Here is a 144,179-nt window from a genome sequence, read left to right on the forward strand (position 1 = left end):
ACACAACCAGTACAAAATTAAAGTAACGAATGGTTGCCACTCATAATAACTAGGTTTACAAAAGAAAATCAATTAAACATTTAATTTCAAACCTGAAACAAAATTTGACTAGAACATAAAAGAATTCATCCTTTACATGTCCAATTAAACACAAACTGTTATATTTCTGAGTACAAGAACAATAAGAACGATCCCTAATTTTTTTTATTTATCCATTATTTGTCTGTATAAATAATTTGGAAATATGAAAGTTTGGTCTTTGTAAATCAGAGAAGTGCACGTGTTTCATCATTCAAATCCTTAAATGATATGACTCCTCCTATGTATATTTTCAAGTGGAGAAGATAAAAGAGAAATAAAATTGATTGGGTACTGAATCTCATCATCGTCATGTTGAAGAAACTCACCGCATAAGAAGTAGCACTGAATCTCATTGCTCCTCGAAATGTAGGTGTCTGTGTGCGGCATGTGTAAATCAACACAGTAGCTCTGTGTGTGTGTTGCTTAAGAAACGAAGGGCTTCTCGATTTTGGGTTTTTGGTTGGAAGGCTAAGAAAAAGACTCGGTATTAGTGGTTTGGGCCTTGGGGGATGGGGCTGATCCATTATCAAATTGTTTTTTTTATATAGTTTTAGAAAATTTTAAAAGATGGTTAATTAATGGTTTCAATCAAATTATGAGTAACAGAAAAATCTTTTCTCTACAATAAGAGTATTGTTTTTCTCTCTTTGTTGAGAGTTCTGGTCCTATTTCTAAAGCACGAGGTTCTTGGGTTTTTTAGTGATCTACTATCTAACATCTGGGTTGTAACTTCCATTGGGAACAATGGACAATGTGATGGCAGATCTCTCACTATCAGTTGATGAAAAAAATGAGATGATTTTAGCAGCATCAGAATCTGATACAGGCTCAAGTAGCCTCATCCATTTCTCTTTCCACTAACATTAGCCTTAAATCGGTTGACGATGAATTTGATTCCGTTTTATTTTACACTCATTCCTTGGTCAATTTGATTCCATTTAATTCTACCCGACGGGATCTCGAATGTTCGGGATCCCGAACATTCAGATCCTGTAAAGAATTCGATGGAACAATGACTCTTGAAACACACTAACTTATGCTTCGAACAGATTTTCAGAAATCAACAACAAAGCATCCAATCCAAAGTCACACAAGAATTATATCGAACACCTTCACTTTAGAGACTTAATCTTAATCGCAATGCAACACAGATTATGAAACATAAAATAAAAATAGGACACAAGCGATTTTACGTGGTTCAGCCAAAACTGGCTTACATCCACAGGAGAGCAGCGATCTTTTATTCAATCCAAGAACAAGTCAATTACAAGAAGAATCGAATCAGAAAATACAACTCTAATTACACAGATTTTTTATCTACAATCTGCCTTCGAGTCTTCTGTCTTCTTCTTGCTATTTTACCTTATTCTTGCTTTCGTGTAACTTGCATAATTCCCAAGAATTAACTGATTAGCTTCTTTATCTATCTTCCCACCGCTTGACTTTAGTCACCGGTAGCTCCCTTTCCAAATGTCGAAGTCTTGCCATTCATTTTCCCAGCAAATGAGTTGTTACATATCCACTACCGGTGATAGCCTGTCACATTAGTTATGGCCAATAACCAATATTATAACTCATCCTCACTTCTTGATTGGAAAGCCAGCTTGGAAGACACCTAATCAACAATTCTCCACCTTGTCTTCAAGATGACTGCTCTCCAGCCCCTATGCTATGCTAATTCCATTCCACAGCTTGCACCAAGTCAAGACAGTGTCTAAACTTGGCCTGTGGTAATGACTTGGTTAGCATATCTGCAGGATTTTCTTCGGTGGGAATCTTTTGAACCTTCACATCTCCTTTCGTAATTATATCTCTCACAAAATGCAGTTTGATATCTATGTGTTTAGATCTCTCGTGATAAACCCGGTGCTTGGTCAAGTGAATGGCACTTTGATTGTCGCAATACACTACAATATGCTCTTGTTTTTATCCCTAGCTCTGTACTAATACCCTTAAACCACAACGCTTCCTTGATGGCTTCTGTCACAGCCATATATTCAGCTTCCGTTGTGGATAATGCAACCACAGGCTGAAGTATTGCCTTCCAACTTACTGCCGTTCCAAATATCGTGAATATGTATCCAGTTAGGGACTTTCTCGTATCCAAGTTTCCTGCATAATCTGAATCTAAGAATCCTACAACTGTTTCAATCCCATTTTCCTGTCTTACAAACAACAATCCAATGTTTTGATTTCCATTTATATATCGTAGAACCCATTTTAGAGCCTCCCAATGTGACTGTCCAGGATTTGCCATGAATCTAGAGACCATGCTTATTGTATACGCGAGATCTGGACGGCTACAAACCATTCCATACATCACACTACCTACTCCACTTGCATAAGGTATTCTGTCCATATCTTTCTCTCTGCTTCATTAGTCGGAGATTGAGAAATTGAGAGTTTATGATGTTGTCCCAGTGGAGTTGTTACCGCCTTAGACTCATGCATATTAAACCGTTTAAGTACTTTCTTCATATAAGATCCTTGGCTAAGGAATAGACTGCCTTTGTTCCTGTTCCTCATTATTTCCATCCCAAGGATTTTCTTAGCTTCACCTAGATCCTTCATCTCAAATTCAGAATTTAGCTGATCCTTTAGGGTTTGTATTTCTCTCTTACTATTGCTTGCAATGAACATATCATCTACATATAATAGTAAGAAGGTTCTACCTTGATTTTCTCCATCTTTCAAATATACACAGCTGTCAAAGTTTCTTCTTGAGAATCCAATCCTTGTCATGAACTCGTCAAATCTTTTATACCACTGCCTTGGGCTTTGTTTAAGTCCGTACAAGGATTTCTTTAGCAAACACACTTTGTTCCTGGTCTCCTTTGTTACAAAACCCTCGGACTGGTCCATAAAGATGGTTTCTTCTAATTCTCCATGTAAAAATGTTGTCTTTACATCTAACTGTTCCAGTTTCAAGTCTAACTGAGCTACTAGTGCAAGCATTATTCTTATCAAAGTATGCTTCACTACCGGAGAATATATTTCATTAAAGTCAATTCCATCCCTTTGCAAATATCCTTTGGCCACTAGCCTCGCCTTATAATTCATCTTTTCTGTCCCAGGAATTCCTTCTTTAATTTTATAGATCCACCTACATCCTAATACTTTCTGCCCCTCTGGTTTAGGTACTAATTTCCAGGTATGGTTCTTGGTAAGAGAATCCATATCCTCATTCATAGCTTCCTGCCATTTATCTTTCTTTTCACAGTTCATAGCTTCCTTGAATGAAGAAGGTTCAAATAAGTCTACTTGCTCTGCCATTAAAAGAGCATACCAAGCAAGGGCGGACCGACGTGTTAGGCCACCTGGGCTGTAGCCCGGGTGGCCCAAAAATTTCTAATAATTTTTTATATGCTATATTTGGGCTTAATTTCTTTTAGCCCGGTGACCCATTTAAAAAAAATTCAATAGCCCAATATTCAACTTACAAAAGTGGGCTAAAGTGGGCTGATGCGTGTGATTGTGTCCGTCGAACACCCTTCAATTCCGCATAGTCTCTGCCGCAACAAAGAAAGTGTAGAGTTAGCATCGTCTGATTCGTCTCTGCCACGAAGTTGCAAAGATCTCTCTTAGTTGTGAGTCCGAAGTCCGAGTCCTTACTCTGTTTTTTCTTTCTTTCAATTTTTGCTATCATATATATGGTAATTATTTTTGTGTTTATATCATTATATGCAGATTTTCGTTCGTGAATCTTGGATTCTTGCCTCTAGGGTTTTTCTTGGAATTTTGTTCTCTACTTGGAAATTGGTATGAATATGATTTTTTACCCTTTGTCCTTTGAAATGTGATGACCGTGAATCTTGAATTGTGATTTGGACCATTTGGTTCAAATTTGGGAAAACGTACTGCATTCTATTTTTGGACAGCTTTTGGGTGAATGAGAATTGAGTTGATGATTGTTGATTTGTGAATACTAACAGTGATTTGGAAAATTGAATTCAAGATAAAACGTGTGTATCAATATTAGTTAGTTGAGAATTTTGATATATTTTTCTTACAGCATTTCATTTGATTCAATGTGTGTGTTTTGGCTCAAATTTAGTTTCTTTTGATTTTGTTTTTGTTTTTTGTATCAAATAAGTTTTGTATACTGGAAAAAATTTGTTTAATTTTTTTGCGCTACTAGCGATAACAAACTAACAATGCATTTTAAAATTTAAATTTTGTTTAATTGTTTTGACATTTGTTTAGTTTTTTTATTAGGTAACTAATGTCAAATCAAGATAGAAAAAAGAGGAAATAATATTTTATCTTTTTTCAAGCCAAGAATTGACAATCCTTCGTCATCCGAGATGGCTGACGCTAATACACCCATTCTTAACGAGGTGTCGGAACCTCCATCTAAATCTCAAAGAGTTGAATTTGATGAAACTTCTCTTGAACGGGATCCTGGATTGCGTATTTCGATGTGGCGGCATCCTGTTAATCATCGTGATTAAATTAGACGATGTTATATCAAAATGGGACCATATCAACCTAAATTGTCGGAGTACCCACGGTCTGAATCAGGTACGCAACATCGACGATTTCAATATACATGGTTTAAAAAGTTTTCATGGTTAGAATACTCTCCTTCGAAAGATGCAGTGTTTTGTTTTCCGTGCTATCTTTTTGAATTAAGTGAAGCACAACATTCTACCTTCACAGTTGAAGGATTTAGAAGTTGGAAACGTGTTAATGATCGAGCTAAGTGTGCCTTTTTGTCTCACATGGGAAGTTCTAACTCAGTGCATAATAAATCTGCAAAATCTGTTATTGATTTGATGAATGTAACTCGACATATAGATAAAATTATGAATCGAGAATCTTCTGAACAAATTCAAAAGAACCGATTGAGACTTACAGCAACAATTGACTGCATTCGTTGGCATAGTTTGAAAGCATGTGGTTTGAGAGGTCATGATGAATCTTTAGATTCTCAAAATCGTGGTAATTTTATTGAGATGTTAAAATTTATGGGAAAATGGAATGCTAGTATTGGTGAAGTCATATTAGAAAAAGCTCCGTGAAATGCAAAGTATATCTCACCAAAAGTTCATAAAGAAATCTTGCATATTATTGGGAACCGAATCAGAAATAAAATTCGTGATGAAATTGAAGATTCTAAGTTTTGTATTTTGGTGGATGAAGCGAAGGATGTATCTAACAAAGAACAGATGGCTATAATTTTGAGATTTGTTGATACCCATGGTTTTTTGCGGGAGCATTTTTTCCAAATTGTACATGTTCATGACACCGCAGCTGCAACACTCAAGAAAGAAATATGTGATGTACTGGCTAGATATAATCTAGAAATTCATAATATGCGAGGTCAAGGGTATGATGGTGCTAGTAACATGTCTGGTGCTTTCAATGGATTGCAAGCTTTATTTCTTAGAGATTGCCCTTATGCATATTATGTGCATTGTTTTGCTCATCGCCTCCAGCTAGCGTTAGTTACATGTGATGAAAAGGAGATTTCTATATGGTTTTTTATTTCGAATCTGACGACTATTGTCAATCTTGTTACATCTTCTTCTAAACGCAATGCTGAGTTGCAATCTGCTCAAGTTAACGAAATTTCACGTTCTATTGCTGTTGGTGAACGTGAGACTGGGAGAGGAGCTAATCAGATGGGTACTTTGCATCGAGCTGGAACTACTCGTTGGAGCTCTCATTTTGATTCTATTTGCGGCTTAATAGATATGTATGAAGCAACTATTGTGGTACTTGAATTCATTATCACTGATGGTTCCTCTACTTCAATGCGTGGGGAAGCTGGTGGTTCCTTAACAGTGATGAAGTCTTTTGATTTCATTTTTATTTTGCATTTGATGCATAAAATTATGGCGATAACGGATTTGCTTTGTCGTGCCTTGCAACAAAAATTTCTTGATATCTTAAGTGCAATGGATCTGGTCTCAACGACTAAAGCACTTCTTCTGACATTGAGAAATGATGGTTTTGATATTCTTCTTTCATATGTCAAATCTTTTTGCACAAGATTGGATGTTGATATTCCAGATATGAGTGCCCGTTATAAGCGTTCTAGTCGCTCATCCCAGCAAAAAGATACCATCACATTTGAGCATCACTTTCATTATGATATATTTAATACTGCAATAGATTTTCAGTTGGAAGAGCTAAACTCTAGATTCAGTGATGAGACAGTAGAACTTCTTATGCTTAGCTCTGCTTTGGATCCGAATGATAATTTTAAATGGTTCGACATTGACAAGATTCTTACTCTCGCTTAAAAGTATTATCCTGAGGACTTCACTGAACAGGAAATGCATTATTTGAAGTCTCAACTACAGCATTATGAGCTCGATGTAATTTGTCATGAAAATTTTTAGAAAATGTCTACTATCTCAGAATTGTATCGTGGGTTATTTGAAACAAAAAAGTCGCAACACTATAATCTGATTGACAGGTTGATTCGTCTAGTGTTAATTTTGCTTGTTTCCACGGCAACTACAGAACGTGCATTTTCGGCTATGAAGCATGTTAAAACAATTCTTCGTAATAGAATGGGAGAGGACTTTCTGACAGATTCTATGATTATTTATATTGAAAGAGAGTTTGCTTTAACCATAGAATCAGATTCCATAATCGATGAATATTATACGTTAAAGAATCGTAGATCACAGCTTCAATAGAACAGGTATATCTATTCTTACCATTTTTATATATTTTAGTGTTAAATTATTTAATTTATTTATCAACATTTCATAATTGGTTTTACAGATATTCATTTTATTTAAACTTCATTAGTTTTTTGCAGGACGATGGGGATACAAAATTTTACATTGTCAAGTACTGTTTTTGAATATTACAAGTTTCATGCAAAAATTATTGAAGATCTTATTTACGAGGTGTTTTTTGAGATTACAATGAATAGGTATCTCACTCTTGATTTTAATTGTTATATATTATTTTTTTGTTATAAAATTCTAGCCCGGGCGGATTTGAATTCCTGGTTCCGCCATTGATACCAAGTCATGTCTGCGTGTCCAAACTTTTCTGGAGGCTTTATCACTCTTCTTTGTATGTCTCGAGCTAAGGCATAATCCCTTAAATCATCTTTTGGATGGTGTTGATTTTCTGTCTCTATGTGTTCAGTTTCCTTTTGCAAGTCGGCTTGTGGTAACTCCACCTCAACTTGTGATTCCTTAGATTTTTCATTTCCAATATGTTCTTCACCATCTCTTTTCCCGTATGCCATAACAGATTCTACAAAAGTTACATCCCTTGAGTTGAAACACCTAGGACCATTGGATCCCAAATTCCATAATTTGTATCCTTTTATTCCTTCTGGATAACCAATAAAAATACACTTGAGCGCCCTTGGTTCAAGTTTATCTTGTTTAATGTGAGCAAAAGATAAGCATCCAAACACTCTAAGCACCGAGTAGTCCGCAGGAACACCACTCCACATTTCCATTGGTGTTTTAAAATTGATCGCACTTGAGGGACATCGGTAGATCAAATAACATGATGTGACTACAGCTTCTCCCCAGAAAGTTTTTGGTAATTTTGCATTTAAGATCATGCATCTTACTCTTTCCAATAAGGTGCGATTCAATCTCTCTGCGATTCTATTTTGTTGCGGAGTTCCAGGTATAGTTTTGTGCCTTGTTATTCCATGAGACCTGCAAAGTTCTTGAAATTGCTCTGAAAAATATTCCAGGCCATTGTCAGTCCGCAAATGTTTTAGTTTTCTGCCTAGTTTATTTTCATTCACCAGCAGCCATTCTTTAAATTTCATGAATGCTTCATCTTTAGTTTTAAGAACATACACACATGCCCTCCTAGAGTAATCATCAATAATTGACATGAAATATCTACCACCACCATGAGTAGTTGTTTTAGATGGACCCCAAAGATCAGAATGTACATAATCAAAAGGCACGTTAGTGTTATGCATGCCTGTACTGAAATGAACTCTTTTAGACTTTCCTAAAACACAGTATTCACAAAATTCTATACCATGAATTTTGTCACCACAAAGTAGGTTTTGTTTGGTTAATTCTATCAGGCCTTTCTCACTAACATGGCCAAGTCTTTGGTGCCATAAGTTGGGCTTATCAAGTATGTTCTGGACCATTGCAGATCAACCTATGATGGTTCTTCCTAACCGAATGTACAGGGACTGTTTTCTAATGGCTTTCATAACAATTAATGATCCTTTAGTTACCTTTAAGTAACCATTTTCAGATTTAAAACTATAGCCATTTAAATCTAAAGTACCAAGGGAAATTAAATTTCTTTTTAGTTCAGGCACGTACCTGACCTCATGAAGTACCAGGTCTCTGTCATCATGTAGTTTGAGTCTAATGCTTCCAATCCCTTTGACTTTACATGATTTGTTGTTGCCCAAGAGTACTAGTCCCTCCTCAGTGTCTGACAAGTCTTGGAACCAAGCTCTCGTTCGGCACATGTGGAATGAGCACCCTATGTCAAGTATCCATTCATTGCTTGGTTCAAGATCTGCCACTACTAAGGTTTCAACAGTATCATATTCGTGTGAGACTACAGCAGCCTCAACATCATTCCTTTACTTATCTAGGAACTTTTTCTTTCTCTCCGGACAATCTCTCTTGTAATGCCCTTCTTTGTGGCATTGAAAATATTTAAACTTTGTGTGGCTCTTTGATCTTGACCTGTTTCTATTTCCCTTCTGAATTCTTTTCTCTGGTCTCCCTCGAGCCATGAGTATTTCCCTTGTAGGTTCTCCTAGATTGCTTTGATTCTTCTGTAATTCCTTGGATTGGATGGCAGATTGAACTTCCTCCAGAGTGATGGTTTGTTCTCTCCCATAAAGCATTGCATCCCTAAAATTTTCATACGATTTGGGGAGAGCATTCATGAGGATTAGAGCCTTGTCTCCATCCTCGAGTTTCACCTATATGTTTTCAAGATCATCCAAGATATTCACAAACTCATCAATCTGATCTCCAACGTTCTTTCCCTCCCGAATCTTGAACGAATATAATTTTTGTTTCATGAAGAGTCGGTTTGCCAAGGATTTGGTCATGTACAAGTGTTCCAGCTTCAACCACATAGCAGCGGCTGTCTTTTCCTTGTGGTTTATCCCCTAGACATAGGATGATAGCACTCTAAGCTTTCTCGATTATTTCGTTCTTAACTTTTTCTTTCCCAGAGCTTGAAGATTTTACCTCCTTATAGAGTGCTTCGACTAAGCCTTGTTGGATCAAGATTGCACGCAACCTGATTCTCCACAATTTAAAATCGTTTTTCCCAGTGAATTTATCAATATCATACTTCATCAAGCCCATCATGATGTTAGATTCCCACGGACGGTGCCACTTGTAAAGAATTCGATGGAACAATGACTCTTGAAACACACTAACTTATGCTTCGAACAGATTTCCAGAAATCAGCAACAAAGCATCCAATCCAAAGTCACACAAGAATTATATCGAACACATTCACTTCAAAGACTTGATCTTAATCGCAATGCAACACAGATTATGAAACATAAAAGAAAAACAGGACACAAGCGATTTTACGTGGTTCAGCCAAAACTGGCTTACATCCACTGGAGAACAGCAATCTTTTATTCAATCCAAGAACAAGTCAATTACAAGAAGAATCGAATCAGAAAATACAACTCTAATTACACAGATTTCTGATCTACAATCTGCCTTCGAGTCTTCTGTCTTCTTGCTTGTGGTTTTCCCTTGTTCTTGCTTTCGTGTAACTTGCATAATTCCCAAGAATTAACTGATTAGCTTCTTTATCTGTCTTCCCACCGCTTGACTTTAGTCAACGGTAGCTCCCTTTCCAAATGTCGAAGTCTTGCCATTCATTTTCCCAGCAAATGAGTTGTTACCTATCCACTACCGGTGATAGCCTGTCACATTAGTTATGGCCAATAACCAATATTATAACTCATCCTCACTTCTTGATTGGAAAGCCAGCTTGGAAGACATCAAATCAATAGATCCTGACACTTCTCGGGTATGGGATCGGAAGGAATAAAAGTTCCAATTCTTATAGAGATGGGAATTGGGTACCCGACCCGATCCCACCCCTACTATTTTTTAAGATTCTACAAATTAAGAAAAGTTATACTAACACAAACCCTATACAAGAATGAACAAAAAGAATACAAGATTTATGAAAGTCAAAATAAAAAAATAAACATAAAACTAGTTGAAGAAAGGCGGCAACGAACATATGCAAGTTCAAAAAACATACCCAAAATGAGGCGGGGCGGGGATGGGGATGTTTTCCCCATCCATATCTCCATCCCCGAATACAAAACCCGTCCCCAACCACGTCCCCTTACTCAAATTTATAAGTTGACGAATTATGCTCCAAATAGAAAAAATTGTTCCAATTAATTTACTAGCTTTCTTATCTGCTGTCAACAGGAAGTTTGGCTGATTCGAAAGAAAAAGATTTGCCTGAAATCCACAAAACCACACTCAGGAAGAATCTACAAAGTAAAATATAATATCTAAATAAGTTAACATAACATAAATATTCCAAAATACAAAGATGAAAAATATTCCAAAATATTCCAACAGATTGCTCTGCTCTTGTTGTATATCCCTGGAACTGATGGACGAACTGTTCTTCAATCAGGTCCACGAACGGATATTTAATCCCTCTGATAGATTGCACTAGAAAATCTATCAGAAGTTTCTACGAAAAGATTAACGAATTTGATCCGTTAAACCAGACTGTAATTCAAAATTCACAAACTGGATTTTACCGAGCAGAGGGAAAAAGGGGGCGGCCACTTCAGAGGAAAAATACTAGGGTTTTTCGAAAATTTTGTGACCTGTTGTGTGTAATTTCTGTACTGCAATAACTTATTTATAATGTAGGCCGCTAACAGCTTAGGGCCCATTAGTCATAAGTTCAAGGCCGACAAGCAAAGCCCGCATGTTCAGAAATTAATATAAAATTCATCATGACTCCGATTGATAAACCGATTTCACCAATGTGCACAGAAACCATTTCTGCATCTTTTAAAGTCAAGATAAATTTTTCTGAATCCGAATTCAGTGATTTCCAAAAATGCCCATCCCTATGTTATTTTAGGAAATCTTACTCCTCTACTCTTAATTAAGAAGTCCAACTTCTTTGTTCATTAAATTTAACTCTTTAAATTTAACTATCTCAACGGAGATTAAAAATCCATTACTCTGTGTGACCCTCAATGGTTCAGGGATACAGCTAGCCGTGGGCTCACAACTCCTTGTGACTCGGAACAACAATTTCCGACTTGCCCATCGAATCATGGTAAGAGCGTCTAGCAATATCGCCCCATGATTCCCTAGGTATCACTGATAGTGCCTGCAAGAACCAATAGATTTTGGTTAGCGTACAGTACGGTCCCTTCATCCATATATCCCGATCGAATCAACAACCATTGGTATATCGAGAGTCGTTCGAGATTCGATAACTATGAAATACATCTTGAAGATCAAATAGTGACATCGCATGTGCTACTAAGAAACCATTTCTTAAAACACATCATGTACTCTGGCCAGAGATTCGTCATACTAATATCTCCTCAGATCGCATAGGATATCCACACTCGCAAGTATGTGGTGAATCCTTGACAACAAAGCATCGACTCCTATATGTGTTGTAACTGTACCCAATCCCGACACCTGATGACCCCAATAGAGTCGGTAAACGAGTCAAAGCACAATACTAGCATATAGAGTCTCAATGATGTTTCAAGTAGTAAGGACTAATGGTGTACAACCAAAACCGCGGACTTTATCCACTCGATAAGTGATAACCACTTGGAAAGTCCGGATAGGGTAGTTCGATCATTCATCATATGAATATCCATTTGCATGCTTCGAACATCTCTATGTTCCTTACCAATGAAACGTGGTACTCTGCATCGCAAATGCTAGTCTCAAACTCGAGCGATCCTTATCCTTATTATCGGACGGCTCAATCAACTAGGAACAGTTTAGAATATACAGTGACTATAAGATGTGTTTCATGATAGACATCTCCATGTTCTACCACATCTTACATACACTATAGTATATTCAAGGTCTTTATCAAAACAACAATAGTATATCACAATATAACAATATGAATAAAGATAAAGTCATTGCCATTAATAAAAGTGTAAATCATATTAAACAAAAGATTGTTTATACAAAGAGTCATCAAAGCCCTTAGCCACAAGTTGGCTCACCGGGCACCCACTCTTTCATACAAGAACTATAAGAAGGATCCCTAATTTTTTTTTAATTTATCCATTCTTTGTCTGTATAAATAATTTGGAAATATGAAAGTTTGGTCTTTGTAAATCAGAGAAGTGCACGTGTTTCATCATTTAAATCCTTAAATGAGATGTCTCCTCCTATGTATATATTCAAGTGGATAAGATCAAAGAGAAATGAAATTGATTGGGTACTGAATCTCATCATCGTCATGTTGAAGAAACTCACCGCATAAGCAGTGGCACTGAATCTCATTGCTCCTCGAACTGTAGTCTCTGTGTGCGGCATGTGTAAATCAGCATAGTAGCTTTGTGTGTGTGTGTTGCTTAAGAAACGAAGGGCTCTTCGATTTTGGGGTTTTGGTTGGAAGTCTAAGAAAAAGACTCGGTATTAGTGGTTTGAGCATTGGGGGATGGGGCTGATCCATTATCAAATTGTTTTTTTTATAGTTTTAGAAAATTTTAAGAGATGGTTAATTAATGGTTTCAATCAAATTATGAGTAACAGAAAAATCTTCTCTCTACAATAAGAGTATTGTTTTTCTCTCTTTGTTGAGAGTTCTGGTTCTATTTCTAAAGCACAAGGTTCCTGGGTCTTTTAGTGATCTACTATCTAACATCTTGGTTGTAACTTTCATTGGAAAAAATGGACAACATGATGGCAGATCTCTCACTATCATTTGATGAAGAAGATGAAATGATTTTAGCAGCATCAGAATCTGATCAGGCTCAAGTAGCCTCATCCATTTCCCCTTCCACTAACATTTGCCACAAATCGGTTGCCGATGAATTTGATTCCGTTTTATTTTACACTCGTTCCTTGGTCAATTTGATTTCATTTAATTCTATCCGACGGGATCTCAAATGTTCGGGATCCCGAACATTCAGATCCCGACACTTCTCGGGTACGGGGTCGGAAGGAATAAAAGTTCCAATTCTTATCGAAATGGGAATCGGGTACCCGACCCGATCCCACCCCTATTATTTTTTAAGATTCAACAAATTAACAAAAGTTATACTAACACAAACCCTATAGAAGAATTAACAAAAAGAATACAAGATTTATGAAATTCAAAATAAAAAAATAAACATAAAACAAGTTGAAGAAAGGCGACAACGAACATATGCAAGTTCAAAAAACATACCCAAAATGAGGCGGGGCGGGGATGGGGATGTTTTCCCCATCCATATCTCCATCCCCGAATACAAAACCCGTCCCCAACCACGTCCCCTTACTCAAATTTATAAGTTGACGAATTATGCTCCAAATAGAAAAAATTGTTCCAATTAACTTACTAGCTTTCTTATCTGCTGTCAACAGGAAGTTTGGCTGATTCGAAAGAAAAAGATTTGCCTGAAATCCATAAAACCACACTCAGGAAGAATCTACAAAGTAAAATATAATATCTAAATAAGTTAACATAACATAAATATTCCAAAATACAAAGATGAAAAATATTACAATAATTACACAGATCGGTCAACCAAAACCCTAGAAAGAAAATAAAAATGGAATCAAATTCATCGTCATGTTGAAGAAAGTCACTGCACAGATCGGTCAACCAAAACCCATTTGCATTACTGACCAACAAGAATAAAACAAAATCACGACATATCACTGGCCAATATGAATAAAATACATTACTCATTTACATTCAATCATAATAAAATCTGCCTCACAGATTCAAAAATAATAAAATCATCACTAATAATTCGTGAAATTCTCATTTCTCAATTTTAAATAAACAATTTTACACGTGAGTAAATTTTTATATTTGCATCGAAAATAAATCTACCCAATCAATTACACAGTTCACAAATTATTGCTATTTGAACACAAATAAGACAATATTTCATTGTTATCACATGATTCAATAGGATCATCACACTTCATTGAATATTTATCATCTTTGAATTAATGAGCACAAGTGAAGTCACAACACAATTTTGTGTCCAGAATATAATACCAATAATTCATATATAATTTATTTTTCATTATTAGGAGTTGTTCTTCCAATCCATTTCTTCATCCATTAAAAGATATCTGGTCAATATTTTTAACTACATTTACAATTTCAAACTTGATAAACTCTATTTGACTTTAGAGCAGGCAATGAAGACACATATTACTCCCAAATAATCGAGAATATTTGTTTCACTATGTCCAATTCTACATAAAATAGAAATTATATAACACAATTCTAAAGTTCAATTATACCATCCAATTCTCTTAAACTATTAAATTTTATTGCAAATCCCAATTTAAAACTACAAGTTATTCAGTTCAGATACAATAAGGAATTCATATGGACTGAAATGTATTCACACAACCAGTACAAAATTAAAGTAACGAATGGTTGTTACTCATAATAACTAGGTTTACAAAAGAAAATAAATTAATCATTTAATTTCAAACCTGAAACAAAATTTGACTAGAACATAAAATAATTCATCCTTTACATGTCCAATTAAACACAAACCGTTATATTTCTGAGTACAAGAACAATAAAAAGGATCCCTAATTTTTTTTTAATTTATCCATTCTTTGTCTGTATAAATAATTTGGAAATATGAAAGTTTAGCCTTTGTAAATCAGAGAAGTGCACGTGTTTCATCATTCAAATCCTTAAATGAGATGTCTCCTCCTATGTATATATTCAAGTGGAGAAGATCAAAGAGAAATTTAATTGATTGGGTACTGAATCTTATCATCGTCATGTTGAAGAAACTCACCGCATAAGCAGTAGCACTGAATCTCATTGCTCCTCGAACTGTAGATCTCAGTGTGCGGCATGTGTAAATCAGCACAGTAGCTCTGTGTGTGTTGCTTAAGAAACGAAGGGCTCTTCGATTTTGGGGTTTTGGTTGGAAGACTAAGAAAAAAACTCGGTATTAGTGGTTTGGGCATTGGGGGATGGAGCTGATCCATTATCAAATTGTTTTTTTTATAGTTTTAGAAAATTTTAAGAGATGGTTAATTAATGGTTTCAATAAAATTATGTGTAACAGAAAAATCTTCTCTCTACAATAAGAGTATTGTTTTTCTCTCTTTGTTGAGAGTTCTGGTCCTATTTCTAAAGCACAAGGTTCCTGGGTCTTTTAGTGATCTACTATCTAACATCTGGGTTGTAACTTCCATTGGGAACAATGGACCGCATGATGGCAGATCTCTCACTATCAGTTGAGGAAGAAGATGAGTTGATTTTAGCAGTATCACAATCTAATACAGGCTCAAGTAGCCTCATCCATTTTTCTTTTCACTAACATTAGCCATAAATCGGTTGACGATGAATTTGATTCCGTTTTATTTTACACTCATTCCTTGGTCTATTTGATTCCGTTTTATTCTACCCGACGGGATCTCGAATGTTTGGGATCCCGAACATTCAGATCCCGACACTTATCGGGTATGGGATCGAAAGGAATAAAAGTTTCAATTTTTATCGAGACGGAAATCGGGTAAGAGGGTTATGCGACGGGTCCCGACTCGATCTCACCCCTACTATTTTTTTAGATTCAACAAATTAACAAAAGTTATACTGACACAAACCCTATACAGGAATGAACAAAAAGAATAAAAAATTTATGAAAGTCAAAATAAAAGAAATAAACATAAAACAAGTTGAATAAAGGCGGCAACAAACATATGCAAGTTCAAAAAACTCACCCAAAAAGGAGATGCACCAGCGAATCTCATTGTTTGTCCTTTGAGCTAGAGGTGTGTGTGTTAATCGCTTGGGCACAGGAACTGTGTATGTGGTGTAGTCCTAGAGTGGGGATTAGGGATGAAAATGGGGCGGGGCAGGGACAAGGATGTTTTTCCCATCCCTATCTCCGTCCTCGAATACAAAACACGTCCCCAACCACGTCCCCTTACTCGAATTTATAAGTTGACGAATTATGATCCAAATAGGAAAAATTGTTCCAATTAGTGATTTCTTAACTGATGTCAACAGGAAGTTTGGGTGATTCGAAAGAAAACGATTTGCCTGAAATCCACAAAACCACACTCAGGAAAAATCTACAAAGTAAAATATAATATCTCAATAAGTTAACATAACATAAATATTCCAAAATACAAAGATGAAAAATATTACAATAAATACACAGATTGGTCAACCAAAACCCTAGACAGAAAAAGAAAAACAGAATTAAATTCAAAAGAAAGCGGCTTATTTATCTCTCTATTATTTTACACTCATTCCTTGGTCTATTTGTTAGGGCTCGCAAAATTGACAAAATTCCCGACCTGTAGTAACCCGTATCCAGAATTGACGATTTATGAGTAATTAATCGTGTAATTATGTTTAGATCAAGTAAAACATGATTAAGGAAATTCCAAATGGGTTAACGGAGTCTAGAAATGAATTCAGGACACTCGAAAATAGCCGGGAAGGTCCCGAGGATCCGGAGGGTTCGGAAGCTCCGAACCAAGTCAGGAGGCTCCGAACTGGATCGGAGGATCCGAACTCAGGATCGGAGGCTCCGAAGTGGATCGGAAGCTCCGTCAGTAAGATCGGACATTCCGATCGGGACCAGGGCACGTGTCATCGCTGACGTCAGCAAAGTGACGTCATGGCTGACGTAATATTGGGCGATCGGACGCTCCGAAGATGGGATCGGAGGTTCCGATCATGATTCGGACGATCCGAACCGGGTTTGGAGGCTCCGAACTCCGTCTATAAATAGGGGGCCGAAATTTCATTTTTAAGTGCACCTTTCCCTCTCTTCCCTCTGATTCCTAAGCCTTTTAACTCAGATCTAGGGAATTCTAGGCATCCTATTGGGAATCCGGAAGTGGCATAGCGATCCAGGCGTCGAGGCGGAGCTGTGGCCTAGTTTTGAGGCAATTGTCATCAGCGGACTGACGACAGACGCAGGTATAGCTATGGTCTCCTTAAATTATTTACGAGTATGCAATAGCTTAGTTAAGGCTTTTAGAGCTTAAATAATGATGCATGGATATTTGCATTGTAGAATTGATGATAGGCTTGGAACCTAGAGTGGGACTGCTAGGACTGCCTGTAGTAAGGTACGTAAGTACAAACTGAGATAGCCAGTGGGTTTTGCATGCTTATATGTTGCATTTGTATGTCATTTATTATGCAGCATGTGCATATCATATTGTGCTTATCCATCTTGTGAGATGAGCCATGTAGGGCCGCTCAGCCCTGTCTGGACGGTTGATGTCTAATGCCCAGTGACTGACGGGTCATGGGTGATTAGCATCGGGGGACACAGTCCACGTCCTGTAGGAATGAGCAGTGTACGCAGGGTTTGCTCCCCGGGTTGTACCACTCATGTCCTAGGCGCCATTACTGAGCAGTTATATACAGTTATCCCAGATATGGATACCCTATTATTTGCATGCATCATATTTGTATGTTTTACCCAGTGCTTTCGTATTGAGCTTAGAGCTCATGCCCAGTCTTTTCTGTGTACCTGGACACCCCATTCGACGGGGCAGGTGTAGGTGCAGGATTGAGCACCAAGGAGCTTGGAGTAGCCAGTGACCAGTGAAGACAACAGGATTAGCTGTAGGTTTTGCCTTATGGGTTTATTTATTCTATTTGGTTTTATAAATCGAATTGGTTTAACCGGTTGTATTCTGCCGGTATGTTTTTATTTAAGTCTTCCGCAGTGATTTATTTAATGCATGTTTTAATTATGCTCTTAACTCTGATTAGGTAGTGGATCCGGGTAGGGTCACTACATTTTTGGTATCAGAGCATATGCATGCAAGAGAATTGGGATATAGTAATGAGACTTTGGGTTATCCTTATAGGATTGATGAGACCTTGGAAGAGGTGATGATGCGGCAATTAGTTTTCCCAGAGACTATCGTCATCGGCCGGATTTCTGAAGATTTGGCTTATGGGATTCCAGCAAGTGCGGACAGGAGTGATGGATCGTGTCCGAGTTTTCAAGACTTCTACTAATGTGGATCCTAGCTTTGGATCGAGTACCGGATACCAGAGGCAGTGGCAGAGCATTGGATGGGACGCACTTGATGCTTGCATCTGTATCGTCCATACCATGATGACACTACTCTGAAGATTCTCCAGTCATAGTTGGAGAGATTGTCAGATAGACCTTCACCAGGGAATGCCTCAAGTGCCTAAAGCATGACAGGTTTCGAGCGTGAGGTCTTTAACCTCATGCAGTACATGGTTTTGCCGGTATGCTGATATCGATGCGTTCGGTAGGCACACGGGAAACTTCATGTTCAAAAGCATGATTTGGTTACAAGAAGAAAGCTGACGGTAGAACGTGAGCAGAAGAGGTCGACTGACATGCACTGACGCAGAGCATAGCTGGTTAGCTATCACGAGCCATTTCTCCGGAGTTCTTCATAAGAGGACATGTAGAGAGACTTGGTCGGGAGTATGCTTGTATCGATGTGTGTGTCGATTAGAAGCTTCATGCTCAAGAAACGAAGACTAGTACGATGATTTAAATACTGTATTGATGTAGTTGTAAACAGTATTTCAGTTCTAATGAATCATCATACTTTGGTTGTATTATTTCAAGTTCGATTGTACATTTCATTGTATTTTGAATGTTGTATGTATTACATGGGTTTGTAATAAAGAGAATTGTACATAACTTGAAATAAGTGATACATGTTTTATTTATCCAGCAATTCGTGGATGATTGCATGATTGTGCGGAAGTTTGGATTGAGTTTAGTTGATTAGCGTTCAACTATTGCAGCTCATGGGATTTGAGTGGGCCGACTGTGACAGTGTGACTTGCGGTTAGTCTAGGCATTTTCCTAGGATTGACCTAGTTAGTCAGTGGACTATGTTAGTGTCAACGATGAGTGGACTCATCTAGAGGCATTAAGGATATTGTTCGGTTTAGAACATTTGGGCTTTGTTCTAGGTTGTTTCTTGGAACAGTAGGCTGTCTGACCTTTGTTAGGTTGACGCTTGTGATGATGGGTTTTCATCGGGATACCAGGTCCAGTATATGCCGATAGCTGTGGACTATGATCATGACTAGACGTGATGGGGCGCGACCCTATGCCAGTGTTACCTGGGAGCCTTTGTGCTTCAGGATTTGGCGGTGGGAAGGCTACTCAGTCTAGGGATTTGGTGACAGTCACGACGAGGTATGACCTTGGATTAGATATCAGGTTTGATATCGATGGTTTGATATCATCTGGTGTGTCAGAGATATAGTTTGAGTGTTCTGCTATGGGAACTAGTCATGGAGGGATTTTCTTGACAAGTGTGTACTCTGAGCATATAGGTTTTAACCTTTGAATTATTGCTAGACGTGTGGATCTAGTAGGAGAACGGATTTCTACAAGCGATGACTAGGGGTTGTCATCAGAGTTGTGGTTAGAATTTCCTTGTGATAGGAATTATCCAAGATATTGGATGGGATGTTGTTATGAGACTTTGACTCGAATACGAGGACTACTCCTTGATGATTTATTGGATGGGATGTTGTTACGAGACTTTGACTCGAATACGAGGACTACTCCTTGATGATTTATTGGATGGGATGTTGTTACGAGACTTTGACTCGAATACGAGGACTACTCCTTGATGATTGGCTTCATCAGTGTTGGATTATATCAGATGTTGAGGATTGTACATGACTATTTAAGATGTGAGAGAAGCATGGCCTATAACCGTGAAACCTTGGTAGTTGTCCAGGTGGGTTAACATGGTAAGCTACCTTAGTCTTAAATTATTGCACAATCTTAAGCGAGGGATATAATCAGGAGAGTGTTCGAAGATTGTGGAAATCTTTGGAATTCCTTAGGTATAACTTTGGACTTGACGAATCGCGATGTTCATCCTGAATGAACGAGGCAAGTGAGTCCGGTGATTGAACTAAAGTACTGTCTGATATTTTCAGAGATTGAGCGTAGGATTTTCCATGGGATGGAGATGGGCTTAGTTTATCTTGATGTTTGCCTTGGGTGAACAAGACAACGATTGGTAGTGCTAAGGTGGCACGGGATCTGTGCTAGTGACTACTAGTGGTTATTGGCTAACTCTATCAGAGTTAGGATGATTAAGTTCAGAATACGAAGCAGCGGTTAATAGTGCTGAAAAGGCGCAGGACTTGTGCCAAGTAAACTACTTATGTACCATGATCTGACACCGTTTGGAAATGGTTCTTTGTGGCAGCTGAGTCATAGTTATTGACCGAGCCATGTAAGTTTGATGATCAGTGGTGGTCTGATCTGATAAGTGCGAGCTTAAGTAGATCGACGAATTCGATTGGTTGAGCCAATCAGGGTTGGTCAGGATGTAGCAATTAAGAAATAATTGGGATAGTATTTTGTCGAGTAGTGCTTATGGGATGAGTACTGGATACCATCTCAGAGCATTTGACAATTCGGATGATTTAGGGTCTCTAGATTGCCAGGGACTAATCTACCAAAAGATTATGATTAACTTGTACGGTCGAGTTAGATGTTAACTTGACAGGAGGAACAAGCGAAGGAATTGGTAACTCCCAGGATAGTGCTTTTGTGATGATGTCTTAGTATATCGTTGGGTTTTGATCCAACGAGAAATGTGTACTTGTATGGACATCAGTTGTTTGATTGTGAGAGTTTTCCATTGAACAACAATAGTGAAGATTATTGACCGGACATTTCGGTTAAGTGAGGGCATCTATGTGTACCGTTGTGGTTGGATCCGAAGAGTAGTTGGAAATGCTAATGGACATTAGCAAGGAAAACATCAGTTGTCTGATCTGTGTGACATTAGCTAGGATCTGATCCTCGAGATCTAGCAGGATGTGTCACTAGTCTTCTAGCGTGTGATGAACGATGTCTCTGAAATGACAGAGATAGTAGAATTTCAACTTAGTAGCCAACAAGATTGTTGTGGGAATTGAAGATTTCGCAAGGTAGCAATGAAGCAATTTTGTTCTTTCCAGTCAACCAGCCATATCCGTGCGGATTGTTTGTCAAGAATATTGCGCGTTAGCAATGATCGATATCTGGATGTGCGTCGGGTGACAAGTTACTTCGAGCACAAGTATTTCCCAGGATTGACTAGGGAATCGACGAATTAGATCTTTTAGTGTTGAGACTGATGCGTTCGGCAAGGGAGCGATTTGACTATTGAGAATTCGTTGGGATTTAGTTCCAGGATCAGTATGTTCAACTTTGGGAGGTTAGTATGAGCTGATGGTATTATCAGAGACTCTGAGTTGAGTTATACCGGGCGCAATGACTGTCGAGTTTTCGAGACGGAATAGGAAGCGTTTCCATATGTCTGTGCACTGTGGAATGTCCCAGTCGAGCATATTGGTGGGAGCTTACCTTAGTCTTGATGAGCGCACAGTGATTGCGAGTATGTATAACTATCAGGGGGATTTCCAACGATTGAGATTCATGGGTGAATAACCTATGGTTGAAATGGTGTAGATCATCAGAGGCGTGACGACTTCCATTGCAATGTATGCATGATTTTGCAGGCCAATGGCTAGGAGATGACATAGCGTCATTAATTGCAAGTAATGATAGTTATCATCAGGGCACAGTATTGAGGTTATACTAAGAAACATGGACAACAAAATATACTAGACATGATGGTTTAAGTTCCCAGTATTCCTTGGGAAGCCGGTTGTGCTTCAGGGAGAGTGGGGAGGGTAACCAGTCTAGGGAACATTGTGAGCAGTTATGTTGAAGTATAGACTTGAGTCCACTGGATTATCTTTAAGCGAGATTCATGTTAGAATGTGTCAGCACAATGTTGGGATTAGTGTTTTCCTAACTAGAGGTGTTGAGCACCGAGAACTTTTGGAACCATTAGATGGTTAGTTTTGATTAGTGATTCGACGAGTGTCGTAAACCAGTCAGGTTATGACTTGGTCTTCGTTAGTCTAAAATTACTTTGGGACGATGATATTGATCAAGCGGGTATTGTATCCTTCGTGGTCAGGAAGATCGTGGTCCGAGTGAAAGATGTATCAGTGTTACGATACGCTAGCGCTAGGGAAGTTTGACTGTCGACCAGTAGCGCAGTAATCTTCAGTGAAAGAATATTAATGCGGTTAAGCATTAATGGAGCTTATAGAGAATTCGACGAGAGTCTGAGTGTGTCGGAGGATATTTCGACCAGACACTCGAGCAAGGGTTTCTTGTACGTTCTCGAGGTTTTACCCTAGATTTCGAGGACGAAATCTTTTAAGGGGGGGAGAATGTAGTAACCCGTATCCAGAATTGACGATTTATGAGTAATTAATCGTGTAATTATGTTTAGATCAAGTAAAACATGATTAAGGAAATTTCAAATGGGTTAACGGAGTCCAGAAATGAATTCAGGACACTCGAAAATAGCCGGGAAGGTCCCGAGGATCCGGAGGGTTCGGAAGCTCCGAACCAAGTCAGGAGGCTCCGAACAGGATCGGAGGATCCGAACTCAGGAACGGAGACTGCGAAGTGGATCGAAAGCTCCGTCGGTAAGATCGGACGTTCCGATCGGGACCAGGGCACGTGTCATCGCTGACGTCAGCAACGTGACGTCATGGCTGGCGTAATATTGGGCGATCGGACGCTCCGAAGATGGGATCGGAGGTTTCGATCATGATTCGGACGATCCGAACCGGGTTCGAAGGCTCCGAACTCCGTCTATAAATAGGGGGCCGAAATTTCATTTTCAAGTGCACCTTTCCCTCTCTTCCCTCTGATTCCTAAGCCTTTTAACTCAGATCTAGGGAATTCTAGGCATCCTATTGGGAATCCGGAAGTGGCATAGCGATCCAGGCATCGAGGCGGAGCTGTGGCCTAGTTTTGAGGCAATTGTCATCAGCGGACTGACGACAGACGCAGGTATAGCTATGGTCTCCTTAAATTATTTAGGAGTATGCAATAGCTTAGTTAAGGCTTTTAGAGCTTAAATAATGATGCATGGATATTTGCATTGTAGAATTGATGATAGGCTTGGAACCTAGAGTGGGACTGCTATGACTGCCTGTAGTAAGGTACGTAAGTACAGACTGAGATAGCCAGCGGGTTTTGCATGCTTATATGTTGCATTTGTATGTCATTTATTATGCAGCATGTGCATATCATATTGTGCCTATCCATTTTGTGAGATGAGCCATGTAGGGCCGCTCAGCCCTGTCTGGACGGTTGATGTCTAGTGCCCAGTGACTGACGGGTCATGGGTGATTAGCATCGGGGGACACAGTCCACGTCCTGTAGGAATGAGCAGTGTACATAGGGTTTGCTACCCGGGTTGTACCACTCATGTCCTAGGCGCCATTACTGAGCAGTTATGTACAGTTATCCCAGATATGGATACCCTATCATTTGCATGCATCATATTTGTATGTTTTATCCAGTGCTTTCGTATTAAGCTTAGAGCTCACGCCCAGTCTTTTCTGTGTACCTGGACACCCCATTCGACGGGGCATGTGTAGGTGCAGGATTGAGCACCAAGGAGCTTGGAGTAGCCAGTGACCAGTGAAGACAACAGGATTAGCTGTAGGTTTTGCCTTAAGGGTTTATTTATTCGATTTGGTTGTATAAATCGAATTGGTTTAACCGGTTGTATTCTGCCGGTATGTTTTTATTTAAGTCTTCCGCAGCGATTTATTTAATGCATGTTTTAATTATGCTCTTAACTCTGATTAGGTAGTGGATCCGGGTAGGGTCACTACACGACCCTTCTCGATTCCCAACTCATTCTCGTCCCGAATTTTTTTCGACCCAAGTGCTCGGGATTTTTGCCGACCCGATCAATTTTTGGGATCGGGATCGGGATCAACAACTCTACCCGACGGGAATCCCGATCCAACCCAAATATATTAATAATTTCTTTAATTATATTTTTTAATTAAAAAGATAAAAACATTTTTTATAATTATCTTTTTTTATATTAATATTTTATAATTATCTATCAAATAATTATTTTTTATATTTATATTTTCTTTTGTTTTAATATTAATGTTGAGTTATAAATTTTTATTTTATTTTTTTATTATTCTGAATAATTATATGTTTTTATTGTATTAAACAAGTAGTTGTTTTAGCATATTTGTAATATACTAAGAAGATGTTTTAGTTTTTAAAGGTTATATACAAAGAAATTTTAATTTATTTGTAATGTACTAAGAAATTGTTTTTGTTAGAATTTTTTTTTTTTAAAAAAAATATTTTTTGGGATTACCCCCTCCCTACCCGACGGGATCCCGAACACTCGGGTCCCAACACTTCTCGGGTACGGGATCGTGAGAAAAAAAATTTTAATTCTTATCGAGACGAGAATCGGGCAAGAGGGGTTACACGACGGGTCTCGGCCTGATCCCACCCCTACTATTTTGAAAAATTCAACTGATTAACAAAAGTGATACTAACACAAACCGTATACAAGAATGAACAAAAAAAATACAAGATTTACGAACCTCAGAATATAAAAAAAACATAAAACAAGTTGAAGAAAGGGGGCAACGAACAAATGCAAGTTTAAAAAACTCACCCAAAAAGGAGAGGCACTAGGAATCTCATTGCTCGTCCCTGAGCAAGAGGTGTGTGAGTGTTAATCGCTTGGGCGCAGGAACTGCATGTGTGGTGTAATCGTAGAGTGGGGATTAGGGATGGGAATGGAAATGGGTGGGATGGGGAGGAGGATGTTTTTCCCATCCCTATCTCCGTCCCCGAATACAAAACTCGTCCCCATCCATGTCCCCTTACTCGAATTTATAAGTTGTCCAATTATGTTCCAAATAGAAAAATACATCTTTTCGAGTGTTACCATTATAAATGCTAAATGATTAAGCTTTAAAATCACGTTGTTAAGTGTCATTAAACATGAAAACAAATACAAGAAAAAACGTTGAATTGAATTTAACACCATTTTTTTAAAATACCAGATACAATCGGAACAAGCAAGTGGAACAACATAATACGTTGAAAAAATTGTATTTCAGCTAAATAATAAGCCAAAATGGATCCATTGAAACCAAACATCACTGATACTTATTTCTTGTCAAATTCTTCTCTTCCATTATTCTTAATATCTAGAGGAAAAAAGCACACTAAAATGTTTTACATTATTTAAATATTAAAAGCTGGATTGACGATTACCATCAACTCATCGTCCTTTAATTTTATGACCACATCCATCCAATTTATGATAATTACTTTCATTTCCTTGACCTCATTGACGAGTTCTTCACCTTGTGATCTCCATGAAATAAATTGTGAATGTCACATCCCAATCATCGTAGCCCCGGGTCCGATGTACAGAAGATTAAACAAATGATACTCTTTCTCCCCCAATGTCATTTTTTTAGCAAGTTTCAAAAGACATAAATTTTAGTACCGATTAAAGTTTGAATTATTTATAGCTCTAATTTCGGTCCTTAATATGAACTTCAAACTTTCCTATTTTATTAAGAATTCATCAAATTCAAGTTAGACTCATTTTGTTTTGTTGAACGATAAGAATAACCCCTAGTCCTGTGAATGAAATCACATATCATTGAAATCTGTGCTATGCCAACAGACCAGTTAGCTATGTGGTAGCAACTAGTTCTCTACATATCAATGGAGCATGTCCAATACATATGATCCCCTTCTTTGCGGGTTTATCCGTGACAAGGTCATTTCCCCTTACCCTCATTTCCTCGGGTATCCATACCTCTTAAGATCTGAAAAAAAAAGTAAAATAAAACAATCACGTTATTATAATTAAAAAAAAATTATTCAAAATATTTAAAAAAATAAAAACATACAATGGATACTGATGATGTCGGAATTTTACCTCGGGTTTGGTCTGGTAGAATGGATCCTCCAATTCCTTTATAGAGCAGGTCGGGTCGGGTATGGCGGAACTGCACAAGCAACAGCTAGGTCAAAGGGACGCCGAAGGTTTTTTCGGCGTGACCCCTCCGATGCCTAAGTCAGTGTCTTGAAGGCAGAGGGTATGATTAATGCGAAAACTGAGAGATATGAGTGTGTGAATGTAAAAGTGAGAGTGAATGTGTGATGAATAATGAAGAGTAAGTAATGAATAATGGATTATGAATAATGAATCATAACAATACCTGTATTTATAGGAAAAGAATAATAAGTTACCTAGTAGAATTATAACATGTCTTGGACTAGGACTCTTCATCCATTGATCCCTTTGTAAGCTTATCTATATCTCAGGAATATTTGAAAAGATCCAGGTTTATCTCATATATATCAGAGTCCTACCTGAACTCGAAAAAGATGCATGCGGCCTATTAGGCCCAGCCCAAGTCGGCCCATAAAATACCAGCCCTGGTCATATCTGGTAGACCCATTATAAACGGGCTCGGGTTGAAATATTTTCTCGGGATAACAATAGTACCTCCCGAACTGGTCTAAAAGAAGAATGAGTTTAGACCAAGATTGTAGACCGGACCCTGAGCTCAAATAAAGAGTTGTAGATAACAATTGATTAGAACCGAGCTCGAATAAAGAGCAATAGACGACAACCTGATGAAACCGAGCTCAAATAAAGAGCAATAAACGACAATTGATGTTGACGAGTGGATCGGGCTTTTAGGATAACCACGAGTTGCGTGGGATTACATGATGTCGAGCTTGGTCGGGCTTTGGAGAATACCACTGACGTAGATTTATGACGCCACTGATGTGGACTTTTTGATGCCACTGATGTGGGCCTTTGATGCCACTGATGTGGGCTTTTGACGCCACTGATGTGGGCTTTTGATGCCACTGACGTGGGCTTTGAGACCACTGTTGTGGATTTTTGATGCCACTGACGTGGGCTTTGAGTGCCGGACCTGCCCGGGCTTTGAGACCACTGTTGTGGATTTTTGATGCCACTGACGTGGGCTTTGAGTGCCGAACCTGCCCGGGCTTTGAGACCACTGTTGTGGATTTTTGATGCCACTGACGTGGGCTTTGAGTGCCGGACCTGCCCGGGCTTTGAGACCACTGTTGTGGATTTTTGATGCCACTGACGTGGGCTTTGAGTGCCGGACCTGCCCGGGCTTTGAGATCACTGTTGTGGATTTTTGATGCCACTGACGTGGGCTTTGAGTGCCGGACCTGCCCGGGCTTTGAGACCACTGTTGTGAATTTTTGATGCCACTGACGTGGGCTTTGAGTGCCGGACCTGCCCGGGCTTTGAGACCACTGTTGTGGATTTTTGATGCCACTGACGTGGGCTTTGAGTGCCGGACCTGCCCGGGCTTTGAGACCACTGTTGTGGATTTTTGATGCCACTGACGTGGGCTTTGAGTGCCGGACCTGCCCGGGCTTTGAGACCACTGTTGTGGATTTTTGATGCCACTGACGTGGGCTTTGAGTGCCGGACCTGCCCGGGCTTTGAGACCACTGTTGTGGATTTTTGATGCTACTGACGTGGGCTTTTGATGTGTTGAACCATAGATTGGGCCTTATTGCTAGATTGCATGCCCGATATGATATAATTGAGCATTACTGCGAGATTGCATGCCCGATATGATATAATTGGGCCTTATAGCGAGATGGCATGCCCGATGTGATATAATCGGGCCTTACTGCGAGATTGCATGCCCGATGTGATATAATTGGGCCTTATAGCGAGATGTCATGCCCGATGTGATATAATCGGGCCTTACTGCGAGATTGCATGCCCGATGTGATATAATTGGGCCTTATAGCGAGATGGCATGCCCGATATGATATAATTGGGCCTTATAGCGAGATGGCATGCCCGATGTGATATAATCGGGCCTTACTGCGAGATTGCATGCCCGATGTGATATAATTGGGCCTTATAGCGAGATGGCATGCCCGATGTGATATAATCGGGCCTTACTGCGAGATTGCATGCCCGATGTGATATAATTGGGCCTTATAGCGAGATGGCATGCCCGCTATTGCAAAAAAAGCCCAATAAAAGACAATAGAAGTCCAATATAATATTGGGTTAATGAATGACTTCACATAAAAAATTTATTATGAGATAACTCAAAATGCATCACAACAAAAATAGTTTGCTAAAAATGAAAGCACTGAAAAAACTTATCTTTATTTCTCGAGTCACCATATAGGCTTGAATAAATTTTCTCAAGGTGTCAAGCTAAGGGTTCCTGATAGTAAAAGTGCCATGGGTCGAGCACAAGTGTTGTCCATGTAGCCAAGTATAACATGTGTTGAGTTACTAAACAAAATTTCTCGAACATGATGAACTCTTGATGTGAAACACAATGACAAAATCTGCGAAAGTATGATTAATTCATAAAGTAGAGCTTCATTCGTATACAGAAGACATCTGCCTCAATTAGAGCATGAAAATCTTCGGCCGGTGATAAAAATATGAAACCATGCAAAATGAGCCAAGTAATAAAATAGATCTTATCAATGACAACCTGAGTCAATTTGACATAATGGCACAGTCGCGAGATATTAATATAACTGGTATAAATCAAAGTTCGACAAACTTATTGATACTACACGTGATTTCGGCATTGCAAACATATTTGATTACAAAAAGTTGGGATCATCTCGATTTGGCTTTGGATGACCCATCATGGCCTGAGATGATAGGTCAGAGTCCAATTCACGCGAGAGTATTTGCAATACTAGAATTCTATTTTGACTTGAATATTGATCTAAATATTACTTCAAAATGAAATCATATAAATCAATTGTTGCATAGTGGCCTTCGAATTCAAACAATCATGCGCACATGAAATGAGATTCAAAGATTTAATATGTCAAATTTGTTGGAACCTAGGTGGCAATCCATGTATCGAATATTTTAAATCATAATGGGCCAAAAATCCTAACCCCATGAGAAGATTAGCAACATCTAATTTCGTTTTTACAGATAAAATAACAAAGGGGTGGGGACCTTGGACACTCAGTCAATTCGATGTTTTCAAATAAAAATAGTGTTGATCCCTCTCCTAATTACACATAAAGGATCTTCATAATATTTGATATAATTTAACGTTAGAAAATAAAAAACTTATCTTGCCAAGTATGAAGATGCCAGTGACTTTGGGGTTGCACTGCTGGAAAATTATTGTATATCTAATTTTGGCGAATCTACAGACTCGTCTCCTTGAAGTTATGTCTTCAAGCAGTTGGTGGGAGTGAAATTTCAGATTTGAATGTTTTCTTCATGTGAGGAGTAGGAGACTTTGTAAATATATTCTCGAAGGCTCGCAACAATAGGGGCATTAGAACAATGGTGGGTGCTTGATTTGGAGACGCGAGTTTGCAAGCCTATGCGTCTGATTATCATAGAAGCCGACAACTGTCAGGGCAGCCAGCCTTTGATGGGTTTCGGTAGGGCGACGGTGATCGAACATGGGTTTGGCAATAGACTAGTGAAATTCTGCGGCCTTTTGCTGGGATTATGCTATAGGGACTTTCGTTTTGGGTCTTTCATGGGAGGTGTGGGTGATGAGTGCATAAGCGGAAGGGGAATAGATGGCGGATCGATGACAGTGTTGTCGAGAAAGTTTAAGATAATCGGAATATTTTTCTGATAATAATGTTGACCTCCACCGTACATTAACCAAAACTTTGGGGCAAATTTCAAAACTCTTTTTCCTTCTATTTTCAACCGTATAGAGAATATGGGAATAGATGTCGTTCCCACAGACGACGCCAATTGATAATGTCGGAATTTTACCTCGGGTTCGGTCTGGTAGAATGGATCCTCCAATTCCTTTATAGAGCAGGTCGGGTCGGGTATGACGGAACTGCACAAGCAACAGCTAGGTCAAAGGGACGCCGAAGGTTTTTTCGGCGTGACCCCTCCGATGCCTAAGTCAATGTCTTGAAGGCAGAGGGTATGATTAATGCGAAAACTGAGAGATATGAGTGTGTGAATGTAAAAGTGAGAGTGAATGTGTGATGAATAATGAAGAGTAAGTAATGAATAATGGATTATGAATAATGAATCATAACAATACCTGTATTTATAGGAAAAGAATAATAAGTTACCTAGTAGAATTATAACATGTCTTGGACTAGGACTCTTCATCCATTGGTCCCTTTGTAAGCTTATCTATATCTCAGGAATATTTGAAAAGATCCAGGTTTATCTCATATATATCAAAGTCCTACCTGAACTCGAAAAAGATGCATGCGGCCTATTAGGCCCAGCCCAAGTCGGCCCATAAAATACCAGCCCTGGTCATATCTGGTAGACCCATTATAAACGGGCTCGGGTTGAAATATTTTTTCGGGATAACAGATACTTACTTTTAATTTTTTATCTTGTGAATTGATGATCTTATACATCTTATCACTGGCAACAACACTCAATATGTTGATCTCCCCGTTCTTTCCATCGTACAATATCTTCTTTATATTGGGCATTGACAATGCACAAAGTGGTGACACCTAGCAATGCACGAAATGTGAAACACTCGCATGTGAACCATCCTTTACAATCCCAATTTATACAATTTTAAATTCAATAGAAATATTTAATTCTAAACACCCAATTCCAAGAACTTTAAAAATATACATAATGATTTCAATTTCAAAAAAGCAATGGAATTCAACCATCCTTTCAAATTTGGACCATTTATGGCATTTGGTTTGACGAGCACAATCAAATTGCTTGTAAACCCATGAGATTTGAAATCTTCAATAATTTAATATGTCAAACCATTTACTAACAATGTTTCAGAACTTGAAAGTGAAACTCAAAAAAGAAAACACCAAGGAGCATTAAGTCATGCATCAAAACCAAAATTTGGCAAAGCCACCAAAAATAAAATTAAAGCGAAATTTTTTTTCATAGTGATATAATCTACATATGCTTGATCAAATGAGGAAAAATTGATCCAACTGATTTACCAGTTTTCCTATCTGCTGTTAACAGGAAGTTTGGGTGATTCGAAAGAAGACGATTTGCCTGAAATCCACAAAACCACACTCAAGCAAAATTTACAAAGTAAAATATAATATATCAATAAGTTAACATAACATAAATATTTAAAAATAAAAAGATGAAAAATATTACAATAAATACACAGATCGGTCAACCAAAACCCATTTACATTACTGACCAACAAGAATAAAACAAAATCACGGCATATCACTGGAAAATATGAATAAAATACATTACCCATTTACATTCAATCATAATATATAAAATCCGCCTCACAGATTCAAAAATAATAAAATCATCACTAATAATTCGTGAAATTTCCGTTTCTCAATTTTAAATAAACAAGTTTACACGTAAGTAAATTTTTATATTTGCATCAAAAATGAATCTACCAAATCAATTACTTCACAAATTATAGCTATTTGAATACAAATAAGTCAATATTTCATTGTTATCACATGATTCAATTGGATCATCACACTTTATTGAATATTTATTATCTTTGAATTAACGAGCACAAGTGAAGTCACAACACAATTCTGTGTCCAGAATATAATACCAATAATTCATATATAATTTATTTTTCATTATTAGCAGTTGTTCTTCCAATCCATTTCTTCATCCATTAAAAGATATCAAGTCAATATTTCTAACTACATTTACAATTTCAAACTTGATAAACTCCATTTGACTTTAGAGCAGACAATGAAGACCCATATTACTCCCAAATAATCGAGAATATTTGTTTCACCATGTCCAATTCCACATAAAATAAAAATTATATAACACATTTCTAAAGTTCAATTATACCATACAATTCTCTTAAAATATTAAATTTTATTGCAAATCTCAATTTAAAACTACAAGTTATTCAGTTCAGATACAATAGGGAATTCATATGGACTGAAATGTATTCACACAACCAGTACAAAATTAAAGTAATGAATGGTTGCTACTCATAATAACTAGGTTTACAAAAGAAAATCAATTAATAATTTAATTTCAAACCTGGAACAAAATTTGACTAGAACATAAAAGTATTCATCCTTTACATGTCCAATTAAACACAAACTGTTATATTTTTTAGTACAAGAACAGTAAGCACGGTCCCTAATTTTTTATTTATTTATCCATTCTTTGTCTGTATAAATAATTTGAAAATATGAAAGTTTGGTCTTTGTAAATAAGAGAAGTGCACGTGTTTCATCATTCAAATCCTTAAATGAGATGACTCCTCCTGTGTATATATTCAAGTGTAGAAGATCAAAGAGAAATGAAATTGATTGGGTACTGAATCTCATCGTCGTCATGTTGAAGAAACTCACCGCATAAGCAGTAGCACTGAATCTCATTGCTCCTCGAACTGTAGGTCTCTGTGTGCGGCATGTGTAAATCAGCGCAGCAGCTGTGTGTGTGTGTTTCTTAAGAAACGAAGGGCGCTTCGGTTTTGGGTTTTTGGTTGGAAGGCTAAGAAAAAGACTTGGTATTAGTGGTTTGGGCCTTGGGGGCTGGGGCTGATCCATTATTAAATTGTTTTTTTCATAGTTTTAGAAAATTTTAAGAGATAGTTAATTAATGGATTCAATCAAATTATGAGTAACAGAAAAATTTTCTCTCTACAATGAGAGTATTGTTTTTCTCTCTTTTTTGAGAGTTCTGGTCCTATTTCTAAAGCACGAGGTTCTTGGGTCTTTTAGTGATCTACTATCTAACATCTGGGTTGTAACTTCCATTGGGAGCAATGGACAGCATGATGGAAGATCTCTCACTATCAGTTGACGAAGAAGATGATATGATTTTAGCAGCATCAGAATCTGATACAGGCTCAACGTCAACCGATTTATGGCTATTTGGACGGTCGCTCAGTGATTGCTCAGTCAACTTCGGGGCAATGAAGAACCGTTTAGCAGACATCTGGTGCCCAGTTAAAGGTGTTTCCATCCGAGAAATTGAGAGTCAATGATACCTCTTTCAATTCTTTCATGAATTTGACATTGAACGAATCTTGGAGGGGGGACCTTGGTCTTTTATGTGGTGATCACATATTTCACAACAAAAAAGCCCATCTTGATTTCTTTCTTTGTACTAAAGTCTAAAGTAGTCCCTCCTAATGTTTGACAAATCGACCCAAGTGCATCCCTCACTTAATAGCGGGAACTAAGATCACAGATGCATATTTGGGTCAACTTATCCAACACTACGGACTATTTTGGTATTCGAGAAAGAAGAAATTAAGACTAACCTAGAATAATGACTGGTTTCTCTATATTTTATGCATGTTTGAGAGACAAATATTTTGATACATGATAGAAAAAATTCATGATTTCATGGTTTCACAAGAATTGGATGAGCTATTAAGTAGTAACTAGAAGTTAACATATGTTGATCCGAAACAACTTTTGTGCGGCGCTATGTGTATGTGTGGAGACAGGGACGGAGCCACCCCAAAGGCTAGGGTGGGCTCCAACCCTGGATTTTTTTTAATTATTAGAAAATGTGTTTTTTTTTAATTTTTTATTGGGTTTGATGTGATTTTTTATTTTTTATTGGGTTTCAGCCCTAGTTAAAAAAATTTTGGGTCTTTAGCCCATTGAATTTATGTAGGCCATTAACTTTAATTAGCACATTGAATTTTTTTTCCCATTAAATTTAACTATCCCATTAAAAATAACATTCATGTGAATACATGACTCATTAATCAATTTTTATATTTCTCCCTAACCTCAAAATCGGTTAATAGCTATGATAGTCAAATTTAAATATCTCCTTAATGACCAAGTTTATTGTTGAAAATTTGTTAATTCTTAAGTTTATTTGTTTGGATAAGTCAATTTTATTTATGGTGATACATTTTGTTGAATTCTTAGACTATTATTGAGATTATGTTTGTGTTTTGCATTTATTTGTGTTGTCATCGATTTATAGTTTGTATATTGGTTCTATCTCATTAATTACTTGTATTGTTCGAGGAAATGGTTCCCTTTTTTTTTATCATCTTGCGTTTTTTTTTCTTTTTTGTCGTGCTTTTTGGGACTTTATTGTTACATGTTGGATGTATAAAACCGGTTAGTTTTCTTAAAAAAATTAATCGTATATTTATTTCATAATAAGCTGGTTTTTCTAATGGAAGTACAATGACGACGAACAATCCGTCAAAAGACAGTCAACCCAGAGTCAAAAAAATTCCTGACTACATCCATGTGTGGAGAGCATGTTGGTTGTCAGTTTAGTTTTTGAATGCTTGTATGCGAGGATGTCCTTCAACTGCACACACTTATATTTATTTTTCAATTGCCTTACTTTTGAGAACAGGATTCTTGAACATCAATGCATATATCATTTACTTCCTTCACTGAAATTAAGTGAGTGATGTTTTAAATTCTTATATTTGGCTGATATGATATTATACCGTCCAGATAAGAATGGTTTTCTGGCGTTATATGGAGGGCTTGCTTGCGAACATCCCAGTTGCCTACGATAGTATACGAAGGAGCCTAAAGAGTGGTTCCAAGAATATTACCTTGGCACCTACCTCCGAGAAGTGACCTCCAATGACGTTAATTGTTAATTATTAGTTCTTGTGTTAAGAGAAGAATATTCTGGCCAGATTGATATTTAGAAGCCGCCAAGTATGTTATAGCCGGGTTGTGTTTCATTGTCTCCTCTTCTCTTTTGGCTTATACATTGCACTTTATTTATTTACTCTATTGTATTTTGGCTGATTTTCGGATCTTTTACTTGTAGAAAATTTTTTAAGTGTGAAACATTTAATTTTGGTAACCCTAACATGTATCATGTATGGAGTCCGATCGATAATCTCCATCTTCATATGTCAGCATCCAATCATCTCCGACTTCATATAAATGTTTTCACCAAATTGCTTTATCCATTATAAATTTAATATTTATTGTTGCAACGTACTTAAACGACATACCTTTTCAATTTGCCTGACACGTTACGTTTGGAGGGGAAAACCGGGTTCAATCTCAGATTTTTTGTTCCTTTTCCGGTTTGGAACCAAATATTTCAGTGTTCTCGGATTAGTACCAGACGTTAACAAATGTTGACCAAATTGGTCATTCCATCAAATCAATGCTTAGAACTAATGGTAGGCAATGACCCAGTTCAGTCCCACATATTGGTCTCTTCCTTACTTTGGCCACAAATATTTCAACGTTCCCGATTTAGTCTAAATATTTACAAATTTTGAACCGAACTGATCCTTCTATCAATTTAATGGTTAAAACTAACTGTAAACATGTCATGTGACTGTCATTATGGGTGGACGTTTTGTAGTAGGGTACTGGGTACTAGACCCGATCGGGTCAGTTAATTTACAAAACGTTGGGTTCAAATAACTACCCAAACCTGAAAAATACATATCGAGTTGGTGTCGGGTAAAATTTTTACTACCCAAAGAAAGACTCAACAACTCACCTCCTTCGTTTGTGTGAGACAAGGCATCCGTTGTGCTATTTGATTTTCCATCTCTGTACCGTATTTTAAAATCATACCCCGATAATTTGGCCAACCAATGTTGTTGTCTTGTTGATCGGGAGTATTAATCCGCTGTTGTAGCAAGCACTTCAAAAATTTGTGATCTGTAAGAACCACGATATCTTTCCTTGCAAATAAGGTCTCCAAAACTGAATTGTCATAACCAAAGCCATAAGCTCTTTTTTATAATTATGTTGCATATGTGTGTTTTGGTTATCTGATAATATTGTCACAAAAGGAAAAATTATAATTTTTGTTCTATAATTTGTATTTTTTTAGTCTTGTTAAATGAATTTTCTTTTTAATCATGTAACTGGCTCTCTCTTTTCTTTTATTTTATTTTATTGTTTTTTTTTTCATTTTTAGTTAATATAACTTGTATACGTAACGAATATAATATTGACGTTTCGAATATCATATCAGCATGTTTCCATCATTTTAACAAATTCAACGACTAAATGATGAAAGGTAAAACAATTATTGTTATTGTTTTGTTGTTGAATCGATATCTATCACCCGCTGGCACATCCATGTTGTATCGGATTATCACCAAATTAAATATATCGGTCGATATGCATGGAAGTTTAATGAGTCGCAGGCCACAGTAATTAATCGATCATGTCAATTTACGCCATAAATATGAAAAATTTTACTCGTTTGGTTGTAGTAAGTACTAGTCTATATAATTATAATACGATGTCAAGTGGCATCTGGTGCTGCATTTTGTGGCTGTGACACATTGTTCCAAAAGCCATGCACGATGAATTAACTAAAATATGTAACAACTTTAGTATAATTTGAAGAGGTGCAGTTTATTTAATTTACTATGAATATTTTTATTTATGTACGATAATAAACTATATATATATGTGGATGTGTCTGAAACTAGCAGACATATATACACACACACAAGAATAATGGGTTTTTTGACTTATATAGTACAAAATCTAATGAATAGTCTAATTTACATGGATTCTCTTATTCTTAGGTGTCAAATTAAATGGTACTATCATGAGAACAAATCCTGCAAAAAGAGAGGGAAATCTCTCCACCATGGATTGGGTGGAGTTGCCACTATATATTATATGTTGCTTGCATGTGGGAACCAATATCTCGTATATGTTGGCCCTTTCAAGTGCTTCGAGCCATTCAAATTTTTTTAACAATGTGTTAAACTAATTGATTTGGTTTAATTTGGAGAGTACTTAGGAGTTAGGTCCTTAATTGTGATGAATTTAAGGTTTTGTTTTTATATAGATTTTAAAAACATTTTTAGTGTTTTATAAATGAAAAATATTTAAAATATGTGTTTTGATAAGATTTTAATAAAATAATTTTGAAAAATATTTTTAAAATAAGCGTTCTCCCAATATAGTTTTTTAAAGAACAACTAAGATGTGTTTTTTGTTTTTTTAGAAATGAAGGCATGCTGGAAATCAAAATATATTATTTTTTAACTGTACAAATATTTTTATATGATAGTTGTCTAACCACATATTTTTAAAACAAATTTAAAAATCATTATAAAAAATTTTAATTTTTTTAAAAATATATTTTATAAGTTTTTATCCAAACAAAATCCAAGTGACTAATTTGTTTGTGATTTTATTTTTTTTCTAGCTTGTAATCACGTTCACAAAAGATGGGGATGATTAAATTTAATATTTAATTTTGAAGGGATAAAAAATGTCCAAAAGGTTGACTTTAATAAAGTGAGCATAGATTTTTGGCCTTAGCTGGACCATTTACGTACATTGACAACGACAAAAGCAAATTAAAGCTTTTGTTTCCCATCTCACCAGATGCATAATAGTGGGTGGCGTAACACATGAGCATAGGGAATACGAATAGATTCTGGTTATTTTATTTTTAGGGCCCTTTTCCTAATTTTTCCCATCAATTAATTATATATATTTTTGTGTCTGTGTGAGGAAGGTTTGAAAAAATATACTCTCTTCATCCCACTAATATAAACAAGTGTGTGTTTTCATATAGATTAAGGAAGTGTTTGAGAAAGTAAATTTTAAAAAACTATTTCTCATTTTACAATTATTTAATAAAGATTTTAATAGAATAAAATAATTATACAAGTAGTTAATGATATTAATTTAATACGGGTAAATTGATAAAAGAGTAAGAAAGATAATATTAAATATGAAAACTAGATTATATATTTGTGATGAATAAAAAAAATGTAGCATAAATGAGTGAGACGGGAGAGTATGTGTTACCTTAATTGTATAATTTCTAGTGGAGAAAAAAATGGTCATACAAATTGGTCAATAGATATGCTTATGCTAATCTAATTGGTCAAAATTTTACCTTAATTCAATAACTTGTTCGTTTTCCGCATGTTAGTCCGACTATCGTCGAGCTTTTCAGTCTCAATCTACATATAAGTAAGATCAGACGTTATATCAGTACTTAGCGAAAATTAAACTAAATGAAAAAAAAAATCAATTTATTGCACTAAGAAAATTTATATCGACGGGAGACCAAGTGCTTATATTGACCGATTTATGAAACCTAGTTTTGATTTTTTTTTTTTTTTTTTTGTCATTGATCACGAAAACTTTCCATAATTTTAACTTTTAGGAGCGTTCGTTTAAAATTGTGCTCGAATTGTTTTAAAATTGATATTTTTTGTCACCATGCTTTCTTCATATGAATCATATTGCAAGAACATGTAGATAGGAGTACTGCAACCACAACTTTTCATCATCTGTTAGGTGGAAAATAATTATATCTCATGTGTTTGTGACATTACAAAAAAATAAATATCTTGATTGTAGGTATTTTATGGTTCCTACGCGTGATCGATCAATCAAATTTGTTTCATTGAAATTATAAATGTGGCCAACCTTCCCTTTCCTTAATTTACCTGTGAATTGACATGAATATAATTAGTTAAATTAGGTATGATAACTTATTTCTTTTTACACTTTTCAATCTTTGGAATGCTGACACGATACCTGACATGTCGATAATGTCCCGTAATCATGATTATATAACGAATAATTAGTATCAACAATATTCGATGTCAGATCTTTATTTCACTGAGATAATTTAAAGCATTATTCTGATCAATTGTTCTATTAAAATCCAAATGATATCAACTTAGTGTATCGATCTTCTCATCTTCTCATCTCCTAATCATTATCAAGAGCTCTTTAATTATAACCACACACATATCTATTATATATGTAAAACAACTTATGTATATACTATTATACTCTTGAAAAATTTGTTTGGACAAGTGTTGGAAAAATGGATGGTAAATGAGATGGTAAATGAGGCTTTATGCTCATTGTCTCACATTGATAAAATGTGGCAATAAATGGCACTATATAATGTCAAAGTTTAGACAATGGGTTGGGACCCCAAGGGGTACCCATGTTTGTTAAGGGGAGCGGACCTAGTCTAGGCTAAGTTCGAACCATTAGCCACACGCGCGCCGCCGTCCGACCGGCCGGCTCGGCACGGGCGTGGGCTGGCTCTTTGATACATATTTAATTTTTTGGCAATTATTTTCGAAAATAAATAAATAAAATTAAATATGATGTCTGAAGAGTTGGGTCCATTCTGAATCAGTGCATCTCTTCGGCCTGAACCAGTGCACCATTTCGACTGGTTCTGAAATGATGCAACTCATCGAAGAAGCATTCCAACATCTATAAATAGGGACCCCCTGCGTTCATTCCAATTCGCCAATTCACTCTTCGTATTCTCATATCTCATACTCGAGTCTGAGTTTCTTAAAGCACTTCTGTTCGAAGTTCTTTGAGTTTGCAGTGTTGCTACTCAAAGTTGTCAGCGTTCTATCTTGGGAGACATTTTACACAATCTCATTAGCACCTAGGCGGGGCAAATTTTGTCTTAAAGATAAAGAGTTGAACTCTTGGCTCGCTGTAGTTGATCGTGTTGATCATCGATTGCGTACTGAGGTTGTTCGTGATAATTTTGATAACAAGTTTAAGACAAAATTTCGTACGATGGCTACTGATCCATCTGCCAGTGTCACGCCGCCTTTTGTTACGCCCCCACCACCGCCCCCTGTTACGCCGCCACCACCTGTTACACCGGTTGTCACGGCCCCTGTCGCTTCTAATGCACATGCCGAGAAACCTGAGAAGTTCTCCGGTACTGACTTCAAAACATGGCAAAAAAAGATGTTGTTTTACCTCATGACACTTCATCTGGCGAGGTTTTTGAAGGAAGTGGTTGTTGTTCCGGCACCAAATGCTGACACACAAGCAAGGTCTGCTTTCGATGCATGGTCTCACAGCGACTTCTTGTGCCGGAACTATATACTGAATGGGTTGGATAATACGATGTACAGCGTATACTCTGCAACCAAGACTGCTAAGGAACTGAGGGAATCCTTGGAGAAAAAGTATAAGATCGAGGATGCTGGCACAAAGAAATTTGTAGTCGGAAATTTTCTTGAGTTCAAAATTGTTGATACCAAGACGGTGATTAGCCAAGTGCAAGAGTTCCAAATCATCCTCCATGATATAATGGCTGAAGGGATGATGATCAGTGAATCCTTCCAAGTTGCTGCTATAATCGAGAAGCTTCCTCCTTTATGGAAAGACTTCAAGAATTATTTGAACCATAAACGCAAGGAAATGGGACTCGAGGACTTGATAGTAAGGCTGCGAATTGAGGAAGACAATCGTAAGTCGGAGAACAAAGCTGGTAAGATACCGATGGAAGCGAAGACAAATTTGGTGGAGCCAAACACTATGAAGAAAAGAAAGCATTTTGGAAAAGATGTGAAGCAAGGGAAGAACAAGAAATGGAAAAGAATCTGCTGGAACTGTAGAAAGTCGAACCATAAAGCCAATGATTGTCGCTTACCTAAGAAGGACAATCACAGTCGAGTAAATGTTGTCCAACACAAATCTGTGTCTATTGACTTGTCCGAGATAGATCTGTCAGCAGTAGTCTTCGAGGCTAACATGGTTGATCATCCTAAAGAATGGTTTATCGACACCGGAGCGACGGGACATGTCTGTGCTGACAAGGAGTTATTCTCAAAATATACTCCTATAAGTGGAAGAGAGCTCTATATGGGTAACAATGCGACTTCTAAGATCATTGGCTTAGGCAAAGTGGTGATCAAGATGACTTCGGGAAAAGAGCTTACTCTTATTGATGTCCTTCATGTTCTGGACATAAGGAAGAATCTTGTATCCGGTTCTAGGCTGGTTAAGGCCGGATTTAGAATAGTTTTTGAAGCTGGAAAAGTTGTAATCATGAAAAATGGACAGTTCCTAGTAAAAGGATATATAAAAAAGGGACTGTTCAAGATGAATGTAATGACTATACTTCGTGAACTTGAAAGTAATAAAGTTAATGCTTTGAATTACTTGGTTGAATGTTCTAATTTATGGCATACAAATGTGAAGTATGTGTTGAAACTAAATTAACTAAAGTACCTTTTCACACAGTGGAAAGAAGTACAATACCTCTAGAACTAATTCACAGTGATGTTTGTGATTTAAAGTTTGTAAAAACTAGAGGTGGGAAAAAGTACTTTATTACATTCATAGATGATTGCACAAGATTCTGTTATGTGTTTCTTTTAAGAAGCAAAGATGAAGCTCTTGAAGCATTTAAGACCTATAAGAATGAAGTTGAAAATCAATTAGGCAAACGAATCAAGAAAATTCGTAGTGATAGAGGAGATGAATATGTTGCTCCGTTTGAAGAATTTTGCAATGAATCTGGCATTATTCATCAAACAACTGCTCCTTATTCACCACAATCTAATGGTGTTGCGAAAAAAAAAACCGTACACTGAAAGAAATGATGAATGTCATGCTAATAAGTTCTGGACTACCCCAAAACTTGTGGGGGAAGCAATACTTTCGGCAAATCATATTCTTAACAAAATTTCACATAAAAAGAAGAATGAAACTCCTCACGAATTGTGGAAAGGACATAAACCCTCATACAAATACTTGAAAGTGTGGGGGTGTTTTGCGAAAGTAGAAATACCAAAGCCAAAACAAGTGAAGATTTGACCTAAGACTGTGGATTGCATATTTATTGGATATGCAAACAATAGTAGTGCATATAGATTCCTAGTGCACAAGTCAGTGATTCCTGATATACATGAAAATACTATTATTGAATCAAGGAATGCTGCATTTTTTGAAAACATCTTTCCTTGTAAGGAAGGAAAAGAAAAGAGCTCTATTAAAAGAGGTCATGAATCCACAAATGAGGAAACTCATGAAAACGAAGAACCAAGGCGTAGCAAAAGAGCTAAGATAGCTAAAACATTTGGTCCTGATTTTCTTATTTATGCTATAGAAAATGATCCAAGGACTTTAAGTGAAGCACTATCCAGTCCTGATGCTCCACTTTGGAAAAAGGCCATAAAAAGCGAAATAGATTCCATCATGCAAAATCATACTTGGGAGTTAGTAGATCTCCCACCGGAAAGCAAACCTTTAGGATGCAAATGGATCTTAAAAAGGAAATACAAAGCTGATGAAACGGTGGAAAAATACAAAGCAAGGTTAGTGGCCAAAGGATTTAGACAAAAAGAAGGATTGGATTTCTTCGACACATATTCACCTGTTACAAGAATAACGTCTATTCGAGTACTTATAGCAATTGCTGCTTTAAATAATCTCGAAATTCATCAAATGGATGTAAAAACGGCCTTTTTAAATGGTGAGTTAGAGGAAGAAATATATATGGCACAACCTGAAGGATTCATTGCTCCCGATCAAGAAAAGAAAGTGTGCTGACTCGTTAAGTCGTTGTATGGACTAAAACAAGCTCCTAAACAATGGCATGAAAAATTTGACAAAACAATGATGTCAAATGGATTCAAGATTAACGAGTGTGATAAATGTGTTTATATAAAAGGCACACCTGACTCGTATGTAATTGTCTGTCTTTATGTAGACGACATGCTCAAAATGGGTAGTAATCATGATATCATCATGAAAACTAAGAAAATGTTGACAAGACATTTTGATATGAAAGATATGGGAAAAACAGACGTTATATTAGGAATTAAGATTGTAAAAACGCCTGAAGGAATTATCCTAACACAATCTCATTATATTGAGAAAGTACTTAGGAAATTCAACGCGTATGATGTTACGCCGTTAAGATCACCTGTGAATTTAAGTTTACATTTATACAAAAATCGAGGTGAACCTGTATCTTAACAGCAATATGCAAGGTGAACCTCTGGATCAGGAGGTTATGTTGTCTATACTGATGCCTCTGGTCAGGGGTTAGGATGTGTTCTGACACAGCATGGACATGTTATTGCCTATGCTTCTCGACAGTTGAAGACGCATGAGAGTAATTATCCAGTACATGATCTCGAGTTAGCCGCCATTCTATTTGCACTCAAGATCTGGAGGCACTATCTTTATAGAGAAAAATTTGAGATATTCACGGATCACAAGAGTTTGAAGTATTTATTCACTCAGGCGGAGTTGAATATGCGACAGAGACGCTGGATGGATCTTCTGAAGGATTATGATTGTGAAATCAAATATCATCCAGGTTCTGTTAATCTTACTGCTGATGCCTTGAGTCGGCAGGTGAGACTTTCTGCACTTCAGACTAGTGAAGTATTTCATATGATTCAAGAGTGCTGTTCATTGAGTTTTATGCTCAAGCACAAGAAAGGGAGAAATGGGATTCGATTGTATACTATTTTGTCTGAGCCAGCATTGTATTCTCGGATCAGAGATGCTCAGATATCTGATGTTAAGACTCAGCGTTTGGCACGTTTAGCCAATGGAGTTAATACATCTGGATTTCATTTTCAAGCAGATGGTTTATTGTGCTTATCTAATCGAGTGGTTGTACCTAATGTTGTGGAGCTCAGGAACGATATTCTATCTCAAGCTCACAGGAGTCGATAATCAGTTCATCCTGGAAGCATGAAAATGTATAAGGACTTGCGAACTAGATTCTGGTGGAAAGGGATGAAGAGGAGTGTGTATCAATTTGTTTCGAGATGTTTGGTTTGTCAACAGGTCAAGGCTGAACATCGACGACCATGTGGATTACTGCAGAATCTTGAGATTCCCGAATGGAAGTGGGAGCACGTGACTATGGATTTTGTCACCCACTTACCTATGACTTCACGTCAGTGTGATGCTATATGGGTCGTTGTTGACCGTTTGATGAAATCAGCACACTTTATTCCTTACAACCGGGAGTATTCTTATGATCGCATGGCACGCTTATATGTTCAGAAGATAGTGCGATTGCATGGTATTTCAGTGAGCATAGTCAGTGATAGAGACCCGCGATTTACCTCACGTTTTTGGGGTAGTTTTCAGCAGGCGTTGGGTACCACTTTGAGTTTGAGCACTGCATATCATCCGGAGACTGATGGGCAGTCAGAGCGGACGATTCGTACATTGGAGGATATGCTACGTTCTTCTGTCATGGACTTTGGCTTATCTTGGCAGGATCAATTACCTTTGATCGAATTTGCCTACAATAACAGTTATCATCGTAGTATTGATATGGCACCTTTCGAGGCATTGTACGGTTGATGGTGTCGTACTCCGTTATTCTGGGATGAAGTCGGGGAACGACAAGTCGAGGGTCCTGAATTGGTGCAGCAGATTGTAGACAAGGTAGATTTGATCAAGCATAGAATCAAAGTTGCTCAAGATAGACAAGCCAGTTATGCTAATATTCGTCGCAGGCCACTTCAGTTTGAGCCTGGTGAATATGTGTTTCTACGAGTATCACCTTTCAGGAAGGTGATGAGATTCGGCGTGAAAGGCAAGTTGTCTCCTCGTTTTATTGGACCTTTTCAGATACTGGAGAAGATCGGAGATGTTGCATATCGTTTGGCTTTACCACCAAATCTTACCAGTATACATAATATTTTTCATGTGTCGTTACTTCGACAGTATATAGCTGATGAATCTCATGTGATTCAGTCTACTGATATTCAGCTAGAGCCAGATCTGTCTTTTGTTGAACGACTAATCCGTATCTTAGACAGAAAGGAGAAAGTTCTTCGGAACAAGACTATATCACTTGTGATGGTACAGTGGCAGGGCCGAGTCGTTGAAGAAGCAACTTGGGAAACTGAGATATACAAGCAGAATATCCTGAGTTGTTTTCTTTGTATTTTTGATTACCATGTAGTTGTAATTACAGTTGTTGTAATAAAACGTGGTTTGATATTTCATATTGTTATCTTGAATTGTCTTTAGATGTTATTTCGCGGACGAAATATCTAAAGGTGAGGAGAATGTAGTAACCCAGATTCTATTTTAAGATAATAATATGATAAACATGATTAAGGGTTGGTAATTAATCAATTTCGGAGTGTTATTGGACTTCGGAAGAGAATTTGGGCTTTTGACTTTGGGCCGGATCGGAAGCTCCGATCCCAGCCACTTCGGAAGCTCAGCGGAAGCACCGAGATCGGAAGCTCCGATCCTGGAATGGACGTTCCGATCTTCGGCTGCCAGCTTTACCCGATGACTCAGCCACGAGTTTTGACAAGTGTTGATCGGAGGCGAGATCGGAAGCTTCAATCATTGGATCGGACGTTCCGATCCCGGCGTGTCATGCATGCAAGGCGTGAGTTGGATCGGAAGCTCCGATCCCAAGATCGGTGGTTCCGATCCTGGCCGGGAATTTTGCCTATAAATAGGGCTTGTCTGATTTCATTTGAATTATGAATTCCCGAGTTTCTTTCTTCAGTTATATAGTGTGAGTTATACACTTGAGGGCCCTATCGATTATAATAGAGGTTCTGGAATAACCAAAGAGTGGTTATAGTCATCCGGGACTAGCGACTTCAAAGGGCTATCTACGGACGAAGGTATGGTCCGGGAATATATTTAAGTTTTGGGAGTACTTATTAGGTTAATTAAGGCTTATAGAATTTATGTAGTGATACGGTGAACTTTTGAATATAGGCTTGAAACCTAGGATCCTACTATACTTGGACTAGCCTAGAGGTACGTACACATTGACTGAGATTGCCAGCGAGTATACATGTTTATATGTTGCATTTATTTGGCATTATTATATGGCATGATATATGATTACCGCTTTCTATATTCATATGTCATGTGCATATACACGTTGAGCCTATACCTTGTTATACCTGACTATAGAGCCGCTCAGCTCTATATTCGATAGTTTGTCACTGAGAGTACCTCGACGGCGGGGGCATTTATGTCTGTCTACTCTGGTGTACTTGACGAGTGTGGTTGCACCCAGAGGTTGATCCGTGCGGTGGCAGCACTCATGTGGCGCCGGTACTGAGCATGAATTTTCAGATGACTCTTTACCAATCATCATGTTGCATGCACTATATACATATGTTTAGTCATGTTTATGTACTGGGCGTTAGCGCTCACATCCTAGTTATTATCTTGGACACCCTATTTCATGGGGCAGGTCGCAGGATGGACGGAGATGGTGGTTCAAGGCAGGGTTAGGGAGCAGGCCTTGAGGAGTTAATTATACAGCAGGATTCGATATAGCTGTATAATGTTTACTTTTAAGTATTTCGATATGGTTGTATCACTACAGATGAATAAGCTTGACACTTGTATACTAAGCTGATATATAATTTATGGTTATATTTCCGCACGTTTTACTCTGTTAAGTTATTTTGCTGTATTAAGTTTAATGCATGCTATTAGTTGCCAGTTAGTAGGTGATACCATGCAGGGTCACTACACTGCTTATCAAGAGAAATGAGATTAAAACCTACAAAATTAAAAAATATTCATAGCGGAAACCCAACCTTGTAGATTGGAGATCCCAAGATCTTGGTTCAATGGGAAAATCAAGTTATGAATGTTCGCTTGCACTTAGAACTTCGTTCTATTCTCATTCCTAGGATAAAAGTGCAACCTGTGCAAGTAGTGAGGTTAAGTTTTAAACTTTTAATGATTCCTATATTTCTTTAAGAAATAGGGTATGGCAGGATACTCATATAATAGGAGGTCACCTATTTAAGTGTGAAGACGGGCCGCTTCAATGAAACACTTAAGAATCCAAGATGTTGTCCAGGGCCAAAATGGACAAAATCATGAGAACAAATAAAGTGTGAGAAAATTTATTGTGTGAATACTGTTGTCTTGGTTTACATCAACGACTGAATAGTTCAAGACATCACGTTCACTAGGCAGCCTAGTAAATCCGATAGTATTTCACTAAGGAAGGTTCAAAGCCGCAAGCTACCTCTCCCCATGCAATAATTTTTCGCAAGAAACTCTGTTTTAGCATATGCATGCATATTCGCATAAATCACATTCATGTGGGGGATTGTTGGAAAATTTGTTTGGACAAGTGTTGGAAAAATGGATGGTAAATGAGATGGTGAATGAGGCTTTATGCTCATTGTCCCACATTGATAAAATGTGGCAATAAATGACACTATATAATGTCAAAGTTTAGACAATGGGTTGGGGCCCCAAGGGGTACCCATGTTTGTTATGGGAAGCAGATCTAGTCTAGTCTAGGTTCGAACCATTATCCACACGCGCGCGCGCGCCGCCGCTGCAGTCCGGTCGGCACGGCCGTGGGCGTGGGCTGGCTCTTTGATACATATTTAATTTTTTGGCAATTATTTTCGAAAATAAATAAATAAAATTAAATATGTTGTCTGAAGAGTTGGGTCCATTCTGAATCAGTGCATCTTTTCGGCCTGAATCAGTGCGCCCCTTCGCCTGAACCAGTGCACCATTTCGACTAAACCAGTGCGTCTGAAATGATGCAACTCATCGAAGCAGCATTCCAACATCTATAAATAGGGACCCCCTGCGTTCATTCCAATTCACTCTTCGCATTCTCATATCTCATACTCGAGTCTGAGTTTCTTAAAGCACTTCTGTTCGAAGTTCTTTGAGTTTGCAGTGTTGCTACTCAAAGTTGTCAGCGTTCTATCTTGGGAGACATTTTGCATAATCCCGTTAGCACCTAGGCGGGGCAAATTTTGTCTTAAAGATAAAGAGTTAAACTCTTGGCTCATTGTGGTTGATCGTGTTGATCATTGATTGCGTACTGAGGTTGTTCGTGATAATTTTGATAACATATACTATATATAGAATATAAATAATGAACCTAACTCCCAACTCCTGCTAGCTTGCATGTATTTATAGTAGGCGTATGTGCAATTCTAACACCTCAACTCCCAACAAGAACCATTTCTCCCCTTCACACGCCCTTTCACTTTACAATTAACTTCCACCAACAGCCTAATTTATTGGAGGTAGCTAATAATAACTCCCTAGAATACAACCAAGAATTAAGCCATGAATCCACATTTTCATATGATGAATAATATTGCTCTTGTTTTACTCCTCCTTTCCTCTGCCACCATCCCCAAGTATTCTGCAAGAGAATTAATGGCACCCAAACCAGGTAAAATATATTGTTCTACAATTTATTTACATGCCTATAGCAAGAGCCAGTAGAGGCTATGTATAATCTTCTAAAATTTTGAACATTTTTTTGCTACAAATCTAAAAAGTTTAATTTCTCCCGTAATACCTTCTTTCTCGTTTAAAATATTCATGGGTTCACTTTGGATTCTAGCTTAATTAGGTTCATTAGTTTCCTCTCAGAATATATATTCGCATATAAAAATGACAGAAAAATGTGTCTCTTGTACAGGAGAAGTGGATGTGAAGATGAACAACATCGAGAGCCAAGAATCTGTCACAAAAATGAAAGGCTTCGACTCTTTTAATGTAATCTATCCTCACCTTTCCCTTCTCAGGCTCCTTTTACCCCGCAGTGTAAAAAAATTGCATATATTATTCCTGTGAAGTCTCGAGATCACTTAAAACTATGTGGAAAAAACTCATCTATTAACTCCCATTGTTTATAAATTTTGAATACGTGTACGTAACACCTAAAATCTCGTACAGACAAGGGTGGGTGTATGCGTTCAAGATTTTAGAGCACGAAAAGTTATTAGATAATTTTTTTCATAGGATTAGTGAATGTAATTAGCCATAAATGTTTGTTGATTTTGCTCTTTAATTTGCTTCCTTACATGTTGCAGAAATTGATTGGTCTTGAAGAAAACAGCTCGTGTGAAGGAGGATTGGATGAAGAAGATTGTTTAAGGAGAAGGGATATGCTTGAGGCGCATCTTGACTACATCTACACTCAGCAACGTACACCTTAAAATCAAAATAAATTTTTTTTTTTTGGTTAGTAATTTTAAATGAATAAGGTTCGGTGTAAGAAAGTTGTAATAATAATTTTTATTGAACCAATGGTTATTACTGAGTTGTGCCATATATTAAAAAGTATATATAGTAGCAAAATCAAAGTTTATAAATATATTAGTTGTAATGTATAGATACACCACTTATTATAAAAGTACATATACAGTTAGTTGATTGTGTTATTATTATAACATTTTTATTTCACATATTACTATGACTATTTTAGTAAGGTGAATGGCATGGGGCACGGTCCTCAGGCTAGCATAGACTTTCCAGTTAATGCCCACTCAAAAATAAACATATTAAGATTGCTATAATTCATGTAAAATGTAATGACACGGTCGTAATGAAATACATATTAGTTATTACGTCATAAAAAATCAGATATATTTTTATTTTCTCTTGTGATTTTGAAATCCAACTCAAAAGATAGTCAGAGTGCCCACACCTAATAAAAAGATTCCAATTGTATTGACTATTGAAAGAGCTGAATTCTTTTATACAATGGGAGTGAAAGATTTCCAATCTAAACTTAAAACTACCTAATTACTCACACGAGCTGAAAATGCCCATGGCCTATGTATAACAATATTTTTTTAAAAAAAAATCTTGATATCCGAAGTAAAACTATACATTCCTCTGTTTTCAATGCTAGTTGAGAATATTAACAAAAAAAAAATCATCCAAGATAAAGGCACTGCTTTTCTACAACTTTCCTATGCGATCCCCCTGCCTTGTGTTGTTCACTGGTATAGAAATAGGTGTTACTGCGCAGAAGTTACGAATTGTGTTAGAGAACGCTTCAAAAATTTGTTACTCGTCGCCTAAAACCCTTGTTTTGCAGACATGAAACCTCGTTCCAAGTGGTCTTGGTGCCCGAGTCACCCTGTCAGTTGCTCTTACACAGATAAAACCTGCCGGCGGTTCCAATGACTCATTAGTAGCGGTAACCAAACTTACAACCCAGCGGTAGAGCGCCAAGCACAAAGTTAAAGAGACTTAGATATGATTGTTACCTCTCCAGAAACAATATTGTATCTCATCTGTTGTCATGCCTAGCAAAGGGAATTACATGGATCAGAAGTAAAACTCAGTTTCACTAGTCACTCAACCTGGCATGGAAAACAAATTTGTCTTCTTTACCTCTAAATATTGATGTTGTGGATGTTCCACAATACAATGACCTTCTCCTTAACCTCCAAATCCATTTTCTTGGAACAGATATTGGCCGATGGCTAGATTCATGATCTGCAAAAACCTGAAACAAATACAAGAGCAGTGTTGCCTGAGGTACCCGATTTCCGCAGCAAAAAATGTTTCATCATAGAATGGTGAAACACAATCTTCTTTTACCTCGTTGACCTGAAAATATGTCCCATTTAGAGGAAAGGACCCCCTATTTGCTGTCCGGCATGGTATCTGCTTGTGATAGTTAATGTGTCGATTTTCAGGTGAATCATTTCATTTGAAAGCTGTTAGTGAAACAATTACAGCACGTAACCAAAGTTGAAATTTTTCACATACCAGCATTGTCCCTTGAATTGACTCGTCATTTTGTGTCTGAACCTCATCTCTCAAACAGCATGCACAAACATCACATGTCATCGACTCCCGACAACTGCATGTACTTTTTGGAGGTTGGGAACACTCTGCAGTTTTTTATGTAGAAGAATAACACAAGTTATCAGGATTTGCAGGAAATAGAAGATATCATATTCTTCAGATTTAGAAAGAAAATAATAACACATTAAAATATAGTTTTGCCAACTAACATCAATTCCAAGTTACGAGAAACTAGAGATCCTTTATTGGTGTACAAGGTCTTAAAAAGACTTCGTTTATACTACATCAAGAGCACTAGATCTTCATTACCGTTTGTCCATATTGCAAGAAGATATGGGCATGGATCGTCAGGTTCTCGTTTTTCAAACTGTTACAGAGCATATGAAAACTCAGAAACAAATATTTTGATGCGTTTAAAATGGATTTAACACCCTTCCAAAAAAAATTTTGGATTTAACACAATGCTGAAATGTATGCAAGTCAATAAGAACAAAAACAAGAGGCTAACCCCTGCCAAAAGAGGGTGGGAATCTGGAATTTCATAGCTGCAATAAACAAAAACACGACACGTAAAAACCAAAATTGTATTGCAGGTATTAAATTTTTGTCCAAAACACGCTACTGCACTTACACTTGGTGTACTGTCCTTAACCGGCCCACGAACTTTAGCTTGGGCATGGGAATTGATGCAGCTTCAGGGCTCAAGACAACCAGCTCTTTCGAAGTGGTAGTAGCTTCTCCATTTAACAAATTTGTTTTCTCAATAAAATCCTGCAGGTTCTTAGAGAACTCTTCTTGATTGAGTTGAAACGGGGGGATCTCGTCTTCAGATTCATATCCAAAATCTTCGATGTCCCGCTCTGCCATTTCTCTAGCTGCAGGTTCAGGTGATGGGGGGAATTCTACAATCGGTTCCGAATTCAAGCATATGTCCCCTACTCTCGAGACATCATCGTCACAATGAACCAACAGAGGCGGATCTATATCCATAGCATTTTGACTAGATTTAACTTGAGGCTCAGACTCATTACTCCCTCCCTGCACTCCTGGAAGGCGTAGCCTGGCACTGCATTGAATTTACACAAACCCGCACATATAAATTATGTTTTCTACATGTTACTAATTACTTCCAAAGAGGGCGTTAGGCATACTGTACTGGATGAGTATCAAGTCTTTGCAAACCTATGATGATCATTTTGCCACATTTTTTTATACTTTTTCCTTCAACACTGGTCCTTCTAAACGGAACTAACACATCATTTACTTCCACAAAAATGTTCAAAAATTTCTAATTACCAAGGGTGAGTTTGTTTACATAAACAAATAAAACACTTCATTAAGCAAACAAATTCAAAACATTTTTTTAAAATAAAAAGGTATATAGTTTTTAATTTGCTATGACAGTAAAAAAGCAAAGAGTAAGAGCTACATTTTCAGGCTTCTTGATTTCAACTTAAGTGCTTTCAAAATTTTAAAAGGTCAAATCGAACATCAGTGTTCACTTCAAAAGCAATTTTCAAATTGGCTTATCTACCCAAACACACTCTTTTTTTATGTAAGAAACATTATATTAATTACGATAAAATTATGATGTACAATATGCGGACATCACCATCGACCAAAAAGCTTTCTTGATCCTATCCCTCTCAACAAAATGCAAAAGCCCAATCTCTTAATAAATCCGAGATCAAAACATTCTCAAAATCTACATGAGACCCTATCCAAGTAGAAACTTTGATTTTGATCTTTTCGGGCAAGACGCTAGTTGATGCAACTAACATACCCAAACACACTCTTAGTTGGCTCAACAAAAATAATCCAATTACATTTTAAATAACATCACCCATGACAGATTAAATGTAAACCTTAATCTAAAATAAGCATGTTAGCATAACCCGAGCAGCTAATCTGCCACTAACCTAGCATATGCACTTGCAAAATGCCTGCATTGTCCTCTCATTGGACATGCATTGCAATTGGGCTGTCTCTTTGTACAAAACACCTGTAACATTCAAGATCATGTTCTCATTATCACAGTTTACCATACACAAGCAATAGAGATTAATGTATAAACATAGAAAATAAAAAATCCAACCTTTCCAAAGGTGATCATCTGGTAATGACATTCATACCTATTGAATGCACCAATTGATTTAGGAAATGCACAAAAAACTCAAACAATATGTGGGCTGCTTAGATACGAAAGAAGTTAACTTCCTTTCACTTACAGTGTTTGATTAGAAATTTTGCACAAACGTGGCCAGATGTACTTCTGGATGGTATCCACTAAAGGGTAACTGTAGAGAATCGGCCATCAAAATCATTTACAATAAAAACAAGGGTAAGGAATGTAATTCAATAACACTCACTTGTTTAAAAGATGTATCTGAACATCCTCTGGAAGTGGAAGAAGAGGGACCCATCCAAGACGCACCAAAATCCGTCCAACGTTGGTATCAACCTTGTGCAACAGCGAAGCCCATTTATGAGGAAGTCATACTTGAATTGATTAACCGAAAAATTAATCCAATCCTCAATAAAATCTTACCGGGAAGGCATGGTGACGAAGCGTCAAGAGTCTCACGCACTCAGTACTCTTCAAGCCAAGTCCAGGTATGCTCAACAAGTAATCCCTGAACAAAAATGAAAACAAGTGCGCCATAAATTCAGCTAAGATAAACAATAATGATATCATCGCACGATTGCAATGATAAAAAAACATTGTTAAACTGCTTATGGATCTTGCTTTGCTTTATCAGGTGGAACATCTCTTAGCCACTCCAGATCGATAGCTCCATGATCTTCAATCATTCGATCAAGGAAATCCTGCAGATACAAATAAAAGAGAAGTTTTTAAACAGAGATAAAGCTTAATTCTTTTGTTTCCCCGAAATCACACATTTTCATGATTTGAATTTGAAATTATATGTGACCTTGATTCTACCAGCAAGAATGTTGTTCATCCCCCGGTTCATGATTACTTTAGCAACCTCTTCAACTGATGCTTGTCTGACCGCTTCCCAGTCGGCAGAATCAATGTTATCATTCACTGGATCTTTTGATTTGCCACGAGAATATTGTTCCCTCAAGTCATCCCACTTAATTGGGCTTTCTTGCTTCTCCTTCACTACACGTTTGTTTCTTCCTCCTGCAGATTCGCGGTTCTTGCCGACATTGGGTAGACCGTTGATGTTTATGTTTCCAAGATCTGCCACAAGATTTTGAGATCTAGTCAAACAGCTATTTAAATCCAAATTGGGTGTATTGACTATTGTCTGATCTTAAAGAACAAGTATTGCTTTGTGAAGCTTCAAATTTCTAAATACTTCTGTTTTTATCAGTCAAACAACTCGCAGTATTACCATCCAAATCAGATATGTCGTCTGGTTTCGAAGCACTAGTATCACTCTGTGAAGTTCGAAACTTCAAATTAGCTACGCTTTCATCACACGATGTCTTATTATCTTCATGCCTGTAATATTGCTGGAGAAATGTATCTTCTTCAACCAATAAATCCTGTCTAAATATATAGGCATTTTCACTGGAACAGGGTCTGGCAATGGTGGTTGAACTTTTATGTGCAGACGAATCTGGAATAACCGGAGCTGTGTCTCCGTATTTCACATCAGCTATCTCCTCGTGATTGAAAAATGCAGAATTCTCACCGGTACAAGGTCTAGAAATGGTATCTCGACTTTTACAAGAAATGGAACCTGCACACGCATCTCCAGATTTCGTATCAATTATGCTCTCATCACATGAGATTTTATCCTCTTCCTGATTGTTAATTTGCTGGTGCGACATAGTTTCCTCCCCATGTAGAACCTCCTTCAGTACCGCAAAGTTCTTACTGGTACGTAGTTGAGAAGAGGTAGTTTTGGCACAAGAGCAAATTTGTCTCATATCTTGCTTGGTTGAACATAAGCATGGTTCCTCATTATTCTCGTGAGTAGATTGATCACGAGGCGCATCAATGTCAACAGATTCTTGATGACCCACATTATTCTTGTTCGAATTGCTCCGTTTAGTCATAGATGGAGGAAATTTTGCGGCAAGAGACATAAAAGCAGAACTGTGAAACAACAATTTTTCAAAAAGGTTGCTTTTCTTAATACATGGATATTTTCTTGCAAATATTTATATAAAATTCTCCTTTACCTCGAAAGATGGTCGCTGACGTTTTGAGTTAGGAAAACTCCAATCACCGAGTCGACAACTGACCCTTTCCATGGAGAGAATCGTCTGTCCCCTGAAACGATATACAGTAAAATAATATTATAACAACATCAATCATAGGTATAACAACATCCACTGAGCTCTCAATTTCCATTCTATTCTTCATCCTGATCAATTGTCTTTTAAAATTCTAGAACATTCTTTCACAGATATCTACAATCATGGGGACCACTTCTGAGTGTTAAATGCAGATATAAGTCTCATCCCCATCCTTGCTCTTTTTTTATATATAAAGTGAAACCGAGCTCTCAATTTCCCAGGTCATTTTTCAATGTATAGAATGTTGTGTTCATAATTATGCAAATATGGATGGTAACTTTTATTTCTAACTGGTCTAGCCGACTGAGTTATTGGTTTAATTTTTATTTTGAGATGACTGGCCACCTTTAATGGTCAACATACCAGGATAACAAATTTCACCACATTTCGGAATATCTTCAAAGATAGATGGATCATAAAAGAAATGAATCTACAAAGTGGTACTTGGAAATGTAACCTTATAAGCATTTAATTTTTCTTTGGCAGTAGAAACTAATTTGAAAAGGTTAAACTTTGATAGATTTCATATATTGCAAGTTAATGCTTCATGTTTTTTTTCTAAACTATTTGTGTGCCTCTTTAATTGATCAAACCAATAAAATCAGAATCCATTAATCTAATTCTATCTGAACAGGTTTACATTGAGCATATGTTAAAACTAAAATTGTAAATTATATTAACTTTGAGTTTAAATACTAAATGTTGTTGAGTCTAAACCATAGGATTAAAAATACTAACAGTCTCTGGCATCATCAGAAGTAACTAAAATAATTTTTATAATTTTGGTCCCGGTTTATTAATTGTACCTTTAATTGTGTTAAAGAATTCTTTGATGGTAACAGTTTGAAAGAAAATGGGAAGAAAACATTTATCACATAGTCAAGTCATTCAAAAATATAAAAATTTCAACATAAACAAAACAAGAGATATAATCATTTTATATTTAAGTGGCACACAATTTATGATAAAGTGAACTTCAAAAAAATTATGATGAAGTGATGGTTTAATTCAAGTGTTTTTTTTCCCCAAAATTAAGAGCTAAAATATTAACTATTTCTCAGGTGAGAGAAAACAAGTAATCACTGTCTTCGTCAGATACATCACATTCTTATTTAGTATAACACAGAAGGAAATAAGTACCAGCTAGATTTTTTCTCTGTGCTTTATCAACAAGGTGTAATAACGAGGTCAATGATACCTTGTATATGATGCATGCAAGAAATAAATGACTCCATTCGCCCACGAAACATTTCTCTCAGATTATCCCAATCCTTTTTAGTCTCATCCTCTCCTTCTCCAGTGTCTTCAGTCCCATCTGTTTCCATCAGCAATTTCCAGACCCTCAATGTCTCAGCATCAAGATCAACTTTTGGCAGTAGTTTCCGTCTCCTTAAAAGATCAAATTTCCCTTCATAAGCAAAAATTGCACCACCGGCTTTTTGATCCCGCAACACAAGTTGCTTATCAATTGCACCACCGGTTTTTTGATTGCGCAACACAAGTTGGTTATAAATTGCACCACCGGATTTTTTGTCCGACAACACAAGTTGGTTATTGACATCTGATATGCATAGGCTCTCAAACCTCTGGCAAATAAAATCAGTCATACCTCGGATTTCATGCGCTGAAAGAATAAACAAACAAATAAACATAGCTTGTGGTAAGAAAAATGCTAAGTTAAAATAAAAATTATCTTTCGTACTAACCATTTAGGTTCAAAAACATATTTTTCAGGTCAAGATGTTGGCCAACTGAAATTGGAGTCTCAATCTGCTTGATTGAAATCTCTACAAGATCTTCAACATTTTCTTTTACACCGGCTTTTGAAGGAAAATCCATTGGTACTAAACACACACGACTTTGAGCAGCTTCAAAATCCGTTGGAACTAAACACACACGACTTTGAGCATATATATTTGAACGCTTCCTTTTATGTTGGACCGACCACGTTAAAATAGAAGTATATCCTTGTGGTTCTAGAGGTTTCCCCCCGCAGCAAATTTTATTCTTTCCACCACGAGTTTGAGACCTCTTTTTTCTAATATTTGCCGACCATGCACAGTCCTCTTTCATTACGAAATTGGTCGACAATTCATTGTCCATGGCCCTTTCCTGATGCATCCCATCAACTAATGTCGTAGACGGACATCTTTTCATGATTTTCTTGAATGGTTTATTGGATTTAGATCTTTTCGTGGAAGTTACTTTATGCGTAATGCATAGATCCATTTCCATTTGAAATTTAGTTGCTCTTTCTCTTTTCATTCTTTTTTTCTTGAATATTCTTGGAAAGTTTGGTCCAAGTTTTCTGCTGTTCTTGAGACACTCGTCGGGTCGAAATATCCTTTTATAGACCTTGAATCTGGTACCACAGTGCATCTTTGATGCTCCTTCTGGTGCATTTATCTTTTCCTCAAAATTCAAATCTTCCTGGCATAAAGGATTGCTTCTGGTCTTCTCTCTGAGTTGATATCGCTGGACGATTGCTTGGATTCCAGGGCAGAAGTCGAAATCTTGCTCCTCCAAGTCTAGCTTCAGGATATCTTCTAAAGAATCTGCGGACAGAATGAAGAAATTAATGTAGATAGAATCTTAACTTGGATATAAATCACTATGGAAATGGTAGTTTTAAATATTGCCTCTTAACGACGTTTCAGTGCAAGCATTTGGAAAATTTGTCAACCCTTGAAATCCATCTACCATTTGAACATGCTCATCGTGTTCATCTTTTGCAAATGAAGTTTCCATGAATTTGGAATTGGTCACCCCATCAATATGCCCATGCTGATCATTGACATGGATTTCATGATTAAAATCCAGTTCTCGCCTGCAAGATTTTCTAGTGCCATCAAAAACTTCCGGTGGATTTTCTTTTCTCATGCACTTCTTCTCCTCAAGGGGACTTGTTCTAGGAATAGATCGCCTAGAAGTTTTTTGTTTGGGTGTCAAAGGATTAACCGTCTGTGATTTCGGAATTTTTTTGGGTTTGGTTTCATCGAATACTCTTGGTCTGTGTTTTTTCACTTTTGGTCTCTTCTTTTTATTCAATCTAACTCCACAACTGCCCAACTTTTCGGAATTTGGATGCCCTGGTGTATCTGAAGTTTTGGAAATTGTAGAATCTGACCCAAAATTGTGATGTGCCTGTTCATCATTCAGCCACGATCCCTTAATACTTTCCAGAGGCGCTTCAACCTTCCTGGCTTCTTCATACTCAGCTTTGTCTACACCAAAATATCACAAGATCACAAAAAACGCTCCTAGCTATCAAATGAGATGCGGCATTTCAAAGAACGTTAATTTTTTAGCCTTATCAGCTTTGAGAATTACATAATTGAAATAGAACATGATTATTAAACATCATAAACCACATAAAGAAATGGAAATCAAAAAGTCAAACTCACAGAGCAGTAAAAAAGAATGCAAATAAATTAATGGCACATATTCCTCCTATTCAGGCATCAAAATCCCTTGATTAAAATAACACAAACACTCTCACACAACAAAATCAGTAACACCTTAAGCAAATATTTTCCATGATTCTAACTTGTAACACCAACATTTATCTTCGTCTCTCGAATAATCCATATTCTCCATGTAGTAGCGGACTTTCTACAAAAAGATTTCAGCTTTACCCTATTGTACAGCATCACAGTTCATAATAAGACTTGAGACAGAAATTATCACCAATCTAGAATATGAATTACCAAGTTAAGCAAAAGGTATAGTCTCTGACCAAAAAATATATATAATTTGCAAAAAAATTATATATACTAAAAATTTTCAAACACAGACTTCATGCAGTAGGTGGCATGCCACCATTCAAACCCAAAGAAGCATTCCAACCTGAATTCCCAGAAACATTAGCAAAACATGCATCAGCAGCACTCAAACGCCCGAGTATGCGATCACTTCTGTCCCTCTCTTTCCCCGAATCAACAGGGGAATACTCCTGTTTCCAGAATCATGAAACAATTTAAGGGATTTGTGCAAAACCCACACGTAATTCAAGCCAAAATTCACTTCAAAATCATACCTGCGCCGTTTTCGCCGGAGTCACTGGCACCCAGTCACCATCATCCTTCAACTCCTCGGCCATTGCGAACTCCGCGCGACCACAAGTAGAATTAGTACTGGTAGAGTACCAAAGGTACCCAGAAAAAAAAAATGTAGAAAAGATTGGCAAAACTTGCGGAAGATTTGGGTAAATTTTTCGTGATGAAGTTTTGGGAGTTGGACGAGACGGGGAGACTAGTTAGTTTGACTTGGTCAGCGTCTTGCGTAGGTTAAAATATGGTAAAAAAAATTTTCAAACGGGAAGAAGATTACTTGACATATATTAAAACTCTATTTATTATAATTTCAAAAAAAAAACTCTATTTATTATATATTGGTATCCTGATATATGTGTTATGTACATGTAGTTTTTTTATTTTTTGAAAAGTTTATTTGTAACTTATTCGATATTCTTTTAATTAATTTGATTAAAATACGAAAGGTATTATAGTTATAACAATTGAAGAATTTACAAAATTAATTATTATGATGGACACATCTTTAATAATATACCATGAAGGGAACTTTTGGGAATCAGATTGCAAAACCTTAGTCGGTCCGTGCGGAACTTTTAGCAATCAGATATGAATTGGTGTAGGATCGTGGAATGATATAGCTGATTCTTTTTTGATGATACAAGATGATTTTAGCTATATTGAAATCTAGATTACAAGTCATATTGAAGTCTTAGCTAAAGAATTCAATATCATTATTACAGGTCATATTGGAGTCTTAGTTAAAGAATTCAAGATCATTATTACGAGTCATCCAAGTATAAAATTAATATTTATTAGATGAACGTCAAACAGTATGGCTTTTTTTTTCTTTCTCCCCTCTCTTGTTTGGGAGGTAGAGAATTTTTCTTTTTGTTAGTTAATCTTGTAATTGATGATTTATCTCATTTGTAATAAAATTATAAGTTTTATTGTTTAAAAGAAAACATATTTAAAAAATCATATTTGAAAAACATTATTATTTTTATTATTATATACATCCAACCATCTTATTGTTTAATTAAAATTTTAGTTTTTATGAGCTAATTTTCAATCATTTGGTGAAGTTTTAATTAATTTAAATAAGTATATATCTTCAAATCTTTTTCTTTTAACCTGCCTTCAACCTAGCTATCTCCAACAATAGCTCATTAGTTACTGTTATTGTTTATCCTATTTTATCTACTTTTCTAATTTTAAAATTACTAAATATTTTTTTTATCTTAATCTAAATTTTTGAATATTTAATTAATAATGTAATCATGATATGGAAATTAATTAACATAAAATAAATTTATGTTTCAAAAAAATTTCCACAAAGATTGACCACAATCAACTAATTCATTACTATATATCAACAGATTCTTGACGGCCCACATTGCTCTGGTTGGAATCACTTTGTTTGTTCCGTCATAAATTCAAGAAATTTTGCAACAAGAAACACGACGCCAGGCAAAAAATTCAAAACATGTTGCATTTTTTGAAACATGGAAATTTTCTTGTAACAATTTACATAAGATTCTCCTTTGCTTTGACAGATATATGGCCGGTGACGTCGAGTTAGGAAAACTTAAACCACAAAACCGACGGCTGACCCTTTCCATGGAGAGAAACCGTCTCTTGCCTGGAAAAATTATAGAGTGAAATAGTAAATTATAACATCAATCATAGGTGTAACAACATCAAGTGTCATGAATGAGTGATTCAACAAAACAGTTAATAAATGAGATGCACCACATTCTCCTTGTTTAATGATATCATTTGTCAAGAAAAAACACAATGGAAGGAACCAAGTCAATAGATTATCAAAGACTTGAACAATATTTGTTTTTCCATTATAAGGTGCAGTTTACTCTAACTTCATCCAGATCAATTGTCCTTTAAAACTCTTACGACGTTCTTTTACAGATCTCCAATCAACGAACCCACTTCTGAGTCTTAATGCAAATATCAATCTCATTCGCATCCTCGTTTCTTTTATATACACATTCAAAAGGAGCTCTCAACTTCCCCAAGTTATTTTGTTATTTTCATGCAGAGAATGTTTTGAGTTAACAATTATGCTAATATGGATGGTACAATAACTTCTATTTCTAGTTGATCTAGCACACTGAGATCAGTTTTTTTTAGATGACTGATCAACTTTAACATGTTTTAAGAACCAAGTAGTTCACCACATTTTGGAATATCTCCAAAAATAAATAATTTCATAAAAGAATCTAATATACTAATTGCCACTTGGAAATGCAATCCTTTTAACCGGTCGAGCAGCACGCTGAAAAGTTTTCCAAATCATCGAAATGATAAGGCCAATAACAAAACTTTTCATTAGTGTGGAAAGAAACTGTATTGTTTTATGTGCATTTAAGTTCTTTGATAGTAGAAAATAGTTCGAAAGGGTTCGACTTTTGATAGATTTCATGAATCACACGTTAATGCTTCATGTTTTCCTTTTCTAAACTGTGTGTGTCTTTTAATTGATCAAACCAATACAATCATAATTCATTGATTTAATTATATCTGAACCGGATTACCTTTAGGCTTTAAGATACACTAAAAGTTAAAAAATATAAACTACATTAACTTTGAGTTTAACACTGGATGCTTATCGAGTCTGAATCATCACTTAGCCATGAAGAAAAATATTAACAGTCTACGAATCAGAAGAAGTCACTAAAATAATTTTGGCCCCTGTATATATATCATTCGCACATTTGATTGTATTACAGAATTCTTTGACAATAACAGTTTGGAACAAAGAGGGATGAAGTCGGTTATCACATGGTAATGTCCATCAAAAGACTAAAAATTTCAACACAAACTAAAGGAGAAGAAATAATCAATTTATATTTAAGTCACTCACTTTGTGACATGGTTTCATTCAAGTGCTTTTTCCTCAAAATTATGAGCTAAAGTATTGACTATTTTTTAGTTGAAAGAAAACAAGTAATTACTGCCATCATCACATTCTTACTTAGCAAAACACAAGAGCAAGAAATACTAGTTACCGTGGTGGCCAATATAATGTCATCAAACATAAAGAAGACTTTTGTAGTGTGCTTAATCTACAAGATGTAATAACAAAGTTGTATAAGACATAAGCAAGTTTATTTTGCTGTCATGGCCTACTTCTCAAATGTCTTCACGCCCATCAGTTTCCATAAAAAATTTCCAGGCCCTCGATGTCTCTATGTCAAGATCAACTTTTGTCAGTAGTTTTTGTCTCTTGGCAAATTTGTTATTGGCATCTGACACACAGTCTCTCAAACATCTGGCCAATAAAATCAGTCATACCTTGGATTTCATCGGCTGAAAGTACAACCAAACACATAAACTCAGCTCGACAATCATTGTAAAATATAATGCTAATTAAAATAAATCTTATCTTTTAAACTAACCAGTTAGGTTTGAAAACATATGTTTTTGGTCAAGATGTCGGCGCGCAAAAATTGGACTCCCGATCAAACTATATGAATTCAGATATGAATGTGCCTGACCGAAATCAGCAAAATCTTCAACATTTTCCTTTCCAGTGTCTTAGGATACAACACTGAGAGCTTTCAAAGGAAATGCTTTTGGAACCAAACACAAGTTAGATAAATCACAACTTCGAGCAGACACATTCGATCTTTTCTTTTTATGTTTGACAGACCAAGTTAAAGAAAAAGTACATCCTTGTGGTTCTAGATGCTTCATTTCCTCGTGCATACCCGAAAATTGTGTCTTTCGACTACGAGTCTGAGATCTCTTTTTTCTAAAATTTGTCATGGGGCACAAGCTCCATACACAATTAAAAGACTTGGGATCAGCCATTGCCTCCATTACTTGTCTTTGGCTAGGTAGAATCACACTTAAATTTTGCTCCTTCATTGAGAAGTTGGAGGACACTTTATTGTCCATAACCCTTTTATGATGTCTCCCATCAGCTAATTTCATCAACAAAACTCTTCTAGTGATTTTTTCAACACTTGTGTGATATTTATCTTTTTCCTTGGAAGTCACTTTTTCTGCAAAAAGCTTTCAGTTTTACCTTATTGTACAGGGTCACAATTCAAAATAAAAGTTGACACAGGACTAGAATATTAATATATATTAAGTTTCATGTTTACTGTTTCTAACTTTCTTAATATGCCATTTTGCAAAAAAAAAAAAAAAAAAATCTATATGCGATAAAATTTCAACCTCTGCTTCATGCAGTACCTGATATGTCACCATTCAAACCGAAAGAGGTATTGCAGCCTGAATCCGCAGTAACATTAGCAAAACAAGCATCACTAGCACTCAAATTCCCAAATATACGATCACAACTGTCCCTCTCTTTCCCCGAATCAACAGCTGAATGCTCCTGTTTCACGAATCATGAAACAATTAAGGCTTTAGGCAGAACCCGCACATAATTCGAGCACAACTTTACTTCAAAATCATACCCGCACCACAAGTTGGTAGTAGACATCTGATATACATAGTCTCTCAAGCATCTGGCTAATACAATCAGTCATACCTTGGACATCATTCGCTGAAAGAACAATCAAGTACATTAACTCAGGTTGATAATCTTGTAAAGAATAAAGCTAAGCCAAAATAAATATTGTCTTTTATACTAACCGTTTAGATTTGAAAACATGCATGTGTTTTCTGTGTAGATGTTGGCCGGCAAAAATTGGAGTTTTGGCCAAACCACGTGCATCCAAATATGGAACAACACACAAGGATGATAGATAACGATTTCGAGAAGACAGATTCGATCGTTTCCTTTTATATTGGATCGACCAAGTTAAAGAAAAAGTACATCCTTGTTTCATTTTCACTTGCGTGCCCCAAAATTTAGTACTTCGACGGGTAGAAGATCTTTTTTTTCTAAAGTTTGCCATAGGAGACAAGCTCCATACACAGTTAAAGGACTTGGGATCAGCTATTGCCTCCCTTATCTGTCTTTGGCTAGAAAGAATCAACCTTAATTTATTCTCTTTCACTGAGAAATTGAAGGACAATTCATTGGCTGTAACCTTTTTCTGATGTGTCTCATCAGCTAATTTCATTGACAAAGCTCCTCTTATAATTCTTTCGGCGCTTCGGTAATATTTACTTTTTTCCTTGGAAGTCACTTTATGTCTGATGCATGGATTCAATTTTTTCGCACAGAAAAAAATTGTGAAATATAGCTGATTTTTGTTGTTTCATCCTTTTCTTCTTGAATATTACAGGAAAGTTTGGTCCCACCTTCCTGCTGTTCTTTAGACACTCATTTCGTCGGAATATCCTTTTATACACTTTCAAACCAGAAAATCTGGCACCATTCTGCATATTTGACCCTTCTTCTGGTGTTATTATCTTCTCTTCTAAATTCAAATCTTCCTGATCTCTTCTCCTCTTCTTTCTGCATTGATATCGATGGATAATTGCTCTGATTCCGGGACATGAGTCTTGCACTTCCAAATTGAGATTAAAGTCCAACTTTGGAGTATCTTCTAAAGAATCTGCCAACACAACGAAAGCATTATTGTATATAGAATCTTACGTTGGGTATAAATCACCTTAGAACTGAGCTTTTAGTACAAATGTGATACCCGTGACCAAATTCATGATATAATAAAAAAAATATATTTAAATATATTTCTAATTTCAATTGTTTTGGCTAAATCTCGGTTCTCATATTATACTTATTATTTTACATGTAAAGAAAACTTATTATTTTTATTGACTAGTATTATTTTTAAAATAATGATTTATCTTAATTGTCATCTTAATTGTCATGTTGAGGTGGAATTATTAATGTTTAAAATTTTAAGAGTGACATTATATCTAATTATTTTATATAATTATTGTTTGATTATTAATTAGGCTTAATGACTCAATTGATTGTATTTTAAAATTCTCAACCATGAAAACACACGTTCAAGTATATATCTTTATCCATTATAAAGTTCATAAAATCCATTTTTGTGTCCAAATTGTCAATATAGATAATTTATTTGTCATGTGTTAAAAATTATTGACTAGTCTTTAAATCAACCATTATATCATACTTACTATTTGTCATAAACCACCATGACTTATCAAATTCCTACCCACTAACCCATGTTTCCCTCTCAATTTACTACCCACTAAACCAAATTCAATTCCTTACATTTAATGTGACCCTTTGAGTTGCTTGAAATTTTAGTATAAATATACTACACTAGTCACATTCTCATTTCAATCCATAATATTCATAAAAAGAAAGAGAGATAAATTATATGGAAGACATGCATATTTCTTCTAAGAGTTAAGTTCTTGTGGCATCAAAGAGTTGGGCTTGGCAAAGAGTAGATGAAGCTTTTAGAAGAATTTTATATCAGTTATCGATACAACAAGATTTTCCGAGTAAGTGGGCTTCTACCTTTCTTTTGTGTAATATAAGTTTCTACACTTATATTTATTTTTGTGTGTGAATTAAGTTTTATAAAATAAATACTTATACTTTTGAAAATTCGATCGGCATGATAATATTCGTTTCACTTTGATATATATTATTTGTTGGCTATTCGTGATATTATTTGAAGCATGTTAGAATTATTTGGAAATATTTGAGATGCACTGTTAAGAGTCGATTTAAAAATGTTTAAGGAATTTTCGACGATTTGATTTGATTTGATATGGCCCTGATGCGGTGGGTAATAATAACCGTTCCTTTGGCCTCGCCCCTTAGAGGAGTAACATATAGGGGACTGATCAGTAGAACCACGGAAAATGAGATAATTAACAGTGCAATATTTGCTTCGTATTTGTTCGAATTCAGCATGCTTATTTTGTTTCGAGATTATAAAATATACATGAGTACATGTAAATATATTTTGGTATTTATCGTGCTCGATCGGCCCCCACTTGCTGAGTGTTTCCCAAAACACTCACCCCCTTACTTTGCTCCCCAGATAAGAATGAAGATGAGTTAGATGACGAAGAACAAAATAAGTACTGAGGTTGGTGATGATGGATCAGTTCAAGTTGAAGAAATATTTTTACTTTAAATTTCAGTTTCGCTTCCGCATTGTCGCACTTGTGTTTTTTTTTCTGTAAAAACAGTTATGGTTTATGAAATAGACTGGTTTTTGGCAAGACTTGTACTATGAGGCTTGTTGTTTCAATGTTAAATTATTAAACAACGCCGATGTCAACTAAGCCCGGTTTCGGGGCGTGACAGAAGTGGTATCAGAGCCAAATCAGGTTCATGATCTTAATGGGAAATTAGGATGAAGAATGAGAATGAATATCTTGGGGTCTAGTAAGTAAGATTTGGAATAATGAGGAATCACTTGGAAACTAGTAAGTAAGATTGAGAATAGGAAAGAACCACTTGGGAACTAATATTATTTTTAAGGCCAGTAAATATTTTGAGAATGATTAGTTAGAATTAAGTTGGACTCATTTTGGGAATATTATTTAAGTACATGATCGATAGAAATATTTAAGTTTTGATTTTGGATTTATAAAGATTTATTTGGGAGCTAGTGTTAATTACATTATAGATAGAAAATTTAAGTCATGATTGTCGAAGTTTAAGTTAGCTTGACAATATTGGGTTATATATATGTATGTGATTGGGTTATAATATGACTCGAAGGATTTTATTAGTGTAAAATATTTGGAAATTTTTTTTTCCTAATTAATAAGAATACATTTTTTTTTCATAAGGATCATATTTTCCTAGAAATAATTAAAAAAATAATAATAAATTTTCATATTCTATCATTTGACTATTTTTTTTACCTTCTTAATCATTCAATGACAAAGTTATATGTCACTATCAAATTATTCTCTCTAACATATTTTTAGTCATATATTGTGTATATTTTGATCATCATTATTCTTTTATATTTTTAAAATGGAAATACATTTCAAATATTTATTTTTTCATCTATCAAGTTATTGGAGTTTTCCAATTTATTTTCAAAAATTTTGTTACTGATTTCAGAAAAACACTGTTTATGTTCCTAAATATTATGCATAAAAAAAATGTTTTTTTAACTAATATTAGATATAAAAAAACATTTTACTTCGTTAAAATTTTTCTCTAAAGTATTAATTTTTAATTCACTCCTCCGAGAATATTTTTTTAAATCATTTGATTTTCTTATGTTGAGATAATTTTGAAACAAAACCTAAAGATATTTTAAGTTATCGTTTGATATTTTATTTTCAAATTATGTTTGTTTATAACAATCAAAATATAAATGTTAAGTTTCGAGGACGAAACTTTTTTTTTAGGAGGGAAGAATGTGATACCCGTGACCAAATTCATGGTATAATAAAGAAAATATATTTAAATATATTTTTGTACCTACTAGTGAAATAAAAACTAAGATTTTTAATTTCAATTGTTTTGGCTAAATCTCGGTTCTCATATTATACTTATTATTTTACATGTAAAGAAAACATATTATTTTTATTGACTAGTATTATTTTTAAAATAATGATTTATCTTAATTGTCATGTTGAGGTGGAATTATTAATGTTTAAAATTTTAAGAGTGACATTATATCTAATTATTTTATATAATTATTGTTTGATTATTAATTAGGCTTAATGCCTCAATTGATTGTATTTTAAAATTCTCAACCATGAAAACACACGTTCAAGTATATATCTTTATCCATTATAAAGTTCATAAAATCCATTTTTGTGTCCAAATTGTCAATATAGATAATTTATTTGTCATGTGTTAAAAATTATTGACTAGTCTTTAAATCAACCATTATACCATACTTACTATTTGTCATAAACCACCATGACTTATCAAATTCCTACCCACTAACCCATGTTTCCCTCTCAATTTACTACCCACTAAACCAAATTCAATTCCTTACATTTAATGTGACCCTTTGAGTTGCTTGAAATTTTAGTATAAATATACTACACTAGTCACATTCTCATTTCAATCCATAATATTCATAAAAAGAAAGAGAGATAAATTATATGGAAGACATGCATATTTCTTCTAAGAGTTAAGTTCTTGTGGCATCAAAAAGTTGGGCTTGGCAAAGAGTAGATGAAGCTTTTAGAAGAATTTTATATCAGTTATCGATTCAACAAGATTTTCCGAGTAAGTGGGCTTCTACCTTTCTTTTGTGTAATATAAGTTTCTACACTTATATTTATTTTTGTGTGTGAGTTAAGTTTTATAAAATAAATACTTATACTTTTGAAAATTCGATCGGCATGATAATATTCGTTTCACTTTGGTATATATTATTTGTTGGCTATTCGTGATATTATTTGAAGCATGTTAGAATTATTTGGAAATATTTGAGATGCACTGTTAAAAGTCGATTTAGAAATGGTTAAGGAATTTCCGACGATTTGATTTGATTTGATTTGATATGGCCCTGATGCAGTGGGTAATAATAACCGTTCCTTTGGCCTCGCCCCTTAGAGTAGTAACATATAGGGGACTGATCAGTAGAACCACGGAAAATGAGATAATTAACAGTGCAATATTTGCTTCGTATTTGTTCGAATTCAGCATGCTTATTTTGTTTCGAGATTATAAAATATACATGAGTACATGTAAATATATTTTGATGTTTATCGTGCTCGATCGGCCCCCACTTGCTGAGTGTTTCCCAAAACACCCACCCCCTTACTTTGCTCCCCAGATAAGAATGAAGATGAGTTAGATGACGAAGAACTACTGAGGTTGGTGATGATGGATCAGTTCAAGTTGAAGAAATATTTTTACTTTAAATTTCAGTTTCGCTTCCGCATTGTCGCACTTGTGTTTTTTTTCTGTAAAAACAGTTATGATTTATGAAATAGACTGGTTTTTGGCAAGACTTGTACTATGAGGCTTTTTGTTTCAATGTTAAATTGTTAAACAACGCCGATGTCAACTAGGCCCGATTTCGGGGCGTGACAACAAGCATTACTGAATCTATGAAATTTTTTACTGCAATATAAGAAGTTTGGTCAACTGGATGTCTGGATCCCCATGAGCACTGCTGAGATTCGAAATGCTTGTCTTATGCAAAGGACGTTTCCATAACTTTCGCATCTGTCACCTCATCAATCACATCACAACTATCATGCTCATGTCGATCCCTAGCATGGTTTTCAAGATTGCTATCCAATATTTGTGTGCAAGATTTTGTAGCACTTCCTAAATTTCCATCAAAAATGATTTTCTTTTCTCGTGACTCCCTCTTCTCAAGTGGATTCTTCTAGAAATATATCACCTTGGAGGTTTTTGTTTAGGTGTTGGATTAACCACTGGTAGTTTCTAGGTGCGGTTTCAGTGAACACTTGTGCATTTTCCATTTTTGGTGTTAAAAGGATTGAGCAAATACTTTCTACGATTCTAACTTCTTACGACCACCATCTAAAACTAAATCGTACCACCATTACTAACAATTTATCTCCGTCCCTCGAATCCACATTCTCCTAGTGGTAGTGGATTTTCTGCAAAAAGCTTTCAGTTTTACCCTATTGAACAGCATCACAATTCTAAATAAAACTTGAGACAGAAAAGGAATCACTAACCATTATATTTCATGTTTACTGTTTCTTAATATACAATTTTGCAAAATATATATACATAGACACAATAAAATTTCAAACCCATAGTTGATGCAATACCTGATGTGCCACCATTCAAACCCAAAGAAGTATTGCGGCCTGAAAGATTAGCAAAACATGCATCACGACTGTCCCTCTGCTTCCCCGAATCAACTGGTGAATAATACTCTTGTTTCCCGAATTATGAACAAAGTTAAGTGCTTTGGGCAGCAGAACCCACACGTAATTCAAGCAAAATCATACCTGCACCCTTTTCGCCACTGTCATTGATACCGAATTGCCATCATCCTCGGCCATGACGAGCTCCATGCGAGCTTCAACCACAGGTAGACTTAGTATTACACTATTACTAGAGTACAAAAATAACCCCAAAAAAAAATGTGTAGAATAGTTTTGCAAAGGTTGTGGATGTTATAAATATATTATTATTATAGATGATTATCTTATTTAATATGTGATCAAGATAAATATATAAAGATAATATTTGTACAAATTTGTATCTTGTAATTTTTCCATATAAATAGGGGTGATTGAGTTCAATAAAATTTGCACCTGAGCATTGACTCATATGAATTCTCTCTTCTCTCATGAATTTTCTCTATTCATCTCTCTTATTCTTTTATGATTTAGAACACGTTATCAGCACGATGTTGTAACCAACTGAAAATAAAAATAATTCTCGTTTTATTGATGCTATTGGAATAGCACAACGTGCTGTCAATACTCAAATTTATGAGAGATATTCATTGGTACTCTAGAAGTAGCATAAAGAGATATTCATTGGTGCTCTAGAAGTAGCACAATGAAAACAATTGATATATTGGTGCCCATGAAATATCATGAATATGTTGATGGCTATAAAGTAGCACAACATGATTTTATATTGAGAATTTTAAGAAATTCATGATCATGATATAATATATTGAGAATTTTGAGAGATTTCTGATTACAATTTTGATATATCAAAAGATATTCATGAATTCATTAAGATCTAATATAAGATCAAATATATTGAGAATCTAAAGAGATTCTTAGTTATAATATAATATATTGAGAATCTGAATATATTTATGATAAAGATATGATATATGATTTTGTATATCAAGAAACTGAAGAAATCATGATTGATATCTGATATGATATCCAAGATCTATAAATATCATTGAAAAAATAGATCTCATGTCAAAGTGTATCAATATTGAAATATTGATAAAAAGATTCAAGATTTGATAATATTGATGAAGAATATTAATATAAGATCCAAGATTTGAAAATATTCTCGAAGAATATGATTTAAAGCCCTTTTGGTTGTTGAGGATCTTATGAATTAAGAAATTTAGTACAATTTCTCAATGAATATCGATATATGATCTAAAATTGTCAATATCCATAAGAAAATATTATTAAATATATATGTGAGATATATATCAAAAGATATTGACTTGATATCGATTCAAATCATATATTTGTTTTTAATGCTCTAGAAGAAGCATGATCTATTATTTGTCACTATTTTTATGAATATCGACTTGATGTTCAATGATGAACTGCATAGGCTATTGATTGAAAATTATGAATGTGCGGTAGTAAGATCGCAACACTATCAACCCGAAAAGAAAAATAAATGTTAAACCCACTGAATTGGACAATCATCTATATTGGGCAACGACGATGATGGATTGATGGTAGCCTATGCATGATGATGTCAATGGGTTGATTTATGACTAACTTCAAGTCATTTTATTTATTAATTGAACTAATTTATTTTTGGTAAATTAATTTTGTATTTGTTTAAACTAAATTATGGAAAACTCTAGCATGTGTTGATTCACATAAATTATTTTGATGATATAAAAATAAGAACTAAAAATTTTGTGAATCTATTTTATTAGTCAATATATTGCATGAGATATTGATTATGCAATTTGGTGATAAATTTTCTGATTTGAGAATTTTTATATTTTAAGGATATATTGGGTTGTTAAATCTTTATTTAATAAAATTTGATTATGGATTTTAAATTCATCAATTTTGATTGTGGATATAAATTTTGAATTTTTTCAATCATTTGATTAATCTATCATTTTTTAAATAAATGATAGAGTATTTTTATCACATGTTATTATCTTACATGTAGGAACATAAATTTAATGTGAGATGACATTTGTTATAGATTGAATGTCATTGTTGAAGGTTAAAGATCTACTTGGTGTATACAAGAATTTTAAAAGGTACGTTCGATTTCACAATTTCAATTATTTTAATATAATATATTATTTATATTATTTTGTTCAAGGAAAGACAATTATGACAATTGTCTAATTAATGTGGTTCATTCTTTTAAGTGGATGTGACAATGTCAATGAACACAGTTGATACACTGTAGTTTAATTCTTCAAGGAAGAATATGTCATCTCGTATGAAGCAAAATATGAATCATAAATTCGGCACAAAATATTGAGATATACGTCATAATCAAGTATTGTACTAAACGTACATCGGTATCTCGTATCACTATCGTACCTGAAGTACGTAAAAAAATTTATTGATATCTATAAAGCAAGATATAACAGTTTGTGGAGACCATTGATGTATATCCAAATCATATGTTTCATCGTATGTTGATTGAATGTTTGAAAGATCTATAAGATCGCTTGATTGACGATGAAAAAATATGATCTGCTTGATATTATAAAATAGTGATACACAATAATGATGTATATGTATTTTTGAATCTAGCATATATTGATTTGGTTTAAATAGCATATTACAAATCAATATTTCTAGAAGAGCTAAAAAGATCCAAAAGTATCATTGATACAAATACTTTCAAAGTTTGGCATAATGGATTAAATTGAGCATTCAAATTATATAAATAGTTGAAAAACTATTGATAGTGCACAAAGTTGTTAATGAACAAGCCAAAAGTTTCTGGATCGATAAATATGGATATTTTTGAATCAAAGATCCAGAAGATTTTATGAATTTTTATTGGCTTATCAAATTATCATTAGCTCAAATTGTTAGAGAATCCCCATATTATCTGGAATGAATAAATAACGTGGGCCCACAAAACGCAACATGATGTTTGCGAAAATACGTATTGAGAAAATTTCCAAAATATGTAATCAAGACAAGCTTGATCAAAAGATGATATGCATATCAATTTCATGATTATAAATACATTGGTTTAGTTGATTTATTTTGCCTTCAATCAACTATTAAATCATGAGAATAAATGCGTCATATTTGGGGATATCTGAAAGATATATTATAAATATTATGCCAAATGCTCATGTACTGAAAGTAAATGTTTGTGCGAGAAATGCACTACAATAAATCTCTTGAAGAGGTTGTAAATATGTTGGAAATATATTGAATCTTATGATCAATTATCTTGAGAAATGAGATTTTATGACGCGACATTCTCATTTATTATTCTTGTAAAACAATGTTTCCAACATTGAGGGGGAGGAAATAGAAGCTACAATAATATTTGAGATCGATCCCAATGAAATATAAAGTGAACATGATGTTCAAAGTTTAAATCTCAAATACATTATTTGATCTTGTGTATAAGATCGTTTAGCTTCATTTATGTTCATGTTGAATAATTTAAATCGTCTTTAATGACGAAAAACCCCTTTAAAGAAAATGAGTGAACATCTCAATGTGAAAAGAACAATGGAGGCTGGTCGTTATGAAATAAATCGACGTCCTGCAGGACCATATTTTATATTATTTGCAAGTAAATGAAAAAAAACGCTATTGAAAGAGTGGGTGCCCGATTAGCCAACTTGTGGCTAAGGGCTTTTATGACTCTATGTAAAACAATCTTTTGTTTAATATAATTTACACTTTTATAATGGCATTGACTTTATCTTTCTTCATATTGTTATATTATGATATACTATTGTTGTTTTGATAAAGACCTTAAATATACTATAGTGTATGTAAGATGTGGTAGCACATGGGGATGGCTATCATGAAACACATCTTATAGTCACTGTATATTCTAAACTGTTCCTAGTCAATTGAATCGTCCGCAAATAAGGATAAGGATCGCTCGAGATTGAGACTAGCATTTGTGATGCCGAGTACCACGTTTCATTGGTATGGAACATAGAGATGTTCAAAGCATGCAAATGGATATTCATATGATGAATGATCGAACTACCCTATTCGGACTTTTCAAGTGGTTATCACTTATCGAGTGGATAAAGTCCGCGGTTTTGGTTATACACCATTAGTCCTTATTACTTGAAACATCATTGAGACTCTATATGCTAGTACTGTACTTTGACTCGTTTACCGACTCTATTGGGGTCATCAGGTGTCGGGATTGGGTACAGTTACGACACATATAGGAGTCGATGCTTTGTTGTCAAGGATTCACCATATACTTGCGAGTGTGGATATCCTATGCAATCTGAGGAGATATTAGTGTGACGAATCTCTGGCCAGAGTACATGATGTGTTTTAGGTTAATGGGTTTTCCTAGTAACACATGCGATGTCACTAATAGATCTCCAAGATGTTATGCATAGTTATCGAATCTCGAACAACTCTCGATATACCAATGGTTGTTGATTCGATCGGGATATATGGATGAAGGGACCGTACTGTATGCTAACCAAAATCTACTGGTTCTTGCAGGCACTATCAGTAATACCTAGGGAATCATGGGGCGATGTTGCTAGGCGCTCTTACCATGATTCGATGGGTAAGTCGGAAATTGTTGTTCCGAGTCACAAGGAGTTGTGAGCCCACGGCTAGCTGTATTCCTGAACCATTGAGGGTACACAAGTAATGGATTACTAAAACCCCGTAGAGATAGTTAAATTTAATGAAAGAGAAGTTGGACTTCTTAACTAAAAGGAGTGAGATTTCCTAAAATGACATAGGGATGAGCATTTTTGGAAATCACTGAATTCGGATTCAGAAAAATTATCTTGACTCTAAAAGATGCAGAAATGGTTTCTGTGCACATTGGTGAAATCAGTTTATCAATCGGAGTCACGATAAATTTTATATTAATTTCTATAACAACAGGCTTGGCTTGTTGGGCTTAAGTTATGGATTGTGGGCTTTAAGGAGTTAGAGTCCTGATACAATTATAACTAAAAATTATCTATAAATATACTGCAGTGTTCGAAAATTCCATAAGATTTTCAGTCTTGCAATTTTCGAATTTCAGCCTATATTATTCAAGGGGATTTTCGAAATCCTCTGTCTCTTTTGGAGAAAATTCGGGTTGTGATTTTTGTGAAAAATTACAATCTGAATTAACAGATCATATCTGTTTATTCTCTACGCAAACTTCTGATTGATTTCTAGTGCAGTCAATCAGAGGGTTTTGTTTTCTATTTATGGATCTGATTGAAGAAACGTTCATTCATCAGTTCCTGGGATATACAACAAGAGCAGATTAAATTCTGTTGGTGTCCATAATCTCGCTTCGAGATTTCAAGGTAAAATATTTAATAGTGATTATTTGTTTTACTTACACAAATTTAATCGTAAAGTTTTGATACCCAAATATGGAATCGTTCCATATTAATAAAATAAATTTTTTAAACTTCCGCTGCACCGGGTATCAATTCTAATTGATCTGAACACAGTTTTCCAACAGCGTGAACGACCAATTATTTCAATGAATCCAATTTGGATTATGTTATTCATGAAAAATAACAAGTATATTAAAATATGAGATTTTCCAAATTATTTGGGATCAAAATGATATAATCATTCGTGTGTTTTGCTATTACGCAAAATGATGATTATTTTGAACTACAACTTGTTGAACTTTCAATAACAATGATATGTGGCAATATGAGCAAATATTAGCAAAGTTTCTCAAAGTATTTCAAGCGGATTATAAGAAAATATTTGCACTTATCGTGGATGCACTGATTTGATGGTGATACATATAGAAACATCATCGAAGGATTCGATGCTCAAAATATTGTTTTTGCCAACTTGAAGAAGAAGAAAAGATATTTGGTCTTGAAGTACCATGCCTATGGCAAAATCAGCATCTGAATCAATTTTTGGAAAATCAGTGCATAATATTGAAATATTAAGAGTTAATAATTGAAAGTGATGTTTGCAAGAGGGGGAGCAATTAAAGTTGTACTCTTTTTTCCTTATCCATGATTTTTCTCACGTGATTTTTCATAACTAGATTTTTAATGAGGCAATTAACAAGTATCGCGAGATGTTGTACTCTTTTTCCTTCATTAGGATTTTGTCCCATTGGATTTTTTCTGATAAGGTGTTAACGAGACGCATCTATCGTCGGGAAGACATCCAAAGAAAGTATATGTTGTTGTACTCTTTTTTCTTCGTTCTGATTTTTCCTACGGGGTTTTACTGTCAAGATTTTAACGAGGCAGCATTTGAGTCTCGATGAAGTTCCCGAACATCAATCTTGCCAAATGGAGATTTTGAAAAATTGATTGTTTGTGCAAATAATCATCTAAGGGGGAGTGTTATAAATATATTATTATTATAGATGATTATCTTATTTAATATGTTATCAAGATAAATATGTAAAGATAATATTTGTACAGATTTGTATCTTGTAATTTTTCCCTATAAATAGGGGTGATTGAGTTCAATAAAATTTGCACCTGAGTATTAACTCATATGAATTCTCTCTTCTCTCATGAATTCTCTTTATTCATTTCTTTTATTCTTTTATGATTTATAACAGTGGAAGATTTCGGGGTTTTTTTTTTAAGGGAATTTGGGTAAATTTTTCGTAATGAAGTTTGAGGAGTTTAGTGGTGGCGAGGACTAGTTAGTTGCCTTGGTAAACGTGTTAATTAAAGAAGGTTAAAATATGGTAATTTACTGAACCAAAATATAGTGGATAATATTTGTGTTATATTTTATACTATGTTAAGTAAGTGATAATATAAAAATAATATAGAGATAAGTCATATATTATAATAAAAAATAAATAAGAAATGATAGTTAATATAAGATTTGATTTGATTGATAGATTATAGTTGTTTGATTTGATTGATTATATTTTATATAAAAATAGTAAATTACTATTTTATCTTTTTAATTATTAATAAAATATGAATAATGTTATTTATAAAGGGTAATATAGTAATTTAAATTAAATGATTTGATTGATCTAAGATAAATAATTAATGATTTGATTGATGTGAGATAAATAATTGAAATATGGATAAATAATATGACAAAAAAAATGTGAGACTGGATAAGATAATTTATACCTAGATTACTAATATTGCACATCAAACGAAATAATATACAATACTGAAAGAGATTAGGTTTCTGTTTGTACATGTACTTATAAAATATTTTTATAAAATATTTTAAAAATTATTTTAAGAATAATATGTGGTTGCACAACTATTTTATTAAAATATTTTAACATTTCAAAAATAACGATGTTATTCTTTGTATTTCATAATTTCATTCTAAAAACATTTGAAAACACATCTCAAGTGTTCTTTTTTAAAAAATATTTTTCAAAAATTTTATCAAAACACATACTTTAATTAGTTTTTTCACTTATAAAATACTAAATACGTTTTTAAAGTATATGTCCAAACAGAACCTAGTTTATAGTAAATTCTAGCTTTTGAAACTTATACAGTGATTTTATAAATAGATCCATGGTAGAAGTTTCCTCGATTATTTGGTCGTTAGTTTTTTCATATTTGATGTCAATTTAAATGTAGAAGTTTCCTCGATTATTTAGCCGTTAGTTTTTTCATATTTCATGTCAATTTAAATGTAGTTTAGTTGAAATGAGAGGTTCATATATGTGAATTTATTAATGTTGTGTCATATTGACGAATCAATCAATCATAATACATGTGCCAAACTTAATAGTTATATACAAAAATTTGATTGACCCATAATTTTTTTATGGAGAATTTTCATTTCACATCTTCTGTATATTTGGAATTTACTTTACTTAATTAGTCATGTATATTTTTTTTTTTCGAGTTTGGTCTTCCACGTATATTGTAAAATCTCCCTTTTGTCCATTATATATCTTTACTATTTTTGTGATTTTAGTATTATTTATGAAGTGGTGCTGATGTATACTTAAGAGATGCATACGTGGTTCTAATATGATGTTGATGTGTACACAGTACACTATTACATGAGTACTTTCGATGAAAATGACTAAAATTTTAAAAAAAAATGAAAGATATAGGATTAATACAAAACAATTACAATAATTTTTCAAACAAAACTATATACACACAGAAGTAGTATTTCAATTAATCATATAAGCATTGTTTGAAGAGTAGATGACACGATAAATGATGAATAATATAATTATGATAAATCAAATAAGTGTATAAGATAATGAGCTGCATGAGCAGCATGACAGTAATATTTTATAGAACTTAAGTTAATGTCGAGGTCAAACAAAATGAGTATATTGTTTTATCCTACACGTTAAACAGTGTGGATTAAAAAAAAGGTTAAAATATTTTAGACATAAAGTATTATTTAAAATCCACTGGCTATAGTTGAAGTTTTTGAATGCTAAGTAGGCAGTGGCATTAATGAAGATGACATATATATACAGATTATATTGATCACCAATTTTTTGTCCTACACTCCTACTTTACCCAAAAAAAAAAATATTTAAGTGTGATGAATTTCCTAGTTGCTGCATGCCCTAGTCAATTGTACTTCCCCTAATTTCCTCTCCCCTTCTTCTATCTTTATATCAATTTAATATTTAGAAATAAATTTATTTTCTTACTAACATAATTTTAGGCATAATATAAAAAATGATTTCACATTATATTTATAATTCTGGATATTTAATTACTATATATCAAATTGAAAAGAGATGAATTTGAAATTTTCTTTACCAAATTTAGCCAAACAAGTATAATGTATTTAAAATCGTGTATTTGGCTAGGAATGACTGTGGTCTCTGTTTTCTATTTTTCTATAAGAATATAATATAATTTTATCATGCAATATATATATATTGAAATTTTCAGTTGCCCAACCATGTTTCTCCACTTGGTCTGCGATCACTAAATAGGTTTTAGAGATGCAAAAAAAAAAAATCACTAAAACCCACATGGTTGGGCAGCTGAACATTCCTCTATTTATTTATATATATATATATATATATCACACACATGAAGACTTTTCATTGAAAAAAATTTGTGGACATTATCTTTTGATATCGTTTAAAATATTTCCCCACATTGAAAATTTATGGGTAGACAAAATTGCAGTATATTATTGATAGGGGACCAGCGACATGAAATAGGCGTGACCAAAGTTTAAGCTACACAAAAAATATGAGCACCGATTTTTTTTTTATAATTCAGTATATGATTTTTTAAAAATATCGGTTAAATTGATTCGAGTTCTTTCGAAAGCGGTTCAACCGAACCTACTGAACCTTTAAAAATCGAGATGTTTAATTTATTTAATAAACTTTCCTACAACTGATTAATTTGACACGTGATTATGATATGTATTCAATGAATACGAAGGGTAAATCGAGGGATGTGCACGAGCGGCAGGGACCTGATGGAGGGAGCGCATGACCCAATTCCCATAGCATACCCCCACAATATTTCAGCATGAAATATGCTCCACACGAGGATCGAACCCGCAACGCTAGGGAATTTTTTCTCACGTCACCTCAGACCTTACCAACTCGCCTATGCCCCTGTGGGCTTGGTAGAACATATCTTTTATTTGGTATTGGTGTGTGATCCACATATTTGTTACACCAGGTGAAGATCATCCGATGTAGCATAGGATTTTCTGTTAACTTGTTAAATATGAAAAAAAATATATATATCATTTTTCAGGATTATACCTAGCCTTAGAAAACCTTGCACTTAATTAAAATCTTGCATGTTGCTATAATTAATTTTCTAACATTTATATGGGATCTCGTCTGAAACTTAGAATCTTAATGTAAGATGGGCAAGTTCTCGACAAATATATATATATATATATATATATCATTTTAATTCAGCTATGTGTATATCAAGCCTCGAGAATAGGGGCGGTCCTGAGAAAAATGTGGTCCGGGGCGAAATTAAAAATATGATCCTCTTTCATTAATAATGTAACCAATATTCTTTAAAATTCACTCTTATTGCATTTTTTAAAACAAAGTATTCATTTTTTGAGATTTTATGATGAATATTTGTGCAAGAATGAAGCTATTTAACTAAATTCATAAACAATGTAAAATAGTACTAAATAATGAAGTCAAATACGAACAAAAAATATACATATATAGGAGAGATATAATGAATTAATGTAATATAAATTAATAAAATAATGAAGCAACAATCCATTAGTAAATGAAAAAAAAAATTCTACCTTTAATTTTGTAAAATTACTCAATTTCATAACCTGCAATATGAGTAATCAACATGCTTTAATTGAATAATAAGTAAAAAAACTGGACGGTATGTCTACCTATGATACAACGGATGTCTGTGAGAAATTTTCGTGTATGGATTAAATTGGTTGGAGGGTCGCATGAGAAAAAGAGATAGAAATTGAATAGAGTTAGTGAACCATGATAGTTTGCGGTGATTTAACTCATTTGGAGCAAGATTTTTGTCATAAAAACTTATTCGCGATTTCTTTATTTTGTTATATCACTATTCATTAATTAAATTTATTTGAATATTAATTTAAATACTAATTTTTTAAAAACAATCGAGGGCCCGTCTCAAGGTGGGGTCCTGGGCGGTCGCCGGCCCGTCCTACCTTAGGGTCGCCCCTACTCGAGAAACATTCCGCATTAAATGCTTACACGATATTCACATCGACATCTTGCAATACTAGCTCGTGAAGTGCCCAACCAACATGCACCTACAATATCATACATGTGCGTGTGTCAATATAGATGTGTGTGTGAACCATTAATTCTCTATATACAGTGGGTGAAGACTTGGGTCCTTGTGGAGTTATAGCAATGGACATTCACTCTCTTGCCCACGAGATCTTTTATTTCTATTCATTATATGGGACGATCGATGAATAGAGCTGCAGTACATCGTTTAGCTCGTGTTGTTTTTGAGTTATCTTCGATAGTTAAATGGTTCGATAGTGATCACATGTGTCTTCTTGGCTTTGTAATGTTGTAACTCAAGATCTATATATTGGTATAATATTAGTTTCAAATATATATATATGTGTGAGTGTGAAGCGAAAATAAAACCCTCGATCATGACTCAGAACTCAGAAGCAAACGTGGTGATCTGATGTAGCATCCTCGTTTGACTGAATATTTGTTAGTTAGTTGACTCGGCTGCACTGTTTGGACTAGTCACACATAATGACCCAATTGAAAACTTGGCACCTGTCTTTTTTTTTTCGCTATCTTCATCTCTTGTTTGATGACACGTGGATCTCTCCAAATCTTTTTTTAAAAAATATACTTCATTACAATATATTTGATTAATGTTTAGGAAAATTGGAGATAAATCCCCAATAATAAACTCCACTTTAAGTCCAATTTCCCCTTAATGTGTTTCTTATATTTTTTTAATACCCTTATTTCTTGAATACTCAAAAGTTAAAAGGCTTTTAATATAATTAAAACCCATTGTTTTAAATTATACATAGAGCTAATGAGCTATCGATGGATGCACTTGATGAATGTAATTGGAACAGATACATAGTACACATGCAAAGTTAATAACATGAAGTATTATGATTTAATGTGTGGTAGAATAAATTTTAAAGATATAAAAAGACTTCTTGTTCAAATTTTAGCTTTTTTTTTCTCACGGTTCATTGCAACTATCGGTTTTTGAAAGATATCATCGTTTGAAAAAAGTACAAATAATTTTGTTGGTGGATTAAATGAATATAAAATTATATGTAATTAATTTATATTTTTGAAATCCAAAAAAATTTAAAAAAAGAAATAAAACTCATTCATATAAATATGTATGTTAATATATTTATATTTATTTATCAACATCTAAATGAATCTTCCATGAAACCCAATCCAAAAAATCTTCCCCTAATTTTTTTTATTAAAAAAAATAAATAAAAAAAATCTTCCCCTCTATATATACAAACCGCCACCACTCTTCCTTGAGACAACCAGTCTCTCTAGAACCACTAGGACACCTGCTACTAAGTTTATGTTCGCCGCCGCTCACCGGAAAATTTAGTGCCTTGTTTCCCCTTATTATCGGTGGCGCCGCCTTTTTTTCAGCTACTCACCGATAGTTGTATAGATATTTCGAATGGGGTCACCGAAGAGTCAGCGCGATGGAGGCCACAAGAAGAACAAGAAAGGGAAATTAGCGGAGAAAGCGTCGTCGTTTCACGGCAGAGGTGGCGAGGCGGCGTCGGAGATGCTTCCCAGGCCTAGGACGGTGCCGGACTTGTTGTCCGGCGCGAGGATCGGCGGAAGCACGGCGGAGGATATGGCGCTGAGAGGGAGGCCGGCGAAGCTGACGAAACTGCTGTGTAAAGTGACGGTGCAGAGGAGTCTCGGCCCGGTGCAGGTGTTGATCTCGCTGGAGGCGACGGTGGAGGATCTGATCGCGGCGGCGCTGCGCCAGTATTCGAAAGAAGCGCGGCGGTCGATTCTTTCGTCCGATGCTTCGGCCTTTGACCTCCATTACTCACAATTCAGCTTAGAAAGTAAGATTTATTCCGCATAAAAATTCAAGAAAGTACTTATATATATATATATCATTCGGTAAATCGAAAAAAATAATAATAAAAAAGCTAATTAAATCGTGTCTCCCGACAGGTTTAGATCGTGCGGCGGAGATACGGGAATTGGGATCTAGAAACTTCTTCCTCTGTCCGAAAATGACGGCGGCGGCGGCGGAGAGTGCCGGCGGCGCTGTAACAACGTCAAATTCGAGCTGTTCTAGTGAAGCTGATGTGGGCAGGAAGAAGGTGTTGCCATGGCTCAAATTCATGGATTTTTTGCTATAACAATTTTAGAATTTATTATTGCAATTAATATTCTCAGGCCTGTAAATCGGTTAGATTCAGTTGGTAGTTTACAATATTATTATCGTAACTCAGTTTCAGAGTTTTAAAATATAAGAAATTGGGCGATATTTTATTTCAGTCCAATATAATGTGTAATTTACGTAAAAATTATGCAAGATATAGTTAATGATTTATTATAGCTATTACATTAAAACTTGTAGCTAGTCAAATTTCGATGAAAAAAGCTGAGGAGTGTTATTAAATTTTTTTTTAGAACGTTATTAAAATATTAAATTGATTAGGTACGTATATATATATATTTTTAGGGTTTTATGTGATGATGATATATATCTCAATACTACTTGTTGGAGGCAATATTAATCCATAATAAATGAGTAATTTAATGATGTATTTTTACGGCCACTATCGCTATATATAGATATAAATTTTAATGATATTCCTCGACTCGTAGTAAAATACGTACCATAGAACAAGTTTGCACGAATATGTGATATTTGAACTAGCTAGTACATATAAAATGTTTTTATAAAAAAATATTTTTTTTACAAATTTTTTTATATAATGTTGTAAAAGTTTGTTTATGGATTATAAATATGATCATTTGGAAAACTATTATATAAAAACATTTTTATAATTAAACAATCATATGTTTGTATTTTCATTTTCGCCTTCAATTGTAAAAACATAAAAAAGAAACATATTTCAGTTCTCTAAAAACTATAATATACTTAAACATTTTTTTAAAATAATTTTACAAAAATTTTGTACTTTAAAATTTTTAAATTGGTTCTCAAACAAAATTTGAATGTTTTAATGCTAGCTTTAGAGTTTGGCAATAACGACAATTGTTGGGTCATGATATGAACTATGAAATTGTGGGCAAAATTGGCACATTATAATAAATAATCAGTATAAATTGTTATTATTTCTATCATTTAATAATACACACATATATATATATATGAAACTAGAGCTTGATAATGGCGAAACTAAGATAAAAATTATAAATATATATACTTTCGAACACACGTCCTTCAAATGTAACACTTAAATCAAATGTGATTTATTTTGTCCACCCCATCTCTCAACTTTTCATCCAAACTTTAATAAAGATGATGGTATCTAAGAATGTTTAGAAAGATTAGTCTATTAAAAGAAAATTTGGTATTTTCCACTTATATATATACCAAATTGAAAACCAATATTTAGTTTCTTGATCGGTACTGGTACCTAACGAAGTAATACTATTCTTGCGCAGCAAATAATTCACTGAAATGTGAAAAGTGCCTAGGGTACTTTAAATAATGTTTATAAAAAAGAGTGGCCATAGAATTATTATAATAAAAAAAAAGGAAAGAAAAAAGAAAAGAAAAATGGTGGCCATTATATATATACTTTGGAGAACCCTGCATATAAGGTCTATATCAACTCGCATATCAAAAAAATAATTCAAAGACATAAATCAGAGAAGATAACGAATGAAAGAATAATATTCGTACATGCATCTTTCTTTTCAGCAACTGTAGCACGTTACTTGTGGGGCTCAGCGTTCATGGTCGAACCACGTTTATTTGCTCGTATAACAATAAAGGGATTAAAATCGTGCAATAATAATAATAATAGAATTAGATTTAAAAGATTAAGAGAACAAAAAGTTTCAATATATTTCATAAGCTATATTATATAACACATATTATTATTCTTCCTTTTTTTTTGAAGCAATATTATTATTCTTCCTTAAAAATAACTTATTTATATCATATGACTGGGAAATTTCGTGATACTTTAGTAATATCTGAAAAATACATCTAAAATATGGATATTTTTCTTCACACGCAGGGTCAAGTCAACTGTATAATGATATACACTCTTAAGGCAACGTCCGTGAACTAGCGTCTCACCCATGGGCCTATATACAATTTTGGGGCTTGTTTGGGTGTTATACGCAACTCAAATGGCAAGTGTTCGACGATAATTCCCAATCAACAAAATCCCATTTGGTTTGGAAAAAAAAACACAGATTCAGAAGTCTCCGTTTGGCTGCTCAAATAAGAACAACCTTGCCCTCTAACCATCAAAAGATCAAATATGACAAAACTTAGCATCTAATTGTTCCAATATTTTCTTCGAACATCTAAATACGAAGCTTTTTTTATCTCCAAAAAAAATATACGAAGCTTTTTTATGTTATTTTTTCCCCGGAAACTTGTGGATCGCACGTGATGCCGTGGAAAGAAAAAGATGATCGGTAAAAGAAGAGACAAGAATTGGAGCAAATAAGACCATTTTCAGCCTTCCGACCTTCATGCATATGCGGAAACTTTCACCCCAACCTAGAATTACAAATTAAAAACAATGTGGAAAACCATACAGCGGTGCGGTTTCGTCTACCGCCCCGTGCTCAAAGGCTTTTCCCTTGAATCAAGATCAAAATTAGTATTGTTTGAGTTTCATCCTTGATAAGAAATATTTAAATCAGAAATAAAAACCCATCCATCTGGACACCGTATTCTCTAACAAGAGAGGGTCTTGCCCAACAACATTATGCTTGCACATAAGAACTTCACTATCCAGAATACATACCAAAGTTTTAACACACTAAGCATCATCCCAATGTCTCACCAATTTGACAGCATGCAACCACTAGAGTTAAAAATACCAAGTTTTGAAGCATAGTTTGTTATACTAAAGATGAAAAAGTCGGCCGACTCTAGAATTAAGATTTCAGCCTTCCACGGAATACTCGATTCAATCACTCCACCTGCAAATTCCAGCTCGATCTAAAGTGCTGTGCCAAACTTCGACTACAAACAGATAGTACCTGTGCAAATTGCATCATAAGCATTTGTTAAAATAAATTGTCAGTCTTTACAATCAGGCACCTAACCTGCACCTGCAAAACTAGTTAATCGAGTGAGTTTTGTCGAACTTTTTGAAATTTATGGAAAAGATATTGGAAAGGTAAGTAAAAACTCACAAGCCTTGTATGCAATGTGGTTACTAAGGACACCTGACTGCACATACAAAAACACAAGCACTAGCAGATACAGAGAAAACAATCAAACACACATTTAAAAATTATTTACAGCAACCTGCTATCACTTATGCTGTTTAATCATTATATGTTTGGTGCAGAAAAGAGATTTCTAATGATAAGAAGCTCAAAGAACTTATAGCAAGTTGAAAGTCAGATGCTGAGCATATAGACGATGGGCTACGTTTTCATATTTCTCAGACCCGATCTGCATTTGATGATTAAAATATAGCATAGCTATTTATAAATCCTTGATGCATGTGTCCATACAAACAGCAACTAAATCGCGATGAACAGAAATACTCGTAAGATTGTGTTTGTGGGATAAAACTGCAGTATGAATTTCCTCGAAAAGAAATTTATAAAACCGATCGACAGAAAAAGAAGTATCTTGAAAGGAAGAGACTAGAGAGACTTGTGATTTAAATAACACAAGGCTGGCCTGATATTTAGCAAATATCAATGCATCAGACAGCAGATAGTTCCACAGTGGAAAATGCAAGGACGCAGAAGGAAAGGGAGAGGAAATACAGAAAGGGAAGAGTAACCCACTAAGATTGATTACGATAACTTGCAAAATTGGAAGGAAGTCACGAATATGCAAAAAAAATTACTACTAATCGCCAGGTCGCAAAATCATGCACACAAAACAAGCATGTTGATCAGAAGTTGAAGAAAACTAAAGGAAAATATGTTTATCATATTCCAAGACAGGATGGTAAGCCTGCACACCGCCTGCACAGTGGAAAATGGGCAGTAAGCTTTATTTCAGGACGGGTGTCCTTTCTTAGTAGAACTTTTAGGCAAACAAAAAAATAATGATGTTTGACTGAGAAAAGTTCAAACCTTTGTGAATAAATCAATAAACATTTTTAGCAGGTCCTGGCTTTAATGAGCTCCAATTTTCTCATTGCCATGGTGGTGGTTGGCGTTTCGATCATCGGCAATTCCATCATTGATCTTGTTGGCACGTTCTGCTTCTTCTCTTTCCCTGTTCCACTGTTGTATTTTAGCTCGCCTCTCTTCACTTCCTTCCCTTATAGAACTGCGTTCCCTCCTGCCATCTGAGCTCCTGTTTCTACCACTCCTATGGCTGGGACTCGTGCTTCTGCGCCTCCTGCTATGGCTTTCACGGTGATCCCGATCATCATCCCTTCTACTGTGACTGCGACCTCCGTGAGGGCGTTCTTCATGGCTACGATGTCTGTATGGGCTTCTGCTGCGACTCCGGCTATGCCTTCTCCGAGACCTCCCAAACAGTTGACGCCTCAACTCCCTATAAATTAAGCACAATTAAACAATGCTGAACACTACTATAAACACTACTATACTTGGTTTTATTTAATGAAAATCTTGCAACGACTTACCTGCCTATCCTCTTCAGATGCATAAAGTTACAGTAACCACCACGGTTGCAGGAATTTTCCTCATACTGCCTACAGGTTGCTTCACGAAAATCGGTCACCGGAGAGAAATCGACAATTATGGGCCTTCCTGAAAATGTGGTCATTCAGAAACAAACTCAATTTCAGTGACCAATCATGTTCGACTGTAGTCCAATGATTCGACAAGCTCTGAAGAACCCAATTAAGCAAAAATGCAAACTGACTGAGGATACGAAAAAATATATAAAATTGATATGACCAGCATAATATCTTCCTGTCAGACTGTTCAAAGCATTTGCAGCTTGCTCTTCCTCTCTAAACTGGACATAAACATTGCCAACCTGACAAAAAATTGCTATTACCACGCGCAAGATCCAAGGGAAAAGAAGACAAATTTCAACAATAAAGTCTGAAGAAGTACCATATGGTCTGCCAGATTGTCACAAATATTCAGGCTTTCGATTTCTCCATACTTGTTCAGTTCCTCAAAAAGGTCTTCATAGAAATCCTGCACCGTAACATGATTGGGAATATGTATTTCAATAACTCAGAAGTAAGAGGCTACAACACGATCAACAAAAAGCATAATTATTGAGTGCTCAAAAGTAGTGCGTCTAGGTTCACGGTTCAATTACGTCTTTGATGTGCTTCTAAGGCTCGAGATGCCTTGCGACCACGATGCGGGTGTGGGAATCCAATTTTGATAACTCATAAGAGGCTAAGCCATAATCATAATAATAATTAAATGCCTAACTCATAAGAGGCTAAGCTACAATCAAATGAAGCATAATAATTAAACGCCTAGGCTCAAGACTCAGCAATGCTAGAGCCTTTGAGACCAGCCACAAGATAAGGTGCAGCCATTCGATAAGACATGCACCTTAGCATTAAAGCCCCGTCCTTGATGTGCTTTTCAGGCTCAAGATGCTCTATAACCACACTTACAAATAATTTAAAAATAAGTGTGTGCCTGTCCTCATCCCTTGCATTTAGGTTATAACTTACATATGCACCTAAGAACACCTCTAAAAAGCATGTCATCAATATTTGCAATTCGATAGCATTCATTGGGTTACAGATATAAAAGCCAAAGAAAATAATGATTTCTCAAAATAAAAATTAACTATTCAACCTTAAACTTGAACTCTTTTTATTTCTTAAAGCCTCATATAGAAGACTAATCATGATTCATGGGTTTAACTCATAATGTGAAATCCAAATTTATTCCCTTGTGCATAATAAGTGAAAAACCTAGTCATCACTAGATTGGTCACGGAGGACCACCGTTCTAAAAGCGGCGCCTATGACAGCCTAGGTGCTAGGCGGTTGCCCACCACCATTATATCTACCATTCCGACGGGGGCAATGCATCACAAGCATATAATTAATCACAGGTAAGCAAAATAAAAACAAATGGAAAGTGTAATCAGTAGAATTTATTGCTCAACATTTCTTCAAGAAACAAACAGCCAATTAAATCTAGAAACACAGAAAAGACGACGACACATCCGCCCAATTGAGAAGAAAAATTGAAAATCGGGCTACCTCGAAATGTTCCTGCATCTTTTCAGGGTCGATGGGTTGACCCTGAGCATCAACTCCAGGGGTAATCATATCGGGACGCTGGTACATGTTGGAGAGCAACAGCGTGGGGCTTATGCTGGGTTTCGTGTGCAGACGCGAGCAGCGGTCTCCGTGCCTGCAAGCGCCGATTTTGAAGTAAAAAGGGCAGTTCACCCTGTCCTTCTCCGTCCCGAATATTGACGCCAAGTGTTCCGCCATTAACGCTAAAATCGAACAAATCTGATTGTGATAACTCAGGAAGCTTCGATTTAGGGCTTTTGGAAGTGGCGATTTGGGATTGAAACTGGCGATTGAAATTAGAGGAAGATCACCGTCTTTAAAAGAGGCTTCTAGATTTAATGACGTTTTTTTTGTTATGTTATAGTTTAAATATAATATAATATTTTAGTCTTAACAATTGTGGTGGTTTGCCCGAGAGGTTAAGGGGGAAGACTTAAGATCTTCTGCACATAAGTGCGCGTGGGTTCGAACCCCACAGCCACCAATATCTTATTTTTATTTTATTTTTATTTGATATTTAATTTTTAATTCTCTTGTTCATTTGCTTTTTTTTTATTATTATTATTATTATTATTATTATTATTATTAGTTTTCCATTGGAATAATTTTTGAAACATTACGTAATTTCTTGGTAATTTCGCAATTGACATTAAATTAGAGTCTAATGCAACTTCATTTCTTATTACGCATATGCAATAGTATGCAAGAAATCATTATTGTGAATAACACTGATTTAATCATATTATCATATTTAACAATTCTTTAGATGTCTTTCCGAAAAAAAAAATTTGTATTTAGGTAAAAACCAAATTATATTCTTGTCGTCCCCCTGAATGGAGTATTAGAAATGAATATGAGAAAATAAATCAAGCTTCAAGGACCGGCCCATTTAATATGTGCCCCAATAGAGTTTACTTTTGTCGTACAAGACCCTAATATTCGGCCCATTCAACTATGCAAGCCTTTTCGTTCAAGTTCCAATTGTAATGCTGTCGGTCCAATTTTATTCACGTTGAAAATGATATGTACAAAAACTGATTAAAAGAAAATTACTAGTGAAAATCTAAATGCTTGATAATAAAATATATATGAATCCGAAATAAAATTTAGATGAATATAACAAATTTTAGAAAAAAATAAATTAAGAAAATTCTCAGTGTTGGGGCTTTGCAATCATTTCTTAAATATCTCAAAAAAAAATTTATTTCCAGCTCCAAAAGTGCAACACTTGATATACGAATTGAATTTTGTTGTTTTCCTCCCTATTTGTGAAAGGGTAAAAAAAATAAATCCACAAGTGGTTTAGTTCGATACCAAATGGGGACAGGTAATTTCTAAGATAGTGTTTGTAACCTCTAAAAATAAGTGATTATAGAATTTTTCGTAACAAATTTGTTTAGAAAAATTACATAACCACTTATTTATAGATGTTGCAAACAACTTTTACAGGTGGTCTCTAAATAGATCCTTGGAGAAATATATCTATGTCTAATTCAAAAGAAAAATGTTAAATATACATGAACTGTTACATATTGGGTTACACATTATATTCGAATTATCCCAACTTTGAAAAAATTCTTTCAAAAAAACATTAAAGATAATTATATAATTTTAAGTGAAATACATAACATCCCGTATACATGTATCATAAATCAACCCAAAAATGCATATCAAAATTCGTCTAAAAGTACAGACAACGACATTAAGTTCTAGCTTGTACCCATAAATAAGTTTAATTAAAAAAAAATTATGACCATAAATCCGTAATTATAATAAATTAAAAAAAAACGTCCACCAAAATTCAGAATATTCCAAGACGGTGATGCCAATAATGAATGTTGCCTAACCGTACACCATGGGTTGAGATGTTCTCAAACATTTATTTTCACAACTGAGGTGAGCTGTAACTCATTGATTGAATTGTTGCATTTATTTATCAGTTAATTAAATGTTTTTCTTTTCTTTTCTTTTTAATAGGTGTCAAAACGGTCTTCATTAAACTAGTCGACCAAATCTATATTTAGATGTAAAATAATATTATTATCATAAAAAGTAATACGTTTTCATATATTGAATCAGATAAGATATTTATGTCATAAAATTAATATATAAGACTATTTCACGAAATTTTATGTATTTTCTTATCAATGATAATAGAACAAAAATGAGAGACAGGTTTCCAGCGTCATTTATGAATTAATGAACACAAGAGACAGCAGATTGGAGAGGACATTTCAACTAACCTAATTTCGTGTGTGACTATGATATTTTTTGTGTCCACTATTGTGGCATATAAATTCGGCGGGGCCAATAATTTCTTCCTCGTGTCATGTTGTACGTTATGTTCGACCCCCATTGTTAAGATTGATTGCACAAAATCTCGAAAAGCCACTGATCTGCTCAATCGTATTTCTCCAATATGGAATGTAAATATGTATTTACGATACATATCCATTAATTTAGGATCTAAATTAGTAGTTGTATATTATATATATTTTCCAATGTAAACAAAATCAATAAGTGAATTTTATTTTCTTTACATGGTATCAAAGCAATCACGGTCCTAATTCACCCTCACCAACAATTATTTTCTCATCATCTTCTAGCCTACACATGGCAGAAAAAGATGAAACCCAAAAGCCAGCCAAGTTCGAGGCTAACAAATTTGATAATCCTAATGATCCCCTTTATCTTCATTATTCTGATCAACCGGGGCTAACACTCGTCACAAAACCATTAAATGGAGAAAACTACAACAGTTGGAGCCGTGCCATGCTCATGGCTCTCAATATCAAGAATAAAGAAGGCTTTGTCAATGGCTCCATCAAACAACCACTGGAGACTTCCATCACAGAGCTTTAACAATGGAGGCGATGCAATAATCTCGTAAAGGCATGGCTTTCCAATTCAATCTCACAAGATATTGGAGCAAGCGTGATATATTATGAAGATGCTCACGAAATTTGGAGCGATTTGAAAGACCGTTTTTCCCGTACCAATAGTGTCCATCTTTTTCACGTTGAGGAAGCCATATACAACTGCAGACAAGACAACATGAATATTGCGACATATTACACCAAGCTTAAAGGGCTATGGGATGAACGAGATGCACTATATAGCTTCCCACAATGCTCATGTAGTGCTATGAAAGATGTCTTACAGTTCCAACAAAATCAAAAGACCATGAAATTTCTCATGGGACTTAATGATATTTACGCCACAGTTCGAGGACAGATTCTGCTCATGGATCCACTTCCCACCATCAACAAGGCTCATTCACTTGTTCTTCAAGAAGAAAATCAACGAGGAATACTGAATAAAGGCGCACCATTGACCGAACCATCGACATTTTCTGTGAAAAACAATATGCAAAAATTTGAAAAGTTTTTTGCAAGCAAAAATCCACACGCCCAATGCGAAATTGTCACAAACCTGGACACACTGCCAAGACATGCCGAGCACATCTGAAATGTGATTACTGTGGTTGGTCGGGTCATACCATTGACATTTGCCGAAAGCTGCAGAAGACTAGTTTTGGCAGCAACAAACTAAAGCAGCGAGAACAGAAAAATTTTCCCTCCAAAGTCAATCATGTAGATGTCAATGTATGATAAGTGCATTTTATGCACTTAATTTATATGTGATTTGACTTGAATTTTGTGATGTATCGATTGGATATTATGCGTATTTGTTGTTGTTTTTGTGAGTTGCAAATATTTGAAGAAAAGTAGCAAGAAGAAGCGGAAAGACGAATTATAGATAGCAAAGTTTACAAAATTACTGGAGCTTATAAAGACATCCAAATCCAATCTCCACCGTTCAAATTGAAGTTTTGGATGTTTTAAAGTTGCTGTCAAAATTTCAGCTCGATCCGACAGCTAAAACTCAAGATATGATTTTTGCAAGATTTCTGCGCGTTGGACAAAAGGAATAGCGCCCCAGCGCCTCATTGGGAGCGCTCCAGCGCTTCTCTGTAGCTCAGTAAAAGGATTTTATTCAAAATTTCAGCGCCCCAGCTCTAGTTTTCCAGCGCTCCAGCACCCGTAATTTCATGTTTTAAGCGCCCCAGCGCCAGTTTGGAAGCGCTCCAGCGCTAGACGTCCGTCATTGAAAAATAAAATACGAAACTTGAGCGCCCCAGTGCCAAGGAAGCAGCGCTCCAGCGCTGCGCAGTCTCCAAAAATATGAAAAGTCTTTAATCGAATTTAAAAGGGTTTTGATAGCTTATTTTTGGGAAATACGAGGGTTTAGAGAGTATTCAGAGTTTTTGAAGGCTAGAGACGGCTAAAGACCAAGGAAAAGGGAGAAAAGCATTCTTGGCGCGAAGACGGACGAAGCGACTACCGGAGACGGAGAAGCATCATCTACCTTCATTTTTATTTCATTCTTTCTCCTAGTTTTTAAATGATGTTCAAGAACATGCTTTGTTTGATTTTTATTTACATTATGAACTAATTCCTTTGTCTAGAGGAATGACGTAGCTTGACTTGAAACCATGTTTTTGATATTTTGATTGATATATTAGAATTATTCATTCGGTTTATTTGTGTTTTCCTGAATTGATTGCGTTCAATTAACTGATCCTTACTTGAATTGTTAAATTTATTTGAAATCTAGCACTCGAGAGAGGCGATTTTGAATAGGACCGTAGGAAAATACATCATTGGTGTTTATAGAGTTCGAGAGGCCTATAACTCCAATGAAGCCTTTGTAAGAATTATTGTGCTATTTACCGGATTTAATAGTTGAACTTAGATAGAGATATTGAGTTTGCTATTGAATACGAATTTCTGCTTGACACTCGAGAGAGGTAGTAGAAAATAATAGGGATTCTTGGTTAGTAAACTAGAAGAATTTATGATATAGATTTCTCTATGAATTAAACTGGTGGATGGTCAAGTGAAGTCGAACCTCTAGAATTCTTCGCTTATTGAATTTTTCTCTCGTGAACACGTGGTTATTTAGTTTTGTTTCTTGTAAATTTTAGTTTTATAAAAATCAAATCATTCTCGTAGCTCTACATAGGATTAAGATTTTATTAGTTGCAAATATTTAATATAATATCATTTTATTCATTCTCTGTGGGATCGAATTGGACTCATTTTCTATATTAAAACTTGACACCGTGCACTTTCGGGCACAAAATTACGCAACAAGTTTTTGGCGCCGTTGCCGGGGATTGAATTTTATTTGATTTATATTAAATTGTGCTAATTGGTCTTAATTTTGATTTAGAGCATTTTATTTTATTTTGTTGGTTCTAATTTTAAATCTTTCCTGTCTATGCAGTTTATGCAAAAAAGCCAAAGTTACGACTTACTGCTCTTTGATCCGGAAATCGAGAAAACTGCTAAAGCTTTGAGAAAAGCTAGAAGAGAAGAGTTGCAACAAATGGCTGAAGAAAGGGAAAGAGCTATCAATAATGCTCCGGTGCCGATCAGAGATCACTTTCGACCAGTGATCAATACTCATTATTCTGGGATAGCTCGGCAGAATATCACGGCAAATAATTTTGAGTTGAAGCCAGCTCTGATTAATATGGTGCAGCAGAATCAGTTCAGGGGTGCAGCTACTGAAGATCCAAATCTGCATCTGCGTACTTTTCTGGAGATTGCTGACACAGTAAAGATTCATGGTGTTACTGAGGACATCATCAGACTACGATTGTTCACATTCTCTCTTAAGGACATTGCTCGTAGTTGGTTGCAGTCACTACCTCTTGGGAGTATCACTACATGGGAAGACATGACATCCAAATTTCTGGCTAAGTACTTTCCTCCTGCCAAGTCTGCCCAGCTGAAAATTGAGATCACTACTTTCAAACAGCAAGATTTTGAGCAGCTTTATGAAGCTTGGGAGCGGTACAAGGAGTTGCTTAGGAAGTGTCCAAACCATAATTTTCTGGATTGGGAACAGATTGAGTTATTCTACAATGGTTTGAATGGGCCAACTCGTATTTCTGTGGATGCTGCAGCTGGAGGTTCAATATTTTCTAAATTTTCTGAACAGGCTTATGAGATGCTTGAGCAAATGACGATTAATAGTTATCAGTGGCCGAGTGAGAGATCTGTAATAAGGAAGTCTGCTGGAATTCATGAGTTTGATGCGTTCACTGCCTTGACTGCTCATATGGCTACTATTTCTACACAGTTGGCTGCACTGACCAAAGGAAATCAAAGTTCTACAAAGACAGCATCACTGGCAACTGCCTTAAATTCTGCTGATGGATTTGATAGTGTGGAGCAAGCTCAGTATGTGAACAACCGCAATTTTACTGGCTATCGAGGTAATCCTTTACCAAATCAATATCATCCTAGTTTGCGCAATTATGATAATTTTTCATATGAAAATTATAATAATGTGTTGAATCCTCCACCGGAGTTCAATAATCAAAAGGATGAGGGTAGGTCATATTTGGAGGATTTGGTTGGTAATTTTATTTCTGAGTCAACAAAAAGATTTGAGAGAACTGAGAATAGGTTTGATAATATGGAGATACACCTGACCAATGTGGGTGCTTCTATGAAAAATCTTGAAATACAAATTGGTCAACTTGCAAATGCCTTGATGAATCAGCAGAGAGGATCTTTTCCTAGCAACACTGAGCTGAATCCAATAGAGCAATGCTAGGCTGTTACTTTGAGAAGTGGTAAGGAAGTTGGGGTAAATGAACCAAAAGTAGTGAATGATGAGGATCGAGTTGAACAGATTGAGGTTGAATCTGAAGAATCTGTCAGTAAAAATTCTAGCAAGTCTGCAGTTATGCCTGAGAAACCACCTGTGCCAACAGCTGTTCTGCCATATCCTCAGCGGTTCAAGAAGAAAGCGTTGGATGAGAGGTTTTCTAAGTTTTTTGACATCTTCAAGAAAATTCATATTAATATTCCATTTGCTGATGCTTTGGAGCAGATGTCGCATTATGCAAAATTCATGAAGGATGTGATGGCAAGGAAGAGAAAGCTTGAAGAGTTTGAAATAGTGAAGTTGACAGAGGAGTGCAGCGCCATCCTACAAAAGAAACTGCCACAAAAATTGAAAGATCCAGGGAGTTTTACTATTCCTTGTATTATTGGTGGTGCAACTGTTAATAAGGCATTATGTGATTTAGGTGCAAGTATTAATTTAATGTATTTTTCTATTTTCAGGTCTTTGGAGCTTGGTGAGGTGAAACCAACCATGATTACTCTGCAGTTGGCTGACCGTTCTCTGACTTATCCTCGCGGTATTGTGGAGAATGTATTGGTAAAAGTAGATAAATTTATTTTTCCTGCTGACTTTGTAGTGCTTGACATGGAAGAAGCTCAAGATGTCCCTCTAATTTTGGGGCGACCATTCTTGGCAACTGAAAGAGCTTTAATTGATGTGCAGGAGGGTGAATTAACTCTACGAGTTGGTGGTGAAGCGGTCACTTTTAATATATATAAGACCATGAATTACCAAGATGAAGTACGTGCTTGTAATCACATTGATTTATTTGATTCCTCTGTGAATAATTTTGGTGTAGGAATAAAGTTGAAAAGTGGGCGAAATCCGAAGATGGTGAAGAAGGTGAAAAAGAAAACTAAGTCAAAGATGATTTTTGAGTATGTTTGGAGGGTGAAAGAGAGGAACAAAACCTCCAATAAAGTGACAGAAATTGGCTAAAATCAGTTTCAAGTCGGGCTGACGACTTTAAACCAAGCGCTTTTTGGGAGCCAACCCAAGTTTTATTTTATTATTTTTTTGTTTTAGTATTTTTAATTTTTTTTATTTGTTTATTTTTTAAATTTTTTGAGGGCATGTCTTGTTCACGCGCTAACATTGAATTTTCCACTCTAGGTCCTTGTAAAGAAATATCGAGTATCAATGTACCTGCCCCCGAAATTATGATGGGCTATGACTACTGACGGTCATGCCACAGGTATGTGCATTCCTCCATTCTTGTTATTGAATTATCGTACATTGAGGACAATGCACATATTTAAGTTTGGGGGGGGGGGGTGTTGAAAAATTGTGAAAAATGTAAAATTTTTTGATGAGTTAGTTTGAGTTAGCATGATGTGTAATTGTGTTGGCCTATGATGAAAATAATTTTTGGTATTAAAAGTTTATGTTAGCTATATTTAATCTTGAGTTCTCACATTTATGCACGAATGCTATGATTTTCGATACTCCTAGCAATTAGAAAAAAATTATGTGGATTTGTGATGTGAATTAGAGGATTTGATTCTTAACTCTTGTGATTTTTACTTGAAACTGAGGTAGATTTTTAAGATCACAGAAGTGATTTAGGAATTTTTGAATTCGTTGAACCTTTTTAGCCATTATTAATTTGTTAGTTATATAAATCATGAAAAATCCAAAACAAATTGAGTAGCTAAAAAGTTCAAAGAAAAGTAATGGCGGAGAAAGTAAGGTGAGGGGAGGCTTAAAAAAAATGGATTGAAATTCTAGTCCAAATACAAGGCATAAAGATGGAGATGTATGGAGTAAAAGAAAGCCAAGACTAATGTCTGGCAATGCAAATAAAAAAGAATTTAGCTACTCATCATCCTGCACAAATTGAAAATATTCAATTCCCTTTGCTTTGAATCCTGAGTCCTTGTTTACATTGATATACATATGGATGCTTATCTCCTGTTGATTATACTTGAGCCTAATGTTAACCGAAAAAGTCTTGTTGATCTGTGCAATTAGAAGTTGAACTTGGTGGAGAGTGTCTTGAAACTTGAGGGCGGGATTAATGAATCTGTGAAGCTTACGGATTGCATGATTTTATCGAAAGTTGGGTGGGTAGATGAGATTGGCGAAATCACACACACACAAGAACTCTTGAGAAAATTAGCCTACATGTGTATTTACTCTTGGAATGTAAAAATTCGGAGGCCGATATATTGCTCATTATTGTTTTGCTCGGGACTAGCAAAAGTCTAAGTTTAGGAGGATTTGATAAGTGCATTTTATGCACTTAATTTATATATGATTTGACTTAGATTTTGTGATGTATTGAGTGGATATTATGCGTATTTGTTGTTGTTTTTGTGAGTTTCAAATATTTGAAGAAAAGTAGCAAGAAGAAGCGGAAATACGAATTATAGACAGCAAAGTTTACAAAATTACTGGAGCTTATAAGACATCCAAATCGAATCTCCCTTGTTCAAATTGAAGTTTTGGATGTTTTAAAGTTGCCGTCAAAATTTCAGCTCGATCCGACGGCTAAAACTCAAGATATGATTTTTGCAAGATTTTTGCGCGTTGGACAAAAGGAATAGCGCCCCAGCGCCTCATTGGGAGCGCTCCAGCGCTTCTCTGTAGCTCAGTAAAAGGATTTTATTCGAAATTTCAGCGCCCCAGCTCTAGTTTTCCAGCGCTCCAGCGCCCGTAATTTCATGTTTTAAGCGCCCCAGCGCCAGTTTTGAAGCGCTCCAGCGCTAGACGTCCGTCATTGAAAAATAAAATACAAAACTTGAGCGCCCCAGCGCCGAGGAAGCAGTGCTCCAGCGCTGTGCAGTCTCCAAAAATATGAAAAGTCTTTAATCGAATTTAAAAGGGTTTTGATAGCTTATTTTTGGGGGATACGAGGGTTTAGAGAGAATTCAGAGTTTTTGAAGGCTAGAGACGGCTAAAGACCAAGGAAAAGGGAGAAGAAGCATTCTTGGCGCGAAGACGGACGAAGCGACTACCGGAGACGGAGAAGCATCATCTACCTTCATTTTTATTTCATTCTTTCTCCTAGTTTTTGAATGATGTTCAAGAACATGCTTTGTTTGATTTTTATTTACATTATGAACTAATTCCTTTGTCTAGAGGAACGACGTAGCTTGACTTGAAACCATGTTTTTGATATTTTGATTGATATATTAGAATTATTCATTCGGTTTATTTGTGTTTTCCTGAATTGATTGCGTTCAATTAACTGATCCTTACTTGAATTGTTAAATTTATTTGAAATCTAGCACTCGAGAGAGGCGATTTTGAATAGGACCGTAGGAAAATATATCATTGGTGTTTATAGAGTTCGAGAAGCCTATAACTCCAATGAAGCCTTTGTAAGAATTATTGTGCTATTTACCGGATTTAATAGTTGAACTTAGATAGAGATATTGAGTTTGCTATTGAATACGAATTTCTGCTTGACACTCGAGAGAGGTAGTAGAAAATAATAGGGATTCTTGGTTAGTAAACTAGAAGAATTTATGATATAGATTTCTCTATGAATTAAACTGGTGGATGGTCAAGTGAAGTCGAACCTCTAGAATTCTTCGCTTATTGAATTTTTCTCTCGTGAACTCGTGGTTATTTAGTTTTGTTTCTTGCAAATTTTAGTTTTATAAAAATCAAATCATTCTCGTAGCTCTACATAGGATTAAGATTTTATTAGTTGCAAATATTTAATATAATATCATTTTATTCATTCTCTGTGGGATCGACTTGGACTCATTTTCTATATTAAAACTTGACACCGTGCACTTGCGGGCACAAAAGTACGCAACAATGTACCAGCAGCCTCTAAACAATTCACTCTCACAGCTGACCAGTACCAAAATCTCATGACATTGCTCAACGGGAGTAAGTCCAATTCAATTGCTAATCACGTTGGTAATACATCGGCAATGACTGATCTTTCAGGTATGACTTATTGTGCTTCAATTATTAATGAAAAGGCATGTTGGATTCTTGACACCGGAGCCACATATCACATGGTTTATTCGGCTGATTTATTGACGACAAAATCTTGCGTAATCAACCGATCAGTTCACCTCCCTAATGGAACCACTGCCACTGTCACACATATAGGCAGTGTCCATTTTAACAATTTCACCTTGAAAAATGTGTTATGTGTCTATTCCTTCAAATTAAACTTGATTTCTGTTAGAAAACTTGTGCATTGTTCCAAATACATAGCCACATTCACCAATACTACTTGTATGCTACAGGACCAATGATCGGGGAAGATGATTGGGACGGGAACTGAGCAAAGAGGATTCTACTATCTTGATACTCCAGAAACAACCAAATGCAATGCAGTCACCGCAACGCCTTACCCCCCGAAACTTTGGCACCACAGCCTTGGACATCTATCGAATAAGGCATTTCGTTTGCTTTTTCATTCAGTTAGAGATATTAATTTTTGTGATATTTCTGATTGTTTAATATGTCCCATTGTGAAACAAACTCGCTCTCCATTTACATTGAGCTCCATTCAAACCAAAACAGCCTTTGAATTAATTCACGTCGATATTTGGGGGGGGGGGGGAGGTATTATGTTCCTTCCATCCAAGGGGCACAATATTTTCTTACTATCGTTGATGACTACACTCGTTGCACATGGACATATTTTATGCATCATAAATCGGATACCTGTTCATATATTCTTAATTTCATTAATCTCATTGAGACACAATTTGTTTTGAAAGTCAAAATTCTCCGAAGTGATAATGGACCCGAATTTACAATGAAAAGTTTTTATTCAGATAAGGGTATAATACATCAAACTAGCTGTGTTTCCACCCCATAACAAAATGGAGTAGCTGAGCGAAAACACCGACACCTCTTAAATGTAGCTCGAGCCTTGTTATTCCAAGCTAATCTTCCTAAGAAATTTTGGGGAGATGCCATCTTGACTGCTACATATCTCCTCAATCGAACTCCTACACCTCTTCTCCAAGGAAAAACACCATTTGAGATGATTTCTCACAAGCAACCCATATACACTCATTTACGAGTATTTGGTTGTTTGTGTTTTGTCTCCACACATCATCATCGTCCCACAAAATTTGATCCCAGATCCACATGATGTATTTTCTTAGGTTACCCATATGGCCAAAAGGGTTACAAAGTCTATGATATATCAAGTGGTAAAACTCTTGTTTCACGAGATGTCATTTTTCATGAAAATATTTTTTCTTTTTCACCTCCACCTTCCGCTGCCGCAGACACAATTCCTATACATCATCATTCATCGCAAAATGACGTTATCCCACGTTTTTCAAGCGCTGAAGAATTACCACTTGAACATTTCACCAGCAAGGAACCTTCTGATTCTGACAGTGAAGCTTATTCCCAGATTATTCCCTCACTTACAAAAACCAAACCCCAACCAGCCTACTTCAACCCGTTCCTAAATACCTCCATCACGACCCTCACGCACTATGGTAACACCAAGCTATATACGTGAGTATCATGTCGGTATTCCTCTTCCATCAAGGAACGTCCCAACATCAAACTCGGCGTTGGTCGAAGCTCCAGGTACTCCCTATCCTCTCTCTAATGTTCTTTCATATGGTCGATTATCTGCCAAACACCATGCCTTCACCATTTCTCTTATAGCTGAAAAAGAACCATCTTCTTTTGCCCAAGCTATTTGTGATCCTAAATAGCGCATTGCTATGCAAGAGGAACTTGCTGCTCTCAAAGCTAATCACACATGGTCTCTGCAACTTTTACCTCCCGGGAAGAAGCTAGTGGGGTGCAAATGGGTTTATAAGATTAAATTGCGAGCCGATTGTTGGAAAACTGGCGATCAGATCAATCAAGATTGATACCCGGTGCAGCGGAAGTTTAAAAATTTTATCATGGAACAATTCCATGGTGTGGGTATCAACCATTCAACGATTAAATTATTGTGTGTGTAAAATTCAAATAACAATTAATTAAATTTTACCTTCAATCTCGAAGCGAGATTATTGGACACCACACAGATTTCTCTGCGCTTCTTGTATCTCCCAGGAACTGATGAACTCCTTCAATCAGGTCCACGAATGGGGTTTAAATCCCTCTGACAGATTGCACTAGAAAATCTATCAGAAGTTTTTCTGCGAAGAGATTAAACGAATCTGATTCGTTATTCCTGACTGCAATTCAAAATCACAGACCGGAATTTCTCGGGCAGAGTATAGGAGGGGTCGGCCGATTATTACTTTGAGAGAGAGGAGGGTTCGAAATTTCTGTCTCAAAAATAATGAGCTGTTGTGTGTAATTTCTGTACTGCAATAACTTATTTATAATGCAGGCCACTAACACCTTAGGGCCCATTAGTCATAAGCTAGGGCCCGACAAGCAAAGCCCGCACGTTCAGAAATTAATATAAAATTCATCGTGACTCCGATTGATGAACCGATTTCACCAATGTGCACAGAAACCATTTCTGCACATTTTAAAGTCAAAATAAATTTTCCTGAATCCGAATTCAGTGGTTTCCAAAAATGTCCATCCCTATGTCATTTTAGGAAATCCTACTCCCTTACTCTTATTTAAGAAGTCCAACTCCTTAGTTCATTAAATTTAACTCTTTAAATTTAACTATCTCAACGGGGATTAAAACTCCATTACACTGTGTGACCCTCAATGGTTCAGGGATACAGCTAGCCGTGGGCTCACAACTCCTTGTGACTCGGAACAACACTTTCCGACTTGCCCAACGAATCAAGGTAAAGCGCCTAGCAACATCGCCCCATGATTCCCTAGGTATCACTGATAGTGCCTACAAGAACCAGTAGATTTTGGTTAGCGTACAGTACGGTCCCTTCATCCATATATCCGATCGAATCAACAACCATTGGTATATCGAGAGTCGCTCAAGATTCGATAACTATGCAATACATCTTGAAGATCAAATTAGTGACATCGCATGTGCTACTAAGAAAACCATTTCTTAAATCACATCAAGTACTCTGGCCAGAGATTTGTCACACTAATATCTCCTCAGATCGCATAGGATATCCACACTCGCAGGTATGTGGTGAATCCTTGACAACAATGCATTGACTCCTATATGTGTCGTAACTGTACCCAATCTCGACACCTAATGACCCCCATAGAGTCGGTAAACGAGTCAAAGCACAGCACTAGCATATAGAGTCTCCATGATGTTTCAAGTCGTAAGGACTAATGGTGTACAACCAAAACCGCGGACTTTATCCACTCGATAAGTGATAACCACTTGGAAAGTCCGGATAGGGTAGTTCGATTATTCATCCTATGAATATCCATTTGCATGCTTCGAACATCTCCATGTTCCCTACCAATGAAACGTGGTACTCCGCATCGCAAATGCTAGTCTCAAACTCGAGCGATCCTTATCCTTATTATCGGACGGCTCAATCGACTAGGAACGGTTTTAGAATATACAGTGACTATAAGATGTATTTCATGATAGACATCCCCATGTTCTACCACATCTTACATACACTATAGTATATTCAAGGTCTTTATCAAAACAACAATAGTATATCACAATATAACAATATGAAGTAATATAAAGTCATTGCCATTAATAAAAGTGTAAATAATATTAAACAAAAGATTGTTTATACAAAGAGTCATCAAAGCCCATAGCCACACAGTTGGCTCACTGGGCACCCACTCTTACAATCTCCCACTTGCCCTATAGCCAACTAGTCATACTACGTAGACCCATTGCTTCGCGATGTTTGTCAAACAATGGTCCTGGCAAGGGGCTTAGTAAGCGGATCAGCGATATTGTCTGCAGAGGCCACTCGTTCGACAATGATGTCTCCTCTTTCCACAATCTCCCGGATTATGTGGTATTTCCTCAGTACGTGTTTGGATCTTTGATGAGACCTTGGTTCCTTTGCTTGAGCAACGGCACCCGTGTTGTCACAGTACACCGGGACTGGACCAACAAATTCAGGAATAACGCCCAACTCTTGGACGAACTTCCTCATCCAAACGGCCTCTTTAGCAGCAGCTGATGCTGCAATGTATTCAGCCTCAGTGGTGGAATCCGCTGTGGTGTCCTGCTTGGAACTCTTCCAAGAGACAGCACCGCCATTGAGCATGAACACAAATCCAGAGGTTGACTTCGAGTCATCCACATCACTTTGGAAGCTAGAGTCGGTATAGCCTTCCAATTTGAGATCTCGTCCTCCATACACCATGAACATATTCTTAGTCCTTCGCAAGTACTTAAGAATGTCCTTCACGGCTTTTCAATGCATTTGACCAGGATTAGACTGATATCTGCTCGTGACACTCAGAGCAAATGCTACATCCGGTCTGGTAGATATCATCCCATACATGATACTACCTATAGCTGACGCATATGGTACATGTGTCATATTCTCTATCTCTGCATCAGTCTTGGGACACATAAACTTGGATAGAGAAACTCCATGACACATGGGTAGATGTCCTCTTTTGGACCCATCCATTGAAAACCGTTTCAATATGGTATCGATGTAGGTTGATTGAGTGAGTCCTATCATTCTCTTAGACCTATCTCTATAGATCTGTATCCCAAGAATGTAGGATGCCTCTCCCAAATCCTTCATCGAAAATCTACCTGATAACCATATCTTTGTTGACTGCAACATCCCTACATCATTCCCAATGAGTAGGATGTCATCAACATAAAGTACTAAGAATGTCACCGCATCCTTAACTACTTTCTTGTACACGCAAGGTTCCTCCGGGTTCTTGATGAAACCAAAATCTTTTATTGTTTCATCAAATTTCTGGTTCCAACTTCTTGATGCTTGTTTTAGACCATAAATTGATCTCTGAAGCTTGCATACCTTATGCTCGCTTCCCATGGATGTGTACCCCTTAGGCTGCTTCATATAGATTTCTTCCTTAATGTCTCCATTAAGAAAAGCAGTCTTCACATCCATTTGCCATATCTCATAGTCATACCATGCAGCTATGGCAATCAGGATTCTTATGGACTTGAACATTGCAACTGGTGAAAAGGTTTCATCATAGTCAACTCCTTGCCTTTGAGTATAACCTTTCGCCACCAATCGCGCCTTGTAGGTCAATACCTTACCATCAGGCCCAAGCTTTCTCTTGTAGATCCATTTACACCCTATTGGAACAATTCCATCGGGAGGATCTACTAAAGACCAAACTTGGTTTGTATGCATCGAATCCAATTCTGACTGCATAGCTTCAAGCCATAAATTCGAATCCGCATCAGAAATTGCTTCCTTGAAGTTTCTTGGATCACATCCAATGTCGGGTTCATCTTGATCCCCTTCAAGAAGAAGACCATATCGAACTGGAGGTCTAGAAGTCCTTTCGGATCTTCTAGGTGCAGGCGTGTCCAGCAATGGTTCCTGAGGTGTAGGATCGTTATTTTGTATTTCGGGTTCTTCTCGAACTTCTTCGAGTTCCATCATCTCGCCTTTCTTATCCAATAAGAAACTCCTTCTCCAAGAAGGTGGCATTCCTAGAAACAAACACCTTTGTTTCAGCAGGATAATAGAAATAATATCCGATTGAATTCTTCGGATACCCTACAAAATAACATAAGCTGGATCGACTATCCAACTTATCTCCCACTGTCCGCTTCACGTAAGCAGGACATCCCCAAATCCTCAAGTACGAATACTTAGGAGCTTTGCCATTCCATAACTCGTATGGTGTTTTGTCCACTGCTTTAGTGTGGACGTTGTTCAACAACAATACCGCCGTTTCAAGCGCATAGCCCCAAAACGAAGGTGGAAGCTCAGTGAAGCTCATCATAGATCGAACCATGTCCAACAAAGTTCGATTACGACGCTCCGATACACCATTAAGCTGTGGTGTCATAGGAGGAGTCCACTGAGAGAGAATCCCATTCTCTTTCAGATAGTCCAAAAACTCGGTACTCAAGTATTCTCCACCTCGATCCGATCGAAGTGCTTTAATACTTTTACCTAGCTTGTTTTCTACTTCAGCCCTGAATTCTTTGAACTTTTCAAATGCTTCAGACTTATATTTCATTAAATATAAATACCCATACCTTGAATAATCATCAGTAAAGGTAATGAAGTAGGTGTGGCCATGTTGAGTCCCTACTCTAAATGGACCACAAACATCTGTATGGATCAAATCCAACAGATTCTGACTACGCTCAGGTTTCCCCTTAAAAGGAGACTTAGTCATTTTTCCTTTTAGGCAGGATTCACAAGTAGGTAGAGAATTAATATCAGACATATCAAACATGCCCTCTCCCACTAGCTTGTTCATCCTCCTTGAGGAAATATGACCTAGCCTAGCATGCCAAAGGTTTGCCGGGTTTTGACTATCGATTTTCCTTTTGTTGTTGTCGCCGGTTTATCAACATAATTCACTGGAACGTCTTTTAGTTTTAAGTTGTATAGATCGTTTTCAAGTTGTCCATTTCCAATTAAACATTCATTCTTGTAAATATTGCAAATCTCATTCACAAAATTGCAAGAATAACCATCTCTATCAAGCATAGAAATAGAAATAATGTTTTTAATTAAATCTGGCACAAATAAAACATCTCTTAACAATAATTTAAAACCGTTCTGCAAAGTCAAACAAACATCTCCAATGGCCGTAGCTTCAACTCTGGAACCATTCCCGAGCCTCAGCTGGGTCTCACCCATTCTAAGCCTGCGACTTCTTGTCATCACCTGCAAATCATTGCAAATGTGAGATCCACATCCGGTATCCAATACCCAAGAAGTTGTATTAAGTGACATGTTTATTTCAATATAGAACATACCCTTTGCAGTTCCCAACTGCTCAAGATATTCCTTGCAGTTGCGCTTCCAATGACCCGGCTTCTTGCAGTAATGGCAAACATCCTTGGATTTTCCATTGTTTGAAGCCTTTGTCTTTTGCTTCTTCTCGGGCTCGACTTTCTTGGGTGGGGTAGAACGTTTCTTGCCCTTCATACTTGGCCCCTTCTTAGCAGAAGATGAGGAGCCCACCAAGAAAGCTGACTTATCCTTCTTAAGTGTGGATTCATATGTAACGAGCATATTGACCATCTCTTCTAGGGTGGCCTCTATCTTGTTCATATTAAAATTTATCACAAATCCATCAAATGAAGAAGGAAGAGACAGAAGCAATAAATCCACATTGAGTTCATGCTCCAACACCAAATCTAGGGTCGCCAACTTCTGTATGAGCCAAATCACTCGTACCCCATGATCACGGACCGAAGTCCCTTCACGCATGCGGCACGTCATCAACTCCTTAACAGTAGCGAACCTTTCAGCCCTCGACTGAGCCCCAAAAAGTTCCTTGAGTTGCGCGTGAATGTCAGCAGCATTCACCGTGTCCTCAAATCGCCTCTGGAGTTCATCAGACATCGAGGCTTGCATATAGCATTTGGTCTTGATGTCATGGTCACACCATGCATCAAGTTTGGCCAATTCCTCCGGACTTATGTCAGCTGGTGCTTCCTTCGGAGGTGCTTTCTCTAACACGTAGAGCATTTTCTCCGAAGTTAAGACAATCTTCAACTTCCGGAACCATTCCGTATAGTTGGCGCCAGTCAACTTGTTTTGTTCGAGGATCGAGAATAATGGATTTCGCGAATTCATTGTATGAAATACTGAAAAGAAAAACAGACATATATCAATGATTGTTTAACAATTTACTAAGACATAAAATAGGCGAATTTAATTTTATGAATCTCACTCCCACTATTTTAACGATTTCACCACCCTCTAGTGAAAACGGGAAACTTTTTCCTTAGTGAGAACATGGAGTCCAATTGACAAACTTATGGTCCCGAATAATATCAGCCAACCATAATTCTCAAAAGGTAGAGCCCAATTGCTTCCTAAGCAACCCCCATGTGTTTACCTCATGTCCAATAAGGGCCCAATAATATGACGCCGTTTAAAGTGACATGTCAAGATGACCCATCAATATTAAGTTGTGATGGACGGTCGCCATGTGGATCCCCCAATAATATGAGCCGATCCCATGGGAGTTCCACCCAACTTACAACATTTGTCGATCCAATGTACAGCTTTCCGACGGACGGGCCCCCCCAATAATATGAGCCGGACCGTATCCGCGGGTAGCATCACATACATTGACCGTTGATGGAAGGTAGGAACATTTAAACAAATTTAAATTTCCTTTATTTATCTTGATATAAATTTTAAATCATATTTAAAATGAGGGATTTTTAATTATAAAAATATTTGTCTCATCATATTCATTTTATTGCATGCTTGCCGGATTCACGCAATTTATGTCTAAACATGCATACAATCATAATATCAAATATTATATAGGATGATCGATTCCATTTCTAATTGACCCGTGGTTGCCAATCACGGGTCTTAGTCCAATCCTAGGTAATATGCAGTATGCAATGCAATCCTATTACATGTGCTTCCAATTTACATTTCTTCAGTCTTTATTGTCTGCTGGGCCCACCATCTTCAAATCTTGATCTCCCACTAAATCTAATGCATTTACAATAAATAACAATGACAAGTAGGGGATACATTTTTAGGGGTGGGAACGGGCTATAAACCAAGCCCACTTTTATTACATATGACATTCATATCGGGCCATAAACCAGGCCCATTAATAAAACCAACAACAATAAAAACAAAATGTAAATTCCTAACATACACCTACAAAATTGGTCATGGCAATCGATCATCCTTATCCAATAACATTTAATTCAAAATTAATTTATTGGATAACATGCAGTGGCAATTCAAATTTAAACAAGATAAAATCATATTTTATATAAAATCTCATTTCACATATAAAATCATATTTTATCTCTATATCAAATAAAATCATATTTTATCTATAAAATCCAATTTTACAAATAAAATCATATTTTACTCAATATATCATAAGATCATATCTTATCATCAATTGTACCAAAATAATTGATTTCAAAATTCAATTTACGGATAAAACATTAAAATTTTCCAAAAATTCAAATTTATCCAAAATCAATTTTAAAATTTACGGACTCGAACAATTCGATCCGAAATCTCGTGAACCAATCAAAAACAATTTTTGACCGGACCAAAAATAAAATTTTATCACATTAAAATTAATTTTAAATAAAAATTTAATTTTTCCCGCGGGCCGCCCGGGACACTCCCGGGCCGGCCCGCACCCGGGGCGCGGGCCGGGGGCAGCCTGGCTGCCCCCTTAGGGCAGCGACTCTCGCTGCCCTGGCGGCGCCTGGTGCCGCCGCTGGGCGGCGCCCAGCGCTGCGCTGGGCAGCGCACAGCGCTGCCCTGGGCGGCGCCGTGCGCCCCCTTTGGGCGGCGACGGTCGCCGCCCTGGGCGGCGCCGTGCGCCCCCTTTGGGCGACGCCGTGCGCCTCCCCCGGGGGCAGCGACCATCGCCGCCCCCTCCGGGCAGCGATCCAATCGCTGCCCGGGTTTTGCCCCGAGAAAAAAAAAAAAAATTTATTTAAAAATATTTATTTTGTTTCAAAAACCGAGACTCAAAAATTTTGTACAATTGATTAATTCAATCGTTTGATCTGAGCAACCTGGCTCTGATACCACTGTTGGAAACTCGCGGTCTCAGATCAATCACGATTGATAACCGGTGCAGCGGAAGTTTAAAAATTTTATCATGGAACAATTCCATGGTGTGGGTATCAACCATTCAACGATTAAATTATTGTGTGTGTAAAATTCAAATAACAATTAATTAAATTTTACCTTCAATCTCGAAGCGAGATTATTGGACACCACACAGATTTCTCTGCGCTTCTTGTATCTCCCAGGAACTGATGAACTCCTTCAATCAGGTCCACGAATGAGGTTTAAATCCCTCTGACAGATTGCACTAGAAAATCTATCAGAAGTTTTTTTGCGAAGAGATTAAACGAATCTGATTCGTTATTCCTGACTGCAATTCAAAATCACAGACCGGAATTTCTCGGACAGAGTGGGAGTGTTCGGCCGAAACTTTATGAGAGAGGGGCTAGGGTTCGAAATTTTTTGCTCTCAAAAATAATGACCTGTTGTGTCTAATTTCTGTACTGCAATAACTTATTTATAATGCAGGCCACTAACACCTTAGGGCCCATTAGTCATAAGCTAGGGCCCGACAAGAAAAGCCCGCACGTTCAGAAATTAATATAAAATTCATCGTGACTCCGATTGATGAACCGATTTCACCAATGTGCACAGAAACCATTTCTGCACATTTTAAAGTCAAAATAAATTTTCCTGAATCCGAATTCAGTGGTTTCCAAAAATGTCCATCCCTATGTTATTTTAGGAAATCCTACTCCCTTACTCTTATTTAAGAAGTCCAACTCCTTAGTTCATTAAATTTAACTCTTTAAATTTAACTATCTCAACGGGGATTAAAACTCCATTACACTGTGTGACCCTCAATGGTTCAGGGATACAGCTAGCCGTGGGCTCACAACTCCTTGTGACTCGGAACAACACTTTCCGACTTGCCCAACGAATCAAGGTAAAGCGCCTAGCAACATCGCCCCATGATTCCCTAGGTATCACTGATAGTGCCTACAAGAACCAGTAGATTTTGGTTAGCGTACAGTACGGTCCCTTCATCCAAATATCCCGATCGAATCAACAACCATTGGTATATCGAGAGTCGCTCAAGATTCGATAACTATGCAATACATCTTGAAGATCAAATTAGTGACATCGCATGTGCTACTAAGAAACCATTTCTTAAATCACATCAAGTACTCTGGCCAGAGATTTGTCACACTAATATCTCCTCAGATCGCATAGGATATCCACACTCGCAGGTATGTGGTGAATCCTTGACAACAATGCATTGACTCCTATATGTGTCGTAACTGTACCCAATCTCGACACCTAATGACCCCCATAGAGTCGGTAAACGAGTCAAAGCACAGCACTAGCATATAGAGTCTCCATGATGTTTCAAGTCGTAAGGACTAATGGTGTACAACCAAAACCGCGGACTTTATCCACTCGATAAGTGATAACCACTTGGAAAGTCCGGATAGGGTAGTTCGATTATTCATCCTATGAATATCCATTTGCATGCTTCGAACATCTCCATGTTCCCTACCAATGAAACGTGGTACTCCGCATCGCAAATGCTAGTCTCAAACTCGAGCGATCCTTATCCTTATTATCGGACGGCTCAATCGACTAGGAACGGTTTTAGAATATACAGTGACTATAAGATGTATTTCATGATAGACATCCCCATGTTCTACCACATCTTACATACACTATAGTATATTCAAGGTCTTTATCAAAACAACAATAGTATATCACAATATAACAATATGAAGTAATATAAAGTCATTGCCATTAATAAAAGTGTAAATAATATTAAACAAAAGATTGTTTATACAAAGAGTCATCAAAGCCCATAGCCACACGGTTGGCTCACTGGGCACCTACTCTTACACCACTAACACCTTAGGGCCCATTAGTCATAAGCTAGGGCCCGACAAGCAAAGCCCGCACGTTCAGAAATTAATATAAAATTCATCGTGACTCTGATTGATGAACCGATTTCACCAATGTGCACAGAAACCATTTCTGCACATTTTAAAGTCAAAATAAATTTTCCTGAATCCGAATTCAGTGGTTTCCAAAAATGTCCATCCCTATGTCATTTTAGGAAATCCTACTCCCTTACTCTTATTTAAGAAGTCCAACTCCTTAGTTCATTAAATTTAACTCTTTAAATTTAACTATCTCAACGGGGATTAAAACTCCATTACACTGTGTGACCCTCAATGGTTCAGGGATACAGCTAGCCGTGGGCTCACAACTCCTTGTGACTCGGAACAACACTTTCCGACTTGCCCAACGAATCAAGGTAAAGCGCCTAGCAACATCGCCCCATGATTCCCTAGGTATCACTGATAGTGCCTACAAGAACCAGTAGATTTTGGTTAGCGTACAGTACGGTCCCTTCATCCATATATCCCGATCGAATCAACAACCATTGGTATATCGAGAGTCGCTCAAGATTCGATAACTATGCAATACATCTTGAAGATCAAATTAGTGACATCGCATGTGCTACTAAGAAACCATTTCTTAAATCACATCAAGTACTCTGGCCAGAGATTTGTCACACTAATATCTCCTCAGATCGCATAGGATATCCACACTCGCAGGTATGTGGTGAATCCTTGACAACAATGCATTGACTCCTATATGTGTCGTAACTGTACCCAATCTCGACACCTAATGATCCCCATAGAGTCGGTAAACGAGTCAAAGCACAGCACTAGCATATAGAGTCTCCATGATGTTTCAAGTCGTAAGGACTAATGGTGTACAACCAAAACCGCGGACTTTATCCACTCGATAAGTGATAACCACTTGGAAAGTCCGGATAGGGTAGTTCGATTATTCATCCTATGAATATCCATTTGCATGCTTCGAACATCTCCATGTTCCCTACCAATGAAACGTGGTACTCCGCATCGCAAATGCTAGTCTCAAACTCGAGCGATCCTTATCCTTATTATCGGACGGCTCAATCGACTAGGAACGGTTTTAGAATATACAGTGACTATAAGATGTATTTCATGATAGACATCCCCATGTTCTACCACATCTTACATACACTATAGTATATTCAAGGTCTTTATCAAAACAACAATAGTATATCACAATATAACAATATGAAGTAATATAAAGTCATTGCCATTAATAAAAGTGTAAATAATATTAAACAAAAGATTGTTTATACAAAGAGTCATCAAAGCCCATAGCCACACAGTTGGCTCACTGGGCACCCACTCTTACACCGATGGCACCGTCAAATGTTATAAAGCTAGGTTGGTAGCCAAAGGATACAACCAAGTCGAAGGACTAAACTACCGAGAGACCTTTGCTCCAGTTGCAAAACTTGTGACAGTACGTGTACTTCTTGTCTTTGCTTCGATTCGAAATTGGCATCTTCACCAACTCGATGTCAATAATGCATTCTTGAATGGAGATCTTGATGAAGACGTTTACATGTCATTACCTCCTGGTTTCGGACGAAAGGGGGAGACAAGGGTCTGCAAACTCCATAAATCCTTGTATGGCCTCAAGCAAGCTTCACGTCAGTGGTTTATAAAATTCTCTACTGCTCTCAAACAGGCCAACTTCAAACAATCTGAAAGGATAATTATTTCTTGATATATTTTCATGTTTTGAAATATTATAATATTGTGTTTTGCCTTTCTAGGATTGTTAGTTGATATTGTGTTTCCTATCTTTATGCTTGATATATTTTAAACTAGGAATAGTTTTTATTTGAATTGAGATAATATAATATTCCTAGATTTAAAATATGGTTTCTTGGATTGATAGTTTATTTTAAATTAGGAATTGTTTTGAATTGAAGTGATATAATATAATATAATTTTCCTATATTTAAAATAAGATTGATGTGTTTAATTGTGATAGAAATTATCTTATATTAATTATCTAGATTTAGTTGTTGATATTTCTGGTAGGAGATATATTTGGACTTATCATAATATATATCTATCTCCTAACTTATCTTTGTTTCCTTATCATTGCAGATTCAAGTTTGAATTAAGGAAACAAGATCAAGACTTTTTGGAAATAAGTTGACACGCTTAAATAGAAGAAAGAACGTAGAGATCAAGCGGCTTGGAGAAAAACGAGAGAGCGCAGAAAAGAGAGATCTCAAGCCGTAGATGAGAATTTGAGCGTACAAAATAAAAGAGAGAGACGAGAGAGCTTAAGTGTAGAAGACAAGGAACTCGACTTTCTGGAGTACTTTCACGTTGAAGAGTCCTTGTCTATTTGTTGAAGTTATTTTCTGTAGATGCCGTGAAGAGTTTGAGAGCATGTTGATTGAGGATTGAAGATCGAAGATTGAAAGCCTTTTTGCTCTCGTGTTTTGGCATCTAGGGCCAACTCTATTCTCTTGATTTTCTTGTCTACCTTCAGTAGACTTTTAAGAGTTGGTTTATTTGTTTTATTCTTTATTTTCTCACATGTTTTGAGAAAATTTATTTTTATAATAATTCACTAGTTTTAGGGTTTGTAAAACTCTTTGATTATTTTCTAGTGAAAGTTTTGCCCTGAGGCGCTGCAAGAGTATTTTATACTCTTGCTTAAATATTTGAGTCTGATTTGTTTGGTTGCTTATCTATTTTATTCATGCTTTCAAAAATTCTGATGCATGGTAATCAAGGTGTTATTGAAGATGTTGTCAACACCTAGTGACAACATCTGAATATATTTGTATGCGCAACCTTTTATTACTTTAGTACTTGTGCATATTTACTCTTGAGTATTTTTACTGTTGGTTTGCTGTTACTATTCACGTTTTAATATTTTCGCTGCATGTTGAGTAGGATGTTGTCAACACCTAGTGACAACATCTGATTCTGATAATTTTTATGAACCATGATATCCCTTACACAATCAAAGGCTGATTATTCTTTGTTCGTCCGATCCCAAGGTAATAAGCTCACGATTCTCCTCATTTATGTAGACGACGTCGTCATTGCAGGGAACAACTTGCAAGATATTGAAGATACAAAATTATTTTTGAAAAATCAGTTCAAATTGAAAGACCTCGGACAATTGAAATATTTTCTCGGCATAGAGGTTGCACGTTCTAAGAAAGGTATCACCTTTTCACAAAGGAAATATGCCCTTGAAATCCTTGAAGATGTTGGTTATCTTGGTGCAAAACCTGCTCATTTTCCTATGGAACAAAACTTATCCCTAAGCAACTTTGAAGGTGAATACATCAGTGATCCATCTTCGTACCGAAGACTTGTTGGTCGCTTAATTTATTTGACAATCACGCGACCTGATTTGACATATGCAGTACATATTTTGAGTCAGTTTATGGACAAACCACGAGTGCCACACCTGGAAGCAGCTCATCGAGTCTTGAGATATTTGAAACAAACACCTGGACAAGGAATATTTTTCTCTACTGAATCCACAATCCAGCTGAATGCGTTTTGTGATGTTGATTGGGCAAGATGCTGTGATACTCGGAGGTCGGTTACTGGATATTGCATATTTCTTGGCAGCTCATTAGTTTCATGGAAAACCAAGAAACAAATAACCGTGTCACGATCCAGTGCTGAAGCTGAATATCGATCGATGGCTGCCACTTGTTGTGAAATTATCTGGTTAAAAACAATCCTAAATGATTTGGGAATCAAACATCCTCATCATGTCAATTTACATTGTGATAATCAAGCAGCGTTACACATTGCTTTGAATCCGGTCTACCATGAACGAACAAAGCATATAGAAATCGATTGTCATCTTATACGGGAAAAGGTTCAAGAAGGTATAATAAAGATGACTCATGTTTCCACAACAGAGCAGCCAGCAGACATCTTTACAAAGCCTTTGAGCTATCCGCAATTTTCTGCTCTACTTAACAAGTTAGGAACTGTTAATATACATTCCAAACTTGAGGGGGAGTGTTAAGATTGGAAAAATCATGATTGCACAAAATCTCGGAAAGCCACTGATCTGCTCAATCGTATTTCTCCAATATGGAATGTAAATATGTATTTATGATACATATCCATTAATTTAGGATCTAAATTAGTAGTTGTATATTATATATATTTCCCAGTGTAAACAAAATCAATAAGTGAATTTCATTTTCTTTACACCCATTATTCATCAGTTGGTGCAATTTTTGGTTGCCCATCGATGATAATTATCTATATTAAAAAACGATCAAAACATTGTGTTTGAGAGATAATTATATAGTTTTTAGTGTAATGTAAAACGATAGATATTATGATTCAATTATATGATCAATCAAATGATAATAAAGGATCGATGTTCAAAAATCTGATGATTTTAAAATAAAATAAATCAACATTTCACTATAGCAAATGGATTCTAGTAGTCGGGTGAGAAGTACGATGATATTTTGAGGGATGCATAAAACTTAAAAAATTTGATCCGTTTCTATTCTACTTCCAATACAAAAAAACTTTGAGTTTAGCCACGGCCAAAACCGTGGCTAAATTGATTTACCCACGGTTTTAGCCACGGTTTTTGAAACCGTGGTTAAATCCACCGTTGTTAAATTTAGCCACGGTTTAAAACCGTGGCTAAATTAGCCACGAAATTAAAAAAATCGTTGCTAAATTAGCCACGGTTTTTTAAAAAACCATGGTTAAAATAGCCACGGTTTTTTAAAAACCGTGGTTAAAATAGCCACGATTTTTTAAAATACCGTGGCTAAATTAACCACGGTTAATACCGTGGCTAAATTAACCACGGTTTTAAAATAACCGTGGTAAAATTAGCCACGGTTTTAAAATAACCGTGGCTAAAATTCACACGATTATAAAAAATATCGTGGTTAATTTAGCCACGGTTTGGTATAAAAACCGTGGCTAAGCTAGCCACGGAATTAAAAAAACCGGGGCTAAGTTAGCCGCGGAATTTTCCAACATTACAAGATAATATTTACAACATTCTAAAAATTTCATACGCAACCAATCAAATGACATAAACATAAAATTCTAAAGTATACATGATAAATTAAATACGAACAAAAACCATAAACCTAAATCTAAAATTAACTAAAAATTCATTTGTAGTTTGTTTGATCTAATTTCTCTGTCAAACACCAGTCATAATTGTTGAAGTGAAGTTAGTTTGTTAACCAAACATAAATTATAACATTTTTCATTCTGGAACTGCCCCGAAAAAGATATGTCTAATTAACTACAAAAAAAGAACTCATATTCAAGTTAAATAAAGTTTTTATAAAGACTAGGTATGGGGACCTCAATACTTGAGATGTTTACCCAGGTTTGTAAATAAATGAGATAACTGTTATGACAGTTCAATGATCCACAAGATATAGGCAAAGTACATCATCTCTGATACATTTAAAATAGATGTTGAGTTCCAAATTCAAAACATGGGCATGCCTTGAAACACCCAAAAAAACTCTCAAATACTGAGAAAACAAAACCTCATATACATAACAATTACTGTAAAAGCAATTACCATATATTTATTTTACAAAGTTCAGTCTAAAGAACTAAAGATATTTTGCTTCATATCGAGAAGGAAATGAAAAACATACCTCATTTTCAATCCATACAACACCAGAAAAGAAGACTATATTTTTCTTCAATGTTTGCACCTGTAAGAAAGAATTCAGTGATCAAACTCCACATTAATGGAAGAAAATAACTACAAAAACCTGAACATAAGAAAGATGAAACATAAGAAAGATGAAACAAATGACATGATGGCAGAACATAAATATTTGACATAGAAAAAGGAAACCTTCGCTTTTTTCCAAAAAAGAATGGTGTGAAAAAGCTGCAGGTTCTCGTCAGCTTTTCTCTTAGACAACTTGAAAGCCACTAAAAATTCATAATGTAGATAGCAAGATAGAGATCCAATAATATCAATTCATCCAATATTAACACAGATATAAAAATGAACTAGCAAGGTAAAATTCATTGAGATGGCTACCTACCTATAGTGCAGCCTCATTAGTTTGTTTAAAATAATGTTTTCAATTTGCTGCTTGAATGTTACATTTTGGTAGGTTAAATCATTCAGTTAGTTTATGTTAGAGCGAAGAAGAGGTGCATGACTCATCATATAACTACAGATGTCTTTATACAGAACTTTGAGTTTATAAATTTAGTGAAATCAACTTTTTAGTTTTTTGCTCAGTATTTTGATAAAATATTCACTGAAAAACATTTGTCTAAAACATATCCTGGAACAGTTTTTTGATCAAAGTGGTTTCAAACTTTCAACACATTGAGAAACAAGTCAAAATCTTTGTTTTGCAATGACCAATCACCAACAAGCTAGACCTCAGCCAGATCCTCGTTCAAACCGAAACTAATATCACAACACTTGTAACGGTTTAAAAATTGCGAGTTGAGACCAAATAAAAAAACACGTCCACACAGTAAATTGAGTTCTATATCTAAAATGGAGACCAATTTTGTAAAATTCCTAAGCTTCCCCCCATCAGACCATCATGAAACCATTACAACGCGAAGGGACACATTGATCAAATCATAATCTCATAAAAAAAACTCAACAAAGTAAGGAGAATCGTGTTACGCCTTAAACGCATATAAATCTCGAATTATGAGATTAATGTTTTTAATGCATTAACAAGTCTTATTTCTCTATGTTTTGATGATTAACAAAACTAGGTTAAAATGTTACTAATATTTACATTGAGCTTATTACAGAGTTAAAATTTTCAAGATGAATTAAGACTAAATTCATACTCAAGATCAGAAACAAAATTCGAAATAGTATACTGCTACGGGATCGGAAGCTCCGATTGGAGATCGGAACCTCCGATCATGATCAGAAGCGTCTTCGGAAGCTAAGGGTAGATCGGAAGCTCCGATCAGGGTTTGGAAGCTCCGATCTATTTCAGGGAGTTTTATATTGTTCAGAATGAAGAACGGAAGCTACGAAGAACAAGTTCGGAAGCTCCGATCTATGATCGGAAGGTCCGATCATTTTCTAAGAATATTATATTGTTCGGAAGCAGATCGGAGGCAACGAAGTGAAGCAGATCGGAAGCACCGAACATGATCGGACGTTCCGATCTTGAACGGCCGCCTGATAATCTTGTCCGAAAGACTTTTGCTCGACAACACATTTATTGCGCCGATCGGAAGCTCCGAAGTGGATCGGACGTTCCGATCCAGTACACCCGCGTGTCTCAGAATTCAAATTTCGGAAGCTCCGATGCAGGGATCGAAAGTTCCGATCGATGCCGAATTTTCAGCTATAAAAGGAGGCATTCCGAGGCCATTCAACACATCCCAACATCTTCAAGTCTCTCAATCCTCTCAAGCATTATTCAAGCCATTTGTTGAGCAATTTGTAGCCCCTTTTGAGTGTTCAAAATATATTCACATATCGAGTTGTATACGGGGTTGTAAAATCGAGGATTGTTTGTTTGTGAGTTGGTTGCTCGGTTTTGTAAACACTTGTGTGTGAATCCAAGTGTATTTTACGAGTGTTGAGGCTATCCTTGGAGCCCTTAAAGCCAAGAGTGTTGAGTTGTATCGGCGCGTTGATCGTGTCAAGTTGTAAGACTATCCTTGGAGCCATCAAGGCCAAGACGTTCGAAGTGCTATTGGATCCTTGGTTAATCGACTTAACCAAGAAGGGGAGACGTAGACGATTTATCGTCGAACTTCCATAAACATCTCTTATCCCTTTTACTGCTTTATTTACATTACGCATTTATTTACCGCACTTATTATTTGATTGCTTAAGTCTTTCGCTTGCGTACTTGCATAATCGCTTTAAATTGCTAAAGTTGTCAATAGAACCTAAATCCCCCCCATTAGGTTCTAACAAGTGGTATCAGAGCCACCTTTTTACAAAATATTTTCAAAAAAGGCTCTATGGCAAATCTAGCGAGCGACTATGCTCAAGGGCAATCAACAAATCTTCCTCCTCTTTTCAATGGCATAAACTACGGATATTGGAAAAATCGAATGTCCCTATATATCCAATCCGTAGATTATGATCTTTGGAAAGTTACTGTGAAAGGTCCCTATATACTTACTAAAGAGGTTGAGGGTGTCAAAATTCCCAAGGGAATGGACGACTTTTCCAAGGAGGACATGCGATTAATTTCTCAAAATGCTAAAGCCATGAATATTCTTCATTGTTCCTTAGATATGAATGAGTACAACCGGATCTCAATGTGCTCATCCGCTAAAGAGATATGGGACAAGTTGGAGATATGCCATGAAGGGACTAATCAAGTCAAAGAGACGAAGATCGATCTACTCCAACTCAAATATGAAACATTCGAGATGGAATCAAACGAAGATGTAGATACTATGTTCCGAAGGCTTACTCAAATTATCAATGAGCTAGCCCAACTCGGGGAACAATATCCAACCAAACAAGTGTGGAGGAGAGCTCTACGCGCCTTACCCAAGGTGTGGGATGCCAAGAGAACGGCCATCATCGAGTCAAACAAAGGCGACACCGCATCCTACGATCTTGATCAACTACATGGGACTCTAAAAACCCATGAGCTGGAATTATCAACAAGGAAGGAATTAAAAAAAGAAGATACCAAGGCAAAGGGGATTGCTCTATCTAGCCAATCCAAAGAAGAAGATGATGATGATGATATGGCGCTCTTCGCAAGAAAGTTCAAACGATTCATGCGAGGAAACAAATTCCAAAAGAAGCCGGATAAGGAAGTTACTTGCTACAACTGTCAACAATAAGGCCACTATGCAAATGAGTGTCCTCTTAAGAAGAAAGTTGACAAGGGAAAGAAGAAAGCACTTCTAGCCACTTGGAGCGATAGCGACGATGACGAGGAGGAAGCCAACATCTGCCTCATGGCTAAAAGTGATGACATCGTCTCCGACGACGATGATGAGGTACCTTCCTATGACGAACTACTACATGCATATAAAAACATGTTTGATATGGCTAAATCTCTTAGAAAAGAAAATAGAAAGCTCAAACATGAATTAGAAACTAAGGAGCATGAAAACCTAAGATTAAAGGATGACATAGCTCACTTAGAGAAATCTTTTGATAAATTCAATGTAAGTAGTAATAACTTGAATAATTTACTAAGCATGCAAAAATGTAGTTTTGATAAGGGTGGAATAGGGTATGGTAAAAAATCTATAGATTTCACTAGTCTAATTGCTAAAGCAAAAATGAGATCACCCCCTGCATGTTCTTACTGTTGTAAAATAGGACATGCTAGACATAAATGTAGATCTTGAAGATTTCAATATAATCAAAAGAGCTATATGAAATGGAGGCCTAAGAGTACTTAACAACTCATCAGTTGGCATTATGAGATCATGATCTAAGGGAGTTCATCATAGACCGGTTTAAATTGCCTTGATGCGACTGGTCTTCCTGATGAACGCTGCTCTGTCCAAGAAAATAGGTTTTTAAAGAGGCATAGCCCTACCTACTACTGGGAGCACTCTTAGAAAGTGGCGATGATGTCGCTATGAGAGACTGAACTCTTGGAAATCTGTTTTGTATTTTTCTTTTCTAACACTGTGGACCCAAAAGAACTAAAGGGTACCAAAATCTCTTCTTGTAGGGAAATAGGAAAATTGTTCTCTCTAGCATATGGTATCTAGACAGTGGATGTTCTAGACATATGACGGGGAACAAGGAGCTACTTCAATCAATCAAATCAAAGGAGATGGGAACTGTAACCTTTGGAGACAACAGCAAAGGAATCATTGAAGGAATCGGCTCAATAGGTATATCTGAATCTTGCTTGATTGATGATGTACTCCTAGTGAAAGGGCTTAAGCATAATCTACTAAGCATAATTCAATTGTGCGATAGAGGTTATGAAGTCAAATTCACTCCCCAACACTGCACTATATCACTCACGACTGACAAATCCATAAATTTCAAAGGATATAGAAGTGAAAATGTTTACAAGGTTTCTTTAAACAATTTATCTTTATCAAATATTAAAAGCCTTGTATCTTTGAATGTTGATGACAACATTCTTTGGCATAGAAGACTAGGTCATGTTGGTCCTAGTACCATAGAAAAACTTTTTAAACTTGATTTAGTTGTTGGTATGCCAAAACTCAATTTAAAATTAGATTCTGTTTGTGATGCATGTCAACTTGGCAAACATACAAGAGAATCTTTTAAAAGCAAAAATTTTGTATCTACTTCTATGCCCCTTGAACTTCTTCACCTAGATCTATGTGGTCCATCGAGGAACTCTAGCCTAGGAGGAAAGCTTTATGCATTTGTCATTGTGGATGATTTTTCACGATTCACGTGGACATTGTTTTTAGCCCACAAAAATGATGTCTTTGATTATTTTAAAACTTTTGTGAAACGTGTTGAGAATGAGAAAAATCTTTCAATAAAGTAGATCCGTAGTGACCACGGAACTGAATTTTAAAATGAGAGTTTTTTAAAATTTTGTGAAGAGAAAGGCATAGGTCATAATTTTTCTTGTCCTAGGACTCCTCAACAAAACGGGGTCGTTGAGAGGAAAAATAGGACACTTGTGGAGATTGCGAGGACCATGATATGTGAGCATTCTCTACCAAAATATTTTTGGGCTGAAGCAATGAACACTGCCTGTTACATCATTAATCGTGTATCAATAAGGCCAATTCTCAAGAAAACTCCATATGAATTATGGAGAGGGAGAAAGCCTAACATTTCTTACTTTCGAGCGTTCGGATCAAAATGCTACATACACAACAATGGTAAGGACAACCTTGGCAAATTTGATGCCAAATCCGACAAAGGTATCTTTCTCGGATATTCTACCTCAAGTAAGGCCTTTAGAGTTTTTTATAAACGTACTTTACTTGTTGAAGAATCTATGCATGTGATTTTTGATGAATCTATGTCTACTATTGTTCGCACTAACATTGATGATGTAGAATTACTCGAAGAAGAGTTGGCTTCCTCAAGCCTAAATGATATAGATGTTTTCGTTGAGGAAACACCACTTCCGAAGGATTGGACGCTTCACAAAGATCACCCAATGGATCTTATCATCGTAAGTCCTTCGAAGGGAGTAGCCACTCGTTCTTCTCTTAATAATATTTGTAATCATCTTGCCTTTGTTTCGCATGTTGAACCTAAATGCATAGATGATGCTTTATTAGATGATGCATGGATAATTGCGATGCAAGATGAGTTGAATGAGTTTAAACGCAATGATGCTTGGTTTCTTGTTCCTAGGCCGCATGATAGATCTATTATTGGAACTAAATGGGTGTTTAGGAATAAACTTGACGAGCATGGCACTATCACTAGAAATAAAGCTAAGCTTGTTGCTAAAGGATATAGTCAAGAAGAAGGCATAGATTATGATGAAACTTATGCGCCTGTTGCTAGACTAAAATCTATTCGCATGCTACTTGCTTTTGCTTGCTCTAGAAATTTTAAGTTATTTCAAATGGATGTCAAAAGTGCCTTTCTTAATGGTGAATTGAAAGAAGAGGTTTATATTGAGCAACCTGATGGCTTTGTTGATCTTTCTTTGCCTGATCATGTGTTTAGACTAAACAAAGCATTGTATGGTTTGAAGCAAGCTCCTCGAGCTTGGTATGATAAATTGTCTACTTTCTTGCTTTAAAATAGTTTTTCAAGAGGAAAGATCGACATTACCTTATTTACCAAGAATGTCAAAAATGATATTTTAATTGTGCAAATTTATGTTGATGACATAATTTTTTGTTCTACTAATGAAACTCTTTGTCAAGAATTCTCTAATTTGATGCAGGAACACTTCGAGATGAGTATGCTGGGGGAATTTAACTATTTCCTCGGATTACAAATCAAACAGTGCAAGGATGGGTTCTTTGTGAACCAAAGCAAATACATCAAGGAGATTCTAAAGAAGTTTGGAATGGAGAACACAAAATCATCATCTACACCGATGAGCACAGCAATCAGACTCAACAAGGATGAAAATGGTAAAACTGTAGATCAATCTTCCTTTCGTAGTATGATTGGCTCCTTATTATATGCTACTGCCAGTAGGCCGGTCATTATGTTTAGTGTTTGCTTGTGTGCACGATTTCAATCATGTCCAAAGGAATCACATTTGTTCGTCTTAAAACGCATTTTCAAATATCTTTCAAATACTCCAAATCTCGGCTTGTGGTATTCGAAAAATTCTTTCTTTGATTTAAAAGCTTATTGCGATGCCGACTTTGGTGGATATAAGGTGGACCGAAAAAGCACTAGTGAACTTGTTTCTTTTTAGGAAACTGTTTAGTTTCTTGGTTTTCCAAAAAGTAAAACTGTGTTGCGTTATCAACGACCGAAGCCGAATATATGGTTGCCGGTAGTTGTTGTGCGCAAATTCTTTGGATGAAGCATCAATTGCTCGTTTATGGTGTATCTTTTTCAAAAATCCCTATTTTCTGTGACAACACTAGCACCATATGTCTTACAAAGAATCCGATTCAGCATTCGCGCACCAAACATATTGACATTCGTCATCATTTTATTCGTGACCACATCGAACGAAATGAAGTTGAACTTCAATATGTTGACACGTCAAATCAAATTGCCGATATTTTTACAAAACCACTAGATGAAAATACTTTTATTCGTTTGCGTGGTGAACTTGGCATGATTGAGTTGTAATCACTTGTAAGCATAAATTAAATTTAATGTCATATTAAGGGGAAGCTTAATATTAAATTCGAGCAAATTAATTTTGGATAATACAAATCAATTGTATTTATTCAAAATTAAGAAGCTCACATTTTTATGTGAATTATTTGTTTAAATGTTAAATAAAATAAATTTTAAAGAGTCGAAATCATGCTTTCTTCCTAAGGCAGATCGGAACCACCGATCCAGATCGAAACTTCCGATCTGTATCCCGCCACTTTTCAACTTGCGCGGTAAATTTTCCCTCCAAGATGAGGATCGGAACCACCGATCACAATCGGAAAGTCCGATCCCCATCTGATCCGTCTTTTCAAATTACTTTTCACCGCCTTATCTTTAATTACCGCCTCAGGATCGGAACGTCCGAAGCCTGTTCGGAGCTTCCGATCGACACGTGGCCTTACCTCAGTGGACCGCACGATTGGAACGACCGATCCGGATCGGAGCTTCCGATCGTTCCAACCCCTATAAATATCAGATCGCTCAGTCCGATTTCTTGCACCTAAATTTCTTCTGTTTTCTCTATTTCATCCGATTCCAACCTATAAAAATGCCTGTCAAACGCCGTCGCGATCAAGCGAGTTCTAGTCGCCCTATTATTATCCGTGATCCTACCCAACCAGCTGTTTCTAGGCCCATTCCTGATGATTATTTGCATCGTCCTATTCATCCGGGTTGTATATTAGATACTACCTACTTGGCCCAATCTCATCTCCTACTGTTGAACTTAATCAATGCTCAACATTGGGAATCCTTTTTTCAGCCATCTGTCCCCGACCGAATCTTTTCTCCACTGATTCACGAGTTCTATGCAAACCTTGAACTCGAATTAGGGCATGGTGATATCACCATTGCCACAATCGTTCAAGGAAGGCATATCATCTTTTCTTCTGCTGATCTGTCCTCCTGGTTTGATCTTCCCAGGAATGGACCCGGTGAATACTTTTCCCAAACTTGGCCACAAAATGATCCAAACTTTGATCGTAATCTCTTTCTTAGTACTATTCTCGGTCGACAAGCCACTGGTGCTGACGATCGAATCCATCTCAAGAGTCTTTGTCCTGATTTTCAAATCATTCAAAAACTCATTACCACATCCATAGTTCCCCGCAGTGGAGACCTCTCCACTTGCAAATATCTGGATTTGTATATCCTTTTTCATATCATCTCCTCTCGACCTTTTAACCTTTCGCGCCTTGTTATGCAGACTATGCATCACACGGCAACGACGGCTAAAAAGGTTTCCTTTCCTTTTGTCCGGTTTATTAACCGGATTTTGAGTCGTTTTGATATTGATTTTGAGGGGATCCCTTCTCTTGAAATCCAGTCGAGTCATATCATCAAACATTAGTCTATTATCAGGATGGATTTATCTTGGAATCCTGTGTATTCTCGATGGGTTGATGATCCTAGTCGAGCTTTTTCTAGATTTTCTCCTATTACTGATTTTCATCGAGACTTTTCCTCTCTTCCTCACTCTATCCAAACCAAAGGTTTTCCGACTGGTCCGCCCAACACTGATATTCCATCCTCTTCCAGTTTTGAGGTCTTTGCATCTACCATTGGTGATCTTTCTTTCCAAGCTCTTGAGGTTCCTCCTACACCAATAAACCAATTTCCTAGCGACCGACTCTTTGAGACTCTTCATCGCATTGAGACGAGTATGCACACTCATTTTACCGAGTTGACTGCTAGAGTTGCCTCTCTGGAGACTCGATTTGATGACTTCGCCGCTCGCTATCCTCCTCCGCAGCATGATGATGACTCTTAGATTTTTATTTTATTTTTATTTGTATTTTTTTTCTCTTGCTTTGTATAAAAAATTATTATTGTAATGAAATTGTTGCGTATTTTTAATTCTATGTTTCATTACTTTTTGCTTATCACAAAGAGGGAGAATTAATGGTTAAAATATTAATTGGGATAAAATTTGTTTATCTGATAAAATTTGTTTATCCGTTAAATTCTGTTGCTTATAAAAATTGTTTATGATTATCGTATATTTTATCTCCTGTTTTTAAACAAGTTTTGTGATCATCAAAAAGGGGGAGATTGTTACGCCTTAAACGCATATAAATCTCGAATTATGAGATTAATGTTTTTAATGCATTAACAAGTCTTATTTCTCTATGTTTTGATGATTAACAAAACTAGGTTAAAATGTTACTAATATTTACATTGAACTTATTACAGAGTTAAAATTTTCAAGATGAATTAAGACTAAATTCATACTCAAGATCAGAAACAAAATTCGAAGAAGTATACTGCTACGGGATCGAAAGCTCCGATTGGAGATCGGAACCTCCGATCATGATCAGAAGCGTCTTCGGAAGCTAAGGGTAGATCGGAAGCTCCGATCAGGGTTCGGAAGCTCCGATCTATTTCAGGAAGTTTTATATTGTTCGGAATGAAGAACGGAAGCTACGAAGAACAAGTTCGGAAGCTCCGATGAAGGTCCGATCATTTTCTAAGAATATTATATTGTTCGGAAGCAGATCGGAGGCAACGAAGTGAAGCAGATCGGAAGCACCGAACATGATCGGACGTTACGATCTTGAACGGCCGCCTGATAATCTTGTCCGGAAGACTTTTGCTCGACAACACATTTATTGCGCCGATCGAAAACTTCGAAGTGGATCGGACGTTCCGATCCAGTACACCCGCGTGTCTCAGAATTCAAATTTCGGAAGCTCCGATGCAGGGATCGAAAGTTCCGATTGATGCCGAATTTTCAGCTATAAAAGGAGGCATTCCGAGGCCATTCAACACATCCCAACATCTTCAAGTCTCTCAATCCTCTCAAGCATTATTCAAGCCATTTGTTGAGCAATTTGTAGCCCCTTTTGAGTGATCAAAATATATTCACATATCGAGTTGTATACGGGGTTGTAAAATCGAGGGTTTTTTGTTTGTGAGTTGGTTACTCGGTTTTGTAAACACTTGTGTGTGAAGACAAGTGTATTTTATGAGTTTTGAGGCTATCCTTGGAGCCCTTAAGGCCAAGAGTGTTGAGTTGTATCGGCGCGATGATCGTGTCAAGTTGTAAGGCTATCCTTGGAGCCATCAAGGCCAAGACGTTCGAAGTGCTAGTGGATCCTTGGTTAATCGACTTAACCAAGAAGGGGAGACGTAGACGATTTATCGTCGAACTTCCATAAACATATCTTATCCCTTTTACTACTTTATTTACATTACGCATTTATTTACCGCACTTATTATTTGATTGCTTAAGTCTTTCGCTTGTGTACTTGCATAATCGCTTTAAATTGCTAAAGTTGCCAATAGAACCTAAATCCCCCCCATTAGGTTCTAACAAATCGTGACAAGCAGCATCAACCGCGATGCCTAAAACAAATAATCTGGTAGTATGTAGATTTTCACTTTAAAACCCAAAGTAACTTTAAAGTTTAAATTCAGGTGGAAAAATAATATCGTACCATTTGGGATGTCCTTGAGTTGTGTACCTTTAAACTGTTAGCATAGAAGTCAATAGAGTCAGTACCGATAATAATTTTGGATCCCCTTCTCTCAAACAAATAAAAAATATTAAGATTCAAGGTGATTCTTTAAAATTTATTTATACAAATTTCTACGCATTCTCCGTAATCTTTGGCAAATCTAATAACACTATCTAAGGGGTAAAAGCTTTGATCAATTACTTACCTCAAAATTTCTTGCACATAGCATTTTGCGTAATAAGTTCAATTCAAAGAGAGTTGAGTATGACATTGTTACCGTGGAAGTGATCTTAACTAAAAGCAAGTATCTTCCCTCTTGTTTCTCGTCAATAAAAGTTATCAGCATCATAGGCTGGGGAAATACTCAATATATAATCTTTCTTAAATCCACTTTTCACATTGTATTTTATCTCTCCACTCACCTTGAGATCACAAACTTGTAGATCAATTGCTTCCATGACTCCAGAAGGAAGGATCCAAACACCAGGAATTCAACCCTCGAAAAAAAACCAACAACAGATAATAATAAAACCTTCAATAAATACTGATTTTTAAGGCTTCCGAAAACACTTGAAAAATAATATTCACAAAATCTACACAATAATGGTAGTCTCCAGATTTTCAAACATAAAAATGTTTATTTAACAAATTATCGCTAAAAAATCATCATAATAATCCAAGAATGGTCAATACATTGAGAATTTCCAACAATATCACATTACCTAGTTTGACACTAAATAAACGAGATATAAAAGGGACAAAAATTGAAATCGAGCGACCATTTTCTAACCTCCGGGCAGCATACTATGGTCAAGAATAGGGGCTGGAACCCAGCCGGATAAGATGCATAGAATTAGTCTGGTCTCGATAATCAAGCTCTAGTCCTGTAATTACCAAGGGAAAAAGGACAAAGAAAAAGATAAACAATGATATCTCATTCAAAACCAAGAGATAAAGTAGATACTAAAATAAAAGCAGAAAAAAAAAAACAAATGCAATAAACTCACGTATTGTTGGTGTAGGCATAGCTGATGAGAGCAATGAAGCATAAAAACCCAACGTAAACCATTCGGCGAAACTTCTGAATTCTCGCAATCTCATTCCAGCCTTCATAAAGCCGCCACATATTGAACATTGCTATGGACATTTTTAGGATTGGATTCACTCAGGCAAACAATCGAGCACGTACTCTACTTACCCGTGATTAAATAAATCAGTGAAACAAAATCAACCTAATGTAAATTCACTCGACATGAAAGGATGAGGAACAAAACTAGTGCGTCCCAGAAACCAAACTAAATCAGAAACCATGTACTGGAAACCGATCGACAATCTCTATCCCTGACAGGTAAAATCAGATCACATACAATGATATTGGAGACTAGAAATTCATTTTAGTTAACTATTTTTGTTTTGAAAATATTAATTCATTTAACTAATTTTCATCAAAGACCAGTATTTCATATTTTTTCTGTGTCGTCCAATTATGTGTGTGTGTAGCATGATAATTGTAATACTCAAAAGCTTACCCACAAGGCCACAACATATATATATATATGACATTACATTTCAATTATATTCTTTAATGAATTAACTCCAATTTCACAAAAAAAGTATTCTATATATATTAGGAAAACATATATTCAGAGGCTCACAGCTTAGAAATAGCAAGCTTTATAAGATCCTTCCTAAGTATCCTTCAGGATTGATTTTTCTGAATCGAAGCAGCAAACACCACCCAAAGAATTCTCTTGTATGGATCAACCTGCTTGCATATATGCATACATAGAGAATAAGAGGCTTTGAAATATTGCATAAGTTTCTGATCAATGTGGGGATCTAGATGAAGAGGAATCGAAATAGTAACAACAAACTAATAAATTCATACTCTACCAAAAAAACATTGTTCAAGCAGAGGAAGCCACACCAAAAACAACCGTAATCAACATTCAGTGATTCAAAACATAATAGAACCTAAAGCAAAATGGAAATCCACACACACCCACAGGTCAGAACCCAACCAGAAATTAAGAAATCAACTCAATCACACAAAAAAACTCAATCTCGTAAAGGTCATTAGACTTGACGGCTCACAATCAGCAAACTACACATACCATAATAATAATACCATATGCAAAGAGTGCTGGACTCAATACTCCAGTTAGCTCCCAGTTTCTTACATGTGTACGACACTTCAAGAAATAATACAGCCCCGGCTTCGTCGTGTCATAGCTGTGTATGCCTATGATATCCCGCTCAAGACATGAAATTTCAAAGATTGGATTTAGGGATTTTGGTCGTACCTAGATGCAGGGCGGCGGACATCTTTCCAGCGCTTTTCGGTGGTTCGTGCTCAAGGAATAGGAGAAATCCCCTCCCAAGTAGAATACCTCTCCCAAAGAAACGGAGCCATGGTGGCGACCACAAGCGTCCGAGAAAGAAACGGGCTCAGGTTCAAATTTCTTCGATATGTTAGTATCCATAGGTAGATTAGGTTACATACTACCCAAATCAGTGGTTAATTTAAGATTTTTCAGCAACCACGACCTTAATTCAGGGCGGCGAAATGGCGGTTAGGTTGGGAAAATATTGGGGATCGATCCGATTGAGAGAGGGAGAGTTTATTTCTTTACCGCAAACAAGCGTGTATGTTTTTATTTTTATAATAATATAATAATAATAATAATAATAAATATAATAATTTTTAAAAAACAAAATAAAGAAAACACTTTTTAAAAGGAAGGAGAGAGTCGGCCGAGACTGAGAAAACAAATGAGGATAATGTATGTAGCTTCTTGAATAAAATAAGTAAGGAAAAATAATGTGTATTAGGCTATTTGACTACACTTTCAGTTTACCGAAAACAAAATTTTAAATCAAAAATTTTTATGAGAATTTGCTTATTAAGCTCACATTAATAATGTATTTTTAAAAAATAACCTTTTTTAAAAAATAATTAAAATAAAATTATTTTATTATGCTTTATTTATTTTCTTGGAGAATAATTAATTGATCATTGTGATAATATCGATAATAATATCATATTAACATGAATACTACTAAATTAAAATATTAATATTGATTAGAATCAATTAAAAAAATTATTCTAACGATAAACATGAAAATTATATTAACTAGTAATAATGAATAATAATAAATTAAAATATTAGTAATAATGATAATTTATTAAAATAATTATATTAATGATAAGCATAAAAATTATATTAATAATTATAATAATCGTAATAAATATAATACAAAATGATAAGATGATATGGATAATATTCATAAACGAATAATAAAATTAAATACCTAATTCGAAGAATATATAACCGAAAATAATATAAAATCTTTCTATATATAAATAATCTCCTCCTTAGACACCATCTATTCATTTGTCAAAATTATGTGATATAAATATTATACTTTTATTTTTATTTGTTTTTTTAACATTTTCATATTTTTCTCAACTAAACATTATAGATAAAATAAATTGATAAATAAATTTTTACTTTATTTTTATATTGTTAAAACCATTGTTAAATTAACCACGGGTTTAAAAAACCGTCGTTAAATTAACCACGGTTTTTAAAAACCGTTGCTACTTAACCACGGTTTATTAAAACCGTGGCTATTTTTAGCCACAGTTTAAATAAAACTGTGGTTATTCAACCATGGTAAAAAAAACTCTGGGTACTTAGCCACGGTTTTTGAAAATTGTGGTTAATTTAAACACGGTTTTCAAAAACAGTGGTTAAATTAACCACGGTTTTTTAAAACCGTTGCCATTTAACCACGGTTTATTAAAACCGTGGTTAGTTTTAGCAACAGTTTAAATAAAATCGTGGTTATTCAACCACGGTAAAAAAACCGTGGCTAAATTTAGCCACGGTTAAATTAAACCGTGGGTACTTAGCCACGGTTTTTTTATAACCGTGGTTAAGTTTGCCACGGTTTACCCACGGTTTTAAGTAGCAACGGTTTTTTAAAACACGTAGTTAAATTAACCACGATTTTCAAAAACCGTTGCTAATCAATCACGGTTTAAGAAAACCGTGGCTATGTAACCACGGTTTTGATAAAACCGTTGCTATATGTCAAGGGACTTGATCATCTTTCTCCTACGAACTGAAAAAACTTTAAAGAATAAGTAACAAAATTTTATATCGAAGAAGTTAATTGCATGGAATAAATATTAACATTTGATTAAAAAGTAATCACTCGTGCATGTGATATTTCCATGGATATACATATCTCTGAGATGGGTTGATGTGGTCTATCTTATATTGAAAAGTAATAGTTGCAGAAAAAAAATTAATATCTTTTACGAAAAGAATCAAGTTGAAGTTAGATATATATCTATCGTCTCATAAAATTAAATGTTGTGTTTGTGTTATTAAAATTGTGAGAGCCCACTTGAGTTAAGGATGTGGCCACAAAATCAAAACAATTGATGCCAATTTCTTCTCTAATTCGATCGATGCGCCGACGCAGTAATATTAAGGTGCACAGCCCTACTCCATTCATTCTCAACTTGTGGATTGGCCCATAAATTAAATTGAAATTTATTTTTGCAAAACATTTTAATTTGTCCACGTATTTGAAATACAAAATCTTACCATTATTTAAAATAGAAAATTAGATATATGGTCATATGGGTCATATCAATATGCCCTCCAATATTATTAGATCACTTGATATTAGATTGTGATTGAAAATAATTAAATGTAATAAAATTTGTATACAAGATGTTTAAATTGAAATGTAATAGATTTTTTATTGAGATAGGTATAGTTTTTAATATAAGATGTTGAAAGTTGAAATATAATATATTTTTTATTGAATAAATGTAATAATTTTTTATTGAAATATATATAATTTTTAATATAAGAAATGTAATATATTTTTTATTTAATAAATATAATATATTTTTTTTATTGAGATATACATAGTTTTTAATAAAAAATGTTGAAAGTTGAAATGTCATATATTTTTTTATTGAATAAATATAATATTAGAAGATGTTAAAAGTTTAAATGTATATATTTTTATTTAATAAATTTATATATTTTTTATTGAGATAATGAAATATTTGATAGAGTTTTTAAAAATTTAATTGTAAAAAAAAATTATAAAAAAATTTATTTTTTTTTAAAAGCAAGGGTTGACCCGGACCCGAAACCGGCGGTTAACCGGACCCGGACCCGAACCGCCGGTTCACCAACCCGAACCAGAACCGGTCAAGGGCGGGCCGGTAAGGGTTGGTAAAATACCAACCCGAACCCGGCGGTTCCGACCCGGAACCGGCCCGTGGCCAGGTCTATTGGTAGGTGGCCAATATTCATTTTTACGCTTCACCTGTTCTAAATCTAGATGAACACACGTTTCAAAAATCGAGGATAACTAGTCTTTTTAACATGTTAGAAGCAAAAGATATATATAAATCAAGTCGTGTTTTAGCACGAATTCTCTTGAAACCAAAAGATAAAGATAATTAATGGTCACGTGATATAGTAAGTTTTACTTTATTTTAACACGATGTTGATGTTGTGAACCATCGTTTCTAGTTTTTTCAATAAGATGATTGATTCCAAAGAGTTAGCAAGCAAATGGCACCCGTGCAAGTGTGAAATAAACTTATTTTGTAAATGACATTTAAAAATAATAATAATAAAATTCTGGCATACGCGACAAATTATTAATATATTTATATATGTTGAAAAATATATTATTATTATTATGTTGAATATTGAATATTGAATGTTGAATGTTGAATATTGAGTTGTAAAATGTGAAAAATTAGTGTGTGATGATGTAGATGACGATGTTTTAATTTTTGGACTAATCTCAAATATGGATCTATAAATAGGTCTTCATTTGTGATGAAAAATACAATTGAGTTGAGAGAAAAATATTATAAAGTGTAGAGTTTGATATATTTTGAGTTTTGGAGTATTTACTTTTTACCGTAAATTTTTACTTTTTTTCACAACACGTTATCATCACGATCGCTCGAAGGTTCTCTATAATTTCCGACGCTCCAAAATACAAGAATAAGTCAAAAATATTCAACAAGTAAGAATTTTTATTTTACTGTTTATATATTTTTATTGTGTATATATTAATATATAATATCATGTTATTATCAGAAATGAAAAAAATTAGTTTTTTTCAAAACTTGTTATAAATCCTGGAAGGATGTTAAGACGACATCCCACACTCCCGGTAAGGGATACGACAAGTATAAAAAACTCTAAGATTCTTAAACAATATAATCATACTTGTATAATTTCATATTATTATATAAAAGGTTGTCCATGACACCGATCTTATAATAATGTGATATGATATACTATACCTGACTTTATACTAACTATATTGGTATAATTTCACAATATTATAAAAAGGTTGTCTACGACACTGATCTTATAATAATGTGATATGATATACTATACTTGACTTTATACTAACTATATTGGTATAATTTCACAATATTATATAAAAGGTTGTCTACGACACTGACCTTATAATAATGTGATATGATATACATAATTATTTAATTATGATTATCATTATATGCATTGCATCATTATTACGAATTTTTATTCAACATATACTCGATTTTTTCTTTACCCTCAACGGTCACAAACGACTAGTTTTTTGCCTATAAATATGTTCACTCAAACTTATTTTCAATCACACCAAAATTCACTCTTTCTCTCAAAATATTTTTACTCGATTTTTCGAAGATGGAGATGATGGCATTTATAAGGCTATTTTTCATAACGATTATGATCATCATGCTCACGAGTCTTGTACTCACCAGCGATTTTCCACCACATACTTTTTATCTATTTGTATACGCACTTGTAATTTTTATTTTTCCATTATTTTGTATTGTCATATTAATGAAAATTAACTAATAAAATGCATTGTTATTTTTCTAGTACCACCATGTCAAACTTGGCAAAGCTTGAATTTGTTGCACTCGATATCACTGGAAAAAATTATATGTCATGGACTCTTGATGTTGAGATGCATCTTGAGTCATTGGGTCTAAGTGATACCATCAAAGAAATTAATATATCAACCTCACATGATAAAGCAAAGGCAATGATTTTCTTACGCCGACATCTTGATGAAGGGTTGAAATGTGAGTATCTCACAGAAAAAGACCCAATGATTTTATGGAAAGGGTTGAAAGAAAGATTTGAGCATATAAGGGAAGTGATATTCCCGACCGCCCGTGATGAATGGAATACGTTGAGATTCCAAGACTTTAAAAAAGTCAGTGATTATAATTCTGCGATGTATCGAAAAGTCTCGCAATTAAAATTCTGTGGACTTGAAGTCACAGAGATGGAAATGCTTGAGAAAACATTTTTCACTTTTCACGCATCAAATATAACTCTACAGCAACAGTAGACTGAGTGGTTTTACGAGATATTCTGAACTCATTGCATGTCTTCTTGTGAAAAGAACAACGAATTGTTAATAAAAAATCATCAATCCCGACCCACTGGATCAACGGCATTTCCTGAAGCAAATGTCGTAATGAAAAATAAAAATCAAAATCAAAGGCATAGACCAGATTTTGGTCGTGGACGAGGTTGAGGACGTGGGCGTGGACGAGGACGTGGACGTAAAAATGATCGCAGTCGTGGTTGCGGCCGTGGATATGAAAATAGTCGAGATAGTTACTTCAATAACTCATCTCAAAAGAACGTCACGAACCACCTACCAAAAAGGCAGCATGAAAATACGAGTGAAAATAAAAATCACTCAAAAAGAACTGAGAGTGTTTGTTATAGATGTGGCACTCCAGAACATTGGTCACATATTTGTCGAACCCCTGAGCACCTATGTAAGCTCTATAAAGAATCGACAAAGGGGAAAGGAAAAGAGACCAATTTTGTTGAAAATAGTGACCATTTAATTGGTTCAACTAGTTTCAATGCTGCAGATTTTTTGAATGATTTCGAAGACATTGATTAAAGATTGGTGGAACTAGATTGTAACAAATTTGTATTTTTCATGCATTCTTGTATTATAAAGCATGTTATATTTTGCATTCGTATTGAACTTAATTTTTTTTTATTGCATTTTTGTGAAGTTTGATATGAAAAATGCTATGAGCAAACATGGAAATAATATCATGGAAATTTGCATACCGGATAGTGGTACAACGCACACTATTCTGCGAGATGAAAGATATTTCTTGGAAATAAAACCAACAAAAACAATGGTGAATACAATATCAGGTCCTGTAGACTTGATTGAAGGTTGTGGTAAAGCACAATTTTTGTTAGCAAATGGTACAAATTTTTGATAAATGATGCTTTATATTCACCACAATCGAAAAGAAATTTGTTGAGTTTTAATGACATATATTCTCATGGATATGATACTGAGACGATAACTGATGGAAATCAGAAATATATGTGTCTTACCACATATAAATCAGGAAAGAAATATGTGGTTGAAAAATTATCAATGCTCCCTACTGGATTGCATTATACACATATAAGGTCAATCGAATCAAATATGGTGGTTAATAGTTCTTCAATATTAATCAATTGGCATGATCGATTGGGACATCCTGGTTCAATAATGATGCGAAGAATTATTGAAAATACGCATAGTCATCCATTGAAAGACCAGAAGATCTTTCATAATAATAAGTTTCATTGTAAATCATGTTCTCTTGGAAAACTTATTATAAGACTATCGCCAGCTAAAATCCAAACAGAATCACCCATATTTCTTGAACGTATTCAGGGTGATATTTGTGGGCCAATTCATCCACCATGTGGACCATTTCGATATTTTATGGTATTGATCGATGCCTCCAGCAGATGGTCATATGTATGCTTATTGTCAACTCGGCTCAAATAATAAAATTGCGGAATCAATTTCCCGATTATACAATCAAGAAAATAAGACTTGATAATGCTGGAGAATTTACTTCCCAAACTTTCAATGACTATTGTATGTCAATGGGAATTACTGTTGAACATCCTGTTGCTCATGTTCATATATAGAATGAATTAGCTGAATCATTGATTAAACGTCTATAACTGATTGCTAGACCAATGATTATGAGAACAAAACTCCCTATTTCTATATGGGGACATGCAATTTTACATGCTGCGGCATTAATTCGCATCAGACCAAGTGCATATCATATATTCTCCACATTGCAGCTTGCATTTGGTAAAGAACCAAATATTTCTCATCTGAGAATTTTTGGATGTATGGTGTATGTGCCTATTGCACCACCTCAACGATCAAAAATGGGTCCTCAAAGAAAAATCGGTATTTATATCGGTTATGATAGTCCATCAATCATTCGATATCTTGAGCCTCAGACAGGCGACGTGTTTACAGCACGTTTTGTTGATTGTCATTTTAATGAAGAAATCTTCCCAATGTTAGGGGGAGAAAAGAAACACATCGAAAAAGAAATCACATGGTATGTACCATCATTGTTACATTTGGATCCAAGGACCAAACAATGTGAGAAAGATGTACAGCAAATTGTACACTTGCAAAGAATTGCAAATCAAATTCCAGATGCATTTGCAGACATAAAAAGGGTAACAAAATCATATTTACATGATGTAAATGTCCATGCTCTAATTGAAATTCCAAAGAAACAAATTGAAGACACTCATGATGTCATAAAACGCTTGAAGCGTGGAAGGCCAGTCGGTTCCAAGGATAAAATCATCGAAAAAGAAAAGGCATAGAGAAACACGATGATCATAAAATAGAAAATGGTGTTCTAGAAGAAACACCTGATGATGAAAATGTTATGTCAGAACCACAAACTGACGAGAATCGTGAAATCTCTATCAATTATATTAATACTGGAAAAATATGGAACCGAAAATATATAGAAGATATTGATGAGATATTTTATTATAATGTGGCATGTGACATTATAAATGAAAACGAGAATCATGAACCAAAAACCTTTGGTGAATGTAAAACTCGTCATGATTGGGCAAAATGGAAAGATGCCATTCAGGTTGAATTGGATTCGCCGAATAAACGTAATGTTTTTGGACCTATAGTCCTCATACCTGAAGGTGTAAAACCTGTTGGATACAAATGGGTTTTTATTCGAAAGCGAAATGAGAAAAATGAAATAGTCAGATATAAAGCTAGACTTATTGCACAAAGTTTTTCTCAAAGGCCTGGAATTGATTATGAAGAAACGTATTCTCCTGTTATGGATGCAATTATGTTTCGATATTTAATTAGTTTGGCAGTGTCTGAAAATTTGAAAATGTGTCTTATGGATGTTGTTACAGCTTACTTATACGGATCACTTGATAGTGATATATACATGAAAATCCCTGAAGGATTTAAGATGCCTGAAGCACAAAGTTCAAAACCCAGAGAATTTTATTCTGTAAAATTGCAAAGATCATTATATGGGTTAAAGCAATCCGGTCGAATGTGGTATAATCGGCTAAGTGAGCACTTGATGAAAAAGGGATATGTAAATGATCCAATATGCCCTTGTGTTTTCATCAAGAAAACAACATCCGGATGTGTAATTATTGTTGTATATGTTGATGATTTAAACATCATTGGAACGAATAAAGAAATTAAAAAAGTTATGATTTACTTGAAGGAAGAATTCGAAATGAAGGATCTTGGAAAAACTAAGTATTGTCTGGGTTTGTAAATCGAACAAAAAGAATGTGGAATTTTTGTTCACGGAGCAAATTATACAGAAAAGATCCTTAAACATTTTAATATGGATAAATCAAATCCATTAAGTATTCCAATGGTTGTAAGATCATTAAACATAGAAAAGGATCAATTCCGTCCATGTGAAGATAATGAAGATATTTTTGGTCCAGAAGTACCATATCTAAGTGTCATTGGCGCCCTTATGTATCTTGCAAATTGCACTAGACCTGATATATTTTTTGCTGTAAATTTATTGGCAAGATTTAGTTCATATCCAACAAAGAGGCACTGGAACGGAATTAAACATGTATTCCGTTATCTACGAGGAACAACAGATTTGTGACTTTTGTACTCAAAAGACACCAATCAAAGTATCATTGGTTATGCTGATGTTGGATATTTATCTGATCCACATAAGGCACGTTCCCAAACCGGATATGTATTTACTCGTGGAGGCACCGCAATTTCTTGGCATTCACAGAAACAAACACTCGTAACAACTTCATCAAATCACGCCGAGATTATTGCATTACATGAAGTAAGTCGTGAATGTGTATGGTTAAAGTCAATGACCAAACATATTCAAATATCGTGTGGATTGACAGTAGACAAGAAGCCTGTGACACTATATGAAGATAATGCTGCATGTATTGCTCAAATGAAAGAAGAATATATCAAAAGTGACAGAACCAAACATATCCCCCCAAAATTCTTTGCCTACACTCAAGAGCTTGAGAAGAATAAAGATATTGATATCTGTTATATTCAATCAAGTGAGAACTCATCAGATCTCTTCACAAAGGCACTTCCCACGACGATATTCAGAAAGCATATATACAACATTGGGATGCGCAATCTGCGGAATATGTGAAGAATCACTCATGTTAACATGAGGGGGAGTTTACGTGGCTGCACTCTTTTTTCCTTACTATGGTTTTTATCCCACTGGGTTTTTCCTAGTAAGATTTTTAACGAGGCAGTATAAAACACGTAATGAAGACAGTCATCATATCACGATCATCATCACAAGGGGGAGTGTTGAAAAATATATTATTATTATTATGTTGAATATTGAATATTGAATGTTGAATGTTGAATATTGAGTTGTAAAATGTGGAAAATTAGTGTGTGTTGATGTAGATGATGATGTTTTAATTTTTGGACTAATCTCAAATGTGGATCTATAAATAGGTCTTCATTTGTGATGAAAAATACAATTGAATTGAGGGAAAAATATTATAAAGTGTAGAGTTTGATATATTTTGAGTTTTAAAATATTTATTTTTTACCATAAATTTTTACTTTTTCACAACAATATATTTATACCAAATGGCTTTTAATTCTTCCGTATAAATGCTAGTGTTCAGTCGAAAAGATTGGTAGAAGAAGATCTAAAGTCATTGTCTACTAATAAGTGATTGCGACAAGTAGATGAAATAAAATCGATTAAATTAATCATATGATTAGGCCCACCGCAAGTATATATCTAAATACAATTAATTTGAGTAGTATTTCCTAATTTTTGCGGGATGATGATTTTTCTTCTTCTTATTATGTTTTGGACATACTAGTTTGGTCGTTTTTATTTTAGATGCGGAAAAAAATTATTTGAATTTATGGAATCTGTTGATAATTTTTATCCCCGCCATATAATTTGTTAGCCATTTTTTCAACATGATAATTACTCCCTTTACATATTCCATTATATTAAATGTGATGACACACCAAATTAATAAGTTGGTGGGACCTCTTTGTTTTTTTAATTTTTACAATTATTTAATTAAAAAATTTATTGTATAAGGCCATCTCTAACTCATATCCTCTATTTTTCATCCTCCATCCTCTGAAATAGAGATTTGTGATCTCTATTTTTCAAAACATTCTCCAACCCATATCCTCTATATATTACCAAATACTCCTTTTTAATATTTTTTTTACAACACATACATATATAATTTAATAATTATATAATATATCTTTCAACTAAATTATTTCGATTAGTTGATTCAACGAAAAAAATCGTGTAATATGTTAATAATTATGTATTAAAATAACAATTAATTTATGAAAAAAATATAAAAAACTTCAAATAAATTTTATCATAATTAAATAAATGAAACACTAAACTAATTACAAAAATTTTAAAAAATAAAATGCAACAAAATAATAAACAAATTACATGGAAGGACTTTTTTATAATTTCGGAGGATGACATTTTCGTAATTAATGTCATCCTCCATATAAATCTTTATATGAATGGAGGATCACTGTAGCACTCTCCAAAATGGAGAGTGCTTTTAGAGGAGGGTTGGAGAGTCAACCCTCTTCTATAATGGAGGAATCCTCCATTATAGAGGAGGGTTGGAGATGCCCTAAGTAGGCAACGTATATATAAAAACGGACTATACAAGCAAACAACACTTGTAACTCTGTACTAGTCTAGATTATATATGTCTATTTTTTTTCACACATAAATTAAGAAATATCATTGAAAAATAAAGAATATATAAACTTATTATCTTATTCATATTTAATTTATTTAAAAAATGATTCCACGTTGTTAAGACTTAATTAACAATGATAAATAGTAAAAAAGAAGAAACTTATTGATAAATATATAGCAAGTCTATATATATTTGTGATACACAATTTTTTGACCAATATAATTGAGACGAAGTTTAACCAAAACCATTCGATCTTTGTTGTTCGGGACCAAAACAAATTTTGCCGACAAACTATGAGGATGAATAGATTTTATATCACGCCATAATTTATAATATTCTGTTAAAAACGCTCCCAAAAAAAGACTTAAATGTATATTATACATAAAATGATCTACAATATCACACAGACTAGAAGCCCTATAAATAAATTATAAAAGAAATAACATTATTTTTCCTAACTCTGTAAGTACTTAAATACGATACTAGCTTGTGCTTGAACTCAACTCTTTTCTTGATGTATCAGTATTACACACTGATGCTTTTTGCCCCATTTTGTTGGCAGCAAGCAACAGATTTTCAGATCAATCGAACTCTCCGATTTCCCTTTTCGGTGTACAGTTTTCCTAATGGGGGATCCATGTTCACTCAAACTAACAGAGAATGGCCGATTAACTTGGGACAATGGTTCCGACGTAGCCGAATCCCGCGATGGTGAAGGTGATGACTTGAAGAAATAGGTATATGAAATAACAGTTCTTTCCATACAGGAAGTCGTAGCACCCGCAGATGAAAAGAAACACGGCGAATCCTAGCTCGTGCACTTGTATTCTGGATAAACGAAATAAGGGGACGGTTAAAAGGTTGAGAGACAGCAGTATGCATCGAAGGTAACGACTGCATGTTCCCACGTTGTAAAAAAAAAATAAAACAAGAGTCAGAGTAAGAGTCAGAGTAATTTTACCTGTCTCCGAGGAACTTGAATAGTTGCTTCCTTGGGGCAACGGTCTTGGTGTTGGTTTTGTTCTTAAGAGCATCTCCAAGCTTTTCAGTCACCACCCATTCATTAACCCTCTTCGCCTCGAGCAAACCGATGAGCGTTGCCTTCGTGCGGTGGAACGACATCACGTTCTCGAATAGGACCCAATAAAACAACAGATGGAATGACCTGAAAGTTCAAAAATCGATCCACACACACATGCATCATCATTCCCTTAGATCAACAGACTTGACAAAAGTATATATCGAAAGCTTCGGATCGTCGTATGTGAGTGTACCTCGGAGTCCCGACTGAATTAAGAGCAGTGATGACGCAGGGAATGTAAATGGCTCCCCATTTGGGAACATCAACTTCCGGGACAAGTATCGAAAACGGCAGGACGACGCAATAAAAGAAGAAAGTGAACATATGGGCTATGATCTTCCGGACAAAGAAGAAGCTGTATATCACATAAAACTTCTTGTACAGTGAAACTTTCTGCACACAGAAAAAGTTGTAAAGATTCAGCAAAGTTCTAGTACAGTTCTAACTTATAACATGAACATTAAACTGTAATTAACTAAATTAGTTAAGGAAAAAACCTTGTTTGTAACGATATCTAGGAACATTTTTCTGAACAAATTGGCAGGCCCGCAAGACCAGCGGTGTTGCTGGAACCGGAAGGCTTTGAAAGTACTAGGAAGTTCACTCTTCACCTGTCCAAAAACAGAGTAATTGACTAAATAATACTTACACATACATATATATATATATATATAGACACGCACATACACACATGTACGTACCTGGAGGTCACCTAAGTATATAAATTTCCAGCCCTTGAGACCAGCACGAATAGCGAGATCCATGTCCTCAACGGTGGTTCTGTCGTTCCACCCTCCGGCCTCGTTGATCGCGGAGATTCTCCATATCCCACCAGTTCCTGGGAGATCATGCCTAGTAAGTAAATTGTACTACATGGCTAATGTTTTGATAAGACAAAATATGATGGCTGGTCATAAATATGATTCTATCAAGCAACTCTTGGTTTAATCATTTTCGCTAGAAGAATTGCTAGTGGAGCCCTTCTTATGTGGTCGAGTTTACTTACTCGAGTCCATGATCCCGGAATGTGAACCGGAGATATACATACAAGCATCGATTCATACGCGTAAGAAGACACATTCGGTTTGAATGTCTATACTTATAAACTTTATATATACTTTTTGGGAGATTCAACAATAATTTATCACACGAAGAGCGTGGATTAATTGGCATAAAGTTCCATTACTGATCGACATTGATTGCATCAGTTAGATACATTTGCTGATTTACCGTTGAAGCCGAAGAAGGCATGAGTGGAGGATCCAACTTCTTGTTCAACTTTGAAATGGTAGTCTAGTGACATCTCTTGCATTCTTGTCAGCAGGCATTCATCCGAATTCACTGCAAAAATCGTAATATGTCATGTTTCCCAATACTTGGATTAAAAAAAAAAATTATTTGATTTTATTGTTGTGTCACGGTCTATGGAGTTATCGTCCTTAAATTATTTTGACACATAATTAAACTCGAGGAATACAGACGATTGGATTAACGTGTTATTTTTTTAAAATTCAGTTTATATTTATCATCTAATTTTGACCGAACGACAGACGCTCGACCTTATGTCGTTGCCTATATTTCTCCAGAAGTTGGAAAATTACCAAAAGTTTAGTACCCAAGGACAAGAATTGTCTCCCTATCAAGATGGGAACTCACACGCACTGATTAAAAAAAGAACAAAGTAAGTTCACATGAATTTTTTAAAAGACAGCATATAGTTTAGGGTAACACTGGTAGACCTAACCTAATAGAAACAATATTATATATATGCTATAGGAAATAAAAAAAGGGGGGCAGAAAGGTGGTCCAATTCATATATTTCAGATGCCACGTGACTTATCAATTTAAAGCACGTAGGTCACGGAAGAACAACCTGTAAATTACCACTTTAAAAAATATAATTTATTTTCTCCAATGTTAAATCTATAGAAATTGTCGGTACCAAAACAATATTAAGAGCTAAACGTAGTTAAATTGCCAACTGTTGCTCTTGCAACTACTTTAGAGTTTATATAAAAAAATTATATGGATAAGTAGATCTCTCGTGAGAGAGTCTTTCGGGTCTAAATTCATCTTTAAATTGGTTGACTCAATCCACATTTGTAGAGAATACTAATATTTTATCATAAAAAATATTTTTTATGAGTCATATTAAATGAGAAATATGTCTCATAAATTAACACATGAAATAATCTCACAAAATTAATCGTGAGACAATTTCTCAATTTTGTTTTTGTTTATGTATATATATATATATGTGAGAACGCCCCTTTTCTAAATCCACCGACAGTCTCGGCCTCTCGGGGCACTCTTGACTCAATTCTAGTCCTATAGTTAATCACATTAGTTAAGAAATATTTAAGGCGTTAATTAAATATTTAATGCTCAAAAAACATATGTATGACCAATCATAATAATTATATCATGATCACAAGCATCGAAAATTAATATCAACCTATATAATTTAATGACGATGATTCCATCATATGTTGTCCAGGTACAGAATTCATGCAGTTTTTTTTAAAATTAATATATCCACGACTCATTAAAAGCTTGAATATTCATTAAGGAGTGGATCCAGAGATACTAAAAGTCATTCTTTAAACAAAAATTTCACTAATTATATTCTATGGGTCATATTACAAAATAATGTTAAAAAATTATATAGTCTGTTCGGATCAATAATTATTCTTCTTGAAATCAAGAGTTATTTAAATATAATATTCTAATTATTATTTAATTTAAAATGTTTGAGTTGTGTGGTGAAACAGTACCGTATATTCTAAATTTAGGTCGCTACTCTTTCCAAAAATCATGGTTGCCACTAACATGGAGTGAGGGAATGAATAAGTCTGCTAATTTATTTAAACGATGCTTTATTATACTATTTTCAATCTCTAATTTCTTTCAAGAAAAAAATATAAACTAATGTAACCAAATATTCTCCTCCCTAGTTATTTAATGCTATAATCAATAGTTATTTCGAGACTTACCGAACCTCCAACGGGCTTGGACTAGGGCGACATCCGGGTTGTGGATCAGAAACGGAACGGCTCGTCGGAGAAAGTCTGGTTCGGGTCGGAAATCAGCATCAAAGATGACGACATAGTCGCATCCCTTGACGTAATCGTGTTTCAAACCCTCCTTAAGGGCACCAGCCTTGTAGCCACCCCTACTTTCTCGGATTTGGTAGACTACGTTAATGCCCTTACTTGCCCACCTTAAACACTCCCTTTCAACCATGTCCTAATACAAATTTAACGCACGTATTTAGTGACCAAATCCATCACAACTAATTCATTTACTTCTTATTTTCTATTACCGATTTGTTATGAGTCGATGGACCTTTTTGACATAAATAAATGGTTTAAAAGACAGGGAAGAAGTAAGTGAA

General features: G+C 35.6%; 7 protein-coding genes and 2 non-coding genes across 15 annotated transcripts in view; 4 read left to right on the forward strand and 5 right to left on the reverse strand.

Moving 5' to 3' along the window:
* Positions 1–5,249: 5,249 nt before the first annotated feature.
* LOC140888885 (uncharacterized) lies at positions 5,250–6,329 on the forward strand. Its single transcript, XM_073296590.1, has one exon. It carries the CDS (start codon positions 5,250–5,252, stop codon positions 6,327–6,329), a length of 1,080 nt encoding a protein of 359 aa, XP_073152691.1.
* A 41,462-nt stretch (positions 6,330–47,791) lies between these two features.
* LOC140893520 (putative phytosulfokines 6) lies at positions 47,792–48,958 on the forward strand. The gene is made up of 3 exons (XM_073302608.1): positions 47,792–48,008; positions 48,261–48,337; positions 48,655–48,958. The coding sequence occupies exons 1-3, from the start codon at positions 47,900–47,902 to the stop codon at positions 48,778–48,780; spliced, it is 312 nt and encodes a 103-aa protein (XP_073158709.1). The 5' UTR covers positions 47,792–47,899; the 3' UTR covers positions 48,781–48,958.
* Positions 48,959–49,272: 314 nt separating this feature from the next.
* Positions 49,273–58,928, reverse strand: LOC140886743 (DNA glycosylase/AP lyase ROS1-like). 2 transcript variants are annotated; one of them, XM_073293511.1, is made up of 22 exons: positions 58,698–58,928; positions 58,508–58,613; positions 57,301–57,885; positions 56,368–57,216; positions 55,860–56,285; positions 54,545–54,635; positions 53,749–54,458; positions 53,320–53,594; positions 53,133–53,212; positions 52,935–53,019; positions 52,756–52,847; positions 52,615–52,683; positions 52,482–52,518; positions 52,306–52,388; positions 51,018–51,452; positions 50,895–50,931; positions 50,696–50,753; positions 50,348–50,472; positions 50,177–50,242; positions 49,967–50,081; positions 49,840–49,878; positions 49,273–49,737 (listed from the first exon to the last, which is right to left on the reverse strand). In XM_073293511.1, the coding sequence occupies exons 1-22, from the start codon at positions 58,758–58,760 to the stop codon at positions 49,637–49,639; spliced, it is 4,527 nt and encodes a 1,508-aa protein (XP_073149612.1). In that variant the 5' UTR covers positions 58,761–58,928; the 3' UTR covers positions 49,273–49,636. The 2 variants fall into 2 exon arrangements, 1 of the variants encoding a protein (XP_073149612.1); XR_012151641.1 differs by lacking the exons at positions 49,273–49,737; positions 49,840–49,878; positions 49,967–50,081; positions 50,696–50,753; positions 50,895–50,931 and having other exon boundaries at positions 50,175–50,242.
* A 3,246-nt stretch (positions 58,929–62,174) lies between these two features.
* On the reverse strand, positions 62,175–69,593 carry LOC140893493 (uncharacterized). 4 transcript variants are annotated; one of them, XM_073302556.1, is made up of 4 exons: positions 69,502–69,593; positions 63,144–63,226; positions 62,911–63,055; positions 62,175–62,717 (listed from the first exon to the last, which is right to left on the reverse strand). In XM_073302556.1, the coding sequence occupies exons 2-4, from the start codon at positions 63,207–63,209 to the stop codon at positions 62,248–62,250; spliced, it is 681 nt and encodes a 226-aa protein (XP_073158657.1). In that variant the 5' UTR covers positions 63,210–63,226; positions 69,502–69,593; the 3' UTR covers positions 62,175–62,247. The 4 variants fall into 4 exon arrangements, with proteins under 4 accessions (XP_073158657.1, XP_073158655.1, XP_073158654.1 ...); XM_073302554.1 differs by having other exon boundaries at positions 63,138–63,226; XM_073302553.1 differs by lacking the exon at positions 69,502–69,593 and adding an exon at positions 63,316–63,435.
* An 11,761-nt stretch (positions 69,594–81,354) lies between these two features.
* On the forward strand, positions 81,355–82,370 carry LOC140892613 (uncharacterized protein At4g22758-like). The gene is made up of 2 exons (XM_073301557.1): positions 81,355–81,918; positions 82,031–82,370. The coding sequence occupies exons 1-2, from the start codon at positions 81,516–81,518 to the stop codon at positions 82,219–82,221; spliced, it is 594 nt and encodes a 197-aa protein (XP_073157658.1). The 5' UTR covers positions 81,355–81,515; the 3' UTR covers positions 82,222–82,370.
* Positions 82,371–84,724: 2,354 nt separating this feature from the next.
* Positions 84,725–88,560, reverse strand: LOC140886644 (splicing factor U2af small subunit B-like). Of its 3 annotated transcripts, none has more exons than XM_073293337.1 (6): positions 88,207–88,560; positions 87,083–87,169; positions 86,921–87,002; positions 86,644–86,770; positions 86,123–86,552; positions 84,725–85,063 (listed from the first exon to the last, which is right to left on the reverse strand). In XM_073293337.1, the coding sequence occupies exons 1-5, from the start codon at positions 88,441–88,443 to the stop codon at positions 86,165–86,167; spliced, it is 921 nt and encodes a 306-aa protein (XP_073149438.1). In that variant the 5' UTR covers positions 88,444–88,560; the 3' UTR covers positions 84,725–85,063; positions 86,123–86,164. The 3 variants fall into 3 exon arrangements, with proteins under 3 accessions (XP_073149438.1, XP_073149440.1, XP_073149437.1); XM_073293339.1 differs by having other exon boundaries at positions 84,725–86,011; XM_073293336.1 differs by having other exon boundaries at positions 84,725–86,552.
* Positions 88,561–88,646: 86 nt separating this feature from the next.
* On the forward strand, positions 88,647–88,729 carry TRNAL-UAA (transfer RNA leucine (anticodon UAA)). The gene has a single exon. It is a non-coding gene; the product is annotated as a tRNA-Leu (tRNA).
* Positions 88,730–94,039: 5,310 nt separating this feature from the next.
* Positions 94,040–94,145, reverse strand: LOC140893995 (small nucleolar RNA R71). The gene has a single exon (XR_012153552.1). It is a non-coding gene; the product is annotated as a small nucleolar RNA R71 (small nucleolar RNA).
* Positions 94,146–140,028: 45,883 nt separating this feature from the next.
* LOC140886662 (glucomannan 4-beta-mannosyltransferase 2-like) overlaps positions 140,029–144,179 on the reverse strand; it is a 5,496-nt gene continuing 1,345 nt past the window's right edge. The window contains exons 3-9 of the mRNA XM_073293379.1: positions 143,779–144,031; positions 142,016–142,126; positions 141,487–141,623; positions 141,283–141,396; positions 140,979–141,178; positions 140,666–140,869; positions 140,029–140,532 (exon numbers count right to left, since the gene is read on the reverse strand). Coding sequence (XP_073149480.1) covers positions 140,373–140,532; positions 140,666–140,869; positions 140,979–141,178; positions 141,283–141,396; positions 141,487–141,623; positions 142,016–142,126; positions 143,779–144,031 — 1,179 coding nt within the window. The 3' untranslated portion in view covers positions 140,029–140,372. The remainder of the gene's footprint in view (positions 140,533–140,665; positions 140,870–140,978; positions 141,179–141,282; positions 141,397–141,486; positions 141,624–142,015; positions 142,127–143,778; positions 144,032–144,179) is intronic.

The sequence above is a fragment of the Henckelia pumila genome, chromosome 3, assembly GCF_033568475.1.
Source record: "Henckelia pumila isolate YLH828 chromosome 3, ASM3356847v2, whole genome shotgun sequence".
NCBI lineage: Eukaryota > Viridiplantae > Streptophyta > Magnoliopsida > Lamiales > Gesneriaceae > Henckelia > Henckelia pumila.

Excerpts from the sequence above, each read along its gene's own strand:
- LOC140886644 (XM_073293337.1), bottom strand. The coding sequence starts at position 88,443 with ATGGCGGAACACTTGGCGTCAATATTCGGGACGGAGAAGGACAGGGTG. Across the intron at positions 87,170-88,206 it reads AGATGCAGGAACATTTCGAG|GATTTCTATGAAGACCTTTT; the intron begins GTAGCCCGATTT and ends GTTACGGTGCAG. Across the intron at positions 86,553-86,643 it reads CATCTGAAGAGGATAGGCAG|GGAGTTGAGGCGTCAACTGT; the intron begins GTAAGTCGTTGC and ends CTTAATTTATAG.
- LOC140892613 (XM_073301557.1), top strand. The coding sequence starts at position 81,516 with ATGGGGTCACCGAAGAGTCAGCGCGATGGAGGCCACAAGAAGAACAAG. Across the intron at positions 81,919-82,030 it reads CTCACAATTCAGCTTAGAAA|GTTTAGATCGTGCGGCGGAG; the intron begins GTAAGATTTATT and ends GTCTCCCGACAG.
- LOC140888885 (XM_073296590.1), top strand. The coding sequence starts at position 5,250 with ATGGCTATAATTTTGAGATTTGTTGATACCCATGGTTTTTTGCGGGAG.
- LOC140893520 (XM_073302608.1), top strand. The coding sequence starts at position 47,900 with ATGAATCCACATTTTCATATGATGAATAATATTGCTCTTGTTTTACTC. Across the intron at positions 48,009-48,260 it reads ATTAATGGCACCCAAACCAG|GAGAAGTGGATGTGAAGATG; the intron begins GTAAAATATATT and ends TCTCTTGTACAG. Across the intron at positions 48,338-48,654 it reads AAGGCTTCGACTCTTTTAAT|AAATTGATTGGTCTTGAAGA; the intron begins GTAATCTATCCT and ends TACATGTTGCAG.
- LOC140893493 (XM_073302552.1), bottom strand. The coding sequence starts at position 63,397 with ATGCACGTGGTTTGGCCAAAACTCCAATTTTTGCCGGCCAACATCTAC. Across the intron at positions 63,227-63,315 it reads CATGTTTTCAAATCTAAACG|CGAATGATGTCCAAGGTATG; the intron begins GTTAGTATAAAA and ends TTGTTCTTTCAG. Across the intron at positions 63,056-63,137 it reads ACTACCAACTTGTGGTGCGG|GAGCATTCAGCTGTTGATTC; the intron begins GTATGATTTTGA and ends TTCGTGAAACAG.
- LOC140886743 (XM_073293511.1), bottom strand. The coding sequence starts at position 58,760 with ATGGCCGAGGAGTTGAAGGATGATGGTGACTGGGTGCCAGTGACTCCG. Across the intron at positions 53,213-53,319 it reads TTCTTGCTGGTAGAATCAAG|GATTTCCTTGATCGAATGAT; the intron begins GTCACATATAAT and ends TTGTATCTGCAG. Across the intron at positions 52,848-52,934 it reads TTCGTCACCATGCCTTCCCG|GTTGATACCAACGTTGGACG; the intron begins GTAAGATTTTAT and ends CTGTTGCACAAG.